Source organism: Plectropomus leopardus, chromosome 19, assembly GCF_008729295.1.
Source record: "Plectropomus leopardus isolate mb chromosome 19, YSFRI_Pleo_2.0, whole genome shotgun sequence".
NCBI lineage: Eukaryota > Metazoa > Chordata > Actinopteri > Perciformes > Serranidae > Plectropomus > Plectropomus leopardus.
Window position 1 is genome coordinate 5,839,717 of NC_056481.1, and position 144,179 is coordinate 5,983,895.

The 144,179-nt window shown below is 40.0% G+C and overlaps 5 protein-coding genes and 1 non-coding gene across 6 annotated transcripts; 4 read left to right on the forward strand and 2 right to left on the reverse strand.

The window, feature by feature from the left end:
• The first annotated feature begins 11,623 nt into the window (after nucleotides 1–11,623).
• On the forward strand, nucleotides 11,624–35,530 carry col1a1b (collagen, type I, alpha 1b). Its single transcript, XM_042507418.1, has 51 exons — nucleotides 11,624–11,831; nucleotides 13,545–13,742; nucleotides 14,244–14,272; nucleotides 14,462–14,497; nucleotides 15,261–15,353; nucleotides 15,826–15,894; nucleotides 16,000–16,044; nucleotides 16,157–16,210; nucleotides 16,573–16,626; nucleotides 16,811–16,864; nucleotides 17,077–17,130; nucleotides 17,220–17,273; nucleotides 17,379–17,423; nucleotides 17,540–17,593; nucleotides 17,681–17,725; nucleotides 18,105–18,158; nucleotides 20,079–20,177; nucleotides 20,269–20,313; nucleotides 20,403–20,501; nucleotides 20,590–20,643; nucleotides 21,148–21,255; nucleotides 21,532–21,585; nucleotides 22,962–23,060; nucleotides 23,165–23,218; nucleotides 23,316–23,414; nucleotides 24,101–24,154; nucleotides 24,273–24,326; nucleotides 24,416–24,469; nucleotides 24,583–24,636; nucleotides 24,817–24,861; nucleotides 24,971–25,069; nucleotides 27,393–27,500; nucleotides 27,960–28,067; nucleotides 28,285–28,338; nucleotides 28,456–28,509; nucleotides 28,627–28,734; nucleotides 28,948–29,001; nucleotides 30,557–30,610; nucleotides 30,700–30,861; nucleotides 30,943–31,050; nucleotides 31,618–31,725; nucleotides 31,818–31,871; nucleotides 31,964–32,071; nucleotides 32,164–32,217; nucleotides 32,304–32,411; nucleotides 32,517–32,570; nucleotides 33,505–33,612; nucleotides 33,711–33,993; nucleotides 34,077–34,267; nucleotides 34,359–34,601; nucleotides 34,974–35,530. The coding sequence occupies exons 1-51, from the start codon at nucleotides 11,750–11,752 to the stop codon at nucleotides 35,118–35,120; spliced, it is 4,359 nt and encodes a 1,452-aa protein (XP_042363352.1). The 5' UTR covers nucleotides 11,624–11,749; the 3' UTR covers nucleotides 35,121–35,530.
• A 2,658-nt stretch (nucleotides 35,531–38,188) lies between these two features.
• On the reverse strand, nucleotides 38,189–42,887 carry sgca (sarcoglycan, alpha). Its single transcript, XM_042508457.1, has 11 exons — nucleotides 42,811–42,887; nucleotides 42,440–42,568; nucleotides 41,883–42,034; nucleotides 40,753–40,819; nucleotides 40,478–40,676; nucleotides 40,235–40,403; nucleotides 39,718–39,926; nucleotides 39,430–39,456; nucleotides 38,725–38,904; nucleotides 38,538–38,564; nucleotides 38,189–38,404 (listed from the first exon to the last, which is right to left on the reverse strand). The coding sequence occupies exons 1-11, from the start codon at nucleotides 42,845–42,847 to the stop codon at nucleotides 38,398–38,400; spliced, it is 1,203 nt and encodes a 400-aa protein (XP_042364391.1). The 5' UTR covers nucleotides 42,848–42,887; the 3' UTR covers nucleotides 38,189–38,397.
• Nucleotides 42,888–44,558: 1,671 nt separating this feature from the next.
• Nucleotides 44,559–78,645, forward strand: ppp1r9bb (protein phosphatase 1, regulatory subunit 9Bb). The gene is made up of 12 exons (XM_042507436.1): nucleotides 44,559–44,891; nucleotides 46,462–46,631; nucleotides 46,881–48,312; nucleotides 62,654–62,786; nucleotides 64,646–64,766; nucleotides 65,945–66,049; nucleotides 70,841–70,973; nucleotides 73,485–73,637; nucleotides 73,745–73,798; nucleotides 74,944–75,173; nucleotides 75,265–75,361; nucleotides 76,820–78,645. Exons 3-12 carry the CDS (start codon nucleotides 46,996–46,998, stop codon nucleotides 76,868–76,870), a joined length of 2,394 nt encoding a protein of 797 aa, XP_042363370.1. The 5' UTR covers nucleotides 44,559–44,891; nucleotides 46,462–46,631; nucleotides 46,881–46,995; the 3' UTR covers nucleotides 76,871–78,645.
• LOC121958489 (histone-lysine N-methyltransferase PRDM9-like) lies at nucleotides 75,312–85,381 on the reverse strand. The gene is made up of 8 exons (XM_042507435.1): nucleotides 85,275–85,381; nucleotides 84,835–84,942; nucleotides 84,454–84,546; nucleotides 83,512–83,789; nucleotides 83,360–83,427; nucleotides 82,792–82,982; nucleotides 80,070–82,193; nucleotides 75,312–75,369 (listed from the first exon to the last, which is right to left on the reverse strand). Exons 2-7 carry the CDS (start codon nucleotides 84,929–84,931, stop codon nucleotides 80,113–80,115), a joined length of 2,808 nt encoding a protein of 935 aa, XP_042363369.1. The 5' UTR covers nucleotides 84,932–84,942; nucleotides 85,275–85,381; the 3' UTR covers nucleotides 75,312–75,369; nucleotides 80,070–80,112.
• A 725-nt stretch (nucleotides 85,382–86,106) lies between these two features.
• trnag-ccc lies at nucleotides 86,107–86,177 on the forward strand. Its single transcript has one exon. It is a non-coding gene; the product is annotated as a tRNA-Gly (tRNA).
• A 1,144-nt stretch (nucleotides 86,178–87,321) lies between these two features.
• On the forward strand, nucleotides 87,322–93,660 carry fbxw10 (F-box and WD repeat domain containing 10). Its single transcript, XM_042508202.1, is given in 13 exon segments — nucleotides 87,322–87,445; nucleotides 87,448–87,837; nucleotides 88,612–88,764; nucleotides 89,700–89,830; nucleotides 89,989–90,096; nucleotides 90,188–90,294; nucleotides 90,374–90,577; nucleotides 91,008–91,129; nucleotides 91,843–91,997; nucleotides 92,110–92,252; nucleotides 92,407–92,565; nucleotides 92,661–92,899; nucleotides 92,966–93,660. Coding segments are annotated over 13 exon segments (2,730 nt in total).
• Nucleotides 93,661–144,179: the final 50,519 nt, after the last annotated feature.

Consider the following 144,179-nt stretch of genomic DNA (forward strand, 5'->3'; position numbering starts at 1 on the left):
CATTAAAGGGCTCGTCTGATAAATTTGTGAGAATCTGGAATCCTCTCATAGGAAACATTTTAGCTAAACTCCTCTTACATAATTGAATATAACTCCAACTGAACTAAGTCACATTTATCTACATTTTTGCATCTTTTTGTTGCCAGTAACAACAGGATAAACCCTGGATGGGACTTTATTTTGTGCAACTGCATGTTCCTTTAAAGACTCTGTATGTGTGTGTGAGTGTCTATGTGTTTGTATTTGTGTGTGATCGTTTTATTTTACTGTTTCTAGTGTTGTAGTACTCGAGATTGGTCTTAGTCTCAAGACCAGTTTTAGAGGGTCTCGGTCTTGTCTTGGAATCAAACGCATTTTGACTCGGTTTTGTCTTGTCATGGACGTAGGCGTGTCCGGATCCTTGATTGAGACTGGTTTAGACCACAGTGGATTTATTTGTAAACATAATCACTGTGATTGTATGTAAAACTTCCTTCTTTAAATCCAGCCAGTCACATAAGTCGATGTAGTTTGCTTTTTTTTGCAACCCTTCCCCGCCACCCTTCACGCATATGGGAGCAGATCCATGAAGAAGAGAGGCAGCATGGTTGTTTGGGAGAATAGATGCCAATTTGTCCGTAATCACGTTTGGCTACCTTAATTAGAATTCATACGCACAACAACAAACAAAAGAAAACACTCGGCCCAGTGCAAGTCCACTTAGTGAGACGGCTGGGACAACATCAAACTATATCGGTTAAACTGATTTCAACTTCTTTGTGTTTTCTTGCATCTGTTCATGGCATAGAAATCAGAGGAAATTATACACACATATTCTTGACGTGGTTTCGGCCCCGTAAAGTCTTGGTTTTGTCTCAGTCTTGTCATATTGGTCTCGGTTAGTACGGTCTTGACTACAACACTACTGTGTGACAGTTTGCATGTTTAAAAAAACAATAGAAATATGCTCCAAAATTTGTTGATGTTTCAAAATAGCTTTTCCCATATGCATATAATCTGGAGACGTGCACACAGATGCAAACGTGTGTCACTTTTTCCTTTTTTTTGTGCATCTTTCATCCAGAGTAGGATATTCCATCCAAACATAATTGCACTACCTCCCCTCTGTGTGCACTGTAACAGACTCTTCCACAGTTTGAGCTATTGTGACAGTGAAATATGACACCCACATGCACAGCGGGGCTCTTTGGGTTTTGTCTTGTGGCCTCTGACGTTGTGCTAACATGTAGATTATCAACATAACTGTCCTCAGATGTGGGGACACTCTGAGGGTTCCCTCTTTGATAATAACATTTTGTCTATGTTGTTTGTTCTGGTGCTTATATCATCTCTGAACACATTTTGCAGAAATCTCAGATAGAAAAAGCTTTTGTTTTTTTAACTTAAAGTACAGAAATGTAAACGTTCAGCTCCATAATTCTCCAGATTCTGAGAGCAGCCCCTCAGATTAACTTCTTTCTCTCTGCCGTTCCCTGTATTTAGTGCCACGCTTGCCAGCACTCTTGCACATTATCTGAAGTCAGGGAAGGATCCAGTCATATTTTCCATCCACTCTCTGTGTCTGACTGGATGTCTGCGCTGGTGGGAGAAAAGAGAGCAGGCAGGGAGGAAAAGAGGGAGGGATGGAGAGTTTGGATGGGGGCTGGGACTGTGGAGAAATCCAGATGCAGAGACAAGAAGAAAACCAGACCAAGAAAAAGAGAAAAAAGGCCTTTGCTGAAGTTTGTGTTGTGTGAGAGAAAAACTAAGCTGCCAGATAGCTGTGAAGCAAATCAAAAGCTTAAAAAAAGCAAACTGTGTGACTTTAAAGAGGAGAACATTAAATTAAAAGATTTTTATTTAACACTAAGCTGTGATTGGGAAGGCCAGTGAAGGACGTGGTACCATGATGGTGACTTTGGGCATTTTTTGCTCCCCATTTTCTCTCACGCCTCAAAGGGGAGGTGATGTGTCATGATGGGTGGAGCTCAGGAGAGGCTGGACCTGATCGGCAGCTGAGCTCTAGTTTCAGACACGGCTGACATCATTTAAATGGCATTCATTGATCCCTTTTAACACATCAGATCCTCAACTTCATCTAATTATGATAATACATGCAAATATCTGTAAACTGACGGGTCATTTGTAAATCACAGCAAATGTCAAATAATAATTTTGATAGTATTAGACATGTATTATTCATAATTCAAATAATATACCTACTCCTACTACTGCCGTCGCTAGTGATGATAATATTGATATAATGCATTGATTACAAAAAACAAGTATAAAAACATCTGGTTGGTTTTCTTTGAAAACACGTGATGAAACATAATAAGCTAACTTAGCAAGAAATGTACCACAAATTGCCACGAATTGCCTAAAAAACATAAAATAACATAAAATAAAATAAAATAAAATAAAATAAATAAAATAAAATAAAATAAAATAAAATAAAATAAAATAAAATAAAATAAAATAGTAAACTGTTTCAAAAAATGATTTGGGGAGTATTATTAGGTATGATCAAAAAACAAGGGCAAACTATATAATAATTCTTCCAATTATATATTTAAACTTATATTTTTGAATAAAATATATTGCTTTTTTTTGCACTTTCTTACGGTCATTTTCTTGTTGCCTTTTGTGCTAATTTTCAGTTAATTTACTTGAATTTTTTCAATTCAATTATTTCTTATTTTGGGGCACTTTCTTGTTCAACTATACCTTTATGACAGTTATGAAAAAACTAGTCAGTGGACCAGGAAGATCTTTCTGTCAAACTACTGTATTGGGACCATTAACAGGAACCAGGCTTAACTTCTGGGGATTTATTTGAATGTAAACATCTATACAGTAGCATAACTGCCAACCGTCCATCACGTGCTTGTGAAGAAAATGACCTTCCTGAATGTAAATGACTACTGTAGTGGTGAGAGTGGTGCTCAGCCAACCAGCACCAACCCTCAGCCCAGAGACTAAAAAGACAAAAGTCGGGCCTTTATGAGATGATTGCAGCTCACGTAGGGCTCTACTTGAAGCAACAGTCAGAAGTGGCTGAAACATTCACCCTGTAATTGAGCATTTACCCATAACGCCGCGTGGAAGTCCCTTTTTTTTCTCCTTTTCAACTGATGCTACTGCTCTGAATGAACTTGCAGAGTCTGGGCCAGAGCTGCAAGGTTTATTTTCACGGCGGCGACTGGTGTAGCACACTAGTGATTTGCTCGTCTGTACACGTACACGGCAGACTCAAGCTGTCCGGACTGTGAATGAGGATCTCTGCTGGAGACCTCAAGTTCACCACAGAGGTGACTCATATCAGCTTTAACTGAATAAGTGGTAGCAGTGCCATAAGTCTGGATAGTGACTTTTTCATTTATTTTTAGTTAATTTGCCTTTTGTGGATAACAGCTGAAGTGCAGACAGGTAATAAACAGGGAGAGGAAACTGGAAGCATCACAGATGGTTTGCATCTTAACCACCAGGCTACGAGAGCGTCCCCATGGACAGTGGCACGCGAAAGAGCCCTGACACACCAAGCCAACAGTCAGTTGGTGATGAGCATCTTAGCCCGAGATTTTCTGTCCTACACTGCTGGCACCAGTCCTCTAGCTGGCTGTTTTCAGACCGATTCAGAGTTTATGCAAGTGAGGAAAGTAAACAAATGGCTGAATTCAAGAGGGAGTGGAATGAAATTATTTTTTAGCAAATAACATTAGTAATTATTTGTGGCTTTTTTCTCTAGCACACGGTAAATTTAATTTGTTCTTTCAACATCGGGTTGTGTTTTTGATGTGCCAACTGGCTAACTTGCATCTTGAATCCCTCCATTCGGCCCCTTTTGCCAGTTGAAAGAAATGACCTGAGTTCTGTCCAAAATTGTTTTTCGGTGTCTGACACTCTAGAAATAAATTCATCATTAACCAAATTTTCTATACAATTTTGTAATCACAAGCCACAACTGGCTGTTTTTTTTTAATGATCTCTTAATTTCTTGAAACGCAATGCAATTTTTTTTTTTGCATAATCATACAACAGCAGCAGGGAAGCAAAGAGTGCAGACATGCTGAAAGGTGTTGATGTGCAAAAACTGGTACTGGTAATATTTATCGTTTCGGTATTTTACCACTGACCACTACCGATCAAAAAATGACAGTAGGTTCCACTGAAAAATGGGATATTTCATAAAACATTGTGAATTTATTTATATGTTGGCTTAACAATATACATTTATCTAAAATCTCTTTTTGTTTGTCTCTTGTACTTTATAAAAAAGTTTGGTTCAAGTTTGGGAGATTACGCCTTTTCATATTATTTTGCTTAAAAACAAAAGAGCCAGAAATTCATTTTTACCGTGATTATTTAACGATAACGCTCACATATAATTTTGATAAACATTATTACAGTTTGGTCGTACACTTGATAACAGCCATTTAGGTTTTAAAGAAATACTGTACTGTGACTGATTTGATCTGCAATACTGTACAATTTTGCGCATCATACCCTGTAATCTGTCTGAAGTGGGCTAACAACGGCTTTTTTCGTAAACAAAGCATGAAAAACCCGTAATTGAAAACAATTAAAAACATCATAATGGCCTGGAGGAAACGTTTAACAGCAAGTAATGGTGGCCTTAATGCAAAACGCCAGTGAGACAGTGAGTTAAAGGAGATATTATCATTAAAAAAAAATAATAAATGCCCCTGGGCAGCTTAAATACTGTGGAGGAAAACGGGCCTGCAGGCAGAGAGAGGGAAGTGAGCGAAGGAGACAGAGAGGGTTTGGCTTTGTCAGAGTTTGGAGCAGCAGCAGCTCAGAGATGTACAAGTAGAAACACGTGGACAAGGCCAGGCAGATGCTACGTGTTGCTGGCTGCAGCTCAGAGGCTCGCTGGGGAATGCACAGTTTTCAGTCACTCTGCGAGCTCTGCTAGACTCAGTGCTGCATGTAGACCCGCTAATGCACAGATGCATTCCCCAAAATCTGACCTTTACAGCTGATCACCACAAATAAACGGAGTTCTTACACTGTAACTCCATTCGCATCAGTTCAACACATGTCTGAAATAAGTGCTGATGAGTTGACCCTCCTGAGGGTCTTTAGCACTGTTAACCCTTCGAAAACCTGGACTGACATCACTTTCCCTGTGCTGCAGTCAGACACCTTTCAGAAGTATTTTAACCTGTGAACCTGCAGCAAATTGGTTTGATTTAATTCAAAAACATGACAAGAAACATCCTAAAAATTACAAGCAATTAGTAGATTTAGAAAATTATTTTTTTAGAAGATGGTGAACATTTTAGACACATGAATTTCAAATTATTTTTATAGCAGTTCAGATTTCATTCTTTTTTTAAATTTAACATTTTTTGGTTGTTTGTTCATTTTTTATTTTTGGGTAATTTTCTTAGTAATTTCTAGATCATTTCCTCTGCCTATTGTCTTCCTCTCCTGTTTTTGAAAGAAATCAAGCCAATTAGCCAATTTTTAAAGGGTTATCAAACATGAGATCCGTCCGCCATCAAACAGCTTCCGTTCATAAATGCTTCTCAGGGAGGCCTGTCAGGTTTCATTGTGGAAAACAGTCCTTCTCTGCTCATTAAAGGGGTCGTTCAGATTTTTAACACAAGGTTGTAAGAGGTAAGTGTCATCCATAGTCAGTGTAGTCTTTTACCTTCAGTCGGCTTCCCCCCCAGTTTGGAGAAACAGACAAAGGTATAACTACAGTAGCTTGCAGTCACTGACTTTGTTGGTTGAATTGGTGAAATTTAGGCATGAGGAGTGAGAGTCGTCAGGGTAAGAATATCAGCGTAAGCCAGAGAGAGTAAAAGGCTTTGCACACTGAGTCGGCTTTTTTCATCTAAAATTGTTGCACATCAAAAAAGAAATTCAGCATTGTGTTAATTATATCTGCACATTGAGTCCGTTTTTTTTTTTTTGTCCAAATTGTTGCACCTGTAAAAAGAAAAAACCCACAACACTGTATCTATCATTGACTCTGAAACTTACGTCCATCATTAAAGTTTTCAGAACAGGTTTGATTTCCTGCATTTTTGCATCTGTCAAAAGCTTTTACAGAGTTGTTCGACCAAAAATCTATGAAAAAAGTGGCGGCCGGGCACATCTCTAACAAGAGAGAGGAACAAAGTGCACAGTATATTTTCATGACTCAGATAGAGCAGATACACACTAACAGCTCAGACAGTAACACTCAGCTGGATGATGATGACGAGGAGAAAGAGAGAGACGCTGTGGTAAATTTTTGCAACAAATAGAACAATAAAACGTATTAGGCTAAGTGTGCAAGGTTTCTGTGTTTAACTTTTTTCCCCAGATGACGGATAAAAAAAAACGTACCTGAAAAAAACAGACTCAGTGTGTAAAGGTCTTAAAGCAGAGTAGGGTGGGTCATGCCTTCTCGATCATAGGAAACATAAATTTGCGTTTGGGATGTACCCGGGCACAGTGCGCACAGGTGAGGTGGGACTCAAAAAGGTAGCAACCAGGTGCCAGACTGTAATCATCACGCATCCATGAAGAAGCTGTGAAAATGGTGGACACAGCGCCAAACAAATGCAAATTTAGTGAGGTGAAACACCAAGCGAAAAAAGCTGGGGTTGGCTTTTACTTTCACTTTCGCTAGCTTTATTCTTTACAAATAGTAGCAGAGCATTACTACATAGTATACCTTTAAGTGTACAATATATTTAGAATATTTCACCATTTTCTTAGATTATTTTTTTGGGGGGGGGCTTTGCCTTTAATAATAGGACAGGTTTAAGCTTGAAAGGGGGAGAAAGAGGGAAAGACATGCAAAAAAGTGGACGTAGATCAGGCTGCTGTGGCGAGGACACAGCACATGGGGCGCCCGCTCCGCCTGGTGAGCAACTGAGCTGAAACTGACTCATCTGCACTCTTCAAAGCCTCCAGACTCCTTTGACAAAAAAACACAGGAGCTGTTGGTCTACCGCTGCCTCACTAGGTTAGTTCGTTTGTGCCACTGTGTGAATTTGGTGAATCCAAACTTACCCTTTTAACACCAAAGTCACACACTAATACAGAATGTGAATGATCCAGGCGGCTGTAGACCAGCAGCTCCAGTGTTCAGAGAGGTAAAATTACTGTTTTTGTCAATGGAGTTTGGCTTTTAAAGAGAGCATAGAGAAGTTCCAGTTTCCTGTCAGAAAAAGCTCATTGATGGTTAGGTAAAGCAGTTAAAAGATCCTAAATATAGCGTACATTTAAAGTGGCTAAAACACATTTTACTGCTGCCCACGTCCACAGCAGTACCTCGCTACCGCAGTACCCTTCAGTGTCGGTAGTCGTGGCTGCATCTCCAAACTGGGGTCTGCCGACTGCCATCTACTATATGTAACACACTGACTATGGGTAAGTAACTCACACAACCCCACTTCAAAGATCTGAACCCCTTTACTAGGACAAAAGTCATGAAAACCTGGAGCGGTGACTGTCAACACACCTTTTCCCACAACTTGTTACATCTCAGGTTCATGTATTTCTACAAGCTGCCAATGACAAACTTGGAATTTCCTCCCCGGAGTCGGCAAAGCTCAGTGGCTGCAATTCAATTATTTCTGTCCTCCCTCTTTTCTTACAGCACAAACACTGTCTGACAAGGTTGGATTTCTAGCGATTACCTCTGCTGGCAATGCTTTCCCTTGGCTGAAGAACCTGAGAGCAAATCAAGTTTCTTTGCTAAAATATTCTAAATATCTTGTCTACCAGTCAGAAAACATGTAGCTCTGAGCTACAGTGGTTCAACATTTGAATGCAGCTGAAACGCAATAAACTCATTCTGAGCGCTTCCACCCAAACCACCAGTCTGAACTCTGAGAGACTCGCCACAAAAAAATATATTATAGATTGCAGCAACTCCAAACACCAGAAAATTACCAGTTCTATTTAAACACTGTCCTGTGAGCTTCGGCTTCATTTCACTCATGGAAAGTCACTGAGAGTTACTGCTTAAAGGCTCCAACTCGTGATTTTAACTGGATTTTGCACTTTTAGAAAACTGACGAAGCAAAAGTTATATTATTGTGCTGAGGAAAAAGTGTTTCTGAAAGTAAAAATCACAGAGAAAACACACAGGCACAAGTCTTACAAGTCTTATCAAATGGGTTTCCTCTCAGACAAAAAACAGGACCCTCTGAAACAGGACTTCCCTATTTTTGTTTCATTCAAAACACCCTAAAACCTGTGATAACTCTCGTTCTACTTTTTTCTCATCCAAAACTAGATTTACTGCCTCGTGTTTGTATGCCTCCACACATCAGTTAAGTTAAAGTTAAATTTAAAGTTTACATCCATGTCTGTGAAAACCTGGATAATCCACACACGTCCTCCAGCACAGAAGATCTATACGATCAGCACAGCTTCAACATCAGTGTCACCAGCTATGACGCTGAGTAAAAAGGGTTTTTGCAGTTATGATGTCACAGTGAAGTTGATCTTTGGGATATAAAATGTCAACATTTTTATCCTATTAGACATTTGTGTGAAATTTTGTCACAATTGTCATGAATTCTTGACTTATGACCAGAAAACGTATGAGATTACAGTGACCTTGACCTTCTACCACAAAATCCTAATCAGCTCATTCTTGAGTCCAAGTTGACGTTTTTTAAGGAATAATTTTAAGGAAACTCCCTCGATGCTTTTTTGAGATATTGGGTTCGCAAGAATGTCACAGACACAAGGTCACAGTGACGTTTGACCACCAAAGTCTTATCAGTTCATCTTTGAGTCCAAGTGGACGTTTGTGTCAAATTTTAAAAAACTCCAGATGTTCTTGAAATATCATGTTCATGAGAAAGGGACAGATGAGGTCACAGTGACCTTGACCTTTGACCTTTGAGTTTGAAGAAATTCTCTCATGCACTTCTTGAGAAATTGAGCTCATGAGGATGCGACAGAATGATGAACAGCCCAAAAACATAATGCCTCAGGCCACCGCTATCCCTGTCGTGGAGATATAAAAAGTCACTTAAATGTGTGTCTCCTTTTGAAGGAGCATTTGTGGCAGTCTGAATCACTTTATTGTTGCATTATGGACATGCTGCAAATAATGGCTAAAGACTTCTCTCCTTAACTGCATCACTGCAACAAACATCATTGCAACATCTTCTAATGATTTAAAATTGAGAAATTCAAGCAGTAATTTCTTTTCATTTCAGAGACGCAAAAAGGCAAAACCTGCCTGAAATTATTTGATAGGAAGGATAAAAGATAGTTAAGAAAGGCTATACTTGGATACAACTCCTACTATTTCTATATTACAGTTTATACATATATAGTATAAAGGATAGTTTGCATGTACTAAGCAGCATCTTCATGCTCAAGAAAGGTGACATAAACCTCCTGCAGGCTGCAATGGATGTTACGTAGGTACATGACATAAGGTGCAATGTAACACCTTGCAGAAAATGAAGAGAAAAAATGTACTAGTCACTGAAATGAGGATTGACAGCTGTCTTTCTGTTCGGCAGGTGTTCAAGCAGACAACAGCTTTCATTAGACAGGCAACAGATGCCAACAAAATACCCGCTTAGTGCAAACAAAATCACAGACCACACAAAAATCATCTGAAACTAATCATTGTCCCTGCAGCTGAAGAAATATCAAGCTAATGTTTGCACCGACTGTGTGCATGTGGACGTGCAAGAATAAATTAATATAAGAAATGTGCGAATAAGAGTGAGCGTTATGATGATATATTTTCATTTTTTAACAGCTTTTAAATCATTAATCATTTGAATTTAGGAAAACTTAGGCAACTTCTATGATGTGGTTAAAAAAACAATTGGTTATGGTCAAGGAAAGATCAAGTTTTGGCTTAAAATACCCAGTTTTAGTGCCACTATCCCGGCAATGTGTATGTAAAAACAATTTGTGGAGAAACTGGCATGATCTTTTTGATTCTTTGTTGATCCAGCTAACATTAACGAAGGTCACTTAAAAAACACCCGAGTTTAGTGGCTTAAAAGCTGCTTTTAAAAAGACTGATCAGTTGCTAAAAAATCATTCACATTTGGGGGGAAAAGCTGCTGAAAAAACAGCTGTGACACACTGAAGCACAACTGGTGGTCTGCAGCTTGGCGATATCCTCTTCCCCCTCCATCCAAAGTCAGTTCAACATTACCTCACTTCAAAAATGTTGATATGATATGTATGAAATGGACTTATATGAAAAGGTAAGGACTTATACCAAAGTGCAAATACCAAAGCTTATACCAAAGTTGGCTTGAAACTTTAAAAACCACTGCTGTAGCCAGTCTCATAAACTAATTTTCAGTCTATTCTGTTTTCAGTCAGAATTAGGCTACAACATCCTCCCAAACCTTTGCACCAACTACAATACAGAAAAAGACAAAGGCTATCACATAAATGGATTAAACAAACACACAGTTGTGCTTGTGATGTCTGAAAACATAACATGCTTTTTAGGCTGAATGTCAGAAAAAGAAGACAACAACAGCACAGAATAAATGAAAGGTCAACTAGGGCCATACTTTAGTTGTAGAAGCTGCAACGTGTCCACAGTGTAACCAGACTGCTTTGTGGATCTGCCAAATTTTTCCTCTCTCTCTCTCCACCCTCCCTCCCTCACTCTCTGTCTCTAACATCATGGTATGGTCATGCCTCTTTTGGAGAAAGTGGATTTTAATACAGATTGTACACCCTTTAAAATGGTTAATGTTGGATTACTGTTTACTTTTAATAGAAACAAAGATAAAAATAGTGACATTAGTAGCCACAATTTCATTTGTATGGAGTAAAAATGGTAAAGGAAGCATCCAGATGCCTGATAATGAGGGAAAATGATAACATTTTATACTGATTTCAAGCTTGCAATTGCTTTTTCTTAAGACATGAAACATGTGCTGTGCATACAGTATGGTGTGAAAGTGCAGTTGCTTGCAGGTGCTTGATACTCAAAAGGTGTAGGCCCAGAATATAAAAAAAAACCCAAACAAATACATGTAAGACTATTAATACTTATAATAACACATTTCCCTCACAAGACTGTATGTAATGGACAGAAGCTCCCATTTTATGTACATGAAACATATTTTAACCAATGTAAATCCTCCAGTTATCTTGGCAAAATGTTCCATCTGGTTTGCTCTCTGTGCGTAAATTGCGCACGAAAGACATCTTCTGCAAGTAACTGAAATCAGTCCAGTCCTCAGCTGCTCAGCACATCCTTAATAAACTGGCAACTAATGGAGGTTAAACTGCAGATAATCTGCTTTACAAATAAAATGATCCAGTGTCCAGACGATTAAAAATCATCCCAACGACACACTGTCTCACGTTGAACGCAAAAAAAGACAAAACACCCCAAACAAAAGCCTCAATTAAGAAAGTCCACGGAGACGCAGAAGCTGATAAAACACGTCTGAGCTTCAGTGAGCCGGCGCGTAAAATGCTGCGTGTCTTACCATCCACGTTTGAGCCTGAAACGTGAACTTGTTTGACATGTTTGCAGACACCCCCCTCTCTCTGATGAAGGAGGGACTCTGCGACTTTAACATGTACAAGCTATCTGGTGCGCGCAGGACCTCCCCAAAAGTTCTGGGCATATAAAAGCCAAGCTAACTCATTTGTTTAGGCAGTAGGGAGTTTCTGCTAGGGTCTGGATTGGAGTTACGCACAGACCGGACCCTACCCTGTATGAGTGGTGTCTGAGGAGAAAAAAGGATTCCCCCTTGTCGCAAAGAATCTACATGTCTAATATTTAGACATGTTCAGCTTTGTGGATATTCGGTTAGCGCTGTTGCTGAGCGCAACGGTGCTTTTGGCGAGAGGTCAAGGCGAGGATGATAGTAAGTATCACTTTCAAACATTGATTTGAGTTGTTTTGGGACTGTGGCACCTTCAGGATGTGGAGAGCCCGCAAGGATGCTGATGGAAGTGATCGTCCTCTACATGACTCCAGTGCGCACAGATTGTGAGAGTTGTCAGGCGTTTTGGTGCTTTTTTGAGGGGAGATCTGCAAGCGAATAGGACTTTATTTAACTTTTTCCTTATTGTTTGCTGCTCCCAGACGTGCAGATACATGCTCATCATGCGTCCGCGCGCTGGAGCGCAAACCTGAGGGGAGCAGCTGCGCTTTCTCTGATGCGCAATGACAGGACATTGAGTTCAAAGAGAGCTGAAGGAGAGCACAAGCATAAAGGAATCTGAAAAATGGCAAATCCATTAAAGGAAATGAATAAATGATCAGTGTTTGGCTTGTAAAGTAGTTTCCCCCAGTTTTAGACATAAATTAAATCGAAATTCACAGACATGCGCCCAAAACCTGTAGATTCTGGCGCTTTTATGTATTTTTCACAATAGTTTTAACATCAAAGCATCAAAAGTGAGCTGACAAAGTTTGCTGATGATCAATTAGAGACCCTTTAATCCGTTTTGAGGTCATACATTTGCACTAACGCTAAAGAATTTCACTGAATTAAATAAAGTTTTTATCTAGTTTGCGTTAAAACTGATTTCTTAGCTGGAAAAAAGGACAATGGAAAAATCGCCTAAGTCTGACGTCGACAGTAAAAAAAAGTCTAGACATCAATTAATCACCCTGCAGAGAGAAGGGTGCGGAAGATCAAGTTTAGTGGGCGAGCAGCGCCGCTCAGTGGTTCAAACTGGAACTGTGCATCCATCCTCCAAAACCTCCAAGGCCCAAGCACACATCCAGCAGCCCGAAATATGATTGCACCCCCTTAAATTTTCCACACATAGTTTTCAAGGAGAAAATCTTGAACTTTATCTAAACAAAATGTTGGAAAGTGACTTTTTCCAGCTGTTGCACACCAAGGCCTGTTTCCTAACACTACCTAAATACCTCCTGCAGACAGACATTGAGGTCATTAGAGGCTCTATTCCTGCCCACAAATTAGTCACCAAACACCAGATTTTGCAAGAGTTCACAAATTAAAAGCCATTTTTGTGACTATGCCACATCTGGATGAATCTTGCTAGAATGGCACAACTTGAAAAATGGGTCTAAAATGCCTTTTTTAAAAAATGATGGGAAAACTACGTAAAAAAGGCAACAAGTCAAAGGCTAGATTACTTTTAAGTGTCAAAACTGAAAGAACAATACATTTCTTCACAGGGAAATTAAAAATAATAATATGCTGTTTTGCAGGCAGACTCTGGCGTCTTATCTAAGCTGAAATGGAAAAAAATGTTTTAACTTACAAAAAGTTGGTGTAGAGGTTGCCGTAAATTTAAGTTGACTGAATTTAAGAAGATAACTTGATGTAATATTGTAATCATTTAACTTTTTTTTCCTAATACACTCAACTTAAGATTTTAAGGCAGCATGGACACAAACTTTTACAACGTATTGTGCACATCTGGTTCACATATGGTGCGTACCTGCGCAGGTGTGCACCAAGGCTCAATTGCACATTCTATATAATTCACTTTCTGATGCAAAACTTGATTTTTAAGACATTTTAAGACTTCTTTTGGATATTTATGTAACTATTTATGGTTTTGTTGTTACCAAACTCACTGTGGTCCTCTCCTCTCAGGCACATTCGGCAGCTGCACATTAGAGGGACAGTTGTACAACGACAAGGATGTATGGAAACCAGAGCCCTGCCAGATCTGCGTCTGTGACAGTGGAACCGTCATGTGCGATGAGGTGATCTGCGAGGACACATCTGACTGCGCCGACCCCATCATCCCAGACGGAGAGTGCTGCCCCATCTGCCCCGACGTCGAAGAGGGTACTTCACCTTCATCCTCACCAGTTCTTTTAGTTTTTTGGCGCCACCTAGTGCCTCCACACGTCATGTCTGATCATCATGGCCCTAATGGACTGGAGGCCCTAAGCCTGCCTGCTCTCCTGAGGATTTTTCATTCGCTTTGGATTTTACCTTTTTATTCCACTTTCAAAACGCAATCAGTGGATTATACCTGCTGTTTGGCGAAGCCTGGCAATGAATGTGTAATTTTCCAGCTTGCCTTCCTGTGCAGTGACCCTGCAGGGTGCAGCACACGTCACACATCCCAAAACATTGATATTCCTCCTTTTTACACCACAGATGATGTTTATAGCCAATTTATATACATGTTTTCCCCCATAATTTAATGAAGTACTGCCTTAAAGTAACCCCCGACACTCAGCCTGGACCTAAACGTTTACATTATTCTCTAAATGTTATTAATATGTCTCTCATAAATGTTCAGGTGCTGACATTTTCTTTTTTTCTCCGTTGGTTCTGTAGGACCCCAGGTTCCAGGCGTTGATGATCAGGTATTTTCCCCTTTAACTTTTGTTTGAAATTGTTAATGTTTGCATATTGGTGTCTCTCTGGAGATGCTGGCATGGCCCAGTTTAGTCATTATGCTTGCTTATATTCTAGATGATATACTTGTTTATATTTTACAGTCTGAATGAAACATTGCAGTGTAGCTGTAACTCCGTTTTTCTGTCTCTCCGTAGATAATTAAGGGAGAGACTGGCCCCAGGGGAGACCCGGTAGGTTTCAGTTTACTTTCACTCACGCTTTTTCAGACACTGTTTCTGTACTCAACTGCAAATGACTGTGTTTTTTGGATTAATACTTTTAAATATTTGCTAAAAGGACAAACTGACAGTGGATAAGAATAATTGGATTCCCTGTTGTGTTGGTTATTGTGTTCTTTTCAAAACAATTTATACTATAATTCAGTACAAATCATGCATTTTTGCGGCATTGCATGTGTTTTATTTTCACGTTTTTTTTAAATATTGTTTTTTTAGTTATAAATTACACCAATTACTAACTAAAAATGTGAAAATGAACACAGTGGTGTCCAATATTTGCTCAAAGATTCGCTACAAACTCATCTATTTGCTGGTGAAGCTGCTGTGATGTAACTTTTCCCGCTGACCTTTAATAATTAGGTCACAAGGTCAACAGGTCATCAAAAGTTGAAAGGTCACAAATTGGTTTATAAAATGCTGACATAACATTAAATAAGTGTAACAACAGCAAGAAATGCAACTTGGAATTAAACTAATTTTCAACGTTTTTTGCAAACGTAATGCAAAATCAGCATTGCTACACTTTCAATTTTTTGGACACAAGCGGAAAAATGATCAGAAAATAACGAACGAACAAATCATGTGACAGACATCACAGAATATGCTGACATAGAGACGACAGTGCAGACTGATCTGCTTTGTTTGGGCTCTTTCTGCAGTCAAGAATAAATCACCTAAACCTAAATATTTATGTGTGTGTCTGACCTTTCTGCAGGGTCCAGCTGGTCCTCCTGGAAACGATGGACTGGATGGACAGCCTGGCCTTCCCGGACCACCCGGCCCCCCTGGCCCCCCTGGCCTTGGCGGAGTAAGTTCACAACATCCGGGAAATGTCAGATTACGTTTTGCAGAGGAATCCAATCTGTTTACAAACGAGATACAGCTTTAAGAAAAAAAGGTATCAGTTGCACCAAATAAGCCTTGATTCTGAGGAGAAGGCAGGCGAGCAAGTGGGAAAATATGTATTTCAGCACCAGGTGTGCAGACAGCGCCCTGCCCCTCAGACTGAGGTCAGGGGAAAATGTAAAATATGTTGTTCTGATCTGGCCAGTTTATCTGATCAGTGACACACAAATTTATACCGTTTTGGCGTCTTAAATTTAGATCAACATCTGTGCTACAAGATCAAGTATGTGCTTCCTCTGAGAAACGCTCCCTCCTCTGCTGGAACAGAAACCTTCACGCTGTAGCATGTGACTCAAAGTAACTTTTCAGATGTCCTGTTTGTGCCACATTAACTCGCAGAGACTAATTCCTCTCTTTATCGTCTCCTCTTGCAGAACTTCTCTCCTCAGATGAGCTACGTCGACCACTCCAAATCCAGCGGCCCACCCCAGCCCGGCCCAATGGTACATTAGCTTTACCTTTAATGCTAAATATGCAAAAATATCCAGTTTGGAGTAATAATTATGAAGAGAATCTTATGGTGTTTTTCCTCTGATGTTCATCAACAGGGTCCCATGGGTCCTCGTGGTCCTCCTGGACCCCCTGGCTCCTCTGTAAGTCACCCTTTAACAGTTTCATTTCGACATTTTCTTTCATCTTACATCTGAGATAAATGGATAAAAGTTAAAAACGATGTGTTAATCTGCTGGTTTTGTCGTCATTCAGGGTCCTCAGGGTTTCACTGGACCCCCTGGTGAGCCTGGTGAGCCTGGTGCTTCTGTAAGTACACTCAAATTGTACAACTAAATAAACATTTCTCTTGATTTATTTTCTGTGGTGAAGATTTTAGCTTTGTCCACATTAATGAGGCACAACACTCTGCCATATTTCTTATTCTGTATTCCTTTTAAAATGTCACTTCCTGTACTTTTTTCCACTTCCTGTTGTCATCACTGACCCACTGACACACTTTTTGCACAAACAAATTTTTTCCATTAATAAATAAACACTCCCCCTCACCCCTTCCTCTTTTCTTTTTAGCATGGTGAATATACTGTATAGTGAATCTTCACATTTACTTCAATCAGTCATCGTGAACTGCTAATTCAGTGCTAATCTAGTCTTTCGTTGCTGTTTTTTAGGGTGCCATGGGCTCCCGCGGTGCCGCTGGCCCCCCTGGAAAGAACGGAGACGATGTAAGTGATTTATTGATTATTTTTCTACTACTCTGTAGTGCAGTTATATTCATGTATAACCTGAGGAAATTTGATTTAATTTGTCTTTGTAATGTTGTTATCCTTCCGATGTCTGTCATAAATCGTACTTTGTTAAACGTCTGAAAGGTGCCACACTAACCTTCTCTTTGTGCGTCTCCAACAGGGTGAGCCTGGCAAACCTGGTCGCCCCGGTGAGCGTGGAGCTGCTGGCCCTCAGGTGAGTGAAGCCCACTGAGGGCAAAGGTCAGGAGATGGCAGAGACCTGTTGGTCAGAATGCACACAAAGGTCATTTCTAATACGTTTTCAGTACTCAGAACACCTTCCTAATGCAGAAAAAGCCTAATATTAAAGTTTATTACAGAAAGTTATCATGAATAACATATTAGCATGTTGATTTTTTTAACATATGTCTTGTTTTCCTCCTGCAGGGCGCTCGTGGATTCCCTGGAACCCCCGGACTCCCCGGCATCAAGGGACACAGAGTGAGTTTAAAAGCACCAAATACATACAAATCACCAATTTCAACTAGCTGTGACGCTGTGGCTGAGCTCAGGGTTGATTCTGTGCGCAGGGATTCAGCGGTCTGGATGGAGCTAAGGGAGATGCTGGACCCGCTGGCCCCAAGGTAGGATATCGAACTGCTCACCAAACGTCAGCATAAACTAAACCAATAATTCACTTTGAACCACAAAATGCAAATTTCTCATCCTTCACTGTTATCTGTCGACAGGGAGAGGGTGGTGCACCTGGTGAGAATGGCGTCCCCGGAATGATGGTACGTTTTTGTCTCATTTTAATCGATTTTTTCTACATCCCTCTGAAGGTCAGGATATGTATAAGGTTCTTACATCATCAAGCTAATATTCTGTCATTTTTTGGGTCTTTTTTTAGGGAGCTCGTGGTCTTCCTGGTGAGAGAGGCCGCCCTGGAGCTCCTGGCCCCTCTGTAAGCACTGCGTAATATTTCATGTTAGTCCATACTTTGAGTAAAAATGATTCCTGTTTGATCTTATTTCCTCTTCCTTCTTTGCAGGGTGCTCGTGGTAACGATGGCAACACTGGTGCTGCTGGACCCCCTGTGAGTACTGATTTTTCACAAAAGCATCTCATATGTTTTTTTATAATTTTTGTGTGTTTTTTTTTATTTAGTTTCATTTTCAATGTAGCTAATTATTTTTTCTTTACTTTCTTTATTTATCTGCACAATTTCTGTGCAGATCAACCACTCAATAAAGGCTTATCTTTTTTTAAATAACCTTAATTTAAAGAGGTTTTTTTGCATTTATATAAATGTTTACACACATACTGAAATCTTAGTCATATCAAACTATTTAAAACTGCACGATGACATCATGGCCTTAGGCTATACTGAAGGATTTGATTTGATGCACTGCTCTGTAGTTTAACTTCAAAGATGTCTTTGTGGATGTCTAACGTCTCATGTCTTTATATTTCAGGGACCTACTGGACCTGCTGGTCCCCCTGGATTCCCCGGTGGTGCTGGTGCTAAGGTAAGTCTCCCAAAACATTTTTCATGATCCATAAATTTGACAAAGGTTATGCAGCTGGCTTGCGAGGTGTATCACCCTGATTCACCATTTCATTCCTAAGGAAACATAATTGCACTATTTTATGGAGTGTGTCCTGCAGACAAGGCTTGCCGTTGCAGCCATGGCAGTATTTTGACTCAATAGCTTTTCACTTCCTTTATTATCCACCTGACTACTCTCTCAATATCCAAATAAATTTAAGCCCAATCACTCCACTCAGACTGCAGCTTATGTTGGTATATTTGCAGAATCAACATCCAACATGTAACAGATACACTACGCTCTAAACCGTCAAACATTAGCCAGCAAAGGTGTTAAACTGAAAATAATTGGCCTAATACTGTGGAGCCCAGGTATCCACTGTAGCCACCAGATGGCATCAGTAGACCTCTAATGGCGCCTTACCTCCAGCCTCCCACCTTAGCCGAACTCCCCCAACCCTAAATCTAAAATTTATATGTAATATTCACTACAGCTGCGCCAAATGATCATTTTCAAAAAAGATTTATCTGCCCACTATTCCACTATTTTCTTGAGTGTCAGCAAAGTATCAAAAAATAGTAAAACTCTATGTGGTTGTCCTATCGAAAAAGGGAAAAAATACAGATATAATGATTTTTAACCAAATAACAAAACAGTTATTTATCAAAATAGTTGCTGATTAATTTTCTGTGAAATGCCCAGTTATTGCAGCTTTAATATTTAATTCATTGTGAAGTCACACACTCATGGGTTATCCGGAGGTCAGAAACTGGGTTAAAACAGGATCAAATGACTCTCTGGATATGTGCAATGAACCAGTTCAAGATTAGTCTGGTGTAGAGCTGCACAGTTAAATGCTATCATTATGCTATAATGATAAACACATTATGAAAGATTGCAATATTGCACTTGAAATACAGTAACAACATATTAAATTACATTCTGTGTGTAGGCGCTATTTAGTCTGCTGTGTGCCATGATGTTCACTCTCTGGCCAATCAGACAGAGCTATCGCAGTTAAGCAGGGTCCAACAGTAAGGACTGCCTGATGGCCTGAGCCAGTACAAAGTCTGTATGAAATAAAGCAGTGTGCACAACCCCAAAAATCTTAAATAATATATATATAGAGGTGCACAGTTGTGATGAGGATTGAGAAGCAACTCACAAATAAATTTACTTATTTAAGAAGAGATATGAGAAGATAAGATATAACTATTTATCCTGAGGGAAATTGCTGCTGTAGAAGTGTCACAAAGACAACAAACATGGCAAATGAACAGAATATCATGATAAAAATAATATTATGAATAAATCGAAAGAACAGCAAACAACAAATGGTTGCGTTTCAGCTATCATCATGCTGATGATGACTTTATAGATGAAATGCTTCTTTTATATATACATATTTTTTGTACATTGGACAAGGAAATACTATCAGCCAATTGCCCAATTGGTTCAATGCTCGAGAAAGCGAGCTGCTCTAAAATCAAAGGCGTCACATGAATAAAGACACAGGCACACTTGTTGCCTCATAGATTAATTATTCATGAGGAAGATATTGAACATTGAATACCGCGATAACGATATTATCGCAATATTCAGTGTTATCGCATATCTCCTTCGTACTGTACAGCTCATGTTTGGTGACTCTTTTCTTGCTATATTTGCGCTTAAATGCCTTCAAAATCTTAGTGCAAGCTTTATTTTGCAGAAGTGACTCCCACAGTCATTAATAAACTATGGCATCATACCACAGTTCATACAGTACTTTTGTAATGTAAACAGTCTTGGTGTTGATGTGCCAATAGGGATTATTTTTTATGATGTATAATTTATTAATAGAGAAACTTACAATATTCAAGTTGCAGATTTCTGAGATGTTGTTGCTTCCCCTCACAGGGAGAGACCGGTCCTGCTGGAGGCCGTGGAAACGATGGACCCCAGGGAGCCCGTGGTGAGCCTGGTAACCCCGGACCATCTGGACCTGCTGGAGCTGCTGTGAGTTGATACTGGATGTTTCTATGGGCATTTATTTACACATGAAAAGAAGAAAAAAATTATAAACATTATTTCCTTCGTCTCTCAACAGGGTGCCCCCGGATCTGATGGTTCCCCTGGTGCTAAGGGTTCTCCTGTAAGTATTATACTCACTGATCATGTTTGTTCTTCACTCCTGCTGCACATGAAGCGTCCTGACGCCCCGACTCTCTTCTCCCACAAAAGGGTGCTGCTGGTATTGCTGGTGCTCCTGGTTTCCCCGGTGCTCGTGGTCCTGCTGGAGCTCAGGGAGCTGTTGGTGCTCCTGGTCCCAAGGGTAACAACGTGAGTAGACCACTGATTGTGCGAATTTTTAATATCACCACAAAATCTACTTACGGCCATGAGTAAATGTGTGTGTTTCTGCCAACAGGGTGACCCCGGTTCCTCCGGTCCCAAGGGAGAGCCTGGCGCCAAGGGAGAGCCTGTAAGTTTTAAAAAAAATAATACAGGGTTCAGTGCAGATCGTTGAAAAGGCATTGATTCCATTAATCTAAAAATAAGGCCTTAGTTAGCATTAAAATTGCTCTTTCAAAAATCTTAAAAATGCTTCGAAATACAAGGTTGGATTTTTATGATTTTTTTCTGCCTTTGCATTGCAAAAGCTAAAAAAATGGGTAACTTAAACACTAAATAATTATATAAATAAAATCATCACCAAAGAGTTATATTTTATGTGACAACAAATATTTAAAAAATAAAATAAAATTCCCCTAACCTTAAGTAATTGATGTTGGTAGTTGTTTTTACTTTTACCTTCAGTATTGGCTACTACAAAATTTGTTGTAAATGTCATTCAAAGTGGCTTTAAAAAGTTTAAAGTTTAAATCCCACTTGCCTTAAGCTGCAGGAACCCTGTAACATTATTAATTTACAGTTCTGTTGGATTTTAGGAAATAAGTGTTTATAACGACCTTGCTTTTGTTTCCAGGGCCCCGTTGGAGTTCAGGGACTTCCCGGACCCTCTGGTGAGGAGGGCAAGAGAGGAGGACGTGGAGAGCCTGGTGGTGCTGGACCTCGTGGACCCCCTGGAGAGCGCGTACGTCATTCTTTTTCTCACACAAACTTCTGCAAGATACTGTAGTTGCATCAAGAACAAAAAACTTTGATCGTGTTTAAGATAACATTGGGAACAGCCATATTCATTTCACACTGTACTGAAATAACAAATAATTACCCAAATTCACTCATATTAGTTTCAGAAAACCTTCTGCACATTTACAGTACGTTAAATTCCCAGGGGGATTCACCCCCGATACGTGAGCATTTACACCACAGTTACTGACGTGGTCGGTGTCTCTGTCTGTTCCTTCAGGGCGCCCCTGGTGCTCGTGGTTTCCCTGGTGCTGATGGAGCTGCTGGTGGCAAGGTGAGTTACCCAACAAGTCCTCGACGTTTTCACACCTGACACCAGAAAACGGACATTAGCGAAGCTTTAATTCCATATGAAGGGAGTCAAAATGACCCAACTAACCAGTGGTGGAGTGTGACTAAGTACATTTATTTCCATTTTATGCAACTTCTACTCCACTACATCTTAGAGGCAAATATTGTATATATATTGTATATATTAAATATACAAAATATTGTATATTTATTTAACAGCTTTAATTACTTTTGGACATATTTAAAAAAAAAATAATTCTGTCCAGTGAAATCCATGCATCGCAATTTTTTTACTTTGATTTTGATTGTTTACGATAAATTTAACAATGAAGAATTGTTATTATTTTTAAGTCCAGGTGAAACAAAAATAAATGTGTAATGTCACACCACAGAAAAATGTGTTATTAACCACCTAGCTAAATGCAAATTAAAAAAAAAGTCGCCAGGTATATAAAATTAGGTTTCAAAATTGTACTAAAAAATGAGAAGAGAATGCTAAAGGAGCTCATAGCATTATATTATACACTGAGCAATGAGCAACTTGTTAAAATATGTTAAAAAAATTAGCAAGAAAATAGTAAAAAAGTACAAAATTAGCAAGAAATACATTTTTTTTAAAAAAAAGTACAAAATAATAATGTGTAATATATAATAATAAAAATCAAAATAATTCTTTGGAAAAAATGCTTAAAAATAATAATATCTCTGTAGCACAATTTTCAGTATATAATTATAAATATTGTTTTGTGCACAGTTTTTCTTATTTTTAATATATTTAAAAATCTATTGGTATCTTGGTATCTCTCAAGGTCCAAAGGTGAAATGTGTCTGATCACAGGACAAGAAAAGTGATGTTGATCCAAAGTTTTGAATGCCATAATCACATTAACATAAGCAGAATATTCATCGCTAATGTACCTCTAAAATAAACTCTTTAAAAGCCCTCTTGGATCAGTCAGAAAATGCATCGTCACAAAGGCAAAATCCTCCTTTTTTCTGACACCATGAAAACTTTTTAGAGATACTTTCAGGACAGCAATGCTATAAAAATATGATGATCTTACAGAATATGATCTGATCAGAATATGTATCGTGGATCGAACTACCCAACAGTTTATGAAGGGGTTAAAAGAGTAGAACCATAAACATCTAAAGCATTAAAATGCAACATTAATGCAGCAGTAATCCCAAAACAAAAGAAATAGTAAAATACTGCAGTCATTATACTTAAAATTTTACTTTTCACAGTGTGTATTAGTGCTTTTACTTACGCAAAAGTACTTCTTCCACCACTGCAGAGATATTTCAGGTCACCTTCTTGTGCAGATTTCTCCTGACTCTCTCCTGCTTGTATGACAGGGAGGCCCCGGTGAGCGTGGTGCCCCCGGCTCTCTGGGAGCTCAGGGAGCTACTGGTGAGACTGGAACCCCCGGCGCTCCCGGTGCACCTGGATCCAAGGTGAGTTCTGCAACACAGTTTTCCACAGAAACTTTCTTTAATCCTGTGCATATCTTTGCATCTGCTGTTGTCTTCATACTTACTGAATGACCCCCCCTCCGCAGGGTATGACTGGTAGCCCCGGAGCCCCCGGCCCTGACGGCAAAACTGGACCTGCTGTAAGTATGATAGTCTTCAGTAGTTGTGGCTTAAAAGCATTTATCATGATAGGAGAGATTTTTTCTCAGTATTCACCTGTCCTCTGATGATCTTTAGGGTGCTCCCGGACAAGACGGACGCGGTGGACCTGCTGGCCCTGCTGGACCCAGAGGACAGCCCGGAGTTATGGGATTCCCCGGACCCAAAGGACCTGCTGTGAGTTAACAGCTCCACTCATTTTATTTTATTTTTTTCAAAAAGAAATCAATATGACATAGTAATGCAATATTTTGGTGGCAATATTATAAATACTCTGGGCAAAGTTTCAATTTTTTATCACATAAAATATTAATTTTGCAAATACAAAAAAACATTTAGTCCACTAGATACATTTTGCTGTAATAAAAATGATTAAAATAAGATAAACAGGCTTTATCTTGTTAGATAAAACACATTGACAAAGTTTGCCTTTGGGCACAGGTGTAGATTTCTGGGGGTACACAGGGGACACACCCCGCCCAATATTTATGACCATCTGTCCACACCATGAAAGTAGCAAAGAACTTTTATTTTGATGGAATTTAAGACAATTGTACCATAAATTGCTACATATTTACAATTGAAAAAAGGTAATAAATCTTTTAACAATGTATTGCAATATATAATATCACAATATTTAATAATATTGTGTCATGACGTACTGTCAGTACCGTGATAATATCGTATTGTGGGCCCCCATCTTTGCAGTTAGAAAACGTCACTCAAATATGACATCAACAAGAAATGTAAACTTTAGTGTTCAGATTATGTTTTTAAGTCATCATAATAAAATCTAATATGAAATACTGATGCAAAATCCCTCAGACAGCAGATTCAAGTTTGGACTTTGTTCTTGTTAACAGGGTGAGAATGGAAAGCCCGGAGAGAGAGGTCCCGGTGGTGCTGCTGGCCCCGTCGTAAGTATTTGTTTTTTGTTTTTTTAAATTTTTAAATCAAACTCTACCAGAATAAAGTATATCAAAATGAAAAAGAGCATAAAATACAAGTGATAATTGTTAATGTTTTTGCTCACAGGGAGCTCCTGGCAAAGATGGTGATGTTGGTGCTCCTGGACCTTCTGGTGTTGCTGTACGTATCTTAAATTAAACTAAAATATGAGTTAAACAACAACATAAAGGTGTTTTTAAGGTTTCTCATCATTTCTCCTTCCTGTTCAGGGACCTGCTGGAGAGAAGGGAGAGCAGGGACCCGCTGGACCTCCCGGATTCCAGGTAGGTTTTTGATGTATCTCAGCATCTTGAGTGCTGTCTTTGGTTTTGTTGACATATTTCTGATTTGCGACACAATTCCACTTGTTTACACTAAACCCTTCTTCCTTGTGCAGGGACTCCCTGGACCCCAAGGTACTACTGGTGAGACTGGCAAGCCTGGTGAGCAGGTAAGAGTTGCCCAAATCCTGACTTATTTTTGCTTGTAAGGTCTCCATATATTATAGATGTTTAATTTTAGTGTAAAATCAAACTGCTGAACATGAAATTATGTAAATTTAAAAGTATTTCTAGGTTTCAAGATTTCTGTTTTCTTGTCCTAAATTTAATTTCCTCTCTCTTTTGTTCAGGGTGCCCCTGGTGAGGGTGGACCCCCTGGCCCAGCTGGCCCAAGAGTGAGTACATCCTGCATTTCAGAAGCCTTCGTTCATCAAAAGTTCACACTGTTTACCTCTGGACTTTGGCTGAAGCAGTCCTGACCCATGTGTCCCTTCTCTCCTTTAGGGAGACAGAGGTTTCCCTGGCGAGCGCGGTGGTAACGGAATTGCTGGCCCAACTGGTCCCCGTGGTTCCCCCGGCCCCGCTGGTAACGATGGAGCCAAGGTATGTTGAAAAAACAACTTCTAAAACGTGGAGAAATTGTCAAACAGCTCCTGAAATGACAATCATAATGCCAACAAAAATCAGCTACCAACAAGCACCAACATGTAACAGGCAAATGAATATGAACTCAACACCATAGTAGACAGGATTAATCCGTTAAAGTTTTTACACCTTAGGAAAGTTCATATTTTACATGAAGATAATGGGAAACCTTTTATTTATAAGACTTCCTAGAGGAGTCATTTTTGTCATTTCTATTTTAAATGACAGCATGTTGTCTTTAACCGTTTAGTCTTTAGTCTGGGGTTTAGAACTTTTTAATTTCACAAATCTTCAGTAAGAAAATATGTTTAATGTCATTATGTCGAAATAAGGTTCTGTACTCATGATGAGGTCTACTTTACTGATATCATTTCTTGGGTAATATTTTCTTGTATGAGTTATTCACATATGCTGAAACCATAAGCGGAGATATCAGAGGGGACGCGGGGGACATGCCCCCTTAAATATTTACAACATGTGCAATAAAAACATGAAAGTAGCACTTTGATACACCATAAACAGATGCTGAAAAGGCACAAATTTGTGCATAAAATATCATCAAAATTCAGGACATTAAGTGTTTGATGCTTGAAATTTCTGGCAGAGGACCCCTAATGTTTAAACAAAACCTGCACCTTTAATGTGTCAGCTGATCGATGACATCATTACATGTGGTCCATCTGGTTTGCTTGCTTTAGGATATGAAACACTTCAAATATCCACATTCATACACATTTATAGCTGAGATAGTCAGAAAAACAAATTGTCTATTATAGAGAAATGTATCACCTGATATGAGAATAGAAGACTTTTTCCTTTTTGTTGATTTTGCTAATCACACACATGCGCACTCTCCTCGTTGCCAAGTGATCATCCATTTACATTTAAAGGATATATTTACTGTGTTCAACCCAGACTGTATTAAAATGTTGCTTTCCGTGAGTTACAGTTATGAATAGCGGTTTAACTTTCGAGTAACCAACCAATCTGCTGCAAGTTCAACTTCAGTCTGATAGAGTGGTTGTTGAGGCTTTTTTGGAAGAGGGGCAAAGGGCAGTGAAAAAACACAAGTTAGAGAAGTACTACACCTACATGGGAGTAGGCAGAAATTGGTATACAGATAAAACAAAGAAGAAAAAAATCCGGTACAACAGTATTCTTGCTGAGCGCGATTATTGGGAGCACACGTGTGTATGTTTAAACATTAAACATTAAAAAAAATAAATAAATAAATTCTTTTCCAGTGACCATCCATTGCACTGTGAGGCATCTAAAGAAAATCAGATTTTTTTTCAAGACATCCTTTGTTTTGCTTTCCTCCATGGTTCTCCATATAGAGACAGGTGACAATTTTAAGGAAAAATACCAGAACAAACATAATGGAGAAACATAATAAATGCAGATGCTTCTCCACTGCAGGCGCACCGCACGGTGCAAATAAACATTTGACATCAAGTCATCCGCTGTGGCATATGGAGGGGGGCACAGGGGAAAAACACCGCCTTGATATTTATAACATGACAAAAAGGTGCATAAAAATTCACAAGAATGCAAGAAGTGTTTGCTGCTCCAACCAGCCAATCACCACTGCTCTGTGGCACGTATAAAACTACTCAACAGGACCAGTTAATTCTGATTTAATAGACTTTAAAAGAGGGTTTATTGTTGTGGCCCTGATGACAGAACTTACATCCTGTAGTGTTTTAACAGGAGCTGAAGTGACATCTGTATTTAGATCTTTGGGAAAAACATCAGTAAACAGGGCTGGAAATGGAAGTCGACAGTGCACATTTAGTGACGTCAGTGCTTGTGCATTAGTGCAATACGTAGGACAAATTAAGAATGTCAATGCAGGACATGATCAGACTGTTACATGGAGACGGGTATTATATAGTGGGGTTACAGCACATAAACACATTACTATAAAGATTAGTGAACTTTTGAGAGGTTTACAGAGATTACTCATCCTGCACCATATTCTCGCCAATGGGAGAGTGCATACTTGGCGTGCATCAAGAGAACACTACAAACCCAAATCTAAAAGAAAACAATATATTATGATTGAATGCACATACAGACATTGAGGCGAACACTAATTGATTATAGCTTTTAATAAGGTCTGGGTTAAAAAACAGAACTGTCAATCCTTTAGATCTGTCATCTTGACTGAGAAACTGTATGCACATTTACCTAAAATTGTTGCACATTTCAGTGCATTGTTTCACTTGCAGCTGATTGATTATTATCAATAACTAATAATACAGTGTGTGTGTGTGTGCAGGGAGAGCCTGGTGCTGCTGGTGCCCCCGGTGGTATTGGAGCCCCCGGTATGCAGGGAATGCCTGGTGAGCGCGGAGCTTCTGGACTCCCCGGAGCCAAGGGAGAGAGAGTAAGTATCTCACCTGTCTCTGTGAAAATCTATGATTTAAGTTCACTTTTTCCCCCTTATTGGCGTTAAAATTTTGACCATGACAAAAGCACTTATTGTAATATTTTTTAGAAAATAAGGGAGGGAAAATAATTTCTTTAATTACACAAGCAGGTTTTATTTCTTTCATTTAAATGTTTTGTCAAATATTTAGGCAATTTAAGAAAGGGGAGCAGATGCTTTTCTTAACTTACAAGTTAAAATCAAACATATCTTGAATGCCCAAATTTTGTGGGATGCCACAGCAATGACGCAAATATGAAAAAAACAAAATTGTACCTCAACAATGCCATAAAGTTGCATTAAATTTTGTAATCAATCAGCTAAATATAAACTAGCAATTTGGGCAACTAAGTAAGGATGTGTAAACTATTTTAATATCATAATATGACATGAGTTTAATGCACTTTATCTCCTCAGGGTGATGCTGGAGTCAAGGGAGCTGATGGCGGCCCTGGAAAGGATGGCGCACGTGGTCTGACTGGTGCTATTGGTCTGCCTGGACCCCCTGGTGCTCAGGGTGAGAAGGTGAGACTGGGTTTTAACCCATGAGGATCAGTAGTTTCATGACCTCTGCTGGGTTGCTTTTTTGCAATCACATGATTATCTCGAATAGTAACAGCTCTATTTTTATGAACTTTATGTCTGGATTTTTGCTCAACATTGATTCCTTGGCATAGTATTTTTGCGGTAACACTCACGAAATAACTGCTGACCCGTTCGTCTTCTCCACTTCTGGTTTTAGGGTGAGGCTGGTGCCATTGGTGTTGCTGGACCCACTGGTCCTCGTGGTGCCCCTGTAAGTACGCCTACAAACACAAGATATACTTTTTTTTACTCTTTGTATCTTAAGCAAATCATATGCAGAATAACATGTCGTATTTTCAATTAAAACTTCTCTTAATAACCTCGACAGGGCGAGCGTGGAGAGACTGGACCTGCTGGACCTGCTGGATTCGCTGGACCTCCTGTAAGAATTAGATTTTATGCCATTTTCTGTAAATGCTTTCAACGATGCAGCACTATTTAGGATTAAGCTGACACATGAATGTGTTGAACCGTTTCTCCCCTTTCCCATCAACCTCAGGGTGCTGATGGTCAGCCTGGTGCCAAGGGAGAGACTGGTGACACCGGACCCAAGGGAGACGCTGGTGCTCCTGGACCCGGTGGACCTGTTGGAGGTGCTGGTCCTCAGGTGGGCCGCTGATGCACACTGTAGAATAATTGTGGAAAACACTCAATGCAGTTAACTTCACTACTGTAACAATATTTTCGTTTCATTATTGATGGCAAAGAGAATTAATCAGGAATTTTATGAATAGAAATCTTTGCATATGGACAAATTTATTCCCATTTTGCTAAAATCTTTTTGTTAATTTGTAATTGTGCTTAATTTTTCCGTCAACAGGGACCTGCTGGACCCACTGGACCCAAAGGTGCTCGCGGTGGTGCTGGACCTCCTGTAAGTATCTCATCAACATGTGAGATTTTTAACAAGTAAGACCACATAGGTTCCTGCTGGGGATGAGCATTATTTTATTGTTCCAGCACTCTCATTAACCCTTTGGTACCTGAGCAAACTGATTTATTTAGAGAAAAAAAAAAGTGGGGAAAAAAGACCAATTTGGTACAAATGTCCCGCAAATGTCAATAACTCAGTAAAATGTTACAAGAAACTGACTTGAAGAGGAATGGGGAGATATTTTTTAAAAATATTTTTTAAATATTTTAAAAAGTAGGAAAAACTAGGTTTTTTATAACCCCTAAACCAATTTGCCCAGGTTTCAAAGGGTTACATCATTATTGAGTAATCCCACAAAACAAATAAGACATAAGAAAACATAAGATTGGGGTCTTAAATGAATGCCAAAGACAAAATGCGGGTAGTGGTTAGAGTCAGCCTACCCTTCTGTGCTGTGCAGAGTATAGAGATTGGCTTTGATTCGCAGGTTTAATGTTACGTGCACTGAACATTAATTTTGTTTATTTTGTCAAAATACTTCCAAATACTTATGTTTTGGCCTCCATTCAAGTTAGATCGAGTGATGTCTGATTGAAAACGTTATCTATGGCTGCGCAAATCTACAGATACACAATGATAGCAGTTACATCACTGCGTCCCGTACAAAGAAGTTAATTTCTAGATAGACACAGGTTCAATTTACATTGATACATGTGCTTTTCCACAAAGTTAAAAAAGAGATTACTCTATATGGTGAACGAATACTGAAATCCAGATTGAGTACTCGAGTATTTATAGCCCATCCATAGTTCCTACCCTCTAATACAAACCACAGGAGCGTCTCCAAAATTAGCACCCGAACCAGTGGCAGCAGATCAGCACAAAAACAACACATATGACTATTAACAGGCACAATTTTAAACATTTAGTTTACATTGTTAAAGTGTCACAGTTTTGTAGGCAACAAAACTACTTTGATTAGGGATGATAAAAGATAATAGTTTTTAGTTCCAATAAATGCATTTGTTACCAGGCTTGAAAATGACCTGTTACTTAAACTACTAACTTAAAAGAAAAAACACTTTGAGCGTCTATTTCAAAGTTGGTGCGCAGGAGAAGGACAAGCAGAAAGCAACTTGCAGACAAACTCCTTGTCTAACTTGCAAAACTAATGATTTTAGTCCAATGTTTTGGTAACTAGACCTTCATTATGCAGACTGAAACACTGCTAAAAACAATTATTTTTGCAGGGTGGGGCTTTGTCTCCAAGTTAATAACACTGACTTTTTGTTTCACGTGGGTCACAAACAGCAGTCTCCTGGGTCAAAGTCCTATGTTTGTTTGACCCATCGATCCTGACCCTCTCTGTACGTGGACTTTGTCGCTCTTTATACCACACCACCTGTCTTCCTCCTTTGCTCTCGTTATAATAACTTTGGTCCTAAAAATAATCCTAAATATTGGTGGTAATAAGCTGCTCTTACAAACGACCTATGGTGTCGTTTTTTGGGTTGTTTGTTTTAAACTTAATGTGTCTCTCTGTGTGCGTGTGTAGGGTGCTACTGGTTTCCCCGGACCCGCTGGAAGAGTTGGACCCCCTGGCCCTGCTGTAAGTTTCTCCACATAACCACAGTCTGATATTTAGTCCGTTTGTGTATCAATTTCATTCACTGACTTGAATCCTCTGCATGTCTCCAGGGAGCTGCTGGACCCCCTGGACCCATCGGACCTATCGGCAAAGATGGCGCAAGAGGAGGTCGTGGTGAGACCGGTCCCGCTGGTCGCCCTGGTGAGGCTGGTGCCGCTGGAGCCCCAGGACCTGGCGGAGACAAGGGATCTCCTGGCGCTGATGGTGCCCCTGTGAGTGCTCCAGAGTTTTTTCTTGCAGCTTAAATGATCTCTTTTGAACTGTGAGCCTGCTAACTGAGCTGTTCTGTGCAGGGTGCCGCTGGTATCCCCGGACCCCAAGGTATTGCTGGACAGCGTGGTATTGTAGGTCTCCCTGGACAGCGTGGAGAGCGTGGTTACGCTGGTCTCTCTGGACCTGCTGTGAGTATTCGCCATGATCTCCTTTGTGTTTATCCCTTTGAGACCTAAGCAAATGAATTTCTTTCAAAAACATGGGAAGAAGGCAATGAGCAGCTTAGGAGGAAATTACCAAAAAAAAGGCCAGGAAATTAGAAAATTACCTGAAAATTAGCACAAAAAATAAAGTACAAAACAAACAAGGAAATTACTTCATAATTTAAAATATGCAATTATGCTAATTATAAATGTAGTTATTGTTTAGTTTTAGTTATAGTAAAGCTTTTTTTCTTTTTTCCCTAGACATTTTTCCCAAGCTTTGTCTAAAAATACTTTTCTTAATCTACTAATTTCTTGTAATTTGTGAAACATTTCTTGCCAAGTCAGCTCATTGCCTTTTTTCCATGTTAAAAGAAAAAAATATTAAAAGAACCAATTTGCTGCAGGCTCAAAGGTTTTAATATTTGTTTAAGGCGTCTCAAGGCGGCACAAGAAAACTGATGTCGATCCATGTTTCAGAGGATTAAGGACAGGACAGTATTGTACAAATGAACACAAATCACAGAACTGACCTCTCGTGTTTTTCTTTAGGGTGAGCCTGGAAAGCAGGGACCTTCTGGACCTGTTGGTGAGCGTGGACCCCCCGGACCTGCTGGACCCCCTGGACTGTCTGGTGCTCCCGGAGAGGCTGGTCGTGAGGTGTGACACCTGTAACATACTTCACACGCACTGCATTTATCAGCTATTGTTGATAAAATTTCTGATCAACCGTTCTTGCTGCTCTTCCACAGGGATCCACCGGTCACGATGGTGCTCCTGGTCGCGACGGAGCTCCTGGCCCCAAGGTAAGCCTCCTCCACTGGATTCCTGTCCATCGAGCCTCAAATAATATGTAAAAACTTCTAGCATCATCTCACTGGATGTTTGCCCCCCATAGGGAGACCGTGGTGAGGCTGGTATGGCTGGACCCCCAGGACCCCCTGGTGCTCCTGGAGCCCCTGGTGTTGTTGGCCCCTCTGGCAAGACTGGTGACCGTGGAGAGGCTGTGAGTCCACCTTCCTGCTTGTTTTAAAAAATGTGAGAAAATATGTTACCTCGCTCTACAGCTATGATTTTTCAACTCTCTCTTTCCTTCAGGGTGCTGCTGGCTCTGCCGGTCCCGCTGGCCCTGCTGGTGTCCGTGGTCCTGCTGTAAGTTCATTATTACATCAAATAAAGATCGTTTTTGGGGATATCGATCCAGTCTGGTTGACTGATGACATGTTGCTGTCCTTTAGGGCCCTGCTGGTGCAAAGGGAGACAGAGGAGAGGCTGGTGAGGCTGGAGACAGAGGACACAAGGGACACAGAGGATTCTCTGGCATGCAGGGTCTGCCCGGACCTGCTGTAAGTTTCAAAAGTGATTGAGAAGCAAGCAAACGTACATTAGGCAGTGTCAGCATTATTTATTAAATACATAATGTATAATATTTGTATTATTTTGGCCTCCAGGGATCTGCTGGAGAGAGAGGACCCGCTGGTGCTTCTGGACCTGCTGGACCAAGAGTAAGGACATCTGTCTTACAAGCAGTTATTCACCCAAAATTAAATTTAGTTTGTCTTCTGCAGCACTCTCAAAAAAAATGGTAAACACCCTCCCCAAATAACAGTAGTGTAGAGCCTGCTGTAGAACATAATGAAAATGTCGGCAAGAGTACATATGTCATAATTATTGGCAAATTTACTCAATTCCAAATACTGTATTTGTCCCTCAAGAGGTAATTCGAGACAAGTGAGCCTGCAAACAGCAATGCACAACCATTTATACACAAAGAAATCTAAAATTACAAATTTGAAAATTAGTTAGAATGATAGATGCGAGAATTAAAAGCAAAAATATAACAGGTGTAAAGGTTAACATCAAAAGTGCAGTTAACAGTTATACACATGGACATAACAAGCACAAATTCTTCTTCTTTAGACAAAAACTTATTTTTTGTGGGGGGGCGGCGTTGATGTTGACCTTTAATAGGCTGGGAAAAAATAAACATACATTGTAGGGGAACACTCATTTTTAAAATATAAATCTTAATTCTTTTTAATTTAGAAGGAAGCTTATCTGTGATAGTTGAGACACACCTGACCACAATATTATTTAATGAATTTATCCAAAAAAATGAAATCCAAAATGAAACATTTACCCACACTTGAGCAGCATTCCCACCTTTATTTGAAAACAAGGAAGTGAGACAGGAGTCCTTAGGGTATAGCTGACCTCCCTAATGCCTGACTAAAATATATTTTTTAGAGATCTGACAAAATTTGGATTATATTATATGGATTATATTTACTTCATATATAAAAGTCCTTTAAAAATAATGTTTTACTCCAAAAACAGAATTAGTGTGTTGTTAGGTTACCATTTTTAAGGCTTCTTTTGGTAGGACATGATTTGTCCAAATGCTGAAGAATATGTGCTGAACTGGCATTTGCTCCATAGGGATCTGCTGGATCTAGCGGCTCCCCTGGTAAGGATGGCATGAACGGTCTGCCCGGACCCATCGGACCCCCTGGACCTCGTGGTCGCAATGGAGAGATGGGACCTGCTGTAAGTTGCACTACGATCTTTGTGTTAACTAAATACTTGCACATTTAGACACTTTGAGTGTGTCTGAAGTTTGTAAACTCCCTGGTGTCTCCAAACAGGGTCCTCCTGGACCTCCTGGACCCGCTGGACCCCCTGGAGCTCCCGGCAGTGGATTCGACTTCGTCAGCCAGCCTATTCAGGAGAAGGCACCCGATCCCTACCGTGGCGGCCACTACCGTGCTGATGACCCCTCTGTTACCCGCGATCGTGACATGGAGGTCGACACCACCCTCAAGACCCTGACTCAGAAGGTTGAGAAGATCCGCAGCCCCGACGGTACCCAGAAGAGCCCCGTCCGCATGTGCCGCGACCTGAAGATGAGCCACCCTGAGTGGAAGAGCGGTGAGTGCAGATCAGAGATGCAGCTTGCAGATAAAGTTTAAAGATGAGCTCAGGCTTAAACTGTTTGTGTTCCTCCGTTTCAGGCATGTACTGGGTTGACCCCAACCAGGGATCCTCTCTGGATGCCATCAAGGTCCACTGCGACATGGAGACTGGCGAGACCTGCGTCTCACCCAGCAAGACTAGCGTCCCCATGAAGAACTGGTACCGCAGCAAGAACGCCAGAGATAAGAAGCACGTCTGGTTCAGCGAGTCCATGACCGGTGGATACCAGGTGAGAAAACGTTCTTATGCTTAAATTCGTCCTCATGACGTGTTAGACTGTATAATAACCGATGCACCCTTATCCTTCCTCCGCTGCGCAGTTCCAGTATGGCACTGATGGAGCTGATGCCGAGGATGTCAGCATCCAGATGGCCTTCATGCGCCTGATGTCCAACCAGGCCTCTCAGAACATCACATACCACTGCAAGAACAGCATCGCCTACATGGATGCCTCCACCGGCAACCTGAAGAAGGCCCTGCTTCTCGGGGGATCCAACGACGTCGAGATCAGAGCCGAGGGCAACAGCCGCTTCACATACAGCGTCAGCGAGGATGGCTGCACGGTGAGTCCAGAACCTTAGAGAGAAATAGCTAAAATCATCCTTTAAAGTGCAAAATTTGGATTGTGCAAAAGCATGGGAGTAGATTTCAGGGGGTGCAGGGGACATGCCCTCTTAATATTTAGAAAATGTGCATTTGTCCCTTATTTATCTCCTATATATAACATAATGCCTAGGAGATGTTGTTCAAATGAAACCTTTGCCCTTGTGCACATGTAAACAACTCCATTTTTTGTGGACAATGTTGACCAAACTATAAGTCTTCTTATATGTAGAAGATAATATGTATGGAGATATTCTTCACACAAAACCTTTGTGCACAGTCAACTTCTTGAGCAGTTTCTTACCTTTTTTCCTTTTTGTTCCTCTCCACAGTCACACACTGGCGCATGGGGCAAGACAGTCATCGACTACAAGACATCAAAAACATCCCGCCTGCCCATCATTGACATTGCTCCTATGGATGTTGGTGCACCTGATCAGGAATTTGGCGTCGAAGTTGGCCCCGTTTGCTTCTTGTAAAAAAGAAAGAAATATGGACATGACATTGTTGTTTTTTTTCTAGCAGTCATCTCTAAATCCTTTTTTCTATGCATTCAAAACTCATTCGGCTGCCATTGGTCCACATGCTTAAAAAAACCACTCAACTGAAGACGATGTTTGCGTTTTGCCAATCATGAGAAGTTTTTCGGGACTGCTACTTCAACCACAAGGACACTTTAAAAAGAATCTTTTGTTTCCACTGGCAACAAGAATATAATATATACTTGTGTAAAATTTTCCCCTGGAGATTGAGAAAGAAAAAAAAAAAGATCAACACACACGAAATGAAACACAGGTGACTTTTGCCATTTTCTACCACTGCGGAAGGACATTGAAAACAACAAGTGATGTGTACCATTTTTCTGGTGTTAAATAAATTGTAAAAAGTGTGAAGTGTCTTCTTGTTCTAAATTCTTGAAAGAAAAAAAACACCTGCTCAGACAAAAACCAGCAAAAGAGCAAAAACAAAGAAGCTCACCTTCATATGTAGATGGCTACCTCATAACAAGAAGTCACCCCAGTTTTTTTTTCTTAAATGAAAAGGGTATATTTTACACGAGTCTATGTGGGGCAATCAGAAACATTCAAAGGTGCTATTACCATTACGATGAGGTCCAGTTATTGGTGTTTGATGGTGAAACTCTCACTGTCATACTGTAATTATTGCCACTAATGCCTGCAGAACCTTTGGTGCTACTAAATTGACTCTTGTTGTCTTCGCAGTGCAATTGTTTTCTTCTTGAGTGTTCTGAAAAGGTGATCACTGCAGATGTAATGCATGCAATCATGTCTTTGTAGATAAAAACCAAAAGCAAGTGACTCTGGTTCAATATCATTTCCCTGCACATTTGTTCAGTGTTCCCTCTGTCTGTTTGCCCCCCTGTGGAAAACTCCTCTTCACTAAAAAAGAAAAAAACAGCACACATCTCCCACCCTGTTGTTTATGTTGTTTTTGTTGATGTCTTTCGCGAAGGGTTTCTTAAAAAAGAATTTGAAGCGGACCCACTTTCATGGTTTAAAAGAGAGATTCTGTACTTATTTTGTACATGTATAATAAATTGAGATGTTTTTAATTATTTTTGGGTGCTGAAATAAAGCATGTGAAGTGGTCTACTCAGTGGCTGAGTTTTCACTGTCCTGTTTTGCAACTGTTGTGAAACTGAAATCAGGTGTTAGGACAGAAATGCTCCATACACTGATGCTGCACTGCACATTTTCAAAAAGACAGAGCGACAGAGCAGGGGACCATACATGTTACACCGAAACAGAGGTCAAAGGTTCAGGGATCAACTGTTCCACAGCAGTTGCACTGAGTACATTTCTGTTAAGCAGCAGTGAAAACAAGGCCAATATCCAATAATCCAACCTGGCTTTTTTTCAGCAATATACACAATATCTCTTTTTTTGATAATTAAATCTTTCAGAAATCTGACCTAAACTGACAGAATAATCAAATGTTAATTAGACATGCGTTGATTGCGGTTTTTAAGTCACTTGTCTTGCTGTTTTATCCAACAAGCACTTAAAAATAGGGAACTGTATTTGCATGATAATGACGTTTGTGTGTGGAAGATGTGTTGGACCTGATGAACTCCTCAATCTGATGATGACCAGCGACCTCTTCTGGATCACAAGTGCAACAACAAATAACTCAAAAGGATGGGAAAAATGCTGCTACACTGCTCTCTGGTGGTTTGACATTTTCAGGGTTCACTTTCAGTTTCTGGGTTCTGAGAGGCAACGTTGGACAAGTTTTTCTCATATGTAGGAGATATTATCTCCTTTGTAGATAATAGGAGGTATTAACTCCTGTGTCTGATATCAAAGCTGATAATTTGTCATTCTGCTTGTCTCCATTTTATATAAAACGGTCTTGGGCAAACTTTTTGCTTTTTGACCTCTTCATGACACACCTCCAGAGTTTATCTCATATGTAGGGGATTATTATTTCCTAAGTAGGAGATAATGTAATTTCAGCAGATGATATGTCGTTCTACTTGTTTCCATTTTATGTAGACCAGATTTTAAAAAGCTTTTTGCCCCTCTGCATGAGACAATGGCAATGTTTTTCTCATATCATTCTGCTCATTTTTGTTTTATTTTGACCATTCTTTTACAAAATTTTTGTCCTATGATCCCCTCACGAGACAATGCCAAAGTTTATCTATGTAGAAGATATTATGTCAGACCTAGAAGATAAACTAAAATAAATAAATAAAAGATCACCTTGCCTCTCAGGGCTTCTGTACTTCCATATAACACCAAAAGCAGAAAATGTAAATGATGTCGCCCCCTGAGACACGACTGGACCATCATACACCTGTAGAGGAAGTGCCAATGTGACAGAACAGCAGCTCCTCACCATTTTCTCCTGTGCAGTGATACGGTTGGCGGGTTTCATTCAGCAGAAAGAAAACAGTTCATACCTGAAAATGGTTGGGGAAAAGGCAGATCCACACCAAAACAATCTAGACTGATAAATAGCACGACAGGTAAGAGCTGAAATATGTATTTTTGATATATATATCAAAAATATATATAGAAAAAGTGCTTTATAAATAAATCTGATATAGAAATTATTCAATCAATTCATTTTTATACTTTTTAGAGGTCTGAAGAGGTAAATTTAGCACAATAAACCATCAAAAATTAGGAAAACATACTATGTTAGGTAAGAAAAAAATATACTTTAACTTAATTTCCTACCTTCTTAATCAGCTGGCAACCCCACAGATTTATCTTTCAACCCCTTGGAGGTCCTGACCACCGGCTGGGAACCACTGTGATGGAAGAATACATAGAGGGAATGAAAATGTGACAACAACTTTAATATTTCTGGATTTCTGTTCATGTATATGCATTGATCCAATGAAAAAACGACATAGATAGACGATATCTTTACATGTTTTAGCTGTAGTAGATGCATGAATGCCAAACCTTTGCACTGCCAACTTTTTCTCGAAACCAAGACATAGATCCATGTGGTACCTGCTTTAAGATATCTTTGATAAGTTCAGCTTTGCTGATGGCCACGACAATGAAGAATGCAGCTTTTGATATTTTTTATTGATAGTGAACGGAGGTGGAATACAGAAAATCACAAACAGCAAATAACAATTTGACAAACTACACACTTTTTAAATGTATTTCAATGGCACCTAAAGAAGAAAAAATATATATTTTCACACTGCAAATACAGAACCAAAGACTGTCTGAATCTCGCTCAGTTTATCAGACACTTTATCCATCGCTGTTCTCATTTCCTGCAAAAACAAACAACATGATGAGTCTGTGTTCTTGGAAACATCTCAAATAATCCACGAAAAAACACAGAAGCCTAAATATAGCGCAGAATGAATACAGTGTTGGTAGAGCAAGTCCCATGAGTGGGTTTACCTGGGCAGTGTGTCGCTGTAAGGATCACTACAAAAACAGGGAAAAAAAACTAAGAATGACTTCTCAGCAGAAAAATGAGGCATCAACTGAAGTTACATAATAGGCGTATTAATAGAAGTAGGATGATGGTAATGGCAGTAATAGCAGACATGTGAATACGTTAAGAGTCAGTGGGAGGGGTTCTTACTGCTGGGCCATGATGAGGGGGATGTTCGGGCTTTCGGACTGCAGCGGCGGAGCTGTGTCTCCAGTCCGGCTGTTGTACATGGGCAGTGTGGACAGAGGTGCAGGAGCGCGGCGGTTTGCAGCCATGTGCCTCAGCTCATCGGAGTTGTCGTGAATGGTGTGGTGGTGGTACAGCTGAATACTGCAAGGAAAAGAAAAAATAGTGCAGTCATCGATGCGAAAACGCCGGTATCTTCACCTTTTAACACCTGGGCTGCCACCAGTTTTCTTGTGCTACAATCAAATGCTTTTCACCTCTGAAAGCTGAGCAAATTTGTTTGATTTACTTTAAAAATATGAAAAAAAAAACAGAAACATAATGACCGACTTGAGAGAAATGTGTGGTAAACTGCAAAAAATAGTAAATGGTGATAAGAAAATGATCTAAAATTAGCTGGGGGGAGGTGGGGCTATAAGATATTATTAAAAAATGGGGGAAAATTTCCAGAAAACTATATTTATAATTGTCTTGATTATCTATCTATCTATCTATCTATCTATCTATCTATCTATAGAGAGAGAGAGAGAGAGACAGAGATGGATAAAGCTTTTAATCATGTTCCTGCTTGAAATTTTTTTTAATAAAATTAAAAAGTAAAAAAAAGAAACAGACAAAAAAAATGCTGGTATCAGCATCAATCAGAGAAAAGTGAACAACTGTACTTACTGATTTGTTCTTGCATTCCTTTTCGCACTATGAAAAACAAGAAAAATGTATCAGTGTTTATTAAGATCAATCAAAAGACGACATGTTTGCTTAAAGGGTCAGTTCAGCCGTATCACAGAAATGTGTATATTCCCTCTTATCCCTAGTAGAGTCCCTCGTTCAGTGGCTGAATAAAACTCCACAATGTGGGGAAAATGTTTTATAATTTTGTGAACTGATCCTTTATCACAATAACATTGTAGATTTATTTGGCCAAAAAATTAAAATAAAAAATAAAGAGATGCATACACTCCCTCCCGTCTGCCAAACATGATGTAGGCCAGCAGGATACACAGGATGATGGCGAGGATCAGGGGCACGATCACCGTCACGATGTAGTCTGGGAAATAGTCTCTGCTCGGGGGAGACTCGGGAGGGTCGAACTCGCCTCCTTCTTCCAGGATCCCCGAGCCCATCGTGGGAGGAGGGAGAGTCGGCTCCTTCTGTGTCAGGTCAAACTGAAGGGAAAAACAAAGACACAAAGATGGTGAGATGGTGAGTTTACGAGAATGAAACTGGTGCAAGGTCACAGCGACTTTCGACCACCGAATTCTAATCAGATCATCACTGAGTCCAATCGTTCATTTATGCCAAATTTGAAGAAAATCCCTCAAGGCATTCTTGAGTTATCACGTTCAAAAGAAAGAGACGGACTACCCAAAAAACAAAATGTCATGTATGTCATGACACAACACGGCATTCCCTGTGCACATTTATCATTTTTTTATCCGTAAAGAATTCACAGGTGTGTATTTTCAGGCCTCACCAGCTCCGTCTTGCACCAGGTGATACAGTTGCTGGGAATGGTGCAGAAGTTGCATCCTCTGGGAGCCTTGACTTTGCCCCCTGCTCTGCACTGCCTCTGATGCTCTGGTGTCGACACCCTCAGGAGACAATCTGAGAACTGCTGCTGCGAGCCCGCCTTCACATACACACTGACACACATCTCATGAGCACACAGTTACTCTGAAGACAAAACTTACAGTGTCTCAAATCTCTTTGCTTTTACCCTTCAAAGTGTCCTGCAAGAGGGAGGGGGACTCTGCCGCCGCGGTCCAGGGCGTTGGTGATGTTGACGATTTCCAACTCCTCCGTGTCCCACAGCTTCTGTATGTCCTGCTTTATCTCGTCCTGAACAGAAGAGGGCAGCACCCTCTCAATCTCCCGCAGCCCGATGAAGAACTCGGCCTGATAGGGCAGCATCTCCTCTGTGAGCGACAGCAGTGATGTTAACCATTTCTTCAGACATGATTGCACGTCTTCATTTTATTGTCTCATGCAAACCTGCGGTGATTTTGATCACGAGGATCTGTCTGGTTGCTTCATAGCTCCGTTTGTTGATGGCGTAGATCTGCCAGAAAAAGGAGCTCATTCTGTTAGTTTCCACATTATTAAACTGTTTATTTGTCATTTTTGGAGCATTCAGCATTTGCTCGCAATTTCCTGTATTTCCAAGAATCCATGAATACCGGAGTATGTTTTATTTACAGTAACATGTCATTATTTATATATCATGTGGGGACAAGCTTAGAAAACCTAATAATTATTTATGTCCGTAGACCATAAAACAGGTTTAAAACTTTAAATTATTCATATTTTTAGTGATTTACAGGCATACATTGGCATTCAATGGAAAAAGCAAACTGTTATTGTAAATGGACTGTCTTAGTTATATGTTTTTGTATAAAATGTGAAACTATATTTTTTATGTAATAATATTTGTACATTTCTATAGGTATCAGTGTCATTTTTCATGTATTTTGGGGGTTTTTTGTACTTAATAAATTGAAAAACTGAGAAGATTTTAATTAGATTTTAGATAAGTTTCTATTTTTTATAAATATATGGGGAGGTATATTTGATCATGGGGGGGGGGCGTTGTCCACCCTAGTATATATTTGAATTACTGCTTTCTTATAAATTGAGAAAATGAGAAGACTAACAGCTGTTTGTGCTGGTGAAAAAGATACCATGCATATGGTGTAAAAAAAATTTAAAAAGTGCTGAGCAGAGACAAAAATAAATGCACAGCATGCAAAAATGAATCAGAAACAACCAGGACTGTAAAGACTTGTACTTTGTTAATATTTTGGAGTGTAATCTTCCAGCATGTGTTACAGCTATAATATATTCTGTTTCATCAAGATAAAAGTGCCACTTTCTTCACAGACACGTTTCTTCCTTCTGGTTCGACAGCTGCAGTGAAAACCCCCAAGCTTTTGTCTCTGAGGGTCTGACAGCAAACCTGACATTTACTACCGATGTGACAGATAGCTGCATTTTTCAGATTTTTCTCCTCTGGATTCTTATCTGTTTGGCCCATTGTGCACAGGGACAGAAAAATATAAGAATATGCACAGCAAACCAGAAATGCCGCGTTAAAGATACAGACAGTTTAAATGATGACTTCATACCTCAATTATACTTTTTCCTTCAGATGTTGGCGTGCCGTACAGGAAGCCATTATCGTAGGGGTGCCTTTGGGTGAAGCGCAGCCACTCTGGGAGGTCTGGAAAATTCTGGCGGTTGCACTTAAAAATCATGGGGTCATCGTACAAGCGACCAGCTTCATAACACAAAAAAGGAGGAGCAGAGGGTTAGACACACGCAATAACACATCCTTTACTTGTAATCTTTTGTTTAACACCTTTTTGAAACCTGTGCATATCGGCTTGATTAAATTAATAATCATGAGAAAATAAATTAGCAGTAAAAAAGGAAAACGGAAGTTAAAAACAAACAAACAAACCAACAAAAAATCTTCTAAATATCTGCAAATTTTGCTAAATTTTTGCAAATTGCAATCTGACAAAGTTGCAGTTTTCCCATATTGTTCAAAGAAATAAAACCAATTAGTTCAAAGATTTACATACTTATGAAACACATCTGACAGCAGTATATGAAAAGTGTTGTCAATCCAGGTTTTCAAGGCTTACTAATGACAAAAAAAGTGATTTAATACGATTCTTACCGTAGAGTTTTGACAAAGGTTCAAAGTCATTCTGGAAAGTCTCTCTCAGCAGCTCGTATGTAAATAGCCTCCCCACAGGAATGGTCACTTTGATTTCTGCATTGGCCCCGAACAAACTGACAGCACAAACTGTGGGGAAGTTAAAAGAAAACACCAAAAGATTTACCTGAACTGTAAAGCAAAACCCTCTATACTGTCTTTGAAAGATATACACAAACACACACACACACACACACACACACACAAACAAGAGGCAAGCTGCTGCAATTCCTGAAATCATTATTCACACTAAATAACAAACACTAACCAAAAACACGCTTTCCAGTGTCGTCACACTACACAAAGTTAAGCAATTTCGGGAATAAACTTGCCTGTTAAAAAGAAGAGCCAGCTCCTGCAGCCTGCCATCTTGTTTTGGCCTGTGATTGACAGGGCCAAGCGGAGCGGGGCTTGGTCACAGTGTCAGAGCTATTTTTGCATCGCTCACCTCATAACATCCGGACGGTCGTCTGTGAATGTGAGAGTGGAGGGTAAATAAAGAGCTGCATTATTTCCTCTGGCCATAAGAAATCAAATGGTAAAACATGGTTTAAGGCAACTAAGTACATTTACCCAAGTACTTTTGAGGTACTTGAGTATTTCTTAGAGACTTCTCACTTGCATCATAAGTACACTAATGTGTATCAAAAAATGGTCTCTCCTACTCTGTTCCTTTTTATTTTAAACAAAAATACTGGGAAAACATTAAATTAAATGCAAACATGTACCATGCACCTACAATAATGAAATAAAAACAACTCTTTACATGCAGGTAAACTGAAGCGTGCAATAGTAAATAAAAGTGCAAGAACAAATGCATAGCATAGATAAGTAAACTTGATATTTGTTCTCCTGTTATGTTATTCTTTTTAAATCTTGTTTATTTATGTATTTATATTTAGCGTATTGGTGTTTTATTATCTCCTATGGAAAAAAATGCATAACCACCATAGAAAATCAACCCAATTGCCAGAATAAATGTTGGCATTGTTTCTGTAAACAACAGATACGTTATATTTGTACGTTATTATGCAGTGGATATTTTGAAAGTTTACATTTCTTTACATTTCAACAACACTGAGGTTAATGTGCAGTTATATTTAGACACAAAACCCGCTTGGTAAAATATAGAAAAGATCATGTTTTGGTTAGACCCATGTAGGGTAGGCATAAAAGCAGCAGGAAACAAAGCAGTTGGTTGTGAAAACACACCCTTGTTCATTGACACAAACACCACTGGAAACTCAGTGACGGCACCAAAAACACACGTTTGGTGGCACAAATACTGCACAGATGCATCTAGAGACACCAGGTCATCAAAAAATGCCAGTTTTGTGGCACAAATGGCGTTAAATATGAATGATGGATTGCTAAAAAACAGCCACATTTGGCTGCACAAACGCTGCTGGAAATGCACGGATGGGTTGCTAAAAATCACCCACAGCTGGCAGCATTAATGGTGCTAGAAACACAGTAATGGGTCATTAAAAACAACCAGTGTTGTTGTTTGTTGCTCTCGAACGCCGCAGTGATCTGCAGCTTGGTAGTCGTCTCATCTAGGTGTCACACCATCCACAATCACCTCCACCTCGAGATGATAGCTAGCTCATAAACTACCTCACTTTAGAAATATTGATATGATATGACATGAAACGTACAAACTTAATGTCTTCATGGTTTGCAGAAATGTACAACGCTTACATTTCCTTCTGATAATTAGACTGAGAATATAGGACATAAAAAGTGCATGGGTTTCAAAATTAAGCCAGCTGCAATTTACGATTTGATTTTATACACTGAGTGGCTGTTTTTAGTCTTTATTTTCTGGGAAGATCAGTTAATATAGAGAGGATTTATTGTTATTAATCAATCTATTTTGTCATCCTCAGTCAATGACTCGAGGACATGCTGAGTCCACAGTTACACGAATAACAAATGTTCAGCAGAAAGCAAGCTAGATGGCACTACTGCCCAACTGAAAAGTGATGTACATCCTGTTTAGCACTTCAGTCTTTTCAGGCAGAACTCCTCTCGTTGTGTCCTTCAGACTAGACCTTCAACTGCTGAGATCAAGTGTGATAAAAAGGAGAAAGTGGGGGGCAGTTAAGAAAAATAAGTCTCTTGTGTTGTTTTTTTTCACCGTGTGAAAACTCTTCGTGAATGTGCTGTGGCTTTATAGATACATCAGCAGTTGTATAAATATTTTTTAGCGCAATGCTTTGTCTACCTTCAGTGATAACGTTTCATGTATCTATCGGCACAGATGCAGAATGCAGGAAGCAACAATGTGTCCTGCAAATAACGGATGTGTTATTGGCCATGAAGGTTTGACGTGAGTGAGGCTTCACTGGGTCCTAATGCTAGATCTCTCTTACAGCCACAGATAACCTACATGTGTACGCAGAGTTTCCAGGTACGTGGTCTACCATCTTTTAAATATTTATGCCTATCTTTCGTGTGGGTGAGTGTGAAATTACACTTGTGTGGTTGGGCAGAGAAATCTTGTTTGGATAATATTTGATTAATCATGCTGACAAAAAAGAATTATTGCTTTTTTCAGTTGAATATTTGACATTATCCATATATAAATTTAATTTTCATTCTTTTAATTTTCTTTGATAAAATTAAAAACTTAAACAGTCAAAAGTAAAGTAAACCATCATCAACTATCGTCTAATTTAATTTAATAATATTTTTATAAAATTGAACTTATCAGTGGTAAGGTAGGTATGGTCACGTATGCATGAATACTAACCTACTTGTAGTGGCCGAAACTGTACATTTTAACCATTTAGCACAGCTAACTATTTTAATCATTAGAGCCTGTAACTGAACACATGATCTTAATCTATTTTAACCATTTTTTAAAAATTATTTTTTAACCATTTCAGCTTATTATTACTTACTTGTAATTTAACTTTTTCTCGCCACCTTTTTAATACTTTGAATGTTAGTTTTACTTTTGGACTTTTCACAGTTTATCTCTTATTTTGACCTGTTTCAACCATAATTCATTATTTATGAGTGGCTATCTATCCAAGACTTCGAACTTCTTCACACGACTGTGGACAGATTTTTGTTTACAATAATCTATAATAACAATGACAACAACAACAACACCAAAAATCCCCAAACATCAAAAACAGGGCAGCTCTTCAATATTTAAAAAGATGCGGAGTGTGAGCAAGGGGCTGTAAGTAAGGGGGTAAAAAGCAGGGAGAGGAGCATTACTTTACACCCCTGGAGATGGTCTCACATAAAGGTCCAGTTTTGTGGTTTTAGAGGGATATATAAGCAGAAATTGAATGTAATGTAATAAGCGTGTTTTTTACTGTATAATTATCTGAAGATAAGACCTGTTGTGTATTAATTACATTAGAATGAGCTGTGTGGGTCCTGGACTAGGGGAGTCCGCCATGTTGCACTGTCATGTTTCTACATCAGCCAAGAACAGACAAACCAAACACTGGCTCCAGACAGAGTGATTCACATATTCACATGGTCGACTGGGGCCACCACCCAATCGTGCTGCCTCTCGATCCACAGCACCTCCCTGCACCCCCATACACAAAGTAGTAGTTGGTAAGAGGGCAACGACGGGGGGCATGGTTAGTGATGAAAGCAGGCTCTTGCTACCAGAATCAGCCAATAGAAAAATTTAATTACAATAGTCAGGTTTCAACCTTTAGAATCTTTAAAGTGCGATCAATATGCATATTTATACACAACACACACATTTAGAGTTTTAATACTCTACTGCACGCAAATGCTGAGAGTTGGAGCTGAATTAATCAACTTATTACCTTTTTATGTGTTATTACCTTTTTATGTGTCTTTTCAACAGAAAAACTGCAGAAGTAGCCAATGTAATTCCTTTGCTACCAGTAGGAGACCTTAGTAATCACTGATTTGCTAGAATACCCATCACTCAAATGGTTATTTCACTTTTGTTAAAACGAATTATAAATTCTGATTTTATGCAGTAAATCACCCAGAGAGGCTGCTGTTGGACTCCAGTATCAGTCGGGCACTATGACCCAGCAGCTGCCTCCTCCATGCAGCAGCAGTGTGCCGCTGCGAGAGGAGGACCAGAAATCTGCAGCTCACAGAATGAAGAGATCAAAATGATGCTGCCTGTAAAAAGGGATTAAACGTAAGCAATCTGTCGTCAACTGCGGTAAATCCGCGGCTCATTACTGTTCTACTTTCCTGTGCAAATATTTTTTCAATGACTAACGCAATTATCCGCGAGGGTTAGGTTTGCATTGTTGTAACTGCACGCCAGCTAATGACAGATGCATCGTGCTCACTTTCTCCGTTGCATTGGACGAGAATTGCAGCGGATGCAAGCAGGCCTTTAATGCGATCTGTTGTTTTTGTTTCTCCCCATCTGCCGGTCTAGTCTGGGCGCCACCTCGCTTGGGATCGGGCTGCAGCTGCTGGTGGATAACACAGATTTGGGAGTTGAGAAAGGAGACATGCCGTCGCTGAGCATCCGTTGCGACGCTTGACTGACCATGATGAAGACCGAATCCACATCCAAGAGCACCGGCTCTGGCTCCACGCTCAGGAGCCCATCCCCGCACAGAAACGCGTACGAAGCGGGGATGCAGGCCCTGAAGCCCGTCAAAGACAATGCAGCGAACGGGGACATGCAGGAGGGCCCCCGAGGGCGCAGGTACGGCTCTAACGTGCATCGTATTAAGAACATGTTCCAGCAGATGCAGACCATCTCCCCGGCCGATGCGGAGGGAGAGGAGGGCGCCAGGAACGCCGACAAATCGGTGCGCCTCTCCCTCCCCAGAGCCGGGAGCCTGAACGAGAACGTGGACCATAGCGCGCTACTCAAGCTAGGATCCACCGTGTCCGAGCGCGTGAGCAAGTTCGACAAACCGGAGAACGGGCACCCGAGGGCCTCCTCACCCAGCTACTCCAAGCTGCAGGAGACACGCCGCATCTTCGAGCAGCAGCAGGAGAGGCAGCAGCAGGAGAAGCTGGCCACCACCAGAGTCCTGCTGAAGACAGACAAGGCCTCAGGCTTCCAGGATGGCAGGCTGGACGTGGTGGCACGCTTTAACGGCAGCACAGAGTCCCTGGACAGCCTGGACACCAGCGAAGCAGTGTCCCCTACGGTCAGCCAGCTCAGTGCTGTGTTTGAGCGGGCGGCCGAGCTCCGGAACAACCTCCACCGCCTCTCCTCAACCCCGCCGCTCCCTTCCAGAGGGGTCAGTGCCAAGGTGGGTGTGTTGAACTCCAAAATAATCACAAAGAGGGTTTGTGCCTTTGCAACAGGCAACCAGGAGGAAGAGCGGGGCAGTCAGGTGGGCCCAGAGGGGCCTCCGAGGGGCCCCAGAGGGAGGGTGACACCTCCAACTGAGAGCATCAACGGGGGCCAAAGCGGTCCAGAACTTTACAGTACTGTAGGAGAGCAGAGCGAGCAGAGAGAAAAGACAGTGTCCGATGCAGGTGTCGAGGTCAAATCCGAAGAACATTATGGCATCAAGAGCAGCAGCACAAATCTGCAAGGTGACGTCTCTGTGGAGAACGGAGAAGCGCAGAAGCAGAGCTCCCCAAAAGGAGGCGAGGTGGCAAAGGAGGCCGAGGAGGAGGAAGACAGGACTGTCAGAGACGACCAGTCGGGGCGTGACTCTGTGGATATCAGTACCTACAGCGCCGTGGGGGAGGACTTTGGAGGGAGCCAGGTGGACGAGGAGGAAGAGGAGGTGGACGACCGCTATGAGCCCGAGTCCAGCTGTGCGGAGATCGCTGGGCTGCCTGTGGAGGAGGACCCACCACCGTCCAGGAAGATCCGCTTCAGCACAGAGCCCATTAAGGTGAGGAAATATGCAAGGCATCTAAAATTAATAACTTCGAAACCTGGAGCGACATCACTTTTCTTGTGCTATATTTGGACCCCTCTCATTAGTATTTCAACCTTTGAACCCTGAGCAAATTGGTTTGGTTTCTTTTGAAAACACGGGGAAAAAAGCAAGGCAACTTAATATGAAATGTTCCACAAAATGCAAAAAATTTGTAGATTTAGATTTTTTTTTAAAGCTAGGGAAAACATTGAAAATTATTTAACATAATAATAATAATAACATAATAATTTAATTTTCAGATAATTATCATGTGCTTTTTTAAAAAAAACCCAAAACAAACACCTAATGTCTTGATAATTTCTGGGTCATTTTTTTTTTTATTTTTATTATTGCCCTCTTCCCATTGTTTTTGAAAAAAAAAAAAAATGGGAAGAGGTGTTCCATAAATTGCAAGAAATTGGTAGATTTGAAAAGTATTTTTAAAACACTAGGGTAAAATATGTAGGGGAAAAAAAATTTAAATTTATTTTTTTTACTCATTTTAGGCTAGTTTCTTGTACCTTTTACTAATTTCTTGCTAATTTTTGTGGTCATTTCTTCATTTGTTGCTCATTGCCTTTTAAATGTTTCTGAAAGAAATCACGCCAAACTTGCTCAGGCTTTAAAGGGTTAATAACTGTAGGTAGAACAAGAAGGTGTTATCTTTCCCTCAGAGATGTGTTTAATTAGCCCGGCGTGCTGATTTCTGATTCTGTCTCGTATGTGTGATTTTTCATCCTGTGTGTCTTGTCCAACTTGACCTTAAAGCTTATCCTGTGTTACAGTCATAGCCGGCGCCACTGTCAGCTGTTTTAATGAACTCACTCAGCTTCTGCCGGAGTCAGAATGATGCTGACATTTTGATTTTTCAACACGGGGCTTTGCACACACTACTAACACCACCCCCTCCCTCCACAGTAGCCTAATGGACGGTGCTGCATTCCTACTGTGCAGCTGACATGGGGCCCAAAAGATCTGCGATTCTTATCTGAAATGCAGTGCTGCTTCTGTAAATAATTGCAGGGGGAGGAACAAAGAGACCTGGATAATTAGTCCTGTTTTTAGAGTTTATACACATTTTTACCAATACATTTCCATGACTTTTTCATGACTTTAAGGTGAATTTTCAAGAGCATACATTCATCGATACTCCTTAACCGTTTTTTTTCTTTAAAAAGTTTGGCGCTTTTTGAAGGGAAAACAGTTTGCAATTTTATTTTAGTATAGAAATTTATTTATAGAATATTTTTTTAAAAAAGAAGGGAAATTCTTTTCTTCAAATATTTTTGGATATTTTTTAAAGAATACATTTTGGAATTTTTTTTGAAATTTTTTTGTGCCATTTTAAAGGAAAAAAAATTCTTTACATTTTTTTGACCATATTTAAAGAACAATTTTTGCAGTTTATTTTCTTTAATTTTTTTTGATTTTTAAAGAAAAAATATTTTGGTCATTTTTTTCTTTAAAAATGACCAAACATGACACCATTTATCATAGTCAGAAACTGTAAAAACAGAAATTATCATCAGATTTTCAAATTTATAACAGTCCATGACCACATCATGTGTTATCATACGGGTTTGTGTAACAAAATTCCATGACTTTGCCAAAACATTCAGGGTATTTTTAGTTTTCTGAAACTTCCAGGCCTGGAAATTGCTACTTTCACATTACATGACTTTTCCAGTGTTTTCATGACATTACGAACCCTTTGTTTTTAAAGAAGTGGCCGATGCAAGGTCAGCGAGTAGCCTATAGGGAGCTGGGTGAGTGTGTGTGTGTGTGTGTGTGTGTGAGAAAAAGAGGGAGGAAGTGAGAAACAAGACTGTGATCTCCTCTTGGAGCAGCAAGATGAGAGAAGGAGGAGGAGGTGGAGTTGATTTAAAGTGTCTCTGTGTCTGGGGGTGGTGTAATGATCTGGAGAAGAGCATCAGATTCCCTCTCCAGCTCAGTCTCGCTGCTCTGCTCTGCCTTGAGGTCTGAGGCATGCAGAGTCTCTCTGCCAGCTAAAGTGGGCACTGACGCTGAACATCACACACATTCCCTCACGCAGAAAAGCCATTTCGGTGACTAAAGGCTCCTGTCCCATATCATCACCAGTCAACTCGAAAAGTTGCTCTTGCTTTCTTCTCATGGCTGCACAACAGCCAGTAGTGTCTATTCAGTGGAGCTTGATATTTTAACATATTATTTAGGCTTCTTTTACACAAACCCTTTACATAAACACTTTTTGGCAACAATCGCACACATAAAAGAAAGATTTTAACCGTGGCTAAATTATTTAGAGATGCAGAGTGAACTTTATTTCTCAGTAAAATTGCTTCTTTGCTTGAGTTAGATACAAACTTTCAGAATCTTTATGGTAAATATGAAGCTGACGCCAACAGTAGCTTAGCACAAAAACTGAAAAAAGGGAGATGGCTAGCCTGGGCTTCATCCAAAGTTAAGCAAACCTGCCTACAAGCATCTCTAAACTTTTAATCTTGTTGTATTTTTTTAAACTGTTGAACCATTTCTTTTACTGTAAAGGGTGCATTAGGTATTGTAGGGTGTTGTTTTGTATTTAATTAGGTGTTGTTTTGTGTTTAAGTGACTAATGGGAACAGTTTTTAGGTGGTCCAGTTCTCAACAAGAGCAGAGACAGTTATGATGAAATTACTGTTTTTAAAAAATGGAGTCTGTTGGGTTTGGCAGTGGTAATTTAATTGTTTCTGGTTAAACGTAAAAGGATCTTACACTTTAACTAAAAGGTCTATCTCTGCAGGAATCCTCTCCATATTGTTGTCAGACTCTTGAAACAACAATCAGAGCCTGTCAGTGGCAAAAACAAGCACTTTTAACGGATGTTAACTGACAGTATGAACATGCCCAGAGTGGTTACAGTGCAGCCTGCTGACTGCAGCGCTGCAACTCAATAATGAAACAGTTTCAAAAGTTCCCATTACTCACTAAAAACAAAAAGGAAAAGAGGGTCCAAGTTTAAGAAACTGAACTTGCCCTTAAACTATAGCCCTTTTTGCACATGGATCACACTATAGTGCCGCTACGGAGACCTAACGGAACTCCGCCTTTGCATTTTTACACAAAACCAAACCACAGTGACATCACGACGCTCCAGCGTGTGATTTTAAATGCATGCCAGAGAGAGAAAGAGGTGTGACGTAAAACACAGTGTCTGCCTCTAGTGTGATATAAAACATATGTGACGGCAACACTTTCTAAACAATGACATATCAATAACAATAATTTACTGTCCCTGTTATGTGGCGGCTGATCACATCCTCCGCTCCGAGGATAAAGAGCTCCTGGATCTTATTGTTTTCCCACTTTGCAGACATTTATGGTCCTTCCTCTTTAAGTTAGCTGTTTACTGCTGCTAATCACTTTTTAAATCTACCATAGTTGGTTACACGCATGACCTGCCCATGGTCCCGTCCTGCCGGTTATCCTGTTTATACAGGCACCATTTTGGCACTGTTACTATCTCCTGTGGCGGCTTAAAGGTGAGACAATTCTGTTCTCCCATGCCGACTGTGCCTTTTATTTAGAGTGGTGAGGTAATATTACTGCCTGATTTTCCTGCCTTGAACAGGTAGTGTGAAAAGGGTTAATTTAAGCCTGACAATCACTTTTAGTGGATGTACATTGACGGTGCACACATGCCCCAAGTGGTTACATTGCTGCCTGTTTTGCGGCTGCCAGCTGCGGCACTCTTGCTCAATACTGGACCAATATGAAAATAGTTACTCATTTAGACACAAAAACATGGAAAAATATGTCCACGTTGAAAAATACGGAACTTAACCTTTAACCAATGCAACAGTAATGACAGTAAGTACGTAGCTCCACTGTGTGACAGTTTGTGGTGGTAATCCAAGAAATGCAGCAATTCGTCAGCTAAACACAGAGAAGAAGATAACTTAGAAGATGTTAACGTGTGTAAACAATGCAGGCCGCAAAATACCTAGAAAAAAATCAGCTTTGCAAATGTTTTATTGAGGAAGAAAATGTATTAAACACATTTGTAAGGCCTCAAGGACACTCACAATGTTCACTGTAAACACAACTCCACAGCATAATAATAATACCTCTACTATCTATAAATAAACGTTCAAATGCAGTATTTTAACCTTGAATGGAGAAAAATAAGAAATGTAGCCTGTGGAGCAGTTTCTATGAGTGCTGATTATACAGTAATACTGACATAACTGTGGTATTAGCCAGAGTTGGGCTCTAATATCCTCCCAACCTGATGAAAGCAAACAGTCTTCGCCATGCTTAAAAAATCCCACGAATCCCACATAAATTATGCCAGCGCTCAGCATGTCCAGCGTGCAATTGTAATGCAGGAAAAGCCGGCTTCTATCACATTATTTTATCCTCATGAGATCAAAGACAGATAGCAGGAGGGAGCTTCATATGTGGTGCGATAAAGAAGTCATAACTCATGAGCCTCGATTCAAAAAAGGCTGAATTTGGTTGTGACCCTGCAGCCATCATTGGAGAATAACCTCCCGCTGTGTCCTTTCACACTGTATCAGTGTGGCCTTTGTTATGGAGATTGATGCAGGGGTGGATGAGAGTCAAAAAAGGGGAGGGGGGGCGTCGAGGTCAAATGGGAGGGGCGTTATTATGCGGCTCAAATGTCATGCGACTGTATTACTGCCAGCTCTGAAGTCACAGTGTCAGCTCTTGTCCAAACAGGAAGTGCCCATTTTTAGCCCCATATTTCCCGTCTGTGCAGCTTTCGGCCACATTAAGTCGTGTTGTGGTGATGGCGGTTGGACGTCTGGGCGCGTGTCTTTCTTTGTCCCCGTTTTACACTGTCTGTCCTCTATCAAAAATAGCATTTCTGCTTCGGGTGGAGTTCACACTAGACCCCTTTGTCTGCTCCTCCTGACACTCTTTCTCTCGCTCCGTCTTTTCTCCCTTTCGCTCTTTGTCACCAGTCTCCTTCTGTTAGTAAAAATAGCGGCATTGTTATCGTCACAGACTCGCTTCGTTTTGCAGGGCCGCCTCCTTGTCGAACACAGGAAGCTGCCTCTCATGTCTTATTTATTTCTTGTTTGTTTTGGCTTCGTTCTATATCATACTGTATCAGCTGTGCTTCATTTTAATTATTCAGAGAATGCTTAAGGAAAGCTTTTCTATTTAAAAAAAAAAAAAGAAAGTAAAATGAGATAATCTCCACTAGATTTGCGCCCTCCAAACCAGAAATAATCAGATTTATTTTTCATGCACCAGAATCACCTTGGTCACTCATCACCTTTCCTACTCTTACACTTTTTATCCTCCAACACACACACACACACACTTTCTCTAGATTTCTGCTGCCTACGCATCTCTTAACGGCCCTTCCAGCTCAGAGAACACCTATGATTTTCGCACTGTATCATTAACACAAACAAACTGTTCTTATATTGTAATAAGCCGAGGGTGTTGAATTTTGACAGAAGGAAGCATTTTTAAGCAACTTTAACCACAAACTGCAAAACAGAGAACTGCCGAAATGCAACCTTTAGTGGTCTGTGTGCACCGCTCAGGTCAGCCAAAGAGGGATTGCCCGCGGAGAGGTAATACATCACCATATGTCAACGCATCCTCAAACTGTCTATTACTTAGACTCGGCGGGCCTGCAGTATTTCATGCAGTGCATTACTCACAGCCAGGAGGGGTGGGAGACCAGACAGATTATCAGCAAGGTCACTCTGCCCCACTTCCCAGTCCTGCAGTGATGGTGGTGGTGGGTTGCATGTGTGTACGTGATGTGCCCACTCGCCCAGGTTGCTGCGACAGGCCGTGTTATGCAATGTCTAGCTCAGTGCTGTTTTGTCTCGTCTGACCTGCCATCATCTTGTCAAGCTTCAAAAAAACAGCAGACACTGGTCTTACAGTGACCTGTGAGGCTGCACTCATTTGTATACATTTAAAAAAAAAATCTTATTACTACTCTAGTTAAGATACTTTGTTGATCCAAAAGGGAAAAATTAAAGGATAATGCTGATGTTATTCTATGTTTTTATTATGGTCAACAAATTTAATTAAATGAATGAAAAGGCCAAGAATGCATTAGTCAATTCACAAGACGTGCAATTTTTTCCTACTGAAGATGGAAAAAAAGTATATTTTTTTAAAATTTACTTTGACAGATGCATAAGACATCGCTTCACACATGTAAAATGCATACATGTCGAGCCATGGCTAGTTTGCAACCCCTGTCCCTTGCTAGGCTTTCAGAATTAAAGCAGGACGTGTAAGATTAATTCGCTGGGATATATTTTGGTTTCATTAGTAATTATCATTAAGAAAAAGGTTTAATAATTTCTTTAAACAGGTGTACACTGTCGTTGTAACAAACATTACTCAAACTGAAGTAAATGATGCATTTGTTTGGGACTATTTTTAGTTGCAAATTAATTCACATTTAGTGCTCATTCAGTGTAATGAAGGAGCATATTAACCAGTGCAATGGTGTGGCTCATCGATGTGTTTTCAATGTTGTTTTTGGACACAAATAGATTTTTGGCACGGAATTATAAACTACATAAGGCCTTGGCCGTTGTTAATTTTTTTGCAGATTTTGTTCATAATAATTTGGATGTTAATAATTAACAGTTTATATACAGCCAGTTAAACCAGTAAAAATGTATTTTCACTATAATATACTGGTGCCATGCAGGGTGACGAAACAGCAGAGTCTGCTGCTGCCCAAACTGAAGTTCTACGACGCGACAAACCCTAAAACAAACTAATGACCAGGAGACAGAGGTGGTGACCTATAGCCTCTATTACAGCCACCATGGGAGGAAGTGACAGTGCTGACAGGGTATCTGTATCAGCAGGGTAGGACCATTGGCAGGATGATTGTGACGTTTAGACAGTGTGTTGTGTGTGTGCCCCAACGCAGCAGAAAAAGCAGCAGTTAGCGGCTAACTCAAAGAAGAAGAACAGCTGTCTGTAAACTTAGAAAACAGTAAGATCAGCTTTTTCCTCTCCGAGTAGAGGACGTGATCAGTCGCTGTATAACAGGGATGATAAATAATTATTATTGCCATTTTATGCTAGTTTTATTGTTTCTGAAGCATTGCCGACGTGTGTTTTTATGTTACATTAGAGGCCGGTGCAGTTGTGTTAGATGTCACACCTGTTTTGATTCTGCGACGCTGGCATGCTGTCTGTAATGGATCTATAATCACACATTAGAGTAGAGTGATGCCGTTGTTTAGTTTTGTGTAAAAATGCAAAAGAAGAGACTTTGTGGCGCAATCTCTGTGAAAAAAGGACAGATTTTTTAAGGTAGTACAAGGGCGTATCTCTCATTCTAAATAAAATCAATTGTACATATGTTTATTTAAAATATATCAATTATAATATTAATGTAACATTTACTAATTGAGATAACAACATAAAATATATATACGGTTCTATATTGAATATAGCAAATTTATAAAGCCTATAGTTCTATAGGTGCTGCATCCTTCCTCATACTGTAGTGCTATTCAGTCCCCCGTCGTTGACCTTATTCTCATGCTGCCGTGTCTCTCCGCGGGGTCAGCGCTAAGCCTAAACATGACTGCTGACCAAAGACTGGCCTGCCAAAACAGACTGGCTCTGGTGCCATGCAACCGTTACTATGACGAAGCCGCCATACCCATTTTATTGGCTGGAAGAGAGCGGTTTGAGGCGATGGCAGCCACGTCCTTATTCTGTGTCTGCATATTGCACATCTGGGACATGGATTAACCCCTAATTTTAGGAGGATTTAGAAGCAATTACCTGCCACCTCTGGGCATGTTTAACCTGTGGCGGTTGGGAACGCAATTAATTTTGTGGTGTGATTAAACTGTTAAGGGGGAAAGTGCTTCTTTTGGTCCGCATATGCTTTAACTTTGACAGCTTGATTAAGCATCACACAGTCATTCAGAGTCCATAAAAAACTGTTGATTAATTGCAGCAATGAGGCACCAAATTTCACATGGTCATCACTTTGGCATTTAAAGGCATAGTTCAGATTTTTTGAAGTGGGTTTTTATGGGTTACTTAATCCAAAGATACAATATTACAAACAGTTGATGTCAGTCAGCAGGCCCCCATTTTGGAGAAGCAGGCTGTAGTCGGAAATGGAAGCTAAGCTATATACTGCTAAACCACCCAAAGCCAGACTCCATTGAGAAAAAAAAGTGATTAAACATCGCAGAGCACTGGAGCTGCTTGTCTACCACTGCTACGATTTGTTGGTTTGTTTGTGTTGTTGCATGACATCAGTGTTTAAAGGAGTAAGTTTGGATTCACCAAAGTCACACAATAACACACAAAAAAACCAATAATGTACATGTATATCGGTTCTAAGTATTGGTTATCAGTCTCATTAATTACTTAAAATCAATATCGATATCGGCCCTGGAAAATCAATATCGGCTGACCCCCAGTGGATCGAGCCATGGTCTGTTTGGAGACCAATACCAAGGAAAATGAACATGCATATTATGATAAAAACGCGAGTAAACATAATATGTGCTTTTTAATCTGGTGGATATATGATAATATGATGCCTGTCCCATTAACTTTAAATGAACTGACACTAAAGTCTGGCTCCTTGACTGCTGTCACTTATATTTTTTCTTGTAAGTATCCTAAAACAACCCCACTTAAAAAAAAAAATCCAACTATCCCTTTAAGGTGAAAAAGCAGAGTGGCAGTGAAGCTCACATTCCTGAAACCAGTTGAAATAATAGAAAGAGTGCTTTGAGTAGTAAAAGTGATGGAAAGTTGAATGTGGAGAGTGGAAACGCTATTTCTGTTGTGAAAAACCAACAGGCACCACCTCCACACATCCTATTGGCTGGATCCAAAATTAGATCTGTTTTCAGGGAGTGAAGAGGGAAAGAAACACAGCGGTTGACGTGCTGCTGTGGGCAGTGGGGGGAATGGGGGGGCATACTGACATGCTCGTGAAACCACCGCAGTGCTGTTACCCAATCGTAGCCAGAGGGAAATCAAGATCTGCAGGAGAGCCTCTATCATTTAGCTGTCTCTCTGTCACGACATTGAAAAAATGGTGACTTACTGGTTATTTTTAATTCAGTCCCAAGTGGGTGCTCTGCGCGGACACAAACACAATCTGCTAGCTGGTGAGTGCTAGCTGCCCACAGAGCTTTTGTAGGACATCCCAGGCGGCTGGTAGCAAAAGGGAGGGAGGGAGGAAGGGAGTTTCCTGGCCATCTGTTAGCTTCTCTGACCTACTATCTGCCACAACTGGAACAGCGTCCTTCTCCCAGCCCTGCCCACCCCCCCAATCACCCTGCCTTAATCCCAATGTTTGTCTTCCAAAGATAGCCACCTCACCGTCCGACCAGTTCATCTACTACTCTGAATACTTAGGTGAGGTGAAAGGTTGAACTGTGCAGGATCTCATTAGCCTGTCTGGCCTGTGTGGGATCACTAAGGAAGTGAAAGTGTTAAATCAGCGAGGGCGTGTTTGTTGCAACCGTCCTGAACTCGCCCGAGGCTGCAGGTCATGACACATATCCGATCATGGCTGTGTGTTTTTTTTTTTTTTCCCCCCCAGTGCCACGTTAAATGCTTCTTGTTTGATCTTCCTGCAGCCTCGTGGGCGTAAAAAAAACGAGGGCGCCACAAGCCACCAGCTGTGGCCTCATGAGCTTGAAGGAGTCGGTCGCGTGAGCCCACAGTGGGCACGCAGGCTTGCAATGCGCTGCTGCTGTTGTTGTTTTATGCTCCGTTACTTAGGATGCAAACAGTGTATTTTGTGTGTCTGTAATCCACATTCTGCTAATCCCTCTAAATACGAAGGTAACCTAAATCAAAAGCCATTAGACTTCAGCGCTGCTCCCGTGCTATCTGTCATCTGCAGCACCGTTAGTTTTAATTTGACTCACTTAAATCATAGTTCTGACTAAAATCAGAGCTGCTGCAACTAATTATTATTCGCATTATAGATTAAACTGTCTTTCCATTTTTGAGTAATTGTTTCGTCTGTTAAATGTCACAAAATGCCCACAATTACCCAGATCCGTCATTAAAGTCTTCAAATATTTATTCTTGTTACTTGATAAATGAATAAAAGACTAATTAAATATCAGAATCGCTGTCAGTTAAAGGAATAGTTAAATAAGGGGGAATAAGCATATTTCTCAAAATGGCAAACTGTCCTTTAATTTTCTATCAAATTAGTTAATTGGCTAATTGTAAGTAGGGTTGGGTTTCGTTTCTATTTTTCTGCTGATACTGGTGCTAAAACGTTAAACGGTATTGCCTAAGCGTTTTTTGTTTGTTTTTTTTTTAATTGCAAAGGCAAATTTAAACTCATAATTGTAGCAGTATACTCAACAGTTTAAAGTAAAGTGGAATATATAGATATGGATAAATACAGAGCATTATTAACAAATTCACCTTTTAAATAAAACTGAACCCAACTAGAATAATTTAACACTAAATAATATTTACAGCCCCACCTACCCTACACCCCTAATCATTTTTATCATAAATGTATTCAATATAATGAAATCCCTTTTTTAAACTAGCAATAAATGAAAAGTTTGACCCCATCTTAACTCTAAAGCTGCTTGTCATCACTTCGGCGAGCGCACTGTGATGGTGGCGATTTGGCTCAAGGCGATAACACTTTAAACCTTCCTCTCATGGGTAAGGAAGAGGCTTGTACAGTGCTCAACGATGCATGAAAATACAATGATACTGAATAAATCTGAGAGAGGAGGGGCCGCTTACATTTCAAAGGCGCTGTCAAAACTGACAGGCTCTTAACTGTGTGCGTTGCCAGGGAGACGGGCCCATATGACTGAGGAGTTAGCGCCGGAGCTACTAGATGCTACTTTGTAACACAGACGGACAAACTAAACAGCAGAGAGAGAGAGAAGTGAGAGAAAGTAAACAGCGACGTGTTAAAATGTGGCAGCGGAGGGAACAAATGATTGTGGAGAGAAAAGTTGATAAAATAAGTGAAAGAATGTGTGAAAGGAAGAAGGTCCAGCTCTGAATTAGTGTGGCTAGTGGAGCATGCAAGGTGGTGCATGCATAATCACCTCCGAGGACTGAAAGTGAGGCTTTTAAAGATTCAGCTTACTGTGTGTGTGTGTGTGTGTGTGTGTGTGTGTGTGTGTGTGTGTGTGTGTGTGTGTGTGTGTGTGTGTGTGTGAGCAGCAGCTGGTTTCTAGCTCGATGCTGTTCTGTCAAAGACAATGTAAACTGTCATGCTGCTCGACCAGAGTGAATGTGGGAAACAGAGGCCTCTGTCTTCATGAGAGCAACTTCAGTGGTTGTGATTGATTTCCCCCCCGTGTGTTTGATACTCAGTGCGGCTGTGAAATGATACAGCTCGGGGGGGGGGACTCGAGGAAATGCTGCGGCTGTCTCAGTTCAAGGTGGTCGATACGTTTGAATTGCATTATGTCTGCATTAACAGCAGTGGTCAGTTATTATCAACACTGTGTATCCAGATCGTCTGTCTAAGCTCCATTTGTCTCTTTTAATTTTGAATATATATTGAACATTTTAACCCTTTGAAACCGGAGAAATTTGGCTTGACTTCTGTCAAAAACATGGGAAGACAGCAATAAGCAACAATTAAATTAACAATTAAAATTACCTGAAAATTATATTTAAAAAGTATAAATAAAGCAATGACCTGGACAAAGCATTTAAAAAATTAAAATAATTCAGTAACATAATTTAAATTATGATATTTAGAAATATCGCTTTTCCATAGCTTTTGTCTTTTTGTCCTCTATGTTTTTCATTATCTTTAAAAAAAAAATCAAAAATCAATTTATTTGTGCATCATTTATTATAAATTTGCTCATTGACTTTTCTTGTGTTTTTGAAAAAATCTGCACCAACTTGTTTAAATACTTTAACCCTTTGAAACCTGGAGCGACACGTGGTGTTGCTCCAGGTTTCAAAGGGTTAAAGTGATAGTTGTGATTTTTTGAAGTGGGTTTGTGAGGGGAATTTATCCATAATCTGTGTGTTACACACATTAGATGTCAGTCAGCACGCCCCGTTTGGAGAAGCAGGCTGTAGTTCGACACAGAAGCTCAGCAATGTACTGCTGTAGACGGGGGCAGCAGCAAAATGTATTCTAGCCATCTTAAAAAAAACAACATCAGTTCAAGTGAACGCTAAGTTGAGAGTATTTTCACCGTCTCAACTTTCTATCAAAGAGTCCGTTTCAACAGCAGCTTCAGTTCTCCATCTACGCTCTCGTCAAAGCCACCAGACTTTGAGAAAAATAGTAATTTAACATCACTGAACATGGGAGCTGCTCGTCTACCGCTGCTTTGATGGGTAAGCTTGTTTGTTATTGTTTGACTTTGGTGAATCCGCACTAACACTTTTAAACGCCAAAGTCACGCAATAACACAAACAAAGTACATGGTCGAGGCAGCGGTAGACCAACAGCTCCTGTGTCAAGTGATGTTAAATTACTATTTTTCTCAGTGGAGTTTGGCTTTGAGGAGAGCAACGTAACGGCTTCATTTTGCAGTTTAAAATCGCCTCTGACACTGAGGTGAAGCAGTGAAAATACTCTCAGGATAGTGTATAATTATACTATTATAACATTTTTTAGCTGGGGCTTTTTTTATGTGGTTAAAATATGTTTTTGGGTGACCCCATCCACTGCAGTGCTTAACTTCTGTGTCATACATCCGCCTGCTTCTCCAAACTGTGGGCGTGCCGACCACCATCTACTGTTTGTAATAAACTGTCTGTGGATAATGTTATACCCCATAAAACCACACTTAAAAAATCTACTCCTTTAAACTGTTAAAAATATTCCAGATTTGAAAAATAAAGCTGCAGCTCAATCGCTCAAGCGTGTACTATCTATTGAACTATTGCCCAAACATAATGATATAAATTAAGAGTTGAATTATGTCCATAATATCCATTTCTTTCCTTTGCATGAGTGTAAGTGGATACATATTGCAGGAATTAAACTGAAATACTGGATTTAATATATGAACAGATACCTTAGAAAACACTGCAGTGTGTTTCGCTGTGGATTTGGTGTAATCGGTTATAGTGAATCCACTCTTTCACCTGTTAACGCTCACACACACACCAGTGACTCAGCATTTACCACGCTCCCCAGGGTGCACAGGAAGTGACGTGTTCTCTGTTTTCAGTTGCAGTTACAACTATATTTGGGAGTATATGCAAGAGGAACTGAGTAGCAGCAACAGTGATAAACAAGGCTGCAAAGAAAAGACGGGGTCGTCTACAGACTTCAAGTAGCAGAATATCAAAGGAAACATGTTGGGGACTGTGTTGTTTATGGGGGAGTAAACACTCAGGGTAATTTTGCATTGTCAGTTTACGCCCACTAAAAGTGTTTTTGCCACTGACAGGCTCAGATTGTTATTGTTTGTTATTGTAGGTGTCTGACAACATTATGCAAAGGATCCAAAAAGAGATAGACCTTTTTTAAAAAAAAAAAAAAATAGAAAGATACTTTTTGTTAAACCAGAAACAGCCCTGAAATCGCAATCACCAAACACACCAGACTCTATTTATAAAAAACAGTCATTTAAGCATGTTTAGAGCCAGCATGTTTTCACATCCAACTGGGTGAATTAAGGGTTTACTTTAACCATACAAAAGTTGGTAATTGTTGGAACGGTGGAAAAACAGGCAGGACAGCTTTTGAGAGTTTTATTTTCATTGTGTCGACTTTTAATGAAGTGTGTTTTACATTGATAAAACTATTGTTTATTTGAATGGAGTCTGGTGTGTTAGGTGGAAGCAGGCATCCAAGAGACACACAGACGCACCAAAAAAACGCAAATATAGCAAGACGAAACGCCAAACGAGAGTGAATTTGGGGTTCGCTTTTTCTTTTACTTACCATTTTTAAGTCAAACCTAAAAAAGTTCATTTTCGGCACTGCCTCCTCCAACTGTTAATGACTGCGAATTCATTTTTATATTTGATTTAAAATAATTTAATTTTTTTTTTTTATCTTTGCACCTCTTGTCTGCACTTTTGCTGTTTTTATGGTGATTAAAAGAAATTAAATAATTTATTAGTTCATTTTACCTTTTATATCTTTTCTCTTTACTCTTTTATTGTAAGTCACTGTACTTAAATGTATTTTATTGTTCTCTAAAGAACTTTAAGTTGCCCTGTTGCATGAAAAGTGCTACACTTAAATAAAGCTGCCTTGCCTCGGCGTTCGCCGGCGAGCACGTTTAGAAACATTAACCGACAGTCTTGCTCACCTTCAAGTGCTTGTGATTCTCAGTCTGATCGTCTCCGTCTCCGTCTCCTCCTGCAGGTGTTCGCCACTTACCCCAACGAGGACTACGACAGGCGTAATGAAGACGTGGACCCCATGGCGGCGTCTGCTGAGTACGAGCTGGAGAAGAGGGTGGAGAGGCTGGACCTGTTCCCCGTGGAGCTGGAGAAAGGTACAGAACATTACAAAGTCACTTTTAAAGCCTGTTATAATTTTCCTCGACGCTCCGAAACAGAATCTGAAGAATTCTTAACATTTATTTGAACCTGCTCGGGGCACCAGGTGGGCGGTTTGCATGAAATTGGAAAACGAGTACAAGAAATTTCACATTCAGAGGAAATTATTTGAAAATGATTTTTTTTGGGTGGATGTCATTAACCTCCAACAGGACCGTTTGATTTGTCCTTTCTGTCCCTTTGAAGAAAAATCTTTATTACTTATGTAAAAAGGCCTTCAGTGTTCAGTTTTCCCCAGTGAGCCTCACTTCCTTTAACATCCCTTCAACATTATGGTGCATTAATATATTTATAGAAGACTATATTTAGAGTTGTGTACAGGGCAGGTTACTCAGGAAACCATATGTGACCCTGTTCTATATAAATGATGTTTTTGATAAATTAATTTGGAAATTGAGGCTCTAAAAACGAAAATTAATACATCAGCACCTTACACCTCAGGCAGGAAATCTGAGTGTTATCACTGATTCTCATCTCACTTTCAAGTCACATATGAAAACTGAAACAGTGTTTTTATTATTTCAAGATGTCGTGAACGTCGAATGTTTTATTTATCCTCGAGATACAAAGAAGCTTGTGTGTGATTTTATTACAGCTGTAAATCTATTACAGCTGTAAATCTATTACAGCGGCGCGCAGAACGCTCCTGATCTTTGCGTAGCCTCCAGTTAGTCTTCGGATTGATTTTATATCCTGCTACTTCTTTAGAAATCTTTTTTTTTTTTTTTGCCCCTGACTATGAGGTCGATGTGCTGCAGAGATATGCTGCGTGTCCCTGTTAGACCCTCTCATCATATACTCTGTGCTGCTCACTGTTGCAAAAAAATCAGACAGAGACTTGAGGTGACTATTTTCCGCAGTCTTAGATTCAAACACTGGAACGGATTCTCCCACTCGATCTAAGGACGGCAAGATCAAGGCTTAAAACTCACCTTTTTAGCTGTAATTATTAGTCCACTGCTTCTTTAGACCTGGAATAAAGATGCAATTTTTTTATAACTCGGTTTACATTTTATTGAGGCCCAAAGTTAAGTGTATTTAAGGGTGGTGGTGCTTGAGTAACAGTCTGTCTGTCTACAGACTCCACACCTCTCTCCTTGCCCAAATATGGTCACTTCTCACACAAAAAAAACAAGATGGCAATGGCTGAAACGAGGCTTCAAAACGGCAGTCCACAAACCAGTGGGTAACATCATGGTAGCTACGTCCATTATTTATACAAGTCTATGCCTAAGATGCATGTTAATACCAGCCAGGTATTAACAGGTTTAAGTGCAGCCGTTTTCACGCTTTTCCACTGACTGACAGTTGGTGGCAGTCATACACAAAGACGTGCAGTAATGTGCCAAAAAAGGCAGAAGAAGAAGACGACAGCGACCAAGCAATCATGAATGTAAACAATGAAAGGTTAAAAATTGGCTCCAGTAAATGTTTTATGAGGAAGGAAGTGCATTGTCAGGGCTCGAGGACACACACAATGAGCTCTGGATCACACCTATGTTAAAAGGGAAAAGGGCGAACACTGCTCTTTTACTTCCCAACCTAATCGCTACCAGCGATCGGAGATCAACAGTCTCTGAAATGTGACTGAAAATCCACAGCTGCAAATTATTACCGTAAATGTAATGTAAGAGTGACAACATGAACATGGAGTCAGAGACATGTTTTCCACCCACAGAGAGTGCTAACACCGCCTCTGTCCCTGCTTGACTCACAAAGACATGACAGCACAACACATCAAACTGACCAAAAACAGCGAGCTAACAGCTGCTGTGGTTTTCCCGCTCTCTCTCAGACGGCGAGGGCCTCGGCATCAGTATCATCGGGATGGGTGCGGGGGCCGACATGGGCCTGGAGAAGCTGGGCATCTTTGTGAAGACGGTCACAGACGGAGGAGCAGCACACAGGGACGGCAGGTACGTTCATTCTTTATTCCAGGGTTCCCCCGGTCATTAAAAACCTGGAAAAGTCATGGAATTTCAGAATCACATTTTCAAGAACTTAAAAAATCATGGAATTAGTAAAATTATTTAAAGTTTGGAAAAAATCATGGACATTTGTTCAGTATAATAAATTAAATTACATTAGTGTAACATAACAGTGAAGTTATTTTCTCTAGCCGACAATGTAACGTAGCTTTAATTTACATCGACTTGTGACCATGTTTGGTATTTTTTTCAGAATTTATTTGATGAAAGTTTCTTCATTTTCGTCCTGCGTTATGTCTCTCCCTTCACATATGTCCACGAGGCATGTCAAATAATTTTTGAGGCACTTTTGGTTTTAAGGAAGGGGTATACAACTGCAAATGACTGTATTTTGTACCATTGATTTTAAAAGAAAACATGAAGGCATTTTTTAAAAGAAAAGTCTTCATATTTTTTCTTTTTAAGAAAAGGTTTGAAAGGAATTTTCTTTGAAAATTTGTCATAATTATTTAGTTTTAGGCCTTATTTGGCTTTTTTTTTTTTTTTTTAAAAAAAAAGAAAATCTCGTCCTTTTCTTATTTTTTTTTAAGTTTTAAGAAAACAGATTTGGAAGACATGTTTTCTATAAAAAATTACCAAAAATAACAGTATTTATCAATCACAGGCAGAAACTGTAAAAACAGAAATTATTGTTAGATTTTCAAATTTACAACAGTCCTTGAACATATCATTGGGGACGCTGAAATTATGTTTGTATCTTATATGTTTGAGAAAACACTGGGCAAGTGGGGCATGGAAGCAAAATCCTTGAATAAAGTCATGGAAAAGTTCTGAAATTTTGTCCATGAAAATGTGTGGGAACTCCTGATATCCTGATTCTTCATCTCGTAAAAACACATGAGAGGCGGACTGGAAAAGGCCTTTTCTTCGCAGACCACGTGTCGGAGGTCAGCAGTCGTAGTTTTATTTCCAGGAGTGGATGCTTCATTGTCCCACTTGTCTTTCTGATTCCTGGCAGCTGCACACAGGTCTCGCTGCCAAGAATGAGAGCTTGTAAATGGAGTGTGGCTTGTGTGGGCTTCAGTCGAAAAAGATGATGAATAAAGGCGGCAGCTGAGCTATTACCGTTAATCCTAAAAAACTTCTCTCCTAACTGCCCCCTGCAGGATCCAGGTGAACGATCTGATTGTGGAGGTGGACGGGACCAGTTTGGTGGGAGTCACCCAGAACTTTGCCGCCTCCGTACTCAGGAACACCTCAGGAACCGTCAAGTAAGAGTTTGAATAGTCTGGGTTTTATTGCAATTGTCTTTATTGCTTTTAACCCTTTTAAACCTCAGCAAACTGGCTTGATTTATTTAAAAAAAACAGGGGATAAAGTTATGAGTTACAAAAAAATACCTGAAATCAAGCCCCTTAAAGAAATATAAAAGTTTAAAAAAATAAATAAATACAATTTTAAAATAATAATAATAATTTCTGGAAAGTATTCCCTGTGAAAAAAGCATTATTAAATTTAAATAACGTCTTTCTCTTGTTTTAAAAACTAATTTACAGGTCATTTTCTTGTCACCTTTCTCTAATTTTTTGCAATTAGAGGGATGTCTCTTGCCAAGTTGCTCCTTGCTTTTTTGCCATATTATTTAAAGAAAAAAACAAATTTGCTTAAGTTTCAAAAGTTTAAATGCATTGTGGAAGTCTACCTAACACAGCACAACAAAACTGATGTCGTTCCAAGCTTTAATGGCTCGTCATCCAATCAAAATTTCATTACTAAATACCTGCAAAACTTAAAGCTGGCGTTGGCAGTTTCATCGTGCTGTCATAAGCTTTGAGCATTATGTTATTCACGTCATCTGAGAGAAAACTAGACTTCTGCACCTCCTCTTGACTCTTTTTTCAGGTTTTAGAAAATCAAACCTACGATGGGAAACTCTGGCCAATCACAGGTCATTTCACAGAAAGAAGGCGTTCCTATTGGCTGTCCTACAAATGCAGAAGCGCATCCCTTTGATTCTTGCAGAGAAAGTTGCTTTTCTAGGATTTGTAACTGCCTACACTTCAAAGAGACCCCAAAAAAGGAAGACAGACTTCGCAAAAAGAGTCTAAATGAGAGTATGACAATAAACAAAATAAAAAATGTGTCAATACAGACGAAATACTTAAGAGGTGGAAAGAAAATGTTGTTAATAGTTTTCTGACCAAAGCCTGAGGCCCCGATCAGACAGAGAGCATTTTGGAGGTTGCTCTTTTTTTATTTTATTTTTTTTAATTGTTGCTATGCAACCACTGATTCACCTGTCCTTAGCTGAACTGCTATTTTGCTATGAAGTAAACTCTCAGATCTGTACCATAAAATCTGCATAAAACGTAGACAGCTGGAGGGCATTTGGGGACGGAGACTCGTGTGTGTACCCTCAGTGAGAGGAGGAATCACAGGGAGTACCACCAGCTGGTCCAAGAGCCTCGCCTGGATGATGGTTCAAGGTTTATTTTAGGATGAGTTGGGGACAGTTTGACAATCTGCTGTCAGTCAACAGGCCTAATTACAGTTGATAAAATGTTGGTGGTTGAGTCTACAATTTGTGTAGATACGTCTTGCAGCTTGCCGAGAGCCATGATGAAAAAGAGCTATTGTTAGATTAACACGGTACGCTACCACTTTTTTTCACTGCAAAGTCTGCCTCTTGATCCATCTGATCGAACAATGGGGGAAAAAAGCAGTGATGTCGGGCACTTTTTCTGCTAAGAGTTGATATTTTTCAACTCATCGCGTTCAGGCTGCTCCTGCAAAAATGTGAGGCACTCGGTAACACAAAAGCAGCGAGCAAAACACTTCACTCTCATTGAAAACAAATACAAAAACCTGTGCCAAGCTGCTGAAACACGCTGATCAGAGCCTGAAGCTCGCGGCTTTGCCTGATTTAAGTTCATGTTTATGTAGCTAAAGTTAGCTAGAGCCTTGATTTACAGTTTGTTTCCTCAAAGGACTTTAAAGGCTCACAAGTATGCAAAGAAAACAGGATGGTTATTTTTATAGAATTGACTCTATGCAATGGCGCCAGGATCACAATCAGCATATTTGAAATAAATGCATAGTACTCTTACAGGTTACCGTATATGACATTAAGGGCTCTATCTTAAACCCGGCACAAAGCTGCACACAGTGCAACTAACGTCATTAGGCGGGTTTTCATTACAGATTTGCGCAAAACAAAAAGAAATGTCGATAAAACACAATTTTGAGATGACTTGTCCTCTCGTGATATCATTCCAAGAAGCATTAAGAGAGCTGCTGTGCACATTAGCACACGAGGAGCAGCGAAACCTCACTGATTATTTCAGAAGCTAAAAGTTTAGTTCTGTTTACTCTGTCGAGTTTATAACTACAGTTTTTAGTTTTGCTGCTTAAATGTCCCACAGTATTTGCTGCAGCGACATTACGGCTCTTACTGTATAACTTTAAGCAAAAAAACGTTCTCTGTGCTAACGGGCAGAATTTGTCTTGTAAATAGCAGCGCAGGTGAAGGCACACCTGGACTTTAAAGGGAACTGGACATGATGCTCCGATTGAATTCATTGCTATTTGTTGTGCACGTTGTGCACCGTTTAAGTAGTAAAAGTGCAGCTGGACTTTGATGCACTTGCACACTTAAGACCATGCACTATAGATTGTTTAACCCTTTAGAACCTGAATCAACATCAGTTTTGTTTTGCTGCATTCGCCTATTATAATGCATTAAAACCTAAAGAACTGGAGAAAATTGATTTGATTTCTTTTGAAAACAAAGGAAAAAAAGGAAAAGAGCAACTTGGCAAGAAAGTCTATATAAATGGGGGAAAATGAGTAAAAGGTTACAGGAAAATGAATTAAAAATGAGCAGTGGAGAGATTATCAGATATTATTCACAAACTATATTTATCATTTTTATAATGATATATTTAAAATTATGTTACAGAAAAAAAAGTTAATTTGTTCTTGCTTGAAGTCATTTTCTTGTCTCTTTTTTTTGTTTTGGGTTTTTTTCTTATTTTACTGTAACTTTTTATTTATTTCTTTTAAACTAATTTCTTACTATTTTCGGGGGCCTTTTTTTTATGAGATGCTCATTGCTTTCTTTCATATTTTTGAAATAATTCAAGCCAATTTACTCAGGTTTCAGATGGTTAAATAGGGCCCTAGATGTGACATTGGGGTAGAAAGTTGGAAATAATCTCTGTTATCCTCAGCTGTACTTTGTTTTCAGTGCTAACAAACAGATGCCAGCATACTGGTGAACGTGGTAAACACCACCTGCTAAACATCAACATGTTGTCATTGTGACCATGTTAGCATGCTGCGCTCTACGGCTAAATGGGCATTTATTTTCACAGTTTTCGTCCTGCAGTGTGTCTCAGCGGTGACCGGGCTGTACGTCTTGTTACACAGCTCGCGCTGACTTGAGCTTAAGGAGACGGTTTCCTCTTGATATACACCCACAGCCAGCCTCACACGCAGGACTGACTGCTACCACATCCTGCCCATTCAGCTCACCAGACTGCAGATTTCTATCTCGAGTCTCACAGGGTCATGATTATACCCTTCAGTGTCGACATCCTGAATACGCTCCAAAGATTCCACAGAAAACACAGTTATCAGGAACAAACACACTTGGCATCAGAAGTATCGTTTTGAAATGCCAGCGGGATATTTGTAGCAACGTTCTTTGGTTTTTTGGAGGAGCTGACGCGCTCCTTTTGTCATCTGAGCTCATTCATAATCAGGGTTTAGTGGTCAGCGCCGTTAGGGTGATTGTTAGTGTTGTGTGACTTGTGAAGATCAGAGACCTTCATAGATAGCTCATACATTATGGATCTGCCGCAGTGATGGCGAAAGGCACTAGAGCTCAGACCTATTCATAAAAAAAAAAAAAAAAAAAAAAAGGTCGGGCAGACAAATAGATGAGGGCAGGAAGTGTGTTTAATTACCCGTTAGTGCCGCAGAAATTGAAAGGCTGTAGAGGCCGCCTTAATAACCATCTGTGGTTTCATCGTGATTTACGTTGTTTTTTCCTGTTCGCTGTTTAGACAGCAGCTTTAATTGGACAGAGATTTGTGAAGCTCAATCAGGAAACATATAGTCTCTATAATGAAGTGAGCAAGCTGAAGGAGAGGCAGAGAGGAGCGCTTGATTTTAATCATACAAGAAGCCAACCCCATAGAGACTGTCTTTGTTCAACTCTAAACAGGAAGACAATTTCTGTCATGAGAGGGAGCACATTCCTAACTACATCAATACATTACAGTACAGCCGGAAGAGGAGGGTCGCAAGCCAGTGATGCTCAGCCTTCAGCCCATGGGCCCCTGATTTCTAATTCATAACAAAAATAAGTGATTCACACTGCGAATTGGATTTGTACTTTAAGTATACATAAGGGGCCAGAGTGCATAAAATAGCATTTAAATAGTGCTTGTATATCAAAAAAAGTGCCAGTGGAGGATCCCCCACACCCTCTGACAGAGGTCCTACCTACACTCCTAATGTCCTAAAATCCAAAAAACATTGTAAAATCCTCAAAATGTCCTTAAATCCAAGAAATTTTCTAAAACTTGAGAAATGTCCCAAAATCCTGGAAATGTCCTAAAATCGTAGTAATGTGCCAAAATCCTAGAAATGTCTTATAATCTCAGAAATGTCCTGAAATCTTGGAAATGTCCCGAGATCCTAGAAAAGTCCTAAAATCCTACAAATGTCTGAAAATTCTGGAAACTAAAATTTTAGAAACATGTATGGAGCTGCTGCAACTGGCCCCTGGCCTCTTGTCATTGTGCAAAAGTGGCCCCTGAGCAAAGAAAGCTGAGCGTCCCTGCACTACAGCAGCTGAGGAGGGCCGTAAGCAGTTTATCATAAATGAAAAACACGTTCTTGGTGCTTGTGGAATCTGTCTTTGTGCTCGTCGCTGGTCAGGAGTAAAAAAATGGAGCATCATGGATTATTTAGCACGCACATACAGTATCATAACGCGTCAGACATTTTGCTTCGACATGTCAGATTTCAGTCCTAACTGAACTGTCAAATCTCAGGTTTGTGATCGGGCGAGAGAAGCCGGGAGAGCAGAGCGAAGTGGCGCAGCTCATCCAGCAGACCCTGGAGCAGGAGCGCTGGCAGAGGGAGATGATGGAGCAGCGCTACAACCAGTACATGGACGAACAAGAGGTTAGTCTCAATGCTCGGGGCGAGTTTTAAAGAGCTTCTGAAACAAGGAGAAAAAAAAACTGCTGGTTTGTCCTTCTTGAATCAGTGGTGGTGCAACGTCTGCACATGCACAGAGCAGAAGTGAGGGTGCAGTGCTTACTAATCAGTTTCCGTCCTTCACTTACACGCACATGCTGCCATGATCCAGCGGTGGAGGGAGCGCTCAGATTTTTGACTAAAGCTGAGTTTTATGGGGTACTTATCCATCGTCAGTGTATTACATACAGTAGATGACAGTAAAGTTTAGAGATTTTGATTGGAATAATGCAGCAGAGGCTAAGAAATATACTACTGCAGCAAAATGTATTTTAGCTACATCCAAAAAATCAATTTCAGGTTAAGTGTACACTATATTTAGAACATTTTCACCACTTTATCTTGTTTTCAGACAAACCCTCTCTGACAGGGATCTGAAGCCGGGTGAACTGAAACCAGACTCCACTGACAAAAACGATAATTTCACCTCAGTGGTCACAGGAGCTGCTGGTCTATCGCTGCTTCCATCGCTTAGTTTGTTTGTGTTGTTGTGTGACTTTGGTGAATCCGAACTAAAACACAAACTAGATTAAATTTTCCATAAATATGTATGAAAGGGAGGTGACCTATCAGGCGACCTGTCAGGTGAGCCAGTGCAGTAAGGCTGCATTCATGTGATGTCAGAGGGTCGTAGTTTCCCAGTTTGGAAGTCGCTTTGAGGTCGTAAAGTAGGAACAACACGGAAGCTACAAAGAAGATGGGTTGCATTTTAATGCTAAGAGCATTTAATCAAAAGGTTGATAGCTGTTGCCAGTGTTATTATATTTTTATGTATTATTTTATTATATACTCAAGTACAAGTACCTTAAAATTGCACTGAATTATGGTACTTAAGTAAATGTGCTTGGATTCCAGCACTGCCACAATCACACTTTAAAGATTTTTGAGAATTAAACGGAAGATTCAGGCTGTTAACTTTTACAGCTCTGTTATTGTCGCATCAGTATTCATAGAGGATCAATTCCAGTTTCAGAACAGTAATATCTAATATTTTCTCTTTCCCATGGACATGTTCTCCTATGCACAAAGGTATGCAATAGCCTTCATAGGAAAAATAATATCTGTATTAGGGATGATAACAAATAATCAATGATCAATAAATAGCTTGTTAAGAATTTAATCAAACGCGTAAAATTTTACTGATTAATCAATAGGCTATGAAATGCTGTCAAAATAGATGCAATGTGTTGGTGTGAGCTTTGACTGAGGATAAAATGCATTTGGTATCATTTGAAATAAGCAAAGTTTTTATGTTTTTTTTCTCCAAATAATGATTATTAATCCTAAATTTTACAGATTAATCTATTATTGAAAATACTTTCAATTTGCAACCCGAATCTGAACGCATTTATCCAAATTTTAAGTGAGAAAACAAGTTATTATTTAACATTTGCATGAGAAAAAAAGTCTGACACAAAGCCGCTTGACAACAAAATAAAAAACATCACTAACTGGATTTGAAGCTTATGTAACCATCTCGACCTGTTCAGGCACAAAATGCTTCCTTAAAATGAAAAACTAATTTTTTCGCAATCATTCGTTGGCCTTGTGCGTCCCTGGTTCCCCTTTAGGATTATGAAATTTATCCCATCATGAACTGAAGAGACGCTCTCATATGTGGCCGTGTTGTGCTTCTGGAGGGAGGCCACACTAGTCCGTCCAGCACGCAGAATCAGTCCGATCAAACGATAAGCTCGGCTCCAAAATGGGGACGAATCAGGATGACTAAAATGTGGAGCCCTTTGCTTTGTTAATCTCATGTTTCTCAGATGTTTTTGGTTTTACATAAACAGATCATGTGCTCAGAAACCGCCTGTAGTTTCATTATAACAGCACAGAGGAAGTTGCCCCATTCATGCAGGGTGATGGTGGGTGGTTCTTGAAAAGCATTGGGTTGTATAATAAGAGAGTCGTCTCCGCTTTGAAGTTTTCCACCATCTAGTGGCTGTTTGGTGTCATAGCACAGAAGCAGGCCTTTAAAGACGCCATTTAACCCTTTGAAACCTGAGCAAATTGGCTCGATTTCTTCAGAAAACATGGGAAGAAGGCATCTTGAGAAGAAATGACCCACAATTAAAGCAAGAACGTACTAAGAAGCAAGAAAAAACAAACAAACAAACAAAAAAAACCCAGAAATCCATAAAAAGGGGTAAAAAAAAAATTTAAAACTAAATTTAAAAAAACAACATTATGTCACATAATTTTAAATATATAACAAGGATAATTATAAATATAGTTTTCTGGACATTTTTCCCTAATTTTTTAAAAGTTAGGGAAAAATAAAATACATCTAATCTTCTAAATCTACTAATTTCTTGCAATTTGTTGGACATCTCTTTCCAAGGTGCTTATTACTTTTCTTCCTAGAGAGAGGAGAAGTGATGCTGATTTTTGGTTAACATTTCTTCCTTACCTGGACTTCTCCCTTCCCTGCAGGGTGGCGAATATGGCACAGATGAGGAGGAGGACGATGACGAGGAGGTCAGCCCGCCGTATCCCAGCGCCATCGAGGTGTTTGACTTGGCAGAGAACGAGGACATGTCGCCTCTGGAGACGGACCCTGAAAAACTGGCACATAAATACAAAGAGGTGAGACGTGAATCTCTTTAATTGGAGCTCTTCCTGTGTAATCACATCTTATTTCCTCTAATGGGACTAATTTAACACGTGTATTTACAATCTCTCTCCCCAAAAAGCTCCAAATAAAGCACGCTGTGACTCAGGCTGAGATCCAGCAGCTGAAAAGAAAGGTAGGTTGTTGGATTAAGATCTTACATGATTTTTTCACATATTTCTTGTTGTGTTACATTTCAGAGCCAAGCCCCTTTGACTATAATTAAACCTGTTGCATCTTTGTATAACCGAGACTTAAAAATAATGGATAAAAAACCCATGAGATGGCATCACCGAAGTAGTACAGTTAGCTCAGTTTTGATAATTTTCTAAAATTCTCATCCCTCAAACTGATTTTTAAATGCCCTCAAAATGTAGCACTGTATATTTTATGCAACTTTATCAGCAGGCAAAATAGTGGTAAGAACAGCACAAGCAGGAACTGTAAAATGGCACGCTGTTAAGACCTGCTTGGGGCAGTTGGCTTTTTTCATAAAAGGCTCTAAAATGTGGAACACACTACCAACCGAAATAAAATTAACACAACATATTAACAGAAGTGTTAAAGGATGGCTGGAGCAAAATCAGAGACGTGAGCATTTTAACTATTTTATAATGACATTTAGCTGAGTGTTATAAGTGTATGTAACTTTGATATTCTTTTGTAGTCTTTTTTTTTTTTTTAACTGTTATCATAATGTAAATATTTACCTTTTTGCATTTTTTTTTTACCATTACAGTTATTATATGCACACTATTGTATGTAATTTTGATATCTTCTCTTATTTCCTTCTTCTTCTTCACTAGAAACCTAACTAAGGAGAGGAGATGGAAACTAGCAACAGCTATAATCTCTATATAATAATAATTATTACAATAACTTTATTTATATAGCACCTTTAAAAACTGTTGTTTACAAATTGATTTGACAAAGAAAATGCAGGAATTCAGGGAATAATAAAAATAAACACCAATGCATGTCCCAAACAGAGAAAGATCTAGAGCAGTCAAACAATAAGGCAAGAATGAAATGTGTATACAAGAGATCAACAAGAATAAAGCAAATAAAAGGAATAAAACAGGCAGTTTAAGTACTAAATGAAAAGTTTTAGAAAATATCTGAATAAATGCAATAAAAGACTTTAAACATGTTAATTTGCAGTGTCCCTATCAAATAAGTTATGTTAATAATAAATAATTTTATAAATAGAATTAGATAATCTTGAGAATCAGAGATAATATAAGCGTGTGATTGAAATGGAGGCTTCACCTGTGTTTGCAGCTGCACCACGCGGAGCAGGAGAAGCAGCGCTGGCGTATGGACAAGGCCCAGCTGGAGCAGACCCTGCAGGAGAACAAGGAGCGCATGGAGAAGCTGGAGGGCTACTGGATGGAGGCGCAGAGTCTGTGCCAGGCGGTGGACGAGCACCTGAAGGAGACGCAGGCCCAGTATCAGGCCCTGGAGCGCAAGTACAGCAAAGCCAAACGCCTCATCAAGGAGTATCAGCAGAAGTAAGACGGCATGATGACGAAACAGAGCTCAAAGAGTTGTGTGATATGTTGAATCTGAGTTAAACTGTCTCTGATGTGCGTCCTCCGACAGGGAGATTGAGTACCTGAAGAAGGAGACCCAGCGCTGTGCACAAGTCGGAGCCGAGGCCACTCTTCTGAAAGAGGAGTCTGGACAACTTCAGGAGCAGGTGGGGCTCTGCAATTAATCAAATTTTATTCTCACTTACATTTTTGGCTTCTCTATAAAAGAATAAAATCAAGACAAAAATGATTATTTTGCCACATTTGGTACCACAATACTCTCGTTTTGTCTTGTGTTATGAATCCAGTGCACCGCTTTTCCTTTACAGCCGTGCGTTCAGTTTTGCAAACTTGTTGCAGACTCTCTAGTGACGTTTTTCTCCAAAAAGCAACTAGCAACAAAATTAGTCATATATTCAAATGTATTAGATTATATTTCATTCTCATGCATGCTACTGAAAATAATTACAGTCAATTGTGCTTTTATCAACAGCGCCGTGCCTCTCCCTCTCTTCTTTCACCGTGTTTATATTGATTTATTATTAATTTTATTGTATTAGTTGAATTATATTTAAAATTCAAGAAAAGTTAAAGAAGGTCATGAGTTATCATGTTTTTGGGGGGGATTTTTGGAATAAAGTGATTATAGAACAATAAAAAATACAGGTGCAGGGGCACATGGGCAGCCCAAAGAAATAAGAAAAAAAATAAGATCAAAACAAACAATAAAAAACAAAAATTACAAGAAACAAACAAAAAAGGATACAGCACAAGTCAAACTAGTGGGTATGCATGTTTTAATAATCGTGATCGAATATTGACCAAAATAATTGTGATTATGATTTTTTCCATAAATAAAGAGCCTTAGGTACGGGAGATGAGACTTTATCAAAATTTTGAATAATTAAATTACTTTAAAGCCCATATATATTTTGTGCTTAAAGAAGCCTCATCTTGTTTCTCATTATAATGCAGACGTTTGCAGTTTTTTTTGACTGTGCTGTCATTAAGGAGTTTTATTGATGGTTGCAGAGAAACTTTTAATTGGTTTGTTACTTTTAGTTTAGTAGCCATTTTTCTTTTTACAGAATTTGTGAAAACAATTTGGCTCAAAACTGCTTCAGTGAGTCATGTGGCCTTTATACAAACCATACGATATATTTCAATGAAGTGAAAACTCATGCTGAGGTTGTTAAAATAGCCCAACGTGACTCACACTGCTGCAGTATGTGGGTGAAGATACTTAAATGAAATGTAAATGTGTGTCAAAATATAAAAATTTCACCACCTCTAAATGGATAGCACTTTTTTTAAAAACGTTATTTTCTTAAAAATTAATCGGTTAGTTACCGGTTAAAGGGTGTCATGCTATCAAAGGCAAAATAAACCAAGACTTATGTCCCTAATCTAGCACTACAGGTAAAAGGCAGTATACGTATTTTTGCTTTTGGGGTCGACTGCTCCTTTAATACGTACACAGATCTAAACATTTGTATCTGTAACAATAACGAAGCTCTCTGTTATGGATTCAGATTTTTTGGACTTTACTATGTATGTTGCTCACATGCTGTAACACAAAAAAAGCAGCATAATTAAACATTTTCCTGTCTCTCTGTCCTCTGCAGGTGGCTGACCTGGAGTGCAGGGTGGAGGAGCTGAAATCTGAACCTTTATAAAGGCCTTTTTGTCTGTTAACGTATTTCAGAAAGCAGAACTTAACGAGTCGAAGAAGATAGAGAGAAGATATTAGTTATTGTTCTTGAAACGACCTGCAGGGTATTTCTCGTCACCACCTCGAGCTTGGTTTCTGGTCGCATACTGTATATGTGTCCTCAGGCTTTCAGCCACTTGACCCCACCCCCCTTTTAACCACATTTTTCTGTTAACATTTACGGGAACACGAAGAACGGTTTTATCACAAACGCAGACTCCGCTGAGCTCTAGATGTACTGTTCCTTTTTCATTTCCAGAGTTCAGTATTTAACCCCTTAATTTGTGGTTTCGTGACAGACCAGGCTGTTGCTTTTAATTGCCAAAAAACACCCTCCCCCCCTTTCTTTTTGCCTAGTTTTGTGACCTTTTTTGTACAGATGTGATACTGTGTGGTTTAACAATCAGTTTGGTTTGTAAAAAATTTGAATATGTGTATAACATTTAACATAATATAAACTAATGAGATTGAGGGTTGTTGTATATTTTACGTGATGAAGGTGTGTAAATTGGACGGAGATTGCACTGGAGAAGACATCGACAAGGTGCTTCACTGGAACGGAGGAATAAAGTTCGGAGGTGTCTTCGAAATTGTACAAACAGTAACCCAACCTTCGTAGGGGTCTTGTCACTTAACCTTGAGAACCACCTGCTGCCTACCTTTCAGAAGTGTTTGTGTATTTTTTACACATTAAGACTCATAAATGAGCGTCCAACCCCTCGGTTTTAACCCCTCGGACCACAGAAACAAGCCTCCACAACTGCTGTGCCACAAACGAAAATGGATCTTTTCTCCCCTAAAAATGGATGTTGTCAAGGACTTGTGTAACTGGTATTAGTTAGGACTACTGATATAAGAAACATTACTGGACTGGGATGTTCAAGAAGTCGTTACCAGCAGCAAACAGATTTTAAAAAGCTCGAACCAGCAGCTGCACTTGACACCACTGTGTGTAGCACATGGAAAACACTGCCAGGTTTTATACCTGTTTCAATTTACGCACAGTTTAAAAACTGAGTCTACTCGTGTCGACTGTCATACCAGTATGTTTGTATAGTTCAGGTAAGACTGAAATATTTTAATTTTACTTAATATTTATAATATAGTCAAGATGGAAATATGAGCTAACAAGGACAAAAACTGACAAAAGCAATGCAAAACATTCAGTAGACAAGTTATACTGTGTCATTAAAAAAAATGTAGATCTGGATGACTACAAGAACAAAATTAAGATTAATGAATTGAAAAAAAACAGGCATGTTATGAGTATTTTCATAATGTTAAGGCTTGTACAGTGCACATGCTTTGCATTGTATGTTTTGTGGAATAAATGGTCAACAGTGAAGTCAAGGTCGTGTTTTTTCATTTTAAAGCAAGTTGACATTCAGAGACAATAAGCTTTAGTTTATATGACTGTGGTGAGCTCATTTATGTTTTTTGTCTATTGTACTGCATGTTAATATATTTTTTCTGCTCTCAAATAATTAACAAATGTATTTAAACATAAAAATCCAAGCTTTTGGTTATGAAATGCTTTAGCGTTAAATAAACTATAAGAGTCGCTTAGGTCTTTCCACATGTATCCTGTTCTAAATGTTTTTGTGTCAAAGAGACTTATGGAGACAGTTTTTGAAATTATTCAAGTATTGGGTTGCAGCAGCTTCACAGGCTACAATTTAACATTAATGGTAAGAGGTGCACCTTCAATTTATGTTCACTAAAGTGCTTGTTTTTGCCACCGACAGGCTCAGATTATTTTCTTAAGAGACAGAGACAGACCTTTTTGTGACCTTTTGTTGGAGAGTAAGGTCTTGTTCAGACTGCCGGCCCAAATCAGCGATTTCTGCTAATTTCATCCAAACCACATTTGAAGATTGTTTAAAATGCGATTCCAATCCGATTTCTACACGTGTCCCAGTCCAGATGCTGTGGCAGCTCAAGTAAGATTTCAAGTTTTGTTTTTTCTAACGCAACACACAACATCAAATCCAGAAGGCTGAAGTGCTGAGCAGATCCATGCTACCAGCAGAGTGCCATGGAGGTTAAAAAGAGAGGAAGTTAAAGGGTTATATTGCCTCATATCATTGGGGTACAACATATGCGCAGTAAAAATATGATCTGCAGTTGCTGGCACACTATCATAGAACAAATGGATGACTGATTCATCAATTCCACAATCGGAACAACAGGGGCAACAGTCAGCAACAGGGGCAGATGCAAAAATTAAGAGAATTTGAGAGCAAAATGATGGACCTGATTCCTCATGCTTCAACACTGGAAAGCTGCATCAACAGCTTTGCTATATAATTACTGACACCTACATTGTTACCACAGCAACCCATAAAGATAGGTTGGTGATGTCTGGATGCAAAAATGTGATCTGATTACTTGCACAAAAAAAAAACCCACTGCAGATCATCTGTGTTCAAGATCTGATTTAAGAAACAAAAATGACTTGCCTGCAGTCTGAACATAATCATAGTTGAACCAGAGATAGACCTGAAATTGCTATTGTCAAAACCCACCAGACTCCATTTAAACAAACAGCAATTTTTATCATCATAAACACACTTAATACAGAGTGGACATAAACAAAATAAAACTGTCTTTGTTCGTCTTTGAACAATCACCAACTCTAGTTTTGTTGAAATAAACCCTTAATTCACAGTTAGATGTAAAATTATGCTGGATCTATACACACTAAAATTACTGTTTATTTACACTAATTCTGGTGGGTTTGCAATTGCAACTTTTGGGGCTGTTTCTGGCAAAACAAAAAGCATCTGTGTCTTTAACAAAAGGGTCTATCTCTACAGGGATCATTACAAAACTTCTATGAAGACACTTAGAATAATCTAAGTGTGTCAGTGCCAAAAACAAGCACGTTAAGTGGTCATAAAATGACGGTGCACATGCCCTGAGTGGTTAAATAGCAACCTGTTTTGCAACTGCCGGTTGCAGCAGCATCACCCGTCACTGGAGCAATTTAATTACTGTTTTTGTCTCTGTTAGTTACTTAGACACAAAAACATGCTTTAAACAAACCTAAGCTTTAAACAAACTTAAATTAAAATAATTTTATGTACAGGACATTCAAAAATTCTCTGCAGCTCTTGAAGAGCACATTCATTAAGTACTTGACCATTTAGTGCAGTTAAGCTTACACCGGCAATGATTTAAGCTCCTTCCAAAGTCCTAAAAATGTGACTACAAGTGCATCTTCTGATGATGTCTCCTGAGATGATAATTTCGGGAAAAGCTCTTCCCGCACTGGGTGCATTTGAACATCCTCTGTCCCAGGTGAAGCATTTGGTGAGCTTTGAGACTCTGCGGCCGGCTGAAGCTTTTACAACACTCGGGGCAGCTGTAGGGCCTCACCCCCGTGTGCTTCCTCTCGTGTCGCTTCAGGTCTCCTGACTGCCGGAAGCTCTCCCCGCAGTGTGTGCACAGGTACGGCTTCTCTCCTGTGTGAGTCCTGAGGTGCACGTTGAGCTGGCCGGTGTAGGAGAAGCTTTTGCTGCAGTGGGGGCAGCTGTACGGCTTCTCTCCTGTGTGAATGCGCTGATGCTGCTTGAGGCCGTAGTGGTTTGTGAAGCCCTTCCCGCAGTCGGTGCACAAGTACAGCAGCTTCACCTGCTGGAAACACGTGTGAGCTTTGAATGTTTTGGCGTTTGCACAGCTCTTCCCGCAATGAGGACACACGTATTCTTTCCCTCCCTCTTCCTCCTCTTCCTCCAGCTGATCCACAAGGCTTTCTGAATCGCAGTGTGACAGGTACTCCACCGGGTGATGCCTCTTGATGTGTTTTATAAGGTAGCTCTTTATAGTGAAAGAGAACTGACAAAACGAGCACGGGAAAGGCTCCGACGTGCAGTGATATTTCATGCATGTGTTGCTCTTCTGATGCTTTTTTAAGTTCCCCGACGTAGTGAAGACTTTTCCGCAGCGCTCACAGCTGCAAGATTTTGCATTTGTGTGCACCATCTGCTCGTGTCTCTTCAGGAAGCCAGACTTACTAAAGGTTGCCCCACACTGACCACACTTGAGCTGCTTGAAGGCACACTTATGTGCTTTGAGATCGTCTGGGTTTCCATATGTCCGTTTACAGCGACTACAGCTGAACCATTTGTATTTTGTTAACTTTCTGGCAGCAGGTGCTTCTGGCTCAGTGGAGCTTCGCAACGGCTTCTTACAGATGGCTGCTCTTCGTTTTGGAGCTATGAGCTTCGTTATGGCAGAAATTTTGGATCCAGCTCCGAGCCGCTGAGGCCTCTGACATTTTTGGACAGTTTTAGCCACTGATGGTTGTGGACTGAAGTCTGGATCCTCACTCTGATCATCATCGTCAGCAGGCAGTGGATCTTCTTCATGATTTTCCACTGTTGTCTCTGAGTGACTTTCGGTGATGTGCTGCTGAAGGGCGTCCACTGCTGAAAAAGTCAGCGAACACTCAGTACAGCTAAATGGCATGTTTGTAGATTCCTCTGAAGCCTCATTTAGTTTGTCTCCCATCTTGCCTTGTTTTTGGTGACTCCGCAGGTGCCTGGTCAGGTCGTTGTACTGGCCAAAGCACTTCTGACACACGGTGCAGACATACGGACGCAACCTCTCATGAACATACAACTTATGCTTTTTTAGGGTGGCTTCGTTTGTGTAGCCCTTACCGCAGTGCGAACAGCTGAACTGGGATGTTTCTGCCTCTCCTGCAGCAGCGTTCTCAGTTTCAGTTATGTCCATAGCTTCTTGCACATTCTCGCTTTCATTCACATCTGTTGTTTCCTCGGTTACAGCTGAATCAGCAGTGTTTAAAACTTCAGATCCCGGTGTCTCACTCTCTTCCTTTTCACTAATAATTTTGTCCTGATTAGGACTGTTTGTTTCTTTTATCCCAGCTTGTTTTCTGTGAACTAGCTGGTGTCGGATTAAGCCAGACGCCTGGCTGAAGCTTCTCCTGCAGTGTGGGCAGCAGTACGGACGTCTGTTTGAGTGGACGCAAAGCTTATGCCTCCTGAGGTGAGGTATTTGTTTGAAAGTCTTACCGCAATCACCACACGTTTTAGACTCTACAGGATCAACAGCTAAAACCACCAGGGGTGCAGCAGAGTGACCTGAGTCGGCATTTGAAGCAGGATTTTCAGGTTCAGCCGTCTCTGCAGCTGGTGTTGTAGCACCCTCTTCTGGCTGGGCGTGGAAACATTCTGTGTGTCTCTGCAGGAAGGACTCTGTGGTGAAGGACAGCTGACAGTGGGAGCACGGGAAGATCTGAGAGGCTGCAGTTGCATTACTTTCTGCAATTAAGAGATAAAGAGGAAAGAAATGTGTCAACATAAATTGACAAGATTTTAGAATAAAATGGCATAAAAATTCAAACAAAGTCAATAAAGAATAACTACCAGGGTTCCCATACATTTCGTATCAACTTATTTAAAAAAATTTCCATAACTTTGTGATTTTTTAAAAGCTCTTTTAAAATGGGAAGGTTTATGAAGCAATACAGGCATACATTATTGAACACGCACTTCGCAGGCGTCTGCAGGTAAGCAAACTGGAAACACTTGCTAATTTTCACTCGCTCGTTAGACACACCCTTTGAAAAATAGCTGAATATGCCAAAAAGCCGCACCAGCACACACGAATACTTCGCAAAATGTCAAGACATAACCCCAAAACCAAACCTATTTTTTGCGTAATGTTAGAAATGTTTCGGATTTTTCTGAACATATTTCCAACAGTAGCCAAAACAATGCATATTCAAAACTTTTCCAAAGCATATCCAAAACACTTTTCTTATTTCCAAGCTTTTCCAAGAATTTCTTGACCATAGGAACCCTGAACTACAAATATCTAATATTTCATGAGTGGCAACATTTAGGTTGTAACAGATACCTGCTGCATTCAGCTTCATCACCCACACTTGAGTCCAGGCTTCACTGAACTGGGCGAGAAGTTTGCTGCTGGGCCAAACCATGAGCTCGTCTCCAGGGTTTATGGTGCGACAGCAATGAAAGAGGATGCTGCCTTTGTACTGGACCACCAGCAGGTTTGCCTCTTCTTTGTGACGAGCACAATTTATGTACCTGCGCAAGAAGAGAGAGATCGAATTTAAACATGGACTGATTGTGAGATGCATCTTGATCAACGATATGAAGAGACACCGTGAGGTTACATGAGAAACACAAACAAAGCATGTCCAAAACACTGACATTTACACATTAGCTGCAACTAGTTTAACAAACTGTTGGCAGTCGAGTTGCACTGTGGGTAATGTAGGCGCCTGACTGCATAAAATAAATAAAGATAATATCCCTCTTTCTGCATCAAGTTTGATACTTTTTGTAAGCCCTCCATTGCAACACCGATAATGTTATAAAATTGGTGGTGTAGTCTTTTTTATGAATTCTGAGACTGAAAAAGGAAACAGACGCAGTAACAAAAGCAGAATTCAATACGTTACCTCATCCAGTTTGAGTGTGACTCTCTAGCAGCATCAATGTACTCATACTCATCTTTTTCTTTGTAAATCTGCAGAAAATTAGATTATTTTCAAGACAAAATACACACATATAACACAAAAATTTGAAGAGGATAAATCATATCTGAGCTCACCTCCCAGGAGAAGTCACTTGCCATGGCATTCTCCCTTGTCGTCATTTCCCCCTCATATGGTCCAAAATGCATCCCCGGAGACACTATCGGTCCGTGATTTATGACCCCGACTCCTGCACTGGGAATACTGGACCTGCCGATCATCAGGCCATAGGGCAGAGTGAGGAGCGCCCTCTGGGGGAGACCCATGCTCGTTGGAAAGTCAAGAATAAAAGATGGGCCGTTAATGTTAGCGGGGTCACTCTGGTCCTGGAAGAGAGTCAGACACTCCTCGCAATCTGAAAAACAGGAGAACACAGTAATTAAACTTTATGTTTATTAGTATAAACCCAATATTTTAACACATGTTAATATAGCACAATTTAATGTCATACCCCATCTACAATAAAGCTTTTGACTATGGCAACTGCTTGTAATAAATTGCAGACTGCGCAGGCTCTCTAAGTTTCAGATTTACTCAGTTTTAATAATCAGTTTTAAATGTCTTTTCTTTTTCTCTTCTTCTTGCACAACTTCATATTGTAATGTCATTGTGCTGTGTGTTGGTTCTGACCTACTAAGGGACTGCAGATGAAAATTAGCTCTAAGCTACAATCTGGTACAGTGCATTAAATTATAACATTTATTATTTTAACTGTACAATGTCCCTTTTAAATGAAGTAAAAAAAATAACTACACTCTTTATTCTAGGTGATTATACACTAAAAAAAAAACATACTTATATATTATATTCCATTTTGTCACTATATTCCCCTTTATCCTCCACACTGGAACTTCAATTGAAAGGAATAAGGAGGACGAATAAAACAACAATAATGCAGTAAACTTGCATATTCCATGTTAATTTAGTCTATGATTACTTTCTTATTCTTTCTTTAGTTAATGAAAGATGCTGTGAATATAAGCAGATGAGCAGAGAAGAAAAGAGTTTATCTTGCTTACAAAAGCCCCCGTCAGCCTCTGGGTTGTCTCCATGTCCCACTGTGTCCAGTAACTTCTGGATTGGAGTTTCTGCTGCCTCTAGAACAGGTATCACTGGGAGAGAGAAGAAACTGTCTTAGAAACTCAAGACAAGTTTTATCAACAGTTTAAGACTCCCATGCTGACATTTTCTTTGCACTTTTAAATTACTGCTGTACTGATTATGGGCAAAATGCAAAACATCTGCCCCAATAACAGGCCAGACCTTTAATCTGTCGGCCTCTAAAATACAGCCAGCATTCAAGAGTTGGAGGAATATTGCACATTTGAAGGGTTCCAGTAGCTGAAATATTGCACCAAGTTAAATGTCAAACAATACAATAATAAATAAACTTATCCTACCTGCAGCATTGTTGTCCTCAGGGGGGAGGCACTCCTCTGCAATAACAACCTCCTCGGTTGTCTCAACCCACTCCACCCCGGTGCTCCTGCCCGACATGAGTGCGGACTCTGAGGAGAGTTGATGCAAAGTGTGAATCTGTATCACAGACTCAGACAAACACACACTGCAGCAGATAGACAGCTTACGTAACTTAGCATCCTAGCCTAGCTCGCTAAATATAAACCAATTCAGCTGTTTAACACTATATTTCATACAGAAGGAGAGACACTCCTCTTGATAATATACAGTGGAAAGAGTCATGTCATGGCTAATGAAACGTTAGCATGGCTATCTAAGAGCTAGCAGCTGCTATGCGGCTATCACAGACGAAATGTAACACAGAGCAATAAATCCCCGGTTAACACTCTCTACGTTAACCCGTATAAATCTCTGTACTTACTCCAATCACAAAAGATACACTCCTCACACTGTTTTGTTCGCCAGCTGCCGTTAAATCCGGTTTTAGCCGTTAGCTGACATGTCAGAAACAAAACTATCCGAGACCAAAGCGCTTCCCCGGAAGTAAATAAATCCCTCTTTCAAGATAAAGGCCCATATATACATAGATCCGTTCTTTTCGAAATAAAAGCAGTAACGTGAAGTCAAAATACCTTTTGCTGTTATCTTCTAATGCACGTGTTCACATAATCTTCCTATTAAGTCTAACCAGCAATATTGACACATTTTACACCTACTTACTGTACTGAAAACAGAGATTCGTGCGTCTAAAAACAATATATAATACAATATATGCGATACATGTTAAAAACAACCTACATTTCAGAGTTGTAAGAATATTGCACATTTGAATAATTACACAGAGGATTGCTGATGCTTAAATATTGCACCACGTTATGTGCAAAAATCAATATAACGCGCCCACTCCCAATGTAAATGATAGAAAAGGTTTCTAAATCCTCAAAAACAAATGGATACAAAAACAATCAAGTATCGTTTATTGCCCCAATAAGGTGTCGGGCCATTTATCAAAACTATTAATTAAACAAATAAATACATAATGATTATTATTTGTTTATTTATTTTCATAACATTACTGTGATTCTACCCTCTACTTCTCATTTGTTATTTACTGCTGTACGTGTTCATAACATCTTCCCACTAAGTCTAACCAGCAATACTGAAACATGTTATACTTACCTATCGTAGGAGAAAGGGAAATTCATACGTCTGCAACGACTATTTCAACTCAGTCAGCGGTCCTTTCGATATCGGCGCCGCTGGTGTAGTGGTATCATGCAAGATTCCCATTCTTGCGACCCGGGTTCGATTCCCGGGCGGCGCACTGGTTTTTTTCCTGCGTGTCTGATAACACTTTCTTTTTATATGATTCACAAAACTTGCAAGTGTGTCTACAGGCTGTTGTACAGTTGAATAAAATCCACGCTATATAAGTATTATCCCAGTTAGCAACGTTAGGTTTCAAAACATTTTGAGAATGGTACAATGCAACCTATCTCTTAAAGTAAGGGTAACATTCACTATGAACATATACAACAACATATGTTTATTTTTTTGTTGTAAACATATCGCATGGTTTGCAACCTCAGTAACATGTTCTGAATGTTGCTTTGAAAATGTTATTCCTTTGTTCTCATGTAACATTGTTGGGATGTTTTATAAATGATCTGTCACTTTAATCATCACCAAAACATCCCCTGAATGTTGCATTAAAACATTATGTCTTAGTTTGCATTTAACCTCACAGGATCATTATTTGAATTGATAAACATCCTTAAAAGGTTCTTTGAAAATTAAGTTTAAATCTTTAAAACATTGTTGCAATTTGTAGGTAATGTTAGCCAATGTTTTGGGAACTTTCCTTGCTAGCTGGGATATCTTTTACACCAGTGGGACCCCTTTTCTGTCACTGAGTAAACAGTAAACATTTTAATTTAACTATTTTTTTTATAAGTTATCTTTTAATATATTCTTTGATTTCGCCTTGATCCTGTATAATCTTAGTGCTAATATTTCCGTTTGTTATTTTTTGAATTATATTTACTCTTATTTGTGTGGGTGTTTATTGTTGTTTCGTGATTGTTTCTCTCTTGTTTAGTACTACTATAAATTTTGTCTAACCTTAGTTTGGCATTATTGTTTAGCTCTTATAATTATGTTGCCTCTGCAAGAAGCACTTTGTAAACTCTGTTTTAAAAGCTGCTATATGAATAATAATCGTTATCAAAACTATATCATTATTGTTATTATCAATTATTATTATTATTATTATTATTATTATTATTATTATTATTATTATTATAGCTCTGCTAAATGCCTTGACAGCATCCGTTCCTTGTTGCCTGGCAACCTGCTGAACCATGTTTGTTGATGTTGTTTAGAGTGGGACAAAAAAAAAAGAGTAACAACTGTTTCCTGGCAACGACGAAGCCGACAGAGAGAAACCTAAAACTACTCAAAGCACCGAGATGAAATCCGTTAAATTTAGCGTCGGTGTGTCGGAGCGTGAGGTGGACCGTGAACCGGCGGAGGGATGTCCCTATATGTGCGGGATGTGTCCGTCCTGCGCCTTCGCCCCCAATCCTCCGGGCGCCTCCGGTGCGTGCGGAAAGTGTCGGATGAGTTCAAGAGGAGGTTCATGGTGGAGCTGCTGCTGCGGTGCAGGAACATTAAAGTGCTGGAGAGCATCCAGAGGGTCCTGGGTGTCACCTCATGGACTTTATTCACTTATGCCAGATCCAGGAGCCCGACCTCCCCTCAGGATTACCGCCCCTCCCGCAGCGCGCAGCGGGGGCTGCACGGGAAACCGCTCGGGATGGACCTGAAAGAGATCTGGGACTGGTTCAACAGCAGCTCCGACTGGATTAAATCACGATATCTGTGCCGTCTGTTCTCTCTCTGTGACCCGGAACTATTACGCATGGTGGCTAATTTAACCAGCGTGCTCCTGGTCAGACAAAAACGAGGGTTTCTGCAATTTAATGGTAAAAAAAAAACATATATATATATATATATATATATTGCAACAGTCTTGCACTGCAATTCCCACCATGTACCACTAGAGGTCCGCAAAGGGCACAGATAAAGATGCACAGAGGTGGCTTTAGAAATATATTTAGATAGTTAGCAAAAAGAAAATGTAAATAGATAATTAATAAATAAATGCGTTTATTATAATAATAGTTATAGTTAACAACAATAACAATAACAATAACAATAACAATTATGTTATTATTATTATTATTATTATTATTATTATTATTATTATTACGAACATAACATATAACTCATTTTAAATATATAAATATAGTTGCTTGATATTTTTTCAGGTCATTTTTTTGTGACCCTTTACAATTTTGATTTCCTGCAATTTGTGGCATTTCATGCCAAGTTACAGATTACTTTTTTCCAAATGTTTTTGGGGAGAAATCAAAGCAATTTGTTCATTTTTAAAGTTTAAATACTTGTGAGGGGTGTCAAGAAAACTAATGTTGATCCAGGTTTCAAAGGGTTAAACATATAATCAGTATATGTATGTATATACATTATTTCTATATTTTTCTTTTTTAGTCTGGTGCATGTTTAGTATTGTTTTTGTAATTATTTAATTCTATGTATTTCTTTTTTATTCTTTATTTTCTCTTTGCACTTTTTCTTTGCACTGTGTGTATGAAGAAACACATTCCTGATTTCTGTATGTCTAACACAAATGGCAGAATTGACATTAGAGCTGACTTTGACCTTATGCTCCTTTTCAGTGAGTAGTCGTCATACCTGTCAGCGTGTTGATGGAGACTCGGAGGACCCTGCTCTCATGGTGGTGCCTGGATCCTCAAAGTCTGTATCCGGAGTCAGCCGCTACCGAGACTTCATCAGCTGTCTGCCTGTTCACCTGTCAAAGAGGATATTAGGTAAACCATTAACACTTTGATAACACAACAGAAACACATGCACACCGCCAGATTTGCACTCTGAATGTATTTCTATTAGTTCTTACTGTTTTAATGCAACATAAACAGTATAAATGCTGCACATTAATATGATAATATTCATTCTCTTATTGCTTCAAGATACTAATACACAGAAACAGAAGTGGAGTTGACTTTCCACTGTTCAATCTGAATTGTGCATTGACATAAACTAGTAATAAATTAAGCCACTGTAACTGCACTGTGGTGATGCAACTTTACCCCATTCAAATGGTTAACCCTTGAATATAAGAAGAGCAAAGCCCTAGCGATCAAACGACCAGTGAGCTCTGTATGCAGGTTCAAAAAGAGGAATATGACATATGCTGTACAATTAGTATGTAGTCACTAAAAAAGGAAAAAATAAAATGTAGTAAAAAGTAAAAGTAAAGGATTATATTTCCCTCATAGATACAGTGGAGTAGAAGTAGCATTAAATGGAAATACTGGCCTACTAAGTAAATTAGTACCTCAAAACTGTATTTACAGTACTTAAGCAAATGCACTTAGTTACTTCCACCACAGAAAAACAGTGTGTGTCAACGGTTCATCAAACAGGGTTCCCACGGGCATGGAAAACATGGAAAGTCAATTTCACAGTCACGTGCTCCAGGCCTGAAAAAGTCATGGAATTAGTAAAAATAATTTCATGTTTTGGAAAAGTCATGGAATTAGTAAAGAACAATTCACAGAATCAGTAAAATATAATTTAAAGTTTTGGAAAAGTCCTGAAACTGTTATAGTAATCCTCTGTCTTTTTTAACTTTCTGCAGCTGTCAGCGCAGCTCTAATGAGCATCTGTGCATGGCGTTTTGTTTACCATCACGTATGTTTTTACATTTTTATTCTATGTACTGTGTACGTGTGTCCTCTACCAGGTCTTTTAGATGAGCACACCTTGAGACGCTGCCAGAAAGTCTGTCAGTACTGGCAGCACCTTGCACGGGAAACCGAGGAGGAAATCAAGTTCAGACGACTTTTCCAGGATCAAATTGCAGCAATGATGAAGGTGAGGCCTTTGAATGTTTACGTGATTTCATAATATGAATGTAAAATTTGGAACTGAGGATTTGCATATTTAAAACTGTGCAAAGTTGTTGTGGTTTTTGAGGATGGAATCAAATGTGGCGTCAAACGTATGACAATAAAATTTTTTGTCTGTTTTAGAGGTGCAAAGGTATGAATATAGTCAGTCCTACTTATGCCAACTTCACTGCAGTCCCTGTACCTGCCAAGGATGATGAGAACGTGGATATTCACCCCAATGTCCAAAAGGTCAACAAATCAACACCCGGACTCCTAAACTTATTTTGTACCAGAAATACGGCAGTAAATAAGTTGATTATCCTTTCGTTTGGTTGCACAGATGAAGCCGTTTGAAGCTGCTTACGCCAAAACCAGAACCAAGACCGTGCAAATGGAAGAGCGAAATGTTTACTGTGGTGCATATTTCACCACGATGCTGCTGGACCAGTAAGTGTTTTGAATCTCTTTGTTCACACTGCACGCTGGAAGAAAAACAAGACTGATTTAATTTGGTTGTGTTTGACAGAGAAGACCCGCGTCGGGTGGTGGACTACAGAGGGGGCTCGTTTATGGTGACAGGCTCCAACGACCGCGTGGTGCGTCTGCTTTACGTGGCGTCGGAGACCAAAGTGGTGTCGGTGCTGAAGGGCCATGTGGGCAGCATCCGGGCCGTGCTGCTCTGTGACGACAGAGACCTGCTGATAACTGCCAGCTGCGACGCCAGTATCAGGTGAGGAGGACGATGGTTATCAGTGATAATTACATATATTTTTAATATATTTTACATTTTTCTGTTGTTGTATGTTATGTTATTGTTATGTTACTCGCCCTCTCTCTCTCCTATGTGTCATTTTGTCATCTACTGTTATTTTATTGTTCTTTACGATATGTATTGCACGTCTGAAGAGGGATCCCTCCACAGTCTTAAGGTGTTTACCGTGTTTTTCTCCCCATTAAAGTTTTTTTGGGGGAGTTTTAAAGGTTTTTCCTGACACTGTGAGGGTCCAAGGACAGAGAGATGTAAAGCCCTCTGAGGCAAATTGTGATTTGTGATAATGGGCTTTATAAATAAATTTGAATTGAATTAAATAGTTTCCTCTTTGTAACTTGTAGGGTGGGTGTTTATTTGTTTGTTTGTTTGTTTTGTTTTGTCTTTGCAGGTGTTGGGATATGAAGACGGACAGGTGTGTGATGGTGCTGTATGGTCACACTGGCACCGTCAACTGTCTCGACGTCCACGCTGACAGACTCGTCTCAGGAGCTAAAGGCGGTTCAGTCAGAGGTAAGCAGCCTTTGACGGATTCATACAGTCATACTGAAGCTCTGGATTTACACATATGGTTGCATTATTTCCCTTGGAAAAGAGATTCTTAATCTCAATGGGACCGACCTGGTTAAATAAAGGGTAAATAAAATAAAATAAATGATTATTGCTTCTGAGTTTTTTGCATACTTGTTCAGGGGAGTCACTGGATGACCTTTTTTTGTGACGCTGCTTACACACTTTAAATTGAAATGAATTGAAATTTATTTTGATCATGTAAAAATGGGAAAGAAAAGATTTTACAAACAAACATATCAAAAAGGAGTGGGAAGAAGTGCAAACATATAAAATCCCAGCCCTTCTCCATCAGTTACTGAAAAATAATTGACCCCCTTCCATTTTTATATACATTGAATTTAAATAAAAATAAACTATATATGACTATATCTAAACATATTTATATTTTTAATATATAATGAATAAGAGGAAGAGATAAAAAAAAAAGGAAATAATACTACGAAAGGGACAAATTAAAAAATTTAACCAAAAACCCCTGTAAACACCTGGTGACTGTCAAACCCCTTATTTTCCCATAAACCTGATGAAAATTAGACCATTGTACATCTTTTTAAATTGGTTCATGTTTGAACATGGCTAATGGCTTTTTTGTGGTACAGAGAATAACATATATGTTTTAAAATGTTAACTAAACTTAACCACCACGCTGCCAGTGTGGAGTCTGAACACAGGGAAGCATTTTGAGGATTTCCATTTCAAGCACCTGAGTCCCGTCCAGTGTGTGAGGATCAACACGAGAAGGGTGTACAGCAGCTGTGACCGGGGCTTCGTCAAAATATGGGACATGGAGAACGCGGCGCTGCTCAGAGTGAGTCATTTCTTGAAAACAATATCTATATATACATCTGCACTTGATAATGCCTTTGCATTTGTTCATAAATAAATATATATTATTTTGTGTAATGTATTATTTCCTGAAGGTGATCGACACCCACAGGAGCTCAGTGAAGTGTCTCTTCTTTGACGATTGGCACCTTTTATCTGGGGACTCTAACGGTCAGGTCATGGCCTGGAGCATCGACTGCAGCACTAGAGAGTGTCTCATGACCTTCAGCCACCCAAAGTAAGCAGGAAACCTCCTGAGCAGATGACGCAGAGAAAGTATTTTACACAATTATATTTAATTTGTAGGAAATACAAAACTTTTCAGTATATTTGAACATATTTTTCAGTCCCTTTTTTTCAATATGCTTTTAAAATGTTTCACGTTGCTGCAGGGAGGTCAAATCTCTAACTCTCGTCTACCTGCGTGTCGTTACCGGCTGTGCGGATGGAAAGATTCGGATATTTAATTTTCTCACCGGAGATTGTCTGAGAGAGATCACTGCAGAGGCTGAAACAGGCCGAATCCTGTCGCTGCACTTCCACGACAATAGGTGAGTCAGGTGTTTACTTTTTATTACTGTGTGATTTTTTTTGTAACTTTAGTGTTCAGTAGTGGCTAATTATTTCTTTCTACACCCTCCTTCAGAATATTAGTGAACGCAACAACCAGTGTGAAGCTCTACCAGTTTGCCAAAGTGTTCTGGGATTACGCAGAGTCAGCAGAGGGAGGTCAGGGTGATGCGGTGGCTCAGGATGGTTTGGTTTCAGAGAAATCTGCAGCTTCGCTCAGAAAACTTCTCTTCACCGACTGCAACAACAAGAAGCCAGAGAGAGCTGAGCTTCTTACCTGCTCCCTGCCTACCTCTGCGAAATGTCGAGCACAAGGTAAGCACGCTCAAGTCAAAAACAACAGCAAAAAGATCTTTTGTAAATAAAACTTTTCCTTTGTAGCCAGCGAGCGCTGTGCGAAAGAGTCGGTGATGCTGAGTGAGAAGGCAACAAGTGAACGCATGAAGAAGAGGGGGCTTCATCACCCTCTGACACGTGACTCCATCCTCCTCAGGGTCAACGCCATCCACAAGGCGCAGTGCACGGACGAGGTCAGCATCAACATGGAGGTCAACGCCAGGCTGAGGGATTCTTGGGGACCTTCAGATCCTTCGCGCTGCAACATGAAACAGACTCAGGCGTATCCACAGTGGCACACACATGACGGCCGTCACACGAGGGCAAAGACGTGTGTTCCAATTTTAAAGAGAGCCGTCAGTCAAAATATGTCAAACGCGATCAAACGCAGAGACGTCTCCACAGCTCCTGACACCACGAGGAGACGCCACATGAGTTTATGTTGTAAAACAGCTCAGCCACACAGTGCCGACGCACGCAGGGCAATCAAGAGAGTGAGTGGATTCAATACAAAAGCCACAGAGGAGACTACTGAGTGCATGCCACCTAATCCAGAGCACTGCATGAAAACCAGCACCAGCTTGCCCAGGATCAGCCCAGCGGGTCCACTCAGAGAGCAGGGAGGGTTCAGGCTGCTCACAGTGACCCAGCTGGAGGACTGTCGGGCCAAGACGGCTCTCACTCAGAGCTGTGAGCAAAAACTGTCAAAGAGGAGTCAGAAGCAGGAGAAAACACTGTGAACAAAGTCACATGTGCTTCAACAGACACTTTTTTTAAAGATATATGTTGGCAGAACTCTTTCTTCACTGAACAGTGTGTGTTATGGTCATTTTTGGACATATTTTAAAAGTAATGTTTCATTAAAATTCCACTAGGGGTCAGTACTGTATCATCTGAGTAAGGCTGGACCAGCACCCAGGACAAATACTGAAGTTATGTAGTGTACTTTACATTTTTTTAAACTTATTTTTAGTTTATTATTCATCAGTGGTAAGTTTGTATTTTTCAAGATTTGTGTTTGTTGAATATATCTTGATATTATATTTCTATTAATACACTCAGTTGTTGATAAAGGGAGGGAGAAGCACACATTTAATTAACAGTTTATATGAAGCTTTTACACGTTTGACGTTTGCATCTATAGTTTTATTGCATCAAACTTTTAAAATAAAAAGTATTTTCGCATTTTTGAACACCTTTGAATGTGACTTTTTTTCTTCACAGTGATCATTTTGGGGGGGGTGATCTGGCCTTGTCTACACTTTTTTTTTTGCTGTGCCCGGTGTTATTTGGTCTACCTCAGAGTCTGCTGTTTGAAGTCCGCCAGAAATAGCGGTTTTGGATCAGACCCAGTCGAAACAGCAGATGGTGGGACGATTTAGAGATTGGGATTGTTGTTGATGAGGAGTGGAAGGAAATCTTTCACATTTCGAAAACATCCTTCCTGTTCCTGAGCTCCTTCATCCTTTTATCGATGAGGAATCAACAGTCATGAGATCTCCAGTAGGTGTTGTGAAAAAGGTAACGTCAGCCTAACTTCACTAAATTTGTAGGGCCTGTACACATGCTAATGATTTTTGCACCCTTAAACCAAATGTTTTCCATGTAGATGTGTGGAAGACACACTCAAAAGCGAGTGAAGCTGTGATGCTCAAGCATTCCTGAGTGCCTATATCTGAGACACAATGGCTGCACTTTGAGAAACTTGAGAAACTCCCACCCGCCCATCTGCCCAATAAGTGGACTTGTGCACCTTCTACTAGTGGTTACTGCCAGTATTATCACTTGACCTTGTCCTTCAGCGTTTCATGCGCACACTTATGGTTCAGTCCAGCGGCATTCTCAAGTGATGCCGCCCCTGCACTCTGCATGTTGATGTGCCAAGCACCGTCCAGCCGTCCGCAGTGTATAAAAACTATGCTGCGGTTCTGTCTGAGCATGTTCATATCTGACGTAGTCCGGCCACATTCCTGTTGACGTGGAAGGTGGCTTTCGGCATCACCCTTGTATGCCCAAAGCACTGACAGAGTGGAAGTATTTGACGAATTCAAATATCAGTCACTGGCACAGAAAAGGCACAAGAGTAGCATCCAGTGCCCGACCTCGTGTTTTCCAGGTGGTTTAAGACGCAGCATGAGTCCTAGCCCATAGGCAGCTGATGTATTCGAGTGTTTGGAGTCACTTTTGTATTCTGGACGGAGATATTTAGTTAAATGAAAGTCATGTGGACAGAATATGTTTATTCTTAACAGAAGGGGAAAATATCAGTTTTCTAAAAATATCTGCACACACGCAGATAGAGCCTAACTGTACAAAATCACAATTTCAAGTTCTCAGATTCCAACAGCTTTAATAATCAGTGGCGGCCACTGAACACCTGCTGTAGTGTTTTAATTTTTCATTAGGAGAATATTCTCATCTACTGATTTTCCTCCAGTCAATGAATGAACAATCCTTCGCTAATCAAGCAACAACAAATCTTTGTGATCTTTAGCATCTGCGGTACTTCAAACAAGAAGTCGTCAGAGTGCGAGGAGTGAGTCCCGTTCAGAGACCTTTCACCCAGCCACCTGCCCTCTAGCCCCGCTGCCTCCAGGGCATCATTAGGGGCGAGGAGGTTGAAGATCAGGGAGAAGGTCCTCTGCTTTGACAGCAGCAGCACAACAGCTGGGCACCCGTGAATAACAAAGGGGTTATGAGGAGGACTGACGGGCTAAGACGTCCCACTCTAGAGAGTCTCTTCTTTCAGGAGCGTTCTGCTGCTAATTAATTTGGTCTGCAGAAAACCGGGGATAATAGTGCGTCCCCCGCCTTTTTCCTCCTGTGGCAGTGTGACGTAGGCAGACAATGCAATCCCCTCCTGCCACCCCAAGCTCGGCTTAGCTTCATCATGCAGCACAGCTCCCCCATTGTTTCATCAGGTACGCAGTCTCTTGTCCAGATTTGCGGGGCGGATAATGAGCGTAAAATCAAAGCAAAGTTGGAAAAGGGAAAGTCTTCATGGAGGAATGCTCTTAGACCTTGTGCTCCCTCGAGCAGGCCCGAGGGTTGGCTCCAGAGAGGAGGGTACAGGTTTATTTATGCATGAGGAGAAGCTTGAAAGAAACAACAGTTAACCCGCTCGCTGTGAAAGGAGGTTTTAAGGATTGGCGGTGACAAAAGACGATTCAGTGCGACCCAGCTGACCTTTGATCTGCATCGATCTCCATCTCTAAAGGCAGATATTTGCATCATAGTTCATTTGTCAAATTAATTTTTCAATTTTTGTCATGCTGTGTCAGCAGCAGGGTTGAACTCTTAACTTGATTTAGACCAAAACCACAGAAACAGACCGAGTAGAAAGGACACTGAACTATTTGCTGTGGTCATCTGACTGGTGCAAAAGAAAATGGTGGTTGTTGTTAAATGTTATAGTGAAAACCCTCCTCAGTTGGACCGTAAAGTGCGCCACACTCACTAGTTTGAGAACCCTGCTTTTGCCTCTTTGTATGTATTTTTCTAATTAAACATAAAAATACGACCGTACATCAATCCAAGTTTCTCTCTTCCAACAAACTAAGACTAATGTTAGCTTAATTACCTTGGTAACTTATTGTAAAACACACTCCATTCAAACTTTAAAAAAACAAATTAAAACAGACCAAATCGATGTTAGGGCCTGTGTCCATGTCATCCTTTTTCATTTGTTTCCAATGAGGAGAGAACGTGTGCTGCTGCCAAGAGAAAAGGCGTTGCATCCAGCAGTTTTTTGCGCGGCAGCCCTGAGCGCCCCGATTTAACAAAAATTCATAAAGGCACTGGTGATGCCACTACCACTCCTTTAGCTTCGCCATCATCACATCAAAGACAGAAACGCTTATTCGTGGGAGCAGATCGGCCGGCCGACACTGGATGCTGCCACTGTATGTTCAGCACTCTGTGTTGCATTAGCTAACTAAATTTAAGATATTGTTGACAGCATGTCATTTTAAAATTTGCTGTTTTTTCATAGAGCTGGGATGGGGCACTACCCAGTGCCCTGCCATCGTTTTTCTGCTGAGAAATGAAGTGTGGACAAAGGCGTTTAGTTAGTCTTCTTAGTAATCTAGTAATCGAGTTAGTTAGTCCACTGTTCGAAAGATCACCTTTTTGCGAGTCCGTGAATACAGCGCAGCAGGCGGAGTTCTTTTTTATCTCCTTTGCCGCTGAATGTCACTCATGAGGTGGATAACTGATCGTTCACAGCTGATCAGATCGATGGATGACAGACGATATTAGCAGATTTTTGTAAGTGAAAGAGAGTTTTAGGCCCAGCAGAACAAACAGTTTAGTTTCTTTTTTAATGCACCTGATGTTCTGCTGCTCCTCTCTGCCGCTACTGCGCTATAAACAACCCCACAGTGTTACAATACCGGCTCCTAATTAACAGTCCAGCTCCACTGAGACTGTGGCGGGACAAATAAGACTATCGGGGCCCGCCATAGTCTTGATTATTAATGGAAAACACTGGCCCTGCAGTTCTGTCACTCTCCCTCTGAGGCAATAATACAACCTCAAGGATGCCAAGTGCCATAAAACTCCAAAGAAGAAGAAGAAGAACTCTCCCTCTCTCCCCATCATGGTACTCCCCTCTTTCTTTCTCAACTCCTGCCATTCAAGCACAACAACTGCCAGTTTCATTTAAAAAAAAAAAAAAAAAAAAAAAAGAAATTACAGCGTGGCCTGGCCTGAACCCGGTGGGTCGGTTCGGGCCTAATCGGGCTCAGGCACAGAATCAAAGCTCTAATTCAATTATGAATGTTCGTTCTACTCTGATTCTATTTCTATGACTAAAAGCCTCTCTTCAGACCGGGTCAGACCGGGTCAGTCATGGTACAGAATGTGATTAACCAAATCATGATGTGCATTGTTTTGCATTTGCATGTCACTCAGACGGGTGCCTGACTTGCCCCGGAGCTGTCCAGATATCACACCGTCACCAGGTTTAACGAGAGCGGCGTCAGACGCAAAGGCTCAATGAATATGCAAATCACACTCAATCTCAAGGGGAAGTGACTTTGTGATAAGAACACTGACTAAATCTCCCCATTGTGGAAAAACCGACTCTGGACGCTGTTCTGAGAGGCAGCCAAACACTGTGTGCTGGAGAAGCTTAAACACGGATCATAATGAACAACTCAAAGGCCTGACGCAGCAGTGACATCAACACATGGGAGCGACGCCTTGATCTTAGGACAGCTTTAAACGCCAGGCCACACCGCCTGTTTCCAAACCGTCCCCTGTTAGCATCCAGTAACAAGACCCATATGCCTCTCTGACCTCATTTGGAGATAGAGATCATAAGTGAAAGGGGATACAGCCAGAACGAAGGGAGCCAATTAACAGGAACACCATTACCGAGATATGGGACTGATTAACATCCACGTCCAGCCAGGCCAAATAGATAAGAGGGAATCTGATTGCTCATTGATTGGATCGTGGCGGTGCCTCTGCAGCGGGGCAGGTTCTTGTTTTGTGGAGTTGGACCTCGCTGTGTTCGAGGGGTCTTGATTGAGCCAAAAAGAGTGCAGTGAAACCGCTGTGACCACACATCAGGAGGATGATCAAAGAGGCTACTGGTGGCTTCTGGCTCGGCGCGCACACAGCTAACCCCCAACAGATGATCGCTCTAAGTTGTTACTCACAGATGGCTCAGCGCAAACGCACGTCAACAAGCGCTGATATGAGCGGCAGAGGCGACACCTGAATTAGCTGAGGTCAGTGTGTTGGGCTCCTTACTCAAAAAATGTAATGTGACCAGGTGCCAGTCGCAGCAGCCCCATACATGTTTCTAGGATTTTAGCACATTTCTAGGATTTTAGGACAGTTCTAGGATTTTATGACTGTCTTGGATTTTAGGATGTTTCTCTGATTTTAGGACATTCCTAGGATTTTCTGATATTTCAAAGCTTTTAAGGTCGTTTCAAGGATATTAGGACATGTCCAGGACTTTAGCACATTTCTCGAATTTTCAGACAATTCTCAGTTTTTCTGACATTTCTCAAGTTTTAGGACGCTTATAGGATTGGACTTTGACATGGAAGTTCACTGTTTGCTTCCTGTCTTAAAATGATGTTTTTTTTCTACACCTGACCATGTGCCCTTGTTGCCTAATCCTAAACATTCGTGCCAGGATGTGTGTTTGTTGACGTCCTAACATTGGTTTCCATGTTCTTGTGTTGTCTAAATGTAACCACGTGCAACATCTTCCCAACATGTGCATTTGTTGACAGCATGGTAGCGCCATCCTGGAACATCAATGGCAGAAGGATACCTAGTCTGTGTTCGAGATCGGAGGTTTAAAGACGTGTTTTCTGCAGTTTCAATAATCTTAGTACCACTCCCTGCAGCAACAGCGTTTTTTGTCATCTTTACTCAAGACAAAATCAAATTAATGGGAATATTTCCAGCCACTGAAGGTAAGCATATCCATCATTTCGCTGCTTTGTGATGTGCATGCGCAGCGTGACAGTTATGAAAATGAGTCAACTGATTTGATGTTGGATTTAAAATCAGTCGTAGAGTCGTAACAAAAGTAACACTGTAACAAGCTATTTGGTTTTGGCATAACTGCAATATTACTGAAATTATATGAGTAATTAGTTACACTACTCATACTGGAAAAAGTAAAAACATTACTATAACTTGTTACTTGTAACTTGTTACTGCCCATCACTGGCTGAGGTTGATGTAAATGCTTCGTTTCCATATAAAGAGCCATTGTGTAATCGGACAGTAAAGGTACAGAGATTTTTTCCTCCCTCTCTTGATTATGTTTGTGTTTATTTAATTAAGTTTAAGCATTTTTTCATTTATGAATTGACTGATTGTACCGTGGGACCATCTGTTTTTACAGCGTGACATCTGGAGTGTGTTTTGATAATTGCAAAGAGATTATTTTCTATCTGCTAGACCTATTCTATACAAAAGACCTACACAAAAATAAACAAAATCAAACACACTGGTGCTTTATCACCAGAGGCGATGGCATATATTAGATTTAAAGTTGGACGTTTCTGTGCCACCGTTCACAGACAGCACTGGTTTTAACTGCTTGTCCTCTGGGGGGCCTTCTAGACCTGTTCATAAACCCGATCACTGGCCAGTCCTGAATGTTTCAGCCAGTCATTAATGCCTTAGCAGTTTAAATCTCATCTCTTCTATGTGCTTGTGTCCAATTTTGTTAAAAATACATCTGGTGTTAACTTTATGATCTCCCAATTATTAAGAAATGATCTTATAATTAGTGTAAATTGCATGTAAAATTAAACTTCACCATCTTTCTCTGTATATTACTGTAATTAAATGCTCATAAAAGAATAAGAGGAGAATTTCACTGCAGTCTGAAACTGCTTCAATAACATGCTTTACAGTCCATTCGAAAATGGTATTTAGTGGGTTTTCATGGCATGTCAGTGTGAATGTGTTTCAGTGCGTCACTATTAAACAAGAGAGAAGGGTGTCATGGATTGACCTGCAGTCTCAATGGCAGCCAGTCTTCACAGAGCAGCTCCAGACACATGTAGGCGACAGTGTTAAGTGTCATAATTTCACTATTTTCTCAGACATAAATACGGAGACGTGAAAGTCAAAGGTCAGCTGCATAAAACTTCCCTATTTAGAGGTCAGTAGACGCATATCGTCTGAGGGTTCTGAGGGTGGAGGGAGGACGGGGGTTGGGGTGGCACCTTGGAACAAGAAGGCAATTCACAGGCGAAGAAGTTACGGCAAACGGCATCTGACTCTACTTCCTGCCACAAAACGAACAGAAAATTAATTGTAACGCCGGACTACAAAGGTCTTCATGCACCACAGAAGAAGAACAAAACACTTAACTGGGTCCAGAGCTGCAGTGTAGGGTTAGAGGCCATATGTTGGAGTGAACGGTTGAATTTTTCTTAATTTCTCAAGGAAGAGGGATTTTAAACAATTTTTCTACACTGAACAAAAATGTGAATGATTTTGTTTTTGCTCCCATTTTTCACAGGCTGACATAAAAGATCTAAGACTTTTTCTTTGCACACAAAAACAACCCAGATGTGTCAAACAATTGAAATAATCCATCCACCTGACAGGTGTGGCATATCAAAATGTTGATGAAAAAGTGCAGTTTGATCACACAGCACAATGCTACAGATGTTGGAAGTCTGTGAGAGCCTGCCAGTGGTGGATGTCCACCAGATCTGTAAATTGAATGTTCATTTAACTACCATTAGCTGTCTCCAATGTAATTTCCCAGAATTTGGCAGTACATCCAACCAGCCTTCCAACCGCAGACCACACAGGGCACAACCATGAGGACTGCCTGATTGCTCAGGGCAAGTAAATTGCCAACAACTCACTTGACAAGTGGTTAAAAGTAACTAAAAAAAATAACACACAGTTTATTCTGGAGCTGATGATACAAGTAGTTTCCTTTGTTCTTATGAAGTATTCTACCTCTGAAATCATGTTTTATACAGTGGTATTTATCTTGAATATTGATGTTGGGTAATGTATGGTGTCTTTTGTGTGGCTCAGGGATAAATGAGTTTCTTATGAATAAAAAAAGGTCCTCTAATCTCAGGAGTGGGCAAACTCGCCTCTCTGTTGTAAGTTGCATGTGAGCAGTAGTGATCAGACATTTCTGAGAAATTGGCAGCTCCTTAAAATTGGAGTTTAGTTTGGTGTCTTAAGAGAATTTGGGTGAAATTCCAACTATGTTTGGCGCAGCTTGCCACAAGTTTGAGAGGACGGCATTAAAACAGTTGTTTTTCACAGGCCTGTAAAGTGTCCGAATAATATCTAAACATAAAAATTACTTTTAGTATTTGTTGTTATCGAGTAATGTCTAATAATGACATAAAAATGATCAATTTATTGATACATGTTAAGTCTGAATATTTGAACAATAATAATTAATTCTGAATAGAAACGATGTGGCGAACGGGTTTACAGGATATATCGCCCACCCCAATTACAATTTATCTCCTGTTTTTCCACTGCAAATTATGTCCCCGGAGGAAAACTGTTTGCAACCTTTGCATTTTCTACTAAGATAAACTTTTTAATCTGTTCTTATTCAGTCACATTTATTGCTGCAAAATTTATCCAGTGGTCTGAAAAAGTGACTGATTTTTTTTTTCTAGAACGCTACCAAAAGTTTGCATTACTTTTTTAGTCCCGCAGTGGGGAAATTCACATTACAGTAGCTATGATGTATGAAGAAGTATAAGCAGTGACGGAAACAATACAATAGTAAAAAAAATAATACAAATATTAACATATTAAAATGTTAGATAAAAAAAAACAAGGTGCCAAGTATGATTAAAAAAACAAGGTGACATAAATAAAATAAAATTACAATGTGCCAACAAAAGCAGTCTAGAAGAAAATAAATATATAAATATAAGAAATATGTACACTAATTGCACATGTAAAAATTGCAGTATAAATAAACTGCATTATAATTTACATAATAAAAAGACGATACTTGGCATCTGTGTTTCGATACAATGTTACCACACAAAATATTATGATACTATGCTGTATTGATTTTCCCCCCACACATATCTTTGTCACGTACAGTAAATGGCGACTGGCTTCAATAACACCTCCACAATACACAGAGGAGTTCCTATTTAAAGCTCAGCAGCACACCGACAGTGTGAGAGGGAGTTCGGGACAGCTAATGGACGTCTTTATCAGCGCTCTCCTCATAGTTTGACTCATGCACTTAATCACAGCCTGACAAACTATTTAGCTGCTCGCCCATGTCGAGTACAGATGTTTACTCTCCTCTGAATCCCGATACCAACGGAGCTCTCCCTGTTTGAAGAGGTCGCGTTACCTGATAAGAGAGGGCCCCCATTGCTTGTGAGCCAAGCAGCATGCCCACACATATAAAAAAATCTCACTTTTAGGGGGTGCTTTTATTCTGAAATATGTGCTGGCGCATTTTCTTTTGTTGAAAAGTTAAGTCATTTAGTTTGCATTAATCAAGAAACTGCAGTGTGGGGTGAACTGCTGCTGCCCTCGCACGATAACTCTGATGGATGTGGCCCGCTGTAGTCTCCCCCTTAGGAGGTTATCATTTCATTTCTTCAAACTTTTCACCTCGCATTATTACTTAAAAACTTAATCCCCCGAATATTCAAGCAACTCAGGCATCTTTTGAAAACTGCTATTTACCCTGAAGCTGGACTCACTATCTTTCACCCTTTAACAGTCACAACAAATGCCACTTTCCAGACACGATAACTCGACTGCTGTTTGTACAGTAAATACTCGCTGGGGTTCTCACTCTCTCCTCGCTTGACCCTAACCCAGGAAGAGCCTTTTTTGGAGCCGAGGAGAACCGGCGGGTGTCCTAGCTTAGATATTTCACAGCTCAGCGGGTTCTCTCGCATGTTGATACAAGTGCTGCGAAACAACACACAGCCGGGTTGATTCATGTCATTTGTGTTTTTCATTTAGTTGTCATGTGCAGGGTTTTTTTTTTAAGTGGACCTGGGGATACAACTGACCCATATTAGCGGCAGATGTTTTGGGTCATGGAGTGTAGCGTCTCATGAGCTTTTCCCAGGGGCTCGTGTGGTGAGAGGAGTATCAGTCATGGACACCAGAGGGGGAGCTGGAAGGAGGAAGATGAGCGATTTCTGCAACATGACGGTGAGAGTTTGTTACTGGAAGGAGACGGTTTGAACTCGTGAACCAGTCGATAATCTGGAAGGTGAAAAAATTAGTTCCTTTATCAGCATCTGTCTCCCTGTGTGCAGACATCTGCGGCTGAAACTTATTACAGATCCAAAGTTGAAACATCAGCCATCATTGACTTTTATTTGAAATGATTTTCCGGTGTGTTTCAGCCACACGTACGGTCATTTTACCCTTGAGCAAGACACTTAACTCCTATCTGCACTTTAGGGCGTTTAGGCCAAAAAGACAAGACTGTAGTTGTACTTGCTATAGAAAAGTTTTGTTTTCAACAAGTGTGCTTAAAGGAATCGTTAGATATTTGGTAAAATGTGCTGATCCAAAGTTTGGAACTATGCTATTTTTTATCAGTTTTCTGTCACTTTAAAAACTGCACGGGCCTGATAGGACATTCAGTACATGAACATACCGATCTGTCAAATCTCTCACTCTGAGTGAAAACACTGGCCTTCACCGGGACTTTGCTATAGATCGGCATGAAAATATTCATATAAAACAAAAACGATTTTAAAACCTCAGTGTCAGGCTGAAACAATTCAGCTGCAAACATCTGACTGAACCAACTGGCACAAGACATCTGCGTCAAAATCTTTCATTTTCAACTTGTTCGATACTGAAATGTACTTTTTTCTGACACTGGTGAGTGAGATGCTGGTATTGTGATAGGTCTCTTCTCTCTTGGCATTCCACGATTCGTCGAATCCCGCAGCCTCTCTTCCCCCGCCCTCCCCCAGTCTACAGCTGTTAAAACACCCCATATTATTCTCATAATTGTTTCAGTGTGTAGGCTGTTATTTTAATGTGCCAAGCTGGATGAGTCAGGAATCGGCGGTACAAAAGACAAGTATTTTCTGACTACTGACATTCTTCTGTGCATTATGACATTATTTTATATTTCTTTGCTGAGCAGCTGCATTATTATCACGTGATTAACATTTAATTTGGTCGTATAAAACAAATTAAACCTGCATGTTAATTGACCCGCACACATTCCTTTCAGGCTCACCAGATGACGCGCCTCCTCGTCACATTTGGCTTTGTTTAACATTTCTGTAATATTTCTCCTTCACGTTCTTCCAATTGCAATAATACACACTGTGATACATCTGTTTGGCCCCGGCTGACATGTCTGATACGCATTTCAATAAGTGTGAAATGGATATGGAGTTTACATGAACACGGGCAGCGTTTCTTGAGAAATGATGATGATTTTATGGGCTGATGTGAATTAACAGGTTCTCCAAGACACACACGTGTTTCTGAGGTATTTTAATTTGGTTTCAATAAGTGCTTATGTTTTAACTCATGCTTCTTGGTTTCAAGTTTTTCCAAATATTCCCATTTTTCCAGCAAATAATCTTTTTTTTTCTGAATATCTTTTTCTGTTTTACTGAATAATCTCTCTGCCTGATATGACTGATTATGATGCCATGCCACTGTTCTGACAATCTCAAATTTTAAAGCCCTGTTAGTCCCAAAATGTCCAATTAGACCAAATGTCCATTTATCAGACAGCCCGCTATTCCAGAGAAACAGGCCACAGTATTGCAGTTAGTTTCAGATTTTCAGCTGCATTTTAACCACTAATCCCAAATGCTTTAACTGAGCTTAAGTGGCATTCCTCAGCAGCATTTCAGCCACCAATCCCGAGTGTTTTTACCAAATTTTAATGGAATTTCTCAGCTGCTCAGATATTTTTATTTTTTTATACCTACGAATTTTTTGCAGTTTACGGGACAATTCTTGCCAAGATGCTCATTGCCTTTTTGACCATGTTTATGAAAGAAATCAAACCAGTTTGCTCAGGTTTCATTGTTCATTCACTGTTTGCTGTATACTGTGATACTGTGATACATTATTGTCATTATTGTATCATAAAACGCGTTCCTCCTGCATAATAAAGTTCTAATTTGTTTTTTTCTTACATTTTGGAAAAGGTGTTTATGTTACTTAATGACTAAATGAGAATTAGTGAGTTAACCAGAAAAGTCTTGGCTATTTCTCACAAGTGTATCTGCCAGAATTTTGTTCTTCTTTCTCCAGAGAACCATGACTCTACAGTTTTGGCTGATTTCTCACACCGTTGATGTTTTATGTAACCTCCCCCCTGTAGACTTTTAATAATTACAGCCTATTATTTCTTTCAACCTCTGTTAACAGCTGCGAGGAAATTAATTTGAAGCCAATGTGGGGGGAAAAAAGGAGATAAAAAAGCACTACAGATACACAAGCGGCCGCTTTTGAGCAGCACCATCCTGAGAATTTATGGCTCTCATTCGGAAAAGCTCTACAAGGTGAGATAAAGAATGTAACTGATCCTCATGCAGCTGCAGTTTTTTACAGTTATGAGCGTTTAAAAGGTGCTCGGCCGAGGCGTTTGGGTTGGTGCGCTGTTTTTCTTCAACAATAAAAGCGTGGAGTAAGAACGACACTGCCGGAGTTGTCTTTCCCACATAATCTGCACACGATATCTGTTTGCGGGACGTCACGAGTGTGTGTGTTGGATTGGACTGTCATCTCGTTACAGCTCCTCTCAGGGCTGTGAAAAAGCTAAATTTCATGTTTAGTGGTTACAATGGAGAGCAAGCTGGTTTATTATTTGGTGCTATTCCACATACACACACACACACGCACACACACACACACACACAGACACACACACACACACATGTTTGGAACAACACGTTGGATGTTGCAGCGAGGTATGGATATAGAAAGCAGGAATTTAAGTTACAGGAAGAATGAGTATCAGTTGTCATCTTTTGGCTGATGAAATAAAAAGTCACAAAGTCCACGAAACTCTCTCCAAACACCAAGCCACTGCAAGTGTAAGCACAGGAAACCTGATATCATGTGATAACTTGGAAACATCTGTGTCTACGTTTGTATACAGAGTGTATCGATGTGGTTACATCAAAAGCCATCTTGAAGCCTCTCGAGTACGGCTCATGTGTTTTGAGTAAACTAGATTCACTTCAAGCCAAAGAGGCTGGAAATTACTTGCTGCTGGGGAAAAAATGCTCACTTATATTATAGTGTAAAATGGTTCTGTTACATATTTAATAGCAAAAATTACAATCAAAAATGTATGTCACACTAGCATAAATGAGCACAACACTGTCAAACTGAGTACCTTCAGTTTACATAAAATAAATTACTTTCAAGCTTGAATTTGTTTTTTTTTTATCCTGTAAAATCGCAAAAGTTGGTATTTAAAGAAAATGGAAAAACATAATTTTAGCAAATCTAGTGCTTTAATTTGGAAACACGTGCTCTGCTTCAATAGTTGTAATTTCCTTTGTCGGGGTTTGAAAATTTGATTTGCCAAAAGTGGTGAGTATAGATATTTAAAAAAAAGAGAGACATGGAAATACAACCAAAAAAATAAAAGAAACACTTTACTGTAAACAACAATCTCTTCGGGTACCTGCTGGGTACAGTCTGTGTGGGTTTAATTACCACGTAGGTCCAGTACTGATATTTGCGGATCAGGGTTGCAAAACGGGACAGTGCAGGGATATGACCGTGACAGAAGTTTTGGTTCTAATCAATTTGTGAAAATTGTGATCATGTGAAAACATGTTATGGCAAAAACATTAACTTATAATTTTGAAATAATATGGCTGAAAAACTGCTGTGGAAACAACAGACAACTTAATGAGGACATGTTTACCAAAAAGAAAATCAATTCTTAGAGTTTGCGGGGAAAATGAAGAGCCTGTCATCTCCAGCATTAAAGACGAAATGTAAACACATCTGCTTTTGTTCATTTTATATCAAATCTCGTCTGTTTTGACAGTAAAAAAATTCAGAGGTACACAGCACATCTTTGTTTGTCTGACACATTGATTAGAGTGGAAGGGGAGGATGAGAATTTGTAAATTTAATGAAATCTTTTTATTTCGACTTCTGGAAATCAAAGTCTGTTCACTGAACTGTTTTTACCTGTGAGTCAGTAAGTCACTCGGACAGGTGTATATTTTTCACTTTAAGAATGTGTTGCATTGGCCAGGATCAGCACTTTGTAATGTTTCTAAGTTGTGACTGTAAATGGTGAATAAGCTGGACAGCCACCACGAGTGCAGTAAATTAAATGTAAAATTGAATCTATTTAAGCTAAATTTACAATTAAAGGTGAACTATTCCAGGACCGGCAAAAGAAAACCAGATGTTGTTACAGTCTTGTCAGTACTGATTTTTCTTTCAACTTGACTGACGTGAAATTCAGTCGTGGCAAAAAAGGCAAAAAACAGAGGAGATTAGTTAGATATAGACAAAAAGTCCACAGTTAATGGAATTAGCACCATTAGCTGCAACCACAAGCTCAGCCACCGCCGCGCTCAGAACTGTCTATAAAACTCATTTTAAAGGGGCTTTGAATTTTGCATACTACCACTTTAAATAAAATTTTAAGCAGGACTTAACAGCATCTTTTTTTACATTGTAGTGTTGCTGCAGTTATCTGGTTCAACTTTTCAAACTATTAATTATTTTATTTTATTTCTTTTATTGGTTTTAAGTCAGGCGTGCTTTTACTTTTTCCAGTTTACCAGTTTATCTATTACTTACTGATTTTACTTGTGTGTAGTCATCTTTTATGGTCTATTTATCTTATTTTGTTTTTATATTTTTTAAATTTTAATTCATACTTACTGTTCTCTTATTTGTTGTATTGAGGGTTTTTATGAGGGTTTTTTTCTTAGTAAAATGGATTTAATTCTCTCCAATGTTGAAAGAATGAAAGACCGAAAAATTAACAAGAAATATGTTTCAAAAAAGGACAAGAAAATTATCTGAAAATTAGTAAAAAGAAAAAAGAAAAAAAAAAGAAAAAGAAAAGAAAGTTTTTTATAAGATATCCCTACACATTTATAAAAAATAATTATAATTTAAAATATGGAATTATGATAATTATGAATGTTTTTTTACCCTTTTATTTTATTTTAAAATAATTTTCTAAATCTTTTTTCCCTAACTTTACTCTAAATTTGTGAAAGGATTTCTTTCCAACTTGCTCGCTGCCATGTTTTTGAAAGAAATCACACCAATTTGCTCCGAGTTTCATGGGTTAAATGCTTATGAAAGGTGTCTGAAAGCAGCACAAGAAAAGTGATGTCGCTCCAGGTTTCAAAGGGTTAAGCTCTCAACATTTTTCTGTAGGTGCCATATCTCATTATTTTCATTTTTATAACACTTTTCTTAAGTCTCCTACACGAACATAAATGTACACGCAGCTACACATACAGCATACATGGCACATATCGGGGATGGCCCCTCCTTTAAACTAATCTGAAATGAAACCCAACCTCAAAGGGCAACAGAGGGACTTGGTGGAGACTAATGTTTTGAAAAAGGGTTGAGTCACACTCAAAATCCATCGGAACTGCTCTCCATGGCTAATTAAAATAAACCAGTGGCCTGCAATCACGGATCCAGTTGGCATATCCCATATAAACAGCTCGTTGCCTTAAAAAGAGAAACCCATGATTCCTAGGACCAAAACAGTGGCGTGTGTCCCAGCCTGGTTAGAGCGAGAGTGCCGGGCTGGACGACGGCACAAAGGCCACATCTGGGATCACTGTGTCATGAAAAACACTCCGGAGATGTCGAGATATCCACGCAAACAGGCGCCCGGAATATTCCTCCAAACATCCATGTGAATATTCCATATTTGACTGGCTTCCACTCAGTTAAGTGTTTACCTCTGGAAACGTCTCTCAAGTGGCATGAAGACGTGACAGCGGATTCTGGCGCGGCGCTTGATCCGTCCCAAATGGGCCAGCCGTCAACGTGACAGTAGGTGAAAACAAATACCCCCGCAAATCTCATGTGAGGTTAAGTTTTCCCACATGGGAAAGAAAGACGTTCCGGGAACTGTTGGCATGGATTGAGTCATCAAACCTGAGATTTGGGTGGTGATACTGTATCCTGGCGAAGGATTTACTCCTCCTTTCTCATCCTCATTCCACAGTCGTCTGGGTTTTATGGAAATGCACGTGAATTACCGCTGACCCTTTGTCTTTCCACAGTTTATGCATTTGTTCTGCATGCATACCTGCAAATATTCATATAAGCGCAAAATATATAGAAAGGAAAAGAAGTATTCAAGGGCACTCCCAGACACGATACTGGCTTGTTCTCAATCTTAGCCGCTCAATTTGCTGTTTTTGGTCTCGGCTTTATTGAACTTACTCTGTATACCTGGCTCACACCCTCCTCATCCTCTGCAACAATAACACAACCGTGCCAGGAAGTTCCTGTTCTCAGCGTTCAGGCGCTGCCAATGTTGAGGGGGAACGAGGCCTCGGATTCTTTTCATGTACGCTGATGTGATGTTTGTGGTTTCCATTTGTTATGAGAAGGAAGAGTGCCACATCCACTTCATGCTCCATTGTCAACACCGCGCTTTTTCCTGAGAGCTCGACGGCGGGATGAGATGTTAGTTTGGAAGGAGACTGTTTATCAGTTTGGCGTGCCACACATGCCATTCCCGGCCATGTGGCTCGGAGAGTAATGTGACCTCGCTGGGAGCCAACCGAAATAAAACTCAGGGTTTTTAATTATTTTTTTATGTTCTTATCATTTTTTAAATGTATTTTAACCGTTGCCCGCTGGCATTTCATCATCCGTGTGGTTGAAAGAATAACACATATCAACCCACACTGCGCGGTATACAAGAGCGAGAGTGAAGGATAAGAATCACTTATCATGCCCGCTCTGATGTGTAAACAATCCGCTGTAGGTCAGTGGCTACAGCACTTGTGCTGTTACAGCACATATAAACACGCTTTGGATGATGAAAAAGGTGCTAACAGGGCCGGGGGAATGAAAAGACCGAGCACAAAAGTCAGTGACAGATTAGGGTTTCTTTCTATGTAGAGGGCAGGTCACGGACATGCATGCACCGTAAGAATAAGATGGCGTGTAAGGCTTTAAAGAGCACACAAAGACACTTAAACACGAGAGCACATAACTATCACATGAGACACACCAAAGAGTTGCACCTCCTATTTTTCTGTACTTACATATGAGAGGGCTCAGCTGTGGAACAGTTATCTTCAAACTGCATGTCAGTCAGCTTCACTCAAGAGCTTCAAATTAGAGCTTTGATTCTCTGCCCGAACCCGATCGAGCTCGACTCGACCTGCCGTAGCATAAAGTTTCTCACTATTCCCTTGTGCTTGAAATGGGCCGGGTTCTCATCAAATTAATGTTTATTTAATTTTTTATAAAACGGCTGTGAACTGTCTCATGCTTAAATGGCACTTTGGCAGAAGTTTTAATGGACTGAATCGAGAGGAAAATAGATAGAAATAGTGGTGACAGGGAGGGAAGGCGACAGAATGCATGGAGAATCAGGCAGGTGGCAAGGTGTCTGTTTTTGCTGAAAACTGCACACTTCATGCAGAAAAAAACTCCATTTACTTAGATGTGCGCCACACACTGATACAGTCATGAACTGTATACCCCAGTGAAATTCCAAGAGGGTATGAAAAAAAGAAACACTGCCGCAGTCTACCATGCAGTCTACATCCAACATGCTAACTCTTGTTCGATTACATCGCTCAGTGTGGATAAGTACAGTGTTATAAAGAAGTATTTGAAGTGTTTCTCATTGTTATAATAAACATAGTTTACCAAACTTGCCAATGGGCAGAATGCTAACTCAGTGCCCAGCTCTTGCACTACAATCCTTATACATCTTTTTCTACTGTACTTAACTCAAACTGTGACTTCTGAGTACCTTTACAGTCCTGCTACAGGCCATAAATGCTCATTTTTAATAGAGATGCTGCAGGAGCAGATCTGGAGAGGATAAAAGGCGATTTCTCCGGCTGGCAGGACGAGCAAGTGTCTTTAACATACATTCTTTGTTGTCTTCAATGAAGATCACCTGGATCTGCTGCCTCTAATGTGACACTTATGACGATTAAACTCCCCAAACTGGCCACTTTCCAGCCTGCTGCGGTCCTTCAGAGATAGCCGGCTTACAAACACAACCACAGTCACTTTCTAAAGGGAACAACCCCGCAGGGCCAAGCAAAGAGCAAAGCCAACCATAAAATCAACTGTATAAAAGGGAAATTATATCTGCAGACCCACAAAGTGAGCAGCGGCCGCGTGATAAAGCAGCAAATGAAAAACGCAGATAGGTACCATGGCAACGTGGCCCTTTGAGCCTGACAAACAAACAGCAGGAGCGGAAATGGAGAGTTTGGGAGCCAATTAAATGATTTTCTAATGGACTCCCTTGCAATGACAACACACAGACGTGCTCCTGAAGCCGCCTTTGCTGCTTTGTGACTGGAGTGAATTGATAATGTGCACGTCTCGCCGTTTGGGAACAGAAAAAGTGATGCGGAGGGGGGAAAGTCAGAGCCAAAGAGAGGTGTGAGATCCTGTTTCCGGCTGTGCTTTAGACTCACGCGGGAGCAGCGGGATCAGAACCTGAACCTGTGTGAGTGATGAGGAGACGGACCTGGCACAGACAGATGAAGATGATCAGGTAAATATGTAAAGTCAGGTCTTCAGTTAGCCATGTTGATTTTTACCTTCTTGGTCTAAAGCAATCTCTGCTCTTACATAATTATCATTTTGGGGCCGGGGTGGGCAAATTCAGATTTTGGCCTCACACTCGGTGTCCTGGAGTTAAGCAGATTTTGTGTGTAAATATGAGCCTTTGAAGTACAAACAGAGCTTTGGAGAAAACCCGTGACGGAGCCAGAGTTAATACACTTTAATATGTCTCACTGTGAGATATCGCTCCCTTATCAGCAAACCACCGGCGAAAAAATAGATTGTAAATCATCTCTTTTCGGTCAAGAATGTGAGTTAAAAAAAAGTAGGATCTTTTGTAAAAACTCTTTCACTTTCTTACAATTACTCTTGAATCTGTATTCTGACTACTGGAAAGAGGTTATGTATTCACCTCTGTGCGAGTAATCTTAAAAAATACACAACAAAATCAGATATAATCTGCTGGGCAGAGAGTCCTTGCCTCAACACACCGGCTGATCAGTGTAAGTGATGATCCAGCTCTAAGATTCAGTCCATTAAACAATCGTTTTAACTTGAATTACCTGGCTGCACTCACGTGCTGTTGTAAAAATCAGACATATCAATGATTTTTTTTGTATTTATTTATTGTATACTTTTTATGTGTTTATGTGTGTATGATACTGCTGACTACATGCAAAAATTGGACCTCTATGATAACAAAGATATCCTGAATCCTGTAAATATCCTGGAATCAGCTAGTGTGGCTCTGTCTAGCACCTCTACAGCTAACTAACACTTCTGCATATTAACTCCTCATAACACTGTAACCTGTCGTTTTTACACTTTGGTTATTGTTTTGATTAAACACACAGTTACCCAGTTTTGGGTGCTGGTAGGCAAATTTTGTCATCTCTGTTTAGAGCCAGGCTAACTGTTTTCCCTGTTTCCAGTCTTTATGCTTAGCATGAGCTTATCCTTTGCGCTGAATGTCCAAAGACAGAGGCAGACTTGTACCGGTGGTGCAGACGTCCGCACATTTACAGTCATTAAGTTGGTTTAGTGTAACATGCATGCACGTCTCTTGATCCCCGCTCCATTCCACCTGTCTCAGTTGTCTTTGTATTTCTTCTAAAAGGAAATTGTATAAAGGTGAGTAACAGTGGATCTCCTGGCACAACCTCTTTTCAAACCAGCTAGAGGGACATAGCCACCAAAAAGGACTAGAGTAAGAGATTATATTTTATATTTTATGATTTTATTATATATGCATGTGTAGTCGGAGCAATGGCTATACAGTCAATGCAGATTTTGGGCTGCAGACATCTGCCTAGGGGTCCATGGGGACCCTTACAGACATAGGTGGATGGCGACATTTACATCACATGGGCCAAAGCGGACCCTGGCAGATGCAGAACTATAAATTGTCCTATACTGTAGAGGGGACATGAGAGTGTAGTTAAAAATGTCTCACTGTTCCTTCAACATTTACACATTATCTAGAACTTACGTAAAGAAATCCACTAGGTTTTCATATGTCATTGTGATGGACATCCTAGTCCTGAGCCACCTGTACACGTTAAGAACACGTGATTGTATTTACTCCACAGAGAGACTCTATGGCAGAGAGAGCTTTTGAATGGGACTCTGTGTTCCTCTGAAGTCTTGAAACTGGATGCTTAGCAGTGGTCGAGGGTCTGTTTGCCGCCGTGTACCCCCACAAAGGTTTATCCCTCCACTTATCATTCCTCAGCCATCAGCAGCTCCACAGTGGAGCGACACCAGAGCCCTCCGCCTAATACAGTACACACATGGTGATGACAACAACCGCTGATGAATAGAGCTGCAGGCTGCAGAGATTAATGGACAACCCATTAAGACTGTAATTCATGTTGGAGATGTTTGTTTTCTGAGCCGTCATACAAATAACACAATCTGATTCTTTTCTTTCAAGTATTATGGATTTTGATATAGAGAGGATGTGACCCTCTGGTTATTTTTTATTGTTATTTGTTATTTGGTTTCCTGGCATCTCAGTCCAGATGGAAATATACAAAGGGCTTTAACCCTTTAGCTCTGTAACAGAAACGCTTCGCCAGTACCTACATTGGTATTTTTGCTTACTGTGATGTCATTTCTTTCTGTATTTTTAAATGCTTCATATCCTTAAAATCTGCACAGTCTAATCATTAAGATTATGCAAATCATAATAATTGACAAAAGTTGGCTTCTGAAATAGTCTCATAAAACAATCAGATGTTTTTAATCATATTTTACAAAAAAACAAAACATGAAATATATTAGTTTTTATATTACTAATTTCTTTGGTGCCACTGCACACTTTTGCACGTTTTTGCACCACATGTAACGTAGCACAATGACGTCCTAAGGAGCACACAACGTGATGACAAGGTTTCCCAATCGTTCATTTATGTGTGGAGGACTGGCACAAATTTCTTGTTGGAGCTGGACTGTCTATCAGCCGCGATATTGGAATATATAAACACCGTTCAGTTATGTTCAGCTCACTCAGGTCAGAGGCAGTGCAGCCGAAGGTAGGGTGCATCATAAAGTGAAAATTAAAGACATTTTGGCCACTGTTGAAAAGCAGGACATCAACTTACACTTCTCCTCTCTGTCACTGTCTCTCTCTGTGAAAGTTTGCAGAGCCTTTCAGACTGCTCACACAGTGGCAGAGATCCAGAGGGACTGCTGCGACCATAAACTACTCTGGCTCAACTAAAAGGATAGATAACACCGTCTTTTTATAGCGTGCAGCAAGTCTGCTAAAGAATCAGAGCCAAGTAGATGTAACGAGAGAGAGTTTAACTTGAAGTTTGTCTCAGTCACCTCGTGCAGAGACAAAGTGAGAACGAGAAGAGACAGAAAGTTCCAAATAGAGGAGAGAGGATGTTTTGCACTTGGAAACCAGGTGCAAATTGAGTTGAAATTGTTTAGTATTCAACAGGAGTGTTGTTTGGCAGGCTTTGTAGTGCTCGTAATATTCCAATTTGTGACCCTTATGGGGTAATTTCCAGGTGTGCCTATAAAAGTGCCCGTAAAACCCAAAATATGCTTGTGTGAAAGTTCCCACCAGGATCGGATCAAAGAATGCTTTATGAATAATGTTGAGCAGAAACACGTCAACAGCGAGCGAGGGAGAAAGGGTGAATTTGTTTCATATTAATCTCATGTTCAGCACATGTGAAGCCATGCCATCTCCCCATGAAGTGGCACCAGCCTGTGTCACATACAGACGGATCTTTTGATGCAGCGTCTCAGAGCACGGAGTCGTTTCCAACATTGTGGGATCAAGCAATTTCAGAGAGTGGCGAGCTGTCGCGTCACCATCACACATAAATTAAACAAATGCACAAGAACAAAAGGGAGCGCGCTGAGGTTTCTCTTCAGTCATTTCTTCTACGTTTCAAAGGTCATCATTAAAAAAAATCATTATTCATTATGAAAACTTAATGAGCACCAGAGGAATTGCTGGGAGACTTGCCGTTTTTTTTTTCTCCAGCCTTCTTGTTGCCTGCGAGAGCGTGGCCTGATGGCGAGCAGTTCAGCGTCAGCCGAGGGTTTGTTTGGTTTGATGTATTTACAATGGAAACCGCTGAAGGGCAAACTGTCTGCACTGGGTGACGGAGAGAGGGGCGATGGGGTCACGGGGTCAAAGCCCTGACACCATGCAGGACCTAATGTGACTTCTTACTAACGCTCTAAACAAACAAACACACACACACACACACACACACACACACATACACACACACACACACACACACACACTTGTACTTTGTACCCTTTTTGACACAATTCCTTACCCTAACCCTATTTGCAATCCTCTCGACTACACACCTAAAGCCAAATTTTACCCAGTGATGGGATTATTCATCTAAATTTACTTATGTACTGTACAAAATATGACTCTATTCATTTAATGCGACATAAGCGTCATGGTTCATTGCACACAGCAGCACACAAAACACAGTATGTAGACTGAGGCACATAATGCAGAACCAAAGTTCACAAGTACAAGTTCCACCCAAAACCTTTACCTGTGCACCATTAGCAACATATGCTAAGGTTAGATACACTGTGGCGAGCGCAACTGACAGTTTTCATGAGAGTGCCAGATGTAAACATTAATGGCATGCTCCTTCGCTGAAATGTATTGTTAGCTAGTAGTGCTTGGTGACCAAGCAGCAGATGCACGCGTCCTTCTGCGCTTCAATACGGTTGACAGGCATAGTCTGTCAGAAAGAAAATAGTTCCCACACGAAAAAGCGCACAACAAGTTCTGTGGATTATCTTGAGTAACCAGGTCATGATTTCTGGAAAGAGACATTTCTATTGAGTTTTTCAAATGCATATTTTTGGCACAAGTGCCATTTAGGTGAATTACAATGGATAGAAGGCAGACATATCTACGGTAGATATCTCAAACACTCAGCAACTAATACCAAAATAATGTAGACTGATAAATAAAACTACAGCTAAAAGGAAAAAATATGTGTTTTTGATCTTCAAACGAAGTTTAATTACTCCAAAAGCTCCTTCAAAACGGTCCAATTATAAAAATATAGATTAAAAAGAAGCGTGCAGGCCTTTAACATTTTGATATGTAAGGAACGGACGCCTCATCAAATCTCATGCTTCACACCGTCTCCACTCGGTGTGTGTTGTGCAAATACCTCGTGACTCAAAAATGTCACGCATTGCTGACATTTGCCATCATATTCATATTCATCAATATCGAGCAGATATCACTTTAAAACAATTCAACAGACATCTGCGATACTGCATCCACAATACAGACCCAGCTTTAAACAGTACAACAGCTGGACCAGAACAAATCACATGATATTTTAGAGCCGATCCTGTAGGCAGACTGAGACACAGAATATACCTGGCACTGATGGTGTTTTATAAGGAGCACCAGACGTCTCCCTTCACAGCATGACTCCCTTGGTCTGCCAATGACACGGGAGATGAATGGCACTACTAGCCGGCCAGCGCTGGGTGTCAAAGACAAATGAGGGCAAAGCCCACCAATCAGAGACAAGACGCCCCTGTCGTCCGCGGGGCGGAGGGGGAGTGAGTAATTTGTTACAGGTTTGAATATATCACCAGGATTGACGGGAACGTAAGTGGAGTCAAAGCGCAGAGATTGAGGTCTGTATGGACTCCAGTGAGCTCATTGTGTATGTTCAACACGCCGTGGGAAAGAATGGGAACCTTTTTTCTTATTATTATTAAAAAGAAATTCAACAAGTGAACCAAGAATCTTCGTGTTAAAAAAAAAACATTCCTATGGCTTAAGACAAGTAAGATTTAAGACTTTTAAAGATGTTTCTGTTGCCAATTTTACAATAACAAAAATTGAAAATGGACAATTTGACATTTTTTGGGAAAACATTAGATTAACATTAGATTCCTTATATTTTGAAAAAAATCTCTTTTTACACTGGAACACGTAGAAGACAAAGAACTTATTATATGATAAAAGTCTTAGTTTACCAACTGAAATAGGAAATATATGACATTTGCTGGCTGTTGGGTTTTTTGCTCGAATTCCTATCATGACAAGTTTAAAAAGAGGAAAAACTAGATATACCACCACATGGTTGTATGCCTCCACCAGATACTAATCAGTCAGTTCTTGAGTCAAAGTGGCCATTTGTGCCACATTTTAAGGAAATTCCCAAAAGGCCATTTTCAGATATTGAGTTTCTGAAAATGAGACAGCTGCAAGTTCACAGTGACTTTGACCTTTGACCACCAAATTCTAATCAGTTTGTCCTTGAGTCCAAGTGAACGTTTGTGCTAAATTTGATGAAATTCCCTCAGAGTGTTCTTAAGATATCGGGGTCAAAGAAGGGGTCTGACACATGTACGTACGGACAGACGGATGGACAAACAACCCGCAGCCATGGCGGTCATTGGCACGGAGACATAACAACTTATAAAATCCTACTGCTCGTGTCCGGAAATTTTTTGATGACTTTTGAAAGACTGATTTAACCTTTTGAGCCTGAGCAAATAGGTGTAACTTTTTTCAAAAAACATGGGTAGAAAACAATGAGCAACTTAACAAGAAATTGGCAAAACTTTAGCAGGAAATAAAAAATTAAGGAACAAGAAAAATTACCCTAACATAAGCAAAAAAGAAAAGTAGAAAGAATTTAAATATATGGTTATAATAATTATGCATATAGATTTCTGGACATTTTTCCCTAGAATGTTTTGATTTTCTTCTTTTTTTAAACTAATTTCCAAGTCATTTTCTTGCACCTTTTGCATTTTTTTTTTTTGCAATTTGCAGGACATTTCTTACCAAGGTCCTCATTTTTCCCTCCCGTTTTAAAAGGAATCAAACCAATTTTCTGAGGTTTCAAGGGTTAAAGCTTGCGTAAGGCATCTGAACACAGAAAACCGATGTCGATCCAGGTTTCAAGAGGTTAAGACATTTTAAAAACAATAAAGGCCTCATTTTTAGATAAATGAATTTATGCTTTGAAAAATTTTTGAGAATCCACAGGAGCGCGGAGACAGATCAGGTAGCTGATTTTCTTTCCATGCGCAACGTGATACACGTAGATTAAGAATCTCTAAATACAGCCTCGGCTTTACTTTCACAAACTTCTACAGTCCTTCCACAGTCCTCATAAAAGCTCCACTTATAGGGGCATAAATGAGGATGAGTCTTTGCAAGAGTACGGTCACATCCCACTCTGTAATGATGTGTATATTCCCGAGGACATTTATGACTCTCCATAATGGATTGTGGCCCGTTAAAGATTCCCTAACTGTTCCTCTTTACTGCCAAGCAGATTTGGCACAGATATTTTCTCTTGAGAGCAGTACGGTTTCAATTAAGTGTTGCGACCGGTTTTCGAGTGCCTCCTAACCTCGACGTTTTTAGTACGCTTCATTTGTGACTTTATTTTTTTCACATTTGATGAGTAATAGAAACCCCTGCTCCCCCTCTCTGCTTTTACTAATAATAGTCTCAATATGGAATAATATTTACTCTGCATTGATTTGGAAATGCTCCCCAATCCGCACCACATTACTCAAAATTTTTCTCAAACAAAGACTTGGTCTATTCTCTCATTTACTTTCTCACTCGAGGCCAAACACCCACTTTACACGAACAAAAAAATGCACCTTTTCAAAAGCATGCAAATACAGTACGTTCACATAAAAAACATATATATACACACTGTGCAAAGGCCATTCATCAGTTTGTTTATATCAATAATTTCACATAATTACGACTCTGTTTTGTCAGGGTCCGCGGAGTCGGAGAGTAAATGCTTGCTCTTGGCTCGGAGTTATATTTCTCATTCCAGGAGGGGGGGAGTGAGAAATGAAGGCTTCATGAATAATGCCTCTTGCCTTTGGCGTAACAAGGACAAGATTAATCCCCCTCGCACAAACACCAAGCCCTTTTTCTGATTAATTTCACATTTATAATTTAGTAATTGCACGACGAGGACAGTTGGATATACAGCTAATGAGATTTACACATGGTCTTTGGACCCAGGTCTCGCTCGGCTGTAAATACTCTTTGCATTGTGCCTAAGTGAGTACGCCTTCATTCAACAATGTTTTTTTCCTTGTAATTTTTCCTTTTCATTGCTAGGGGGGCATGTTTCTTTCTTATCATTATAATTAACAGAATATATAAATATCATGTAAAAATGTAAACATATTATCTAGTAAATTAAATTAGGTTTCTTTTAATTTTTTTCAGAGAAAAAGTCTAGTGATATTTTAGGTCTTTGTTATGGTCAACAAATCTGATAAATAGATCAAAACCAAAGACATACTGATTCTACTGATAAGTATTATCCCTCTGTGCTTTAGAGTGCAATTGTCATTTAAAGTCTTTTAAAAATACTATATAAATACTTTTATAGAGCAACAAATGTGTATTAATTTGCAGCAGAAAACAGTCCCCGACAAATATACAATTCACTCATTCATTAGATCAGGTAAAATGAGTATGAGTGTGTGTGTGTGTGTGTGTGTGTGTGTGTGTGAGTGTGTGACACCCCTAAGAGCAGCAGTGTGTTGGTTGGGCTTGTCAGCAAGCAGCATTGCAGAAGTACAGCCATGTCGCACGGGCTCAAAGAAAGATTTGAAAAGTTCCTCCATGAGAAGAATCTCATGACAGATGCTCTGGCGAAAGTCTAGGCCAAAACAGGAGTGAGCAGGACGTACGTCGCTCTCGCTGTCATCGGGATCATCGCAGTTTACTTGGTGGTCGGTTAGGGAGCTTCCCTGATGTGCAACCTCATCCTCAAGTATGAGACTGTACTCAGCATCACTACTATTGTCACGATACCATTTACTTTTTCCCAACAAGGGTTAATGTTGAGCCCTGCAGACGTGCGCACACACACACACACACACACACACACACACACACACACACACACACACACACACACACACACACACACACTCCTGCTGTTGCACACTGACATGGCTCTGACTAAAACAGTGTCATGCATTGATAATTTACCACTTTTTCAATGAATCTGGGGTTTATCTACCTTAAGCTGACACAAGGCCTCCATGTTTGTTGGCTGTTGGTTTTCTGGACCTTTCTGTATTTTTGAAGCACAAAGTCTGAAAAAGAAAGAGGAAAATAGCAGATCCCCTGTTCCCTGTTACAATTATGATTTGTATGTTGACAAAAGTGCTATTTAAAGGTCATAAATTGGTAATTACAGTAACTGGTGATGTAACACAGTGTCAGGGAAGAAAGGGCTGTTTTCCTGTCTCTTTTCTTGTCAATTGTCTTTTTAAAATCTAATTCTGTTTAAAATTTATTGAACATTCACTGCCAAACACTTATGTACATGAAAAAAAGGATCATGAAACGCAAAAAATTAGGAGTTGGTTTAAAAAAGAATCACATACCATCCATACATCTAAGTCAAAGCAGCGAGCATTGGAGCGCCCTCTTTTTTGGCACTGATTAGTCCCACATTCTTGTCAAAGTAGACGTGTTGTTTTTATTTTCATGCTCCAGCAGAAGACAGGGAAGCAAGGGGAGAGGCCGTTAAAACGACCATGACCAGAACCATACGCCGTAGCTGTGACTTTCACTGCCTCGCATATCATTTCAAAACTGTCCAAAAAGCACTTCTCTGTGGACACTTGAACCAATCGAGCGGTCTTTCATCTGCTGCTCTGCCTAACAACGCTCGCTGGTCCTGTCCAATCTGGATTTCATTCCCCTCTGTCTCTCGCAGTGAATAATGCCTTTGTAGTCACTCCCTTCCCACCACACACACCCTTCATGTCCAATATTTAATATGTACCAAGTGACAAGCCAAGGAAGTAACCAAGAATGTAACACGCCAGTTATTGGCCCCGAGAACCAATATACAGGTCAAAGGATCGACACTTTTCCGAGCTGCGGCCCAACATACGAGGAGTAATCGTGTCTTTAATAGCGCACAATAATGTGAAGAATGTCATTGTCAAATTCACAAGACCGTAACAAGAAACTCAGCTTTAACTATTAACCCGCTGGGACCCCGTTAGTGCCAAAGTGCATTTTTACCAGCACAAAGTGAGACAGAGACTCTCAAACAGAGTGTGAAACAGAAATGTGAAACACATCACCTCACCGCCGAAGCCTCCGTGCAGGCTTACGGGTGAGCAGCATTGATGGTGGCATGTTCCCATCTAACACGTCTGGTTCACATGATCAAACGGGCCATTAATTCTACTGTTTCCAGAAGACGGAGCAGAAACAGCCTGATAACTTAACTCAGAACATTTGGAGGTTAAAGGTACAATCTGTGATCTAAATGCAGAGAAAAAAAACTTTCATTCTGCATCCAAAATCCAAAAGACAGGATGAGAAACTGACATCACTCTAAAATCCATTGACGGGTCTTTATCCTTTACTGTTTGGAGCTTTTTATTCTTCATTGTTTTGTTAATTTTGGCTGTCTTCATGCATATGGCATACATTTTGGCAAATTTGTGTATTTTTGTTTAATCTTGGAATTTCCAGCTCAGGCGCTACGATAAGTCTACAATACACTATGTAAAAAAATTAAACATGTTACATTCATGCTGTTAAGTGTAAAAAATGCGCCATTAAAAGCCATTTAAACTGAAATTTTGATCCCACAGCCATCAAGGCATTAAAACATTGTATTATCTCTGGGTGTCAGGATGTGGTGCAGATTTTTTAAGCATTGGGGAGGGGCATACAGCTTTAAATATATTATATTTTGTATTTATTTCACTGCTTATTTTTTTAAGAGAACATTTTTTTTTACATTTTATGGCAAAAAAATCTTTAATTTTTGGGGCATTTTTTACAGAAAAAAGTGGGATTATTTCCTTTAAAAATGTCTGGCCATCTTTAAAGAAAAATATGGGGATTATTAATATTTTTTTTAAATGTTGTTTTATAATTTCCTGTAAAAAAAAAATCACATTTATCACCACTAGAAACTAGGAACTGTAAAAACAGAAGTTATCTTAGGATTTTCAAATTTATGACGATCCTTGAATACATCTTATTTTATTATACAGGTTTGTGAAACAATATTGAATTACTTTTCCATAACTTTAAGATATATTTATTTTTCCAAAACTTTTCCAGGCCTGGAAATTGCTATTTGCAAATTCCACATCATTTCAATGTTTTTTATGACCATGCGAACCCTGTATTTAGCACCAAATTCCCACATTTCAGCAACTTAATTTGTGAGCACAATGTCATCACTGTTATGGCCCAAACTATTAAAGTTAGCTCTCATAAACCTGAATGGTGCTTTATGCTACATTTGTGGAGTTTATGATGTTGAACTGCAAGTTCATGACTCAACTTGAGGGATCAGCCTGGACAGACAGAGGCAGGAAGGATAACAGAGGACAAGTCAGTTTATATCATTTGGAGATTTAGAGATTTTTGCATACCACTCGCCAGCAAAATATTCAAGCCTAATTAAAAGGAATACAGTGTTCAGATTTGTGTGGGAGTAACGCATGAGAGAACCAGACTGAGGAAGACAGCAGAGGAGACAGAGAGATTAGAGATTTCCTGGAAACTTAATCATCGGTAACTCGCTTACATCCGTAAACACATCTGCGGACATCACTTCCCTGCTCTGGACTGGGCTGCATGAGAAAATACCACATTTGGTGATGATGCAGAATCTGGTAGTGGTTTTAAGAGGAAATGGCCGTGATATTTTGTCCTCGTTGACTGGTTTAAGTGACTCACTCTTTTGCTGAATGAGGGCACATTTTTGGGAGTAGACACATCATTAGCCTAACGCGAGAATGGCTACGCGCCACCGCATAGGACAAGAATACGTCAACGCATGATGGACCACACATGTTGCTCCTGACCCGCAGTGCACAGCATGTAGAGCAGCAGAAATCCTTTTGTCTTCGCATTTTTACTTCCCTCCTCATCTCAAAATGCCCTTCCCCAATGCCCTTTGCTGCAGACAAAAACTAATGGGATTCAGGAGGACAACTGCAGCAGCGGTGATAGACAGAGATTTATATAGAGGGATGAGTGGGGAGAGTGATGGAGTTGTCTACTGCGGATCCAGTCCCCACATCTGTCCGGTTCTACTTGGCAGCACTTCTGAGCAATTCAGCTGGGAGAGAGATATGCAGGTGTTTTATTTTTTTTCTCCCGCAAACAGATGCATCAAGCTAAGCCGAGCCAGGCAGCAGACGGACGGCAATGTCAGATGCATGAAAAGAAAAATGTTTTGTTCAGGCCCAAGCTGTGCATTTGGGAGAGACGTGCTTTCAGCGGAGTGTTTAAACAAAGTGGCTGTTTTGCATTTTTTGGCAAAACAGCCCATCCTCTTTGTTTTGCCTCCACAGTGGGGCTGAGTCACCTGAAGCCCTTGGGAACGTTGGAAAAACTTTTTTAGATTCGACACATTTTGCATGATGGAAAAACGGACATACTCTGTGAAAATACGCTTCAACACGCATGTTTTCATTCAACAAGTCCTCCCAACTAAAAACAGACTGTCAATGCCTTATAAAATACTCCATGTGTTTTGATCCCGTACTCCAATCATCAGTGCAAAATTGTTTATCAGTGCCAACAGATATGACCGTCAGCAAAAATGATTCATATTTGCATTTTTTTAATCTGCTACCTCTACAGTTAAAACATTCATGAAGGTTAGGGAACTAAAAGGCAAGGACTCTCTGTCCGTATGTATGTGTCCCTTGATTTTCTCAACGAGCATTCATCCAGTCGAGGTTACACTTTGTGGATGTTTTGTTGAGGACCCAAGGACGTCCAGTTTTGAGTGTGAGCTCTTGAGATCTACCTTACCTTCATTCGTAGTGCACATTCTGTGTAGCATATTGTAAGAGGTCCCTATAAATTGGTACACTATTGAATGCCAAGTGTTCCAGTCACTCTCAATCATTTCAGACGGCTGACGTTTGAAGCCAATGTGAAATAGTGGTCTAACCGCCTAACTACAACTTTTGGGTCAGTGACATGACGCCATTTGGCCTAAAAACATTTTGTCCCGTAGACTTTAATTGTAAAAGAGACATCTGTAAATGAGTGGAAACATTTTTTTGAGCATAAATGACTCATTTTACTATTCTGTATTTGATCCATTTGTTCCGATAACATTTCGAAAAGAGCCACATTATTAAATTATTATTATGATTTTATCCATATTTAAGTTAGCCTGAGGTCTGTTTTATTTTTCTATTAGCGCTCTTAATGAACGGTCCAGCTCCACATAGAAAATCTATAGGTGACAGCAGATGTTGATATCACGGCAGACCGCCACAAATAAATGACGCCGGTTGATTTGCATTGTGGGTAATTTAGGTGCCAAGTGTTGACAAGGAAGAATGTGTGAAATAAAAAAGGCAACATCTCTCGTTCCACTGCATTGATTTTGATGGATTAATGGATAAATAATGGATTTCATGTTTATAATTGATCACGGGCAAAAGCTGGACCCTGAAAAAATTCACCCTATGCAAAGCACATGACTTTGTGTGGCCACTCTCGACACAAATAAACCTGAAACATTAGGGTCAAACTATTTTCCCTCAGCACTTGACACCCTCTCTGAGCATGCTCCTCGCAGCACTGTATCTCCAAAACACAGACTACCTTTGTTCTTTAACAATGCTTCCTGCCCTCTAAATCTGGAGGCCACGACCCAGCGAGATGCTCTGCTTCATCCTCTGTTCTCCAGCTGTGTTACAGTGGGAAATCATGTTACTGCCTCGTACACGGACCTGGCTCTGCCACGGGAGAGGAAGCAGGAAATGTTTGCCATAGCAGGGCTGCTTTGTACCCTATGGGAGATAATGGGTGGCGTGCAGAGAGGCAGAGATGTTCCCCGGGCCATGTTCCACATCAGCACGTTGCGCCCCGTCCACACTGTCTGGACAGGAAGCCGCCTTTCCTGATATTGCACTCATCACTCTGTGACCCTGTCCTCCTCCGCACATCTTTTCTGTTTTAAATTCACTGAAAATGGTACCATTTAGAGCTCTGACAATGATGTTGTGAGGGACGCCGGTGTGCGATGTGAAAAAAAATTGAATAATGTTATGCTAATCAGCAGGAGGTGGAAGAGACCATAATGAACCAATAAAAGAGGTCAGGGTTTCATTATCTCTCACCCGTGTCACGGATAAAAACACAGACGCATAATGAATCATAAATTCAGTTTGTATTCTGCAGATTACACCTTGACCCGATGCTGTTTTCGCCTCCCCAGATTTGTCGCACGGAGCTGTGAAACGAGTGTAATCCATGCACTGATCTCATCAGCGTTACAGCAACAACAAACAAATCCAATGAAGAAAACAGCTGCAACTCAGACGGCTTGTGCGTGTTGCGTTTGTGGCAGCCCGACTTTGCTATATTCTTCCTCTGGGGACAGATTGGATTTGGTTAAACTCTTTGAGCAGTGGTGGAAGAAGTATTCAGTTCCTTTACTTAAGTAAAATTACTAATGCCACCCCATTAAAATACCCTGTTACAAGTAAAAGTCCTGCATTGAAAATTGTATTTAAGTAAAAGTAAGTATACTTAAAGTACTAAAAGTAAAAAACCCAATGTAGAAAAATCTATAAAAAAAAACCACATATCCAAAAACAACTCAAAATTATTAGAAAAAAACATCCAAATTTTTTTTTTAAAAAATACACCACTCTTATGTTATTTATGCAAAAATCTTAACGTAGGTAACTAAAGCTGTCAGATTAATGTCATGAAATAAAAAGTGTTTATCTCCAATGTAGAGGAGTAAAAGTAAAAAGTAACATGAAGAGAAAATACCTAAGTAAAGTACAAGTACTTCAAATTCATACTTAGGAACAGTACTTGAGTAAATGTACTGCTGAGTGTAAACAAACACAGGTGATATCAATTTAAATTTCCATCAGACCACAAGATCTGGATCACTTGGAAGATATTTAATAATAATAAGAAGGAGAACAGCTGTCTCACTGTCTCATCTTGTGCTGTGCGTGTTTGGCGTACACATGATTATCTCTCCAGATCTTTCCTGTTTTTTGTTTTTTCATTGGGAGTAATTTGATTTTTAATCTGTTGACAGATTCATTCCTGAACGTCTTTGTAAATTTACAGTCAGCAACATGCAGGTCTTGTCTAAACAAGGCTGTTGGGTAATTGCTCATTTACTGCTTCTCCTCTACTCGCTGTCTTTCATGACCTAGAAGTCGGAGATGGAACAGATTAATAGCACATCCTTTTATCTCAAACGGCAGTAAAGATTCAGCCCTGAGGCTCTTAACTGCATAACCACTGCAGCTTTAAATCAGTGATGTTGTGAAAACCATGCCTTCACATAAACAGATTCTCCAGTTCGGCTTCTTTTGATTTTGGCTTGTTTTGGGTCGCTGAGGTCTCTTGATAATCTTCTCCAAATGCACTCAAAGTTTACTGAAGTGTCTCCTTCAAAGTTCAAGCTCTTTATTCTTATCATTTGTAAAACAATTATAGAGAAGCAGTTGTTGGCAATAAAAGTTTTAGGCCACAGGCTCCCTTCAACAATGCACTTCTAGTGTCAGGAGTAATGTCGCAAATATATGGAGCTCCGCCTAACAGGCCTGAGAAATTCGGAAATAAAGACTCATTATGCAGAGACAGATCGCTAAATAATATCTTGTAGGAATGTCTTCAAATTTGGCCTTGGACTCAAGGATGAACTCACTCTAATTTGATGATCAAGGATCAAAGGTCAGGGTCACTGTGACCTAAAAAACCATGTTTTTACTCAAGAGCTCATATGCTAATTATGATAACATTTTACACAAATATCGACTAGGATAAAATGATGAAGTAATGACGTTATATATCCAAAAGATTAAATGTCAAAATCACTGGGACATCACAATGCTCTGCAAAAACACTTTTCTGGCCATTATTCAACATCATAACTCAGGAACAGAAGGAGAGACATTTGGTCAGATACTGAATTAGTGACACTAATCTTAAAATTGTGCTGACTGTACAGCTCTTCTGTGCTACCGGGGCAAATGTGTGTGGAATATTCATGTTTCACAGAAATGGATGTAAATGTTAGTGCAACTTGACTGGTTTGTGGAGGCATACAACCGCAAGGTAGTCATTCTAGTTTTCCCCTATAGCATAATGATAATGTGTGTTTCCAGAACTTTCTATAGTGCTGACACAGCACTCATTGTGTTTGTGAATCCAAGTTTAGCCGATGTAGTTTGGACTAGTCCCTCGATGATTCTCCAATAGTCTATTGGTTAAAAAACAGTATTCTGCCGCTATTCTGACGCTGGGAATGAAAACCTTCTTTATAGAAACCGCTGGTATCACTCAAGAGTCTATCTTTGACACCTTATTTGCCCTTTCATAGCATGGTAACAAAAATATCTCCAAGGACTATGTATCACAGGCTGCTACCAAAGAATTTAAGGATATTGACAGCATTATGTTGAGTAATGGAGAAAACACAGTCTCTGTTCAAGAAGACAAAGAGAGCAGAGATTTGGGTTTACAGGGAAAAAAGGCTGTTGAAGAAACTCTGTTTTAATTAGCACCCCAGAGTCTCTGAGCAGCAATAAAAACTCCCAGGAAGGTGGAAAATGATATTGTGCCATTTACAGAGATAAGTGCTTTTCCAGTCTTTGGCTTCGAACAAAAATAGGTTGTGTTGCAGCTCCAGTTAATGTTTACCTGGCTCTCAGCCACTGCTTTACTATTCCATGTTGTCTAGACGTCGGCATTTCAACACAGATGTTTACAGCCTTTGACCTGAGCGTGCTCTCTCTTGAGGGTAACCACTAAAGCAGTGATGCTCAACTTACAGCCCACAGGTCAAATCTGGCCCCTGACAGGGTGCCTGGTGGACCCCCAACCATTTTCTAATTCACAATAAAAATGAATTGATTTACAGTGGGAATTGGTTTTGTACTTTTAGTTTACATAAGGTGCCAGTGTGTACAAAATAGCATCAACTTAGAGACTGTTTATCAAGCTTATTTACCCACACCTGCCAACAGAGGTCCTAGCTAAGCCCCTCTTGTCCTAAAATCCTGAAAACATCCTAAAATCCTAGAAATGTCTTTAAATCCTGAAAACGTCCTAAAATCCGAGAAATATCCTAAAATCCTAGAAACATCCTCAAATCTTTAAAATGTCAAAAAATCCAAAAAACACCCCAAAGTTCTAGAAATGTCCTAAAATCCTAGAAACATCCGTTAAGTCCTAGAAATGTACTAAAATCCTGAAATGTCCTGAAATCATAGCAACATGCTAATATCCTAGAAATATCCAAAAATCCTGGCAAGATGCTGAAGTCCTAGAAATGTCTTAAAATGCAAGAAACTTACTAAAATCTTAGAAATGTCAGAAAATCATGGAAACATCCTAAAATCCTCTAAATGTCCTAAAAGCCAAAAAACATCACAAAATCCTAGAAATGTCTTAAAATCCAAGCAACGTCCTTAAATCCTCGAAACATCTTAAAGTCCTAAATACATATTTGGGGCTGCTACAACTGGCCCCTGGCCTTTTGGGGCACATTTTGCAAAAGTGGCCCTCAAGCAAAGCAAGTTGAGTATCTCTGATCTAGAGCATAATGGACATCTTCATTTTAAAGTTTTAGAGGTTTTTTTCTGTCTCAGACCTCTTTTTCAGCCCAGTCTTTGTTGACGTGTTGGAACATTAGAGAGGGCAGTGTTGGTGCATCCTGATGCCAAAACCGAGAGTCCTCAAAATGCAAGGTGGATGTGTTAAACGTGCCTTGCCGTGCCGTGGAGAGACGTGGCCCGCCGTGATGTATTGCCCAAGTGTCGCATTGAAATTCTTCTGCCAGCGTTCTCCTGCCACAGACTGAGGAGGAACGTGATGAATGCCCCTTCATGTCACAGACGTAAGTGCTCCCATAGATTACTGCAACACATCGGACACCGCCTGACACAAATGTGTTTCGATGACGGCTCATCTTTCTTCCCACTCATGTCTTTTTTTTTCCTTTCCTCAATATGCCAAGGACCTTTGGACAAACAGGTTAAAAATATCATCCAATCACAGTCTTGTTTGGAGAGATTGAGCGGGCGAGGCAGGAGAAGGGGATGAATTCTTCAGCGGTAGGTTTTGTAATTTTGAGCTCACTGAAGGACAGCCAGAGAGTGAACATCTAACAGGGTACATAAAACACGCCCACCTCGTTTTAACAAAGACGTCCCTGCAGGCACGTCCGGCCCTGCGGCATCAAATGCACCTGTCCGGGTCTCCCTGTCATCGTCCCTACAGGATTAGATGATCACAGCTCGTCCTCGTCACATCAAAACGCAAGATGCATATAGAGAACGTCTTGACATGTCAGCACAGAATCGCAGATGTTCACACTCATCAGTTGAAAATAAATAGACACACCCCCTCTGATCATTTGAAGGAGGTGTGTGAGAGCGGTATGATAAGCATGCACTGTCGACGCCGATGTCTTGGCTGCTTAACTTTGTCGTAACTCTTCTCACTGCAATCAAACCTCCCTGCTGCGAACCCTTTCCTACTACATGACCTGTGGCCGCATCTACCTCTGTGCAGCTGGAAGCCATTTAACCTTCATCGGACTTGTGATAGAGTAACAAGGGTGGCACAGGATTGTGACATCCGCTGACCTCGCATTGACCCGCTAAGAGCTGACCACAACTTTTTAACAATAAGCAACTCAGACACAGGAAGTAAGCTTTCAATCAGTGTCAAGGATGAACTCCAGCAGCAGATACAAAAGCTTTAGATGCCATTCAGGCAGGGAAAACTACTATTTTGTCGGATGTGCTCTCTTTTATTATTTATTTACGTTTATATAATTTATCGCTCCTCTCTGCCTGTTTGCACTATTGTATCTTGTATTTTGTACATTTGTCTGTTTTTAATGGTGTATTGTTTTATGTATTTGTACCTTTACTGTGTGTGAGCAAAGCCAAAGACAAATTTCCACTGAGGTAGATGATAAAGTCTGTCTATCTATCTCTCATGCTGCAAATTGCAGTGTGGATATTTGGTACAAAAGAAGCACAAAAATAATAATTGCAGTATATCTATTGTTAGGTTCAAAGAAGTAAGGGAATATAGTAAATAAGTGGATAGTAAATAAGTTAGGGTTGGATGTGGGCCATGGAAATAAACAAAAAGGCACAAAAATAAAACTGTAATTTAAGTAACATAAGTCCCTCTCATGAGAAAACCTTTTACCACCTTATTCCCTATCTTTGTCTCCCTTCTCTTTACCTAAATATTCATCCCAGTTAATATTCCTTGATGTATCTACTAAACATTTACAGTCATTTGTAGGATGTAATCGCTTACAAAATACTCAAAATGCAGCATATGTTGATATCCAAGCTCACTTTTACATCTTTGATACCTAACCAATTACTCAGAAGTGAATATACATATAAGTAGATATATTTTAATTTCACAAAGAAGTTAAAAAAAATTAGTTACTGTGTTAAAAAAAAACATCCATATTTTCACACTGCAGCAGCTTGTGTGATGTGGCCCACCCAGGATCCGCCTCGGCCCAGAAACATATCAGCATGACAAAGCAGGAGGCTGAATTACAGCACACATCCTATTGCTGTTAATTACAGTGGGAGGAGGAGGTCTGTTCTAATTACAAAGAAGGGCTGACAAAGCCAACGCAGCCCAGAGAGGAGAGGGAGAACGAGGCCTCCCTCCTCCTCACTCTGCGGTTTGGCTTTAATGAAGACCCTCTGACTTCTCCCCAACCTGCAGGCGTGTGTGGTGGCTGCTGGTGCTACCGTTTTCCAGTAAGCCAGGAACACGCTGCCCAATTTAAAACCTGATTATAACCTCAGTTTAGCCACGGCAGCTGGTTTTTGAGACTGTGGTCTGAACTGTTGCGCGCAAAATACAAGCAGGTCTCAGTGGACAATCAGGGTTTTTTTATTGAGCGGTTTGTAAAGGTTTAACATTACATTACACAGAGCTGTCACAATGACATTTAATTTATTTATGACTGGAATCTGGACAAATGTGAATGTGAGCCTGTATTTTGAGCTTGAAAAAAGGCATAAATCTTAGTTTGTGTCTCCACCACTGCAATTTGTCAAAGTAAATCCTTAAATATTAGGCTAGATTCATACTTTATACCACGATACATCCACCTAATGTTGTATTGATGCTATAAAACTGACTAAGTTAAAGCAAGCTGTACAATTTTGAGCATGGAAGTCCATTATTGTCCTTTGCAAACAGTATTTAACAGAATAATCCAAGCTCAAAGGTCTTACTAGGGTTAGTATTGCCACCGATTTTCCAATTCGACTTCTGATTCGATTCAATATTAATTTGTTTGATTTGGGATTGCCACTTTTTTTTAAATTACATTTAGGCTCAGAAAAAAATAGTCAGTTAATCAATTAGTCAAATGACAGAAAATTATAAGAAAGTAGTTTGATGACTGAATGTTCATTTTAGTATTTTTGTTTTGCTTTGTTTTCAGCAAAAATGCCAAAAACTTTCAAGTTTCTTAAATGTGCTTTTGCTATGCTTTTCTTTGTCATGCATGATAATAAATGGAGTATCTTTAGATTTCTGGACTGTTGGTCAGTGAAAACATACCATTTGAAGACATATATTTGGCTTTTGAAAATTACATAAGGCATGTTTCACTCTTTTTTGGCATTTCAATAACAAAACTATATACTAATGCGATACCTCAATAAGAAGATTAACTATATACTGAAAACAATTCTTACATGCAGCCCTAATTTCCATAATATTTTACCTCGATTTTACACATCTTACATATGAACTTGCTTTTGTGCAGCTCCTTTCTATCTAAATAGTTTTTAAAGCCAAAATGCAACCAGGCATCTGCTCATAGGCTTGGCGATGACTTGAGGTTTTGTCGTCTCTTAATGTGGCCAGATCTTTTTGCACAAAGAACCAAAGGCTGGTGACATAAAATTAACGGGCTAAAGGTTGTGCATGCATGGGAGCAAAGGCTGGCCACGGTGGACTAACCCCACCAAACATCAGTATTATGTCAAAATGATGCTGGACTCTTGAATCAGGCAGAAGTTCAATTTTGGTTAAAATAAAGATCAGGTTAATATTATTTTTAAACTATTTTGTCTAATGATGTAAGAATTTCACTTTGTGTGCTTGTCAACAATTTTTGTACAGAGGTTACGTCCTGTCGTAGCGGCCGCAGGTTCAATTCCGGCCTCGGCCCTTTGCTGCACATCATCGCCTTTCACACTTAAGCTGTCCTGTCTCCAGTAAAGCCAAAAGCCAAAAAATAATCTTAAAAAAACCCCAACTTTATGACGTTTTACAGACAGTTGGTTTTATTTTCCAAAGTAACAACTAAAAGCCGTTATTCTACATCAAGATGATGTTGGCATGAGACATTTTGAAGACGCTGAATTTTGGTTACTTAGCAACATCATTATTATATGTTGGTGGCTACAGGAAAGGGCATATATTAAAAGAGTCTTGTAATTTTATGAATTGATATCTGATCATTTAGATTGAAGATAAATTGTAATCGGAAAATCAAGTTTTTAAAACCTTGTGCTGCGTCTTACTACAGTGTTTCTCTGAGCTATCATCAACGTCACGAGATTCATCAGCAAAGTCAGGAGTCACCATGTGACAAAACTTCTACACAAGTGGTCATAAATTTGTGTATTTTTTTAGTTTTTGCTGCAAAACATTGTGTTAGAAGGGGGAATGTAATACTCAAAATCTGGTTAAAATTCAACTTTAAACTTGAGAAGCAAAACTTTTTTTTGTCATTATGGCAGCTTCACTTTTTTACCCTTGTTTCTCTTTTATTCTCTCTCTCTGTATTCCTCCTTTTCTCCCCACACCCCCACATCCAACTGGAGGTTCCCTTTTTCCCCTCCTTCTTTTCTCAACCCCTTTTTCACCAGCCCTTCCCTCTCTCTGTCTTTCTGTCTATCAGTGGGACATCAACGCTCTCCATCTTCAGTGTGGGAGCTTTGTGATAGGGGTTAATGGATCGGGCAGGATGAAGCACTGTGTCCCGCTGTCGGAGATTGCCATTTGTTTTGTGTGGGATCAATGAGGAGATCCAGAGCTGGTGCCTGCTGGAGATGATGGACTAATGTCTCACCACAAAACCATTAGAAACTGTCAGTGGGGAAACACATCACATCACAGCATCTCCTCTGCCTTAATTTGACATTTTCTTGAGCAAAATATTTACATCCTTTGTGCCCAAAGCGGGCCCTTCGGAATTTTACGACACTTTTATGTATATGGCAAATTGAAGTAAAACAACAACAGATGTTAACTTGATTCTTGGTGGATTTGATGATGGCATGAGTGGGATGGAATCCATATTCCTTAATGGTGTTTGCACCCTTGGGGACTTAATAAAGACTATTCCTCAGAAAAACAGTGCCTATAAGCGGACAACATTCACTGATGGTGGAAGTGATGCACTCGATAGCTGCAGTCTTGCTGGATTTAATACCGTGGCCTGGAGGTTAGACAGCTGTATGATGTAAAACACACTAATTAATTGCTTTTGTTCAAATGTTATATCTAGCTGTTAACATTTCCCTTCGGGACGCTGGTCTGCATGTTTCACCTAGCTTTGGAGACATTTAGCTTTAAAGGGAAATTCTGCTATTTGTCTACCTGATGTCCTCGAGGGGAGTTGTGTGATAATTCTCTGTGGGTTCATCACTATGATCCTCTGTTTTCTCATTACGTATGGTTTTTTGATCCATTGTTAATGGAATACTTCATCCTTCAAATAAAAATTTGTACATGAACTACCTGCCCTGTGTGATTTAATTTGTGAAGAAAACTTGTCTGGCATGCCTCCACTGTGAATAAAAAATTCAAAAACAGAGAAAATTCTTGATGAATTGAATAGGGGTTGACCGATATTGTTTTTTAGGGCCGATACAGATACCGATTATTAGTGCTTACTGAAAACAAATATTTGAAAACGACTAGAAAAGAATAAAAATGAAAATATTTCTGTCAAAATTTAGAATTCGGATTATCACAAACTCCGACACAAAACTGAAACTTTCAACATCATATACAGCAAGTTCAGTGAAAATTTTAGACCACTAATCTGTGGTCTCATTCTAATATCCGAAGTTTTTATGGGTCCATGAACGCAGCGGCTGAATGTCACTCTCGAGGTAGATAATTGATCTGTTGATACGTTCACAGCTGATCAGATTGATAGATGAGAGGAGGTATTTGCAGATTTCTGTAAGAGAAAGACCATTTTAGGCCCAGCAGAATAAACAATTTAGTTTCACTTAGTTTCACTTTCAATAAGTAATTTGACAAGAAATCAACCAAAATATTAACCAGAAATTACCATAAAATACCTGAAAAAATGTGTAAAAAAAAAATTTAAAAAAATTACCGAAAACAAACATGTAAATGAGCTGAGAAGAAGCCTATTTTTTTCTCTACAACATAATTTTAAATACATTATTACAAAAAATACACATTGTTTTCTGTAGGGTTTTTTTTTTTTTTAACCTTTTTTAACCCTTTTATGAATTTTCTAATAATTTTATCTCTGTCAGTTACTTCTATTACTGGTCATTTTGTCTTTTGCCTTTTACTAATTTCTTTCAATTTTCAGGACATTGCTTGCCAGATTGCTCATTGCCTTGATTTGGAAAATAAATCAAACCAATCCGCTTGGCGTTCAGAGGGTTAAATGCTTGTGAAGGGGTCTGAGCGCAGCATAAGACAGCTGATGTTGATCCAGTTTTCAAAGGGCTAAATGTTATCATCACAACAGATAACCATAAGAACAAATCCCATAATTTTAAATTGGTTCCATCCATACAGATGCTCTCTTAATCCCGAGTGTAAATTAAACAATTGGCTCCCCGGCTCTCAGATTTGCTCTGTGCTGCCAACATGTGAACAGCTCCTCTCCAGACCTCCCAACAGATAGCTACTGCTTCCAAACCTCTTCCAATGAGGTGGCCTCCTCCCACCTGTTCCCTCCTCTATGGCTCGGGCTCGGCCCAGCTGTCTGACAGAGGCTGCAAAGTTATCAGGTCATGCGAGAACCGTGTCATACGAAGCGAAAATCAAAGAAACTGGGCCTGCGCTCTTCACTCCTCCTCCGGGGTCCTCTGTGTGGGATTTGACACACCCTGGGACAGCCGGATTTCCTAAAGCTGCCGTGCAGAATCAGGATCCGTGTGGGGCGTTCAAGCGGGGGATCGCAGCTCCTTCACTTTGTTTATTTTATTTAGTCCTGCATCATTATCTCATGGATGGAAGAGGCTCGAGTTTAATTTGACGTGCAGTGATGAGTTGCTGCTTGTCTTCCCTCGCACGCAATCAGCTGTCCATATACGGAACAACACAAAACATCAGATTTAAACACCTCCCTGTAAAATTTCAACCTCTGCTGTGCTCCTCACCTCCCATTTCCCCTCTGGAGCTTTTACAATTCGTCACATTTATCAATTTTGAGCACTTCATACTAGTTATGAAGTTGGGCATGCTGCCATCACCTTGTAGAGCTCTGATTGAGTATAACTGTTCTCTCACCTCAGCCTGCCCCTTGTTAGGTAAAGTGAATTTTACTAATGCCTGGTGTGGGCTAATGCCTTCTTTTACAAGCCTAATAAGAATAATGGCTCGACATAAATTCTGAGTCATCCTGATCTTATGAGACAGGCTGTAAATGAGTTATGAATTATATCTCTGCTTCCTGCGCACTTACTGTATGATGGTGAGAGCACTTTGAAAGGCAGGCTGAGGGGTTTGAATTTCTCTGCAATTTCAAAGTACGGATTTCCTTTTGTGGCCCCCAGTAACAGTATGGTCATGGTCACAAATGACAAGAAGTTTGTCTAAGGCATGTTGACCTAAACCTGGTGCCATTGCACTAGTTTAGGGAAGTCCCAATTCAATATTAGGGGCCAATCAAGGCACGTTTTGTCTGATCAGGATTGGTAACATTAAGCTTACAGAGCATCCGATCCTTTGTTTTTTTATGTTTTTACTTTCATGCACAGCAACCCGGAGCGCAGCCTTCATCACCCTGTGCACTCAGCTGTCTGTCTCTCCTCTCTGCTGAGCTTCAGAGCAGCAGCTGAGCCCCGCCTGCTGTGAAACACCTCACACCATAACGAGTATGAAACTGTTTATTTACATTATTTACTGAAGTTATGAGCACTCATTTCAGTTCAGCTCAGTGTGAGTGTTTAGCTTTCAGCTTACCACATGGTGTTTCTCTGCCCCACTCAGAGGAGAGAGCAGAAGAGACCGATGCAGAGCTTACTGCAGCCACGCTGACCTCTGCAAAGTGAAGCAAAACCGCTGCAAGCAGAAGCCAACATCGTTTATTTATCAGTGAACGGTAAACCACTCCAAAACATGTGCAGGCAACGAAAATAAATACTCATCATAATACAGATCATTCGGGTTACTGAGACAAGGGCTGCACCGCAGCAACCAACGCTGGACTCTAGAAGGGACAGACACTCCCTTTTGGGTTGTCATTTGGTACCTTGTTTTGTAAAATAAATTAATATGTAATAATAGGCTAACAAATTTAAAAAAAAAAAAAACATTAAGGAACAGCTTTGATGCAGGTATTTTTTAACATCAAAAGCATTGGATCGGGACTCAATATTGATCAAGACATTCCTACCTTGATTCCTATACAGCGGCTCAAGACCCAAGCCAAGTTCCTGTGTCTCAATTGCAAGCCACTGATTAAAGTAAAGTGGGTTGGCCCCAAACTTGGCAAGCAAAATTAGCAAGAAAAATTGGCCCCCCATTTGAACCTGACCAGGTTCCCTCAAGGTGATTTGTTAAGGTATACTTGCTATTCTCATTGTAGTTACAATCTCAGCCACTCTTTAACAGATAATACAGAAATGTTTACACGTCAACAGTTAATGTAGCCAGCATATCCTCATACAACGGTTTGTATGATATCCTATGAAAATGCACAAACAATGTTTTGTATGATATCCTACGAAAAAACATCCCATGGTTTAGGAAAGTAAAGTTACACGGTGACAGCACACCTTAAAATGACTCAAAGTTCACAGAGTTTTGGATATGTGTCTCCTGCCTTTTCAGAAACCACTTCCTGCTTTCCGTCAGTGCACTGGTCAGGCAATCGCAGTCTTCCCAAATATGTGGGTTAAGCACAAATGACTGCCTCATGATTACAAATGATATGTATGAATTTTGGGGCGTTACTCTTTGTAGTAAAATGTACAAATCATGTATGGAAGTGCATGCTATGGCCTATTGTTCCATTTTATGCAGTGGTTGATTGCTTTTTTTTAAAAAGGTATCAGTTTAGGCACCCTTTAGATATCAGTATCATTTTTAAAGTATCATTTTAGGACCATTACTGGAAAACTCCCAAACAGTACCCAACCCTAATTTGAGTGAAACACACACATGCTTTCCTTACGCTATGTGGTGGATTAAATCTGCCAAGCCGGAGCGTGAAGCCAAATGAAAGGGAATTGAAGAAAATAAATATTTTTCTCATTTCTGAAGGCATGCCTGCTTTCAGCACAGAGAAATGCCAGCATAACATGAATTGAGTGTGACTGTGGCTTGGTCAGCGGACCAAAGCCAAGTGGATTAAGGGCTCAGAGAGAACAGATGAATTATCTGATTGTGCAGAAGTCATTGAACACAACCCAAAGAGGACATCAATTCCTTTTCAATTAGCTGGCGTGTGCTGATCTGTGCTGAAGTGACTGAAGGCAAGAGGTGTTTATTTATGTGAAGCAGCTCATTGGTTGGTACAAATGCAGAGTTGTTACAGTAATCAAGAAGTCATCTGATTTTTAAACCAAAAACCTTGGAATAATTTGTAACTGTGCAGGAGAGAAAGCGTTGTTTGACATTTGCAGTAGTGGCAATTACATTGTGGCTAATGCTGAGTGTAGTTTTGCTGTTTGACTTGGCTGTCGCTGTCTCCTCAGAATGGCAATAGTCCTAGACGTGGGATATTAGGGCTCAACACCTACTCTTTTATTCATTGCCTGGGTGGATTGCTATGCCATCTGCGGCTGGCCAGAGGTGGGATTTGTCAGCGTCGCTTAAAAGGTCCCGGTCTCATGGAGGGCACAACAGTCCAATTCAAATACTGCAACCAGCCGGGGTTTACCATTTTCTTTATGTCTGTCACCCATAATTTAACATTGGCTCACGCTTTTAAATGTCGGGCATGAAGATTTCAGAGTGAGTACAACATCCCGAAATAATTCCATGGTAATTCCTCCTCTCATCCCCCATTTTGCTGAGAAAACAGGTACATGAGTGATATTCGGAAAGAAAAGCTACACATCTCTCTGCAGCGTGGAGCTGTGGGCTTGAAGCTAATGGAGAATGTTGTGTTTGGTGGGCAACAAGATGTGTTGGCAGAGCAGAGTGCTGATGATCGACCATGGCACCGCACTCTGGGCAACGGGAGGCGATAATGATTTCCTTGACATTCTACCCAATTTGAGCTCATTTGAGCAAATCCTGCACTACCCAGTCTGATCACTGCCAACGTACCCTGAGTCTCCTTAGTACACTTCAGAGCAGATACTGACATTTAAAAGGCTATCCACATTGAAAAGAATCTGATTTTTTGTCGCCTACCACTAGTGAGGTTGTAGTTTCTAGCTACATATAAAGCCCTAACTCCGAAAAAGTTGATATGCTGTGTATAAATAAAAATGCTTTGCAAACCTTTTTGACATATTCTATTGAACACAGTACAAAGACAAGATATTCAATGTTAAAACTGACTCTGTTTTTTTGTAAATATACACTCATTCTTACGACAGAGGTTTTGGGGCCACACTGAGGATTTTTTTTTTTTTTTTTGAGATTTTGAGTATAAAGTCATAATATTATGAGAAAAAAACTTGGAATATTACGAGAATAAAGTCATAGTTTTGCGAGAAAAAAGTCTACTATAAAACAGGCAAAAGCACCTGCAGCCTCCTTGGCACCAGGGGGCAATGGTTGCCAGGGAGGCTGCCTGTGCTCTCGCCTGTTTTATAGTTTGCTGGCAATATGTTTATTTCCATAATATAAAATTCCCTTTCTCGTAAAAATACGACTTTATTCTCATAAAATTATGACTTTCTATCAATTGATTTGACTTTTCAGGGGGAAAGTGGGGTCTTGTTGGTAGGGAAAACACTGAATTTGTAGTTCAAGAAACAACCCTAGAGCCAGTGAATGACTGCCGAATGACGCATCGCTAATTTGAGCTGAGAGAGAAGCAGGGAGATCTGGACACTGGTTAGATGGAGGGAATATTAACACACTTCATTTACACAGACTACCCACATTGTGTTATGACACAAAGCTGGTTGAAAATCAGCAAAGTATCCCTTTAAGGAAAAATAAAATTGCAAATAAAGTTAATATGGGGGAGAATCCATAGTGAAACCACTTGTAAAAACACACCTCAATGCTGGGTAATAACCAAACCTCAGCCAATTTAATACTTTCCCTATCATAATTTCAACACAAAATCCCCAAATTAGAATGGCACTGTAACTTTCCATTGCTGATGAAATTCCACTCACCTCAACTGAACTGCGGCAGAACATCTCAGAGAGATCAAATCCTCAGAGAATAAAGCCAAAACTTTCTGCATGGTTACACCACCAGAGGTAAGTGAGAATATAAATATTTGCGTAATTTGGGTGAATTGGCCCCTTAACGACCTTTTTTTCATCAAATCTAATGAAAATGGAAAACATATGCCTGCCTGAGAAGCTTTCAGATATAAGTCTGCTCAACATTCAACAAATTAATCCATCTAAAAAACAAGTGTGCGGTGCTTTTGCTGTCGGAGGGGAATTCCCACACAGGAAACAACAGGGACGGCGAGACGACAAAGGAAAACTCCTAACAGGCATGTAATGAAATCAAGGATCTCCTGGGCCCGTCCAGCTCCAGTGCTACCCGTCCCTGGAGGTCTGGATAAGAGGCTAAGCAACCCTTCCATCCGTCCTCACAGTTCAGAGGGTAAACTAGCAGAGAAATCGGACACTGGCTCGCTGCAAGTCTCCAGTCTGCTCCAGGCTCTTGAGAGAACAGGCGAGGGTTAAATTCAGGCCAGTCTCCCCTAATGTTGAAGAGTGGCCTTTGATTGCCCCGCATCCATGTGTAGTGTGCTGCTGAAGGGGAACCCGACACTGACGTTGTTATTGAAGTGCAGCAGGAGGGGCTGATAACTGGTCTCATCGGCACAGATCCAGTGTACGAGCTGCCTCTCAGCTGCTGTAAAAGACAGTGGCAGGTGTGTCACAGATCTGGGCGTTAAAGGACGTTCTGGACCCCCCCAGAGATGACAGCCTCTTGGCCCGTCTCGAGAACTGATTAGGGGGCTTGCTGTTAGGGATGCCCAACCACGTCTGAGCCTCTGTCTTCCACCACAGTTTTTCCATATGGCCCTGGTGCTCTTGTCAGCCCACAGAAAAAGTTTATAAGGCTTTTCCATTGACACTTTTGGCTCTGCCAAGTCAAAACATGTCATGTTGATTTGTGTTTCTATTTAAATGTGCCCAGTTGTGCCATGTCATGCCCAAGATGGACCTTCTCTGGAATTGAGTCAACGCACCTCTCCATTTTTCAAGAAAGTAGCAGTAGACATAAAATAAAATCTTAATAAGTGCTAGAAAATCTATGATGATAAGTCACTGGCTACTAACAACTGTGTTATTGTTAGAGACGCACCTTAAAGCAGGTAGCTTTGTTGTATGGATATGCAAATCCTCAAACCATGTGAAGCCAGGGCAGCACATGTATGGAAAAGGACCATTAGTTCCTGTGATTTCCAATCCACTGAGAAAAGAAAACTGGGATGGGGCATGAGGCACTTAAAAACTAAATAAATGAGCCCCGTAGCAGCCTGTATGTAGTTTGAGATCCACAGGCAGAACTCTTTTTTCTGTTTCAGAGACAAGTTATGAGAACGAATGAGTCTTAAAATCCTTAACTTTGTATTTTAAAAACAAAGTTTTTTTTTCCTATCATGCATTGCTTTATGGATGGATAAATACACTGCCTTGAGTCCAAGTGGACATTTGTGCCAACTTTCAGGAAACTCTCTGAAGGCTATCTTCAGATATTGCGTTCATAAAAATGAGATGGATGCAAGGTCACGGTGAACGTTTCCAGCAAACACAAAATTCTAATCAGCATGTTGGTGAGTAGAAATGAATGTCTGAGTCAAATTTGAAGAAATTCCCTCCAGGTGTCATTCAGGCATCGATTTCACAAGAATGAGATAGACAGGGTTATTATGACCTTAACCTTTGACCTAGGACCACCAAAATCTAGTCACTTCATCCTTGAGTCCAAGTGAATGTTTGTGCTAAGTTTAAAGAAATTCACTCAAGCCATTTTTGAGATAGAATGACCAGACGGATAACCCGAAAACATAATGCCTCCAGCCTCTGTCACCGGCGCAGAGGCATAAAAACGGATTAACAAAGTTATTACACTCATCAGTCTGTTGCTAATCGTTTTTATGCCAATTTCCTGTGGCACAGTGCATACAGTCTGTCCGCAATCTGCTGCAAGAGTTCAATTTTTTTCAAGGAACTCAAACACAATTCTGGACCCAAAACAAAAAAGCAAACAAAAGAGTTTGCAAAGGTTCTCATAGGAATGAAAAGACTGTTGGCCCACATACTTAGACAGATAATTTGAAAACAAGATGTTAATCACTGGAGCTTTCTCTTACTGGTAATGGAAAGCTCATTGTCAGTTCAGCTGTGATACAACAGCTGAATGCTGGTTAAAAACTTAGACAGCAACATTCACAAAAACATCCATTAAACATCACATTGCATTTATGCTGTTGCAAATACGCTATGTGGTTGCTGGGCTATTACTGTGATCTTGTAAACTTTGCTTGTTTTGGGAGTTGCATTGAACTAAGCTGGACAACTAAAACAACTAAACAGTTTCACCAATAAAAAACAAAAGTGATGGGATCATTAAAATTAGCAAACTTTGCAAACTATGTAGTTAATGACTACAAATCTTTTTTTATGACTGAAAATAATCATTTGAATAAACATCGACCACCTGCATCTACTGAGCATTTTTCTTATATATTATTTTACTTTTTTTATTTGAGCTTTGAGAGTTTTTTAAAATTGGATTTTGTTTTATCATACTTCATTTTAATCTCATCCATTTTATTGTCTTATTTGCCTATAAGCTTTACCACCTGCTGTTATGAGTGCTATGATTGTCCTGTTTGAAGCACTTGGTTTTTGATTATTATTATTACCAGTAATGTCAAGGAGCACCAAGGGGAGGCTAAAGAGAGACGGCGAAGATTGGAGAGAGAGAGCGGGGGTGAAATATGAGGGGAATGGATCCTTAAGTCTCCAACTCGACCACAAGTGGCATCATTGTCATCACCTTGTTCTGATTTCATTTCATCTCTCGGCGCCACCACTGCAGGCAATATCTGGGTATTGAGTTACAAGAGGCCCACCTCTTTATTATTTTCATGGGAACTCAAGGACAGGCAGTCTTGTGCGGAGATGAGAGGATATTTATATGAATGCATATAATGTTGTGTTCTCAGTACTCAGGGACATTTAGCGCCTATCTCCGAATAGCATCAGAGGCTTTCAGCTCGACAGAGTCATTAATATCAGAAGGGTTTATGTGTTTCATATTGCCTCCATGCCAGCTGGGACCGCATGCCTGATGAGCTGGCTAGTGTTGTGGAGGATGCACTATTCTTTCTCACAGCCTCGTTCACAGAGTGAACTCAGCACGTCCAGAGATTGCCTTATGGAGGTCAAGCCAGTGCTCAAAAGCAGCCATAAATTCAGGGTTCCCACACATTTTCATGGATAAAATTTCAAGTTTTCCTTGACTTTTCAAGGACCCATGATACAATTTCCATGTTGGAAATGCATGCAGTGCAGAATCTCACAAATGCCACCACACTATACAAATAACCAGTCTTAACCCTTCATAACCTCAATCGACATCACTTTTCTCCTGCTGCTCCCAGACGCTTTTCACAAGAGTTTAACTGTATCCCATCGTACTTTTGATTTGAGCCAGAATATGAAACCATATGATCAATTTAAAGGGTATGCATGGTCATGGAAAAACTGGAGACGTCATGGAATTTCACAATCACATTTTTTAATCCCAGAAAAGACATGGAATTGTAAAAAATCAATGAAAGTTTTGAAAGTCATGGAATTTTGTGTGTAATAAAATTAATTGTTATAGTAATTTTAGAGGGATAACCTTTCATGAAATGTATAACAGAATTTGTTTTCTGTAAGTGAGCTGTTGGCATGTAGCTCTAATGTGAGTTGATTTAGAGCTGCACAATTTATCTTTTCAGCATCAATGCAAAATAGCCGCACTGAAGGACGTGCAATGTCAAGTAAGGTGAATTAACTACAGTTATTTGCTGCTTAATACAAATGGAAAAGTCGCATAGCTCTGATTTTTCATGAC

What these genes read in the sequence shown, in the direction of transcription:
- col1a1b (XM_042507418.1), top strand. Translation starts at nt 11,750, where the DNA reads ATGTTCAGCTTTGTGGATATTCGGTTAGCGCTGTTGCTGAGCGCAACG. An exon ending in CTGGTGCTAAGGGTTCTCCT is followed by an intron (nt 20,314 to 20,402) that starts GTAAGTATTATA and finishes CTCCCACAAAAG; the next exon opens with GGTGCTGCTGGTATTGCTGG. An exon ending in CTGGATTCGCTGGACCTCCT is followed by an intron (nt 28,510 to 28,626) that starts GTAAGAATTAGA and finishes CATCAACCTCAG; the next exon opens with GGTGCTGATGGTCAGCCTGG.
- sgca (XM_042508457.1), bottom strand. Translation starts at nt 42,847, where the DNA reads ATGGCAGGCTGCAGGAGCTGGCTCTTCTTTTTAACAG. An exon ending in CTGGCTCTTCTTTTTAACAG is followed by an intron (nt 42,569 to 42,810) that starts GCAAGTTTATTC and finishes ACTTCCCCACAG; the next exon opens with TTTGTGCTGTCAGTTTGTTC. An exon ending in AGGAATGCAAGAACAAATCA is followed by an intron (nt 38,905 to 39,429) that starts GTAAGTACAGTT and finishes TTTTCCTTGCAG; the next exon opens with TATTCAGCTGTACCACCACC.
- ppp1r9bb (XM_042507436.1), top strand. Translation starts at nt 46,996, where the DNA reads ATGATGAAGACCGAATCCACATCCAAGAGCACCGGCTCTGGCTCCACG. An exon ending in AACACCTCAGGAACCGTCAA is followed by an intron (nt 66,050 to 70,840) that starts GTAAGAGTTTGA and finishes GTCAAATCTCAG; the next exon opens with GTTTGTGATCGGGCGAGAGA. An exon ending in AGTACATGGACGAACAAGAG is followed by an intron (nt 70,974 to 73,484) that starts GTTAGTCTCAAT and finishes CCTTCCCTGCAG; the next exon opens with GGTGGCGAATATGGCACAGA.
- LOC121958489 (XM_042507435.1), bottom strand. Translation starts at nt 84,931, where the DNA reads ATGTCGGGCAGGAGCACCGGGGTGGAGTGGGTTGAGACAACCGAGGAG. An exon ending in CAAGTGACTTCTCCTGGGAG is followed by an intron (nt 83,428 to 83,511) that starts GTGAGCTCAGAT and finishes AATTTTCTGCAG; the next exon opens with ATTTACAAAGAAAAAGATGA. An exon ending in TCACACTCAAACTGGATGAG is followed by an intron (nt 82,983 to 83,359) that starts GTAACGTATTGA and finishes CTTCTTGCGCAG; the next exon opens with GTACATAAATTGTGCTCGTC.